At 37.6% G+C, this 144179-nt stretch overlaps 2 protein-coding genes across 4 annotated transcripts in view; one reads left to right on the top strand and one right to left on the bottom strand.

Annotated features, from left to right (window-relative positions):
- LOC111191461 (synuclein, beta) overlaps positions 1-8889 on the bottom strand; it is a 36640-nt gene extending 27751 nt beyond the window's left edge. Inside the window, exons 1-2 of the mRNA XM_049472944.1 lie at positions 8741-8889; positions 7662-7791 (exon numbers count right to left, since the gene is read on the bottom strand). Coding sequence (XP_049328901.1) covers positions 7662-7782 — 121 coding nt within the window. The 5' untranslated portion in view covers positions 7783-7791; positions 8741-8889. The remainder of the gene's footprint in view (positions 1-7661; positions 7792-8740) is intronic.
- A 25209-nt stretch (positions 8890-34098) lies between these two features.
- Positions 34099-137356, top strand: LOC111189535 (NACHT, LRR and PYD domains-containing protein 3-like). 3 transcript variants are annotated; one of them, XM_049472892.1, is made up of 7 exons: positions 34099-34257; positions 34409-36182; positions 42273-42446; positions 64523-64696; positions 76239-76412; positions 135958-136131; positions 137127-137356. In XM_049472892.1, exons 1-7 carry the CDS (start codon positions 34107-34109, stop codon positions 137131-137133), a joined length of 2628 nt encoding a protein of 875 aa, XP_049328849.1. In that variant the 5' UTR covers positions 34099-34106; the 3' UTR covers positions 137134-137356. The 3 variants fall into 3 exon arrangements, with proteins under 3 accessions (XP_049328849.1, XP_049328850.1, XP_049328851.1); XM_049472893.1 differs by lacking the exon at positions 76239-76412; XM_049472894.1 differs by lacking the exons at positions 64523-64696; positions 76239-76412.
- Positions 137357-144179: the final 6823 nt, after the last annotated feature.

The raw sequence follows: 144179 nt of genomic DNA, 5'->3' as shown, positions 1-144179 counted from the left end.
TGCAGATTCTTCTGTGAAACATCTGAAGAATTTGACCGTTTCTCAAGGCAACTAACTGCACTAGATAATTGAGTTTTAAGGCTTATACTCACACTTTGTGCCAACTAGAAATTTTGAGTTCAGATAATTAATTGTTTTATATGAGCAAAAAACATCAAATATTAAATATTACCAACTTAAAATTCATGCCCTATCCGGACAAGATTAGTGTCTCAGGGGGTTCTAGGGTAATTGCCTCTTTTAATATGGGGTCCTCTGTGATTTTATTCCCGTCCAGAACGACCAGACGTTTTTCTCTGAACTCCGTGGTCCTCGGGTAAATTTAGTTACGTCCGGATCCACATCTCTGAGTTTCGTCTCCTCGCGTTTAATAAAATACCTATTTGTCCACTGCTGCACCGTAATTACACTTTGAGCGCAGGTTTCCACGGAGATCCACGTTAAAAACACAACAGCGAGTGGAAATGGAGGAGCTACTGAACACGATGTCATGTGATCGAGAAAAAAAAAATTAGGCCAAATAAAGATATAAGCCCTATCTGGATAAGTTTCTAAGGGGGGCGTCCGTGAAAGAAATTTCACACTTCTACTCAGTGATAAAACTCCTAAATAATACGAGCCGACACTTTAATTAAGAGCCCCAACATCCTATCAAATTGAATCAGATGCTTAGCTATTCCGCTAATCGAAAGGGGAACATCATGAACGAAGCCCCAATGTTAATGTACCATGTCAGCTTGGCCTACAATGTGCACTGTGTTACACGGATCACCAGTCCAACCAGTATCATTCCACTGATCTGCAGCGTATCAGGTTCTCCTTATCTCACACTGTAGAGTTACACTGAGCTCCCGGGTGCACGGTGTGCCTATCCAGCCCAGCAAGTCACTAACGTTATAGAGTCTAACGTACTCTGGAGTCCTCATCTCACCGGCGAGCACACAGACAATGCAGTGTAACGCAGTTTTACCTATAAATTATACAAATATTTTATGTAAAAAGAATATATTTCTGTAAAAACAAAAAGGGTCATATATACCCATTCATTTTTAAGCAGTGTGGCAGCAGGTCTTACAGAAAATCACACTTTTTTTTTTTTTTACATATTCTTGCAGTTATACAATGTATTTGATGTATTTGTAATATATACAACAGTGATTTTTGGGTAGAACAACAGAAAATGTAGATTTTTTTTAACATAGAAAACCTTTTTATATTATGTTTTGTGTATGTTTGTTAAATTGCCAGCTAAAATCTGTTAAAAACAAATAATTAATGTATTATGAATTACTTATTCAGATTTTTGTTTGTAAACTCAAATGACACATTCTGATAAAGCCTAAAGTCTAAATAAAAATATTGTCATTTAGAGCATTTATTTACAGAAAATGAGAAATGTCTGAAATAACAAAATTAGATGCAGAGCTTTCAGACCTCAAATAATGCAAAGAAAACAAGTTCACATTCATAAAGTTTTAAGAGTTCAGAAATCAATATTTGGTCAAATAATCCTGGTTTTTAATCACAGTTTTCATGCATCTTGGCATCATATTCTCCTCCACCAGTCTTACACACTGCTTTTGGATAACTTTATGCTTATTTAGCTTGGTTTGATGGCTTGTGATCATTCATCTTCCTCTTGATTATATTCCAGAGGTTTTCAATTTGGTAAAATCAAAGAAACTCATCATTTTTAAGTGCTCTCTTATTTCTTCCATAAGCTGTATATTTTACTTACTGTATATGAAATAAGAAATAAGAATTGTATTCTTATAACAATAAAATCTAGAGTACAATTACAGTACAAAGCAATTGATGCCACAAAACATCAGGTAAATTATCTTCTACGTCTAATTAACTCAGGTTTAGGTTAACATTACTTAAAATATTTGAGACAACGAATCATCTTAAATTATGTGGCATAAAGTTATCCAAAAGCAGTGTGTAAGACTGGTGGAGGAGAACATGTGATGATGCATGAAAACTGTGATTAAAAACAGGCTCACAGTGTAATGAAAGCATAAAAACAGTGTATGTAACACTATCTGTATCCTATGCTGTATTTGGTGTTTTGTTGTGTTTTGCAATAATTATTATTATTATAATAATTATTATTAATTATGGATGAATGAATTTACTTGAATAATAATTTAAGGTGATTTGTTGTCTCAAATAGTTTAAGTAATGTTAACCTAAACTTGAGCTAATTAGATTTTTTTTTAAATGTTATGCTTAAATTTTAAGGTAATTTAACTGATGTTTTGTTGCATCAATTGCTTTGTTCTGTAATTGTAATTTTTATTGTTATGTGAATAAAATTATTATTTATTATAAGCAAATTATTCAAGCAAATACAACTTATCCACACACACACACATCTCACAGTGTGGGAAACGCATGTGAACAGTGTATAAAACACTATCCGTATCCTATGCTGTATTTGATGTTTTGTTAGCATGACTAACAGCAGGCGCTTCAACACGATTCACATCCCAACCTCCACGACTGATTCACAGCTCAGTGAATCAGTACAGAACACTGAAACACGCCAGCATAAAGAGATTTAACTCTGCCACCCACCAATAACGATGCCCAGCCGCTCGCTGAACTGTGATTGGTCTTTCAATGGACGACCACACAGAGCTGCTTCCTGTATTGTAGGTGATCCCTTAAGTCTTAATCCGCAGTCAGAGGGCCGACTGTGAGATCACTCCACAGACATCGTTACCTTCACTAATGGAAACTAACTTGGTCTGAATACGAGCAACAGTACAAACCATAAACAAGCCTGACCAAAACATTACAGCCAAATCACAGTCAAAAGGGAAAAACAACAAACGAGATATAAATTTCACGACAAAATCAGAGACAAAAGCCAAAAAATAGATAATATATGGAAATATATAAACAAAGAGATAGTGCTCTGTATGCAGCTGATAAACAGGGGCAACAAGATTAGCCAGTAGACTTTGTCTGAGGGAGGGATCTGTACCTACTGTCCGTGGCAAGCCAGCAAATAAAGAATATGTTAGAACTTTTTAGATAATTACTTTTGTGCTTCTATCACAGTGTAAACATAAGCAATGGCCAGCGACAGCTAATTTGCATATACGTGACAGAGCCCTTTAATGGCTCATTCTGAAAGGGACTGAAACAGCCAGTAGACTTTGTTTGAAGGAGGGATCTGTACCTACTGCCCATGGCAATTCAGCAAATAAAGAATATGTAAGTACTTTATATACAAATAATGAGTTTTGTGCTTCTCTCACAATGTAAACATGGGGCGTGGCCAGCGACAACTAATTTGCAAAAAAGTGACAGAGCCCTTAAACGGCTCATTCTGAAGGGGACTAAAACTTGTCGGAATAGAGCTGGTGAGATCTTTTATCTTTATTTGAGAGTGATTTGGTGCAAAGAACTTTTATATTCTAACTTGTGTAAAAAAGCTATATATATATATATATATATATTCCTAAATTTCCTTCGGGATAAACAAATATATATATATATACATATATATATACATATATATATATATATATATATATATATATATATATATATATTTTAAATAACAGACCACTTTAAAAATGATGTTTTTTTTTATTTTTCCAAATTGAAAACCTCGGGAATATAGTGAAGAGGAAGATGGATGATCACAAACCATCAAACCACCAAACTGAACTGCTTGAATTTTTGCACCAGGAGTGAAATAAAGTTATCCAAAAGCAGTGTGTAAGACTGGTGGAGGAGAACATGATGCCAAGATGCATGAAAACTGTGATTAAAAACCAGGGTTATTCCACCAAATATTTCTTTGCATTATATATATATATATATATATATATATATATATATATATATATATATATATATATCTTTTTTGTTATTTCAGACATTTCAGACTTATTTTCTGTAAATAAATGCTCTAGATGACAATATTTTATTCTGAATTTGGGAGAAATAATAGAATAAAACAACAATGTTCATTTTACTCAAACATAAACCTATAAATAGCAAAATCAGAGAAACTGATTCAGAAACTGAAGTGATCTCTTATTTTTATATAGCGTAGCTTTAACCTCATTTTCAGAGCTCCAAATGGGTCTCAGTGGTGACTGAACAGGAACCAAGCCAACTTACACTAATTCGCCCTGTGCTTTGCCTGCTGAGCAATGTGTCAGTGTACCATGCAAACACATGGTTTCATTCTGTCTCTCTCTCACACAGATACACAAACAAGGTATACAGGACAGGTCCCTGTCTACAGTTCAGAAACTGGACATCTGCACTCAATCAGAAGGGCATGAGAAGGTCCTACTCTGTGCTGGATGATACGTATGGCCTGCTGTTGGAGCTCAGTGAGCCGACATGTTGCCGTGTTCCGCTGGAAGTCGTGGGAGGAGCCTGAACCAAAAGCACAGGGTGATACTCCGTGAGCTCATGGAATAGTGTGACATGTGGCCGGCGAGGCTCCTGGCCAACCTGGGCAGGAGATCACAGAGAAGCTGGACCAGATCCAACTGACACTTCTCCCTCCTCTCACTCCATCACAACAACAGGCAGCACACGGCCAAACAGATACTCTACCACACAACGTTTATACCTGTTATGTGTATGTGTACCAAAAAAGGGCAAATATACTGTATTTCAACAGTGCAATGCTCGTCCACACACTGCTGTCATCACCTCAAGAGCTCAGAGCCTCGAAGACACATAAAGATATTATACTAAACCATGTCCAGCTGTATCTCCAGACCTATCTCTGATTATAGAAAATGTGTGGGATGTTTTTCTATTGGACGCTCTATCAACACTCCACTTTAATCCTTAGAACCCTTTGGAAGGTTTTCCGTCCAAAATCGCACCTTGTGTTCTCAGCTTAATTACTCAGGAATCCCTTCACACATAAATATAATCCATATATGATAAGAAAGGGCGGAGCTTACTCTTTCTAAAAATAGTGATCACATCCCAGTGCGGTAAAGCTAAATCTACAAGAAACCCATTGAGAAAAACACATAAAAAAGTGAAAAATCTCCTTCCCCAACCAATATTATTTACCTTTAGTGCTTCAAACATATTTATATGATCTTTCAAACCAAATAATATCAGTAAATAAAGACTCAAAAGTGTCCACAGAAAAAACAGTGTGACTAAACTACCTGCTTTACTCAAACTAAGGCTAGGTATGGTGTGCGCACTACTTTATATATAGGTTTTATTTTGCTTGCACATTTTTACTTTAATTAGTTATTTTTCACTAAACATTTTTATTTATTTTGACTAAAAAAGTTTACATTTTTGTATACTATACTGTTGTGTGTCTTGATTAAAATACTGAAAGGCATAGGCTGCTCTGAGTGTCAGGTTTTTAGTATCTACATGTATCCTAGAGGTGTGATTATTGATTATCAAGAGAAATAACTCCACCTGATGCTGTTTCTCCATGTATTTTATCAAAGTAATAATTAATAATCCATGTAATGAACTCAAATCATCCATATTCTTATGCTTTCAACTCATAAACACTCTAGTCTAAACATTTTTTAAAAGATATTTTAGGTGTGAATATATTTAAAGTCTATACATTCAAAAATAAGTAAAAAAAAATAAACAGGCGCTTTGTAAAACATTGACCAAAACATGATCAGTTCCAGGAAAATATAACAATTCTGCTTCCTTTTACATTTTAAATGATTATATTTTTGAGCAGCCGTATGTCTTCTGGAGTAAAAGAGATCAGGGCATGTGACTGTCTGATATAATTACTGTGTTATAAGACCTGAAAGAGGAACTGACAAAAACTGAAAAAAAAAAAAAACACCAAAACAGCCTAGGGTTCAAAGGGTTAACCTCATTAGCTTCTGTAGAGCATGGTCAAATTAATGGAACATAATAATAGTTCCCTGTCCTATTGCTATGTAAAATCAATGAAGGCAGTCTGAGACACATGGTCTGGGTGTTTTTGCTGTTTCAATAGTGCAATACTCATTCACATACTGCTGCCATCACCTTAAGAGCTTAAAGCCTTAAAGACACATAAAGATGTTATACTAAACCATGTCCAGCTGTATCTCCAGGTCTATCACTGATTATAGAAAATGTGTGGGATGTGTTTCTATTGGACGCTCTATCCCCACTCCTATACCCCTACCACACAATCTACTGCAGGAACTGTGTGAGAATACTGGAGTTTTTATGGGATGGATTATCACAGAAGGAACCTTAGGAACCTCTACAACATGTTGAGACCTTACACACTACGTCTGCATGTGCAGCTCAATAAATATTATCAATATCAGTCTAAATTCTACTAATACTCATTGATGATGATCTTCCTTCTGAATAATCACTGCTATTGGTAATATTTTTCAATAGGGAATAGACAAGGTGCAAGTGTGCACCTGCACATCTGTACATCACACCTGTAAAAATGATGCATGTCTGAGCAATAAGTGTTTATTTCACACAAAATAACACTAATATAGAAAATATATATTTTTTTCTATCTGCTTTAATGTTGCCATATTTGACAGGATTATATATATTGTCACTATTGTACAGGCCAGTCATGATAATTACGTAATCGACATATCGTTTAATAAATGACCGCAATTATTTCTGCGTATCTCAATATTCCCCATTATGTTTTAACCTGAATGAGCCAATATGCTAAATCTGTTAGGTGATGGTATTTCTGTGATTTTTATTATCATTATTTCAGTGGCATGACATTGTCATTAAACCCCAATAATATAAATTATTGTCATAATGTCTGGGACAACATATTGTCAAATAAGTAAAAAAGCAGCTATCATAACTGAACAGGAAAAAGAAAAAAATAATTTTGCTTTTTGACGTGATATGAACATTACTTCAGAATTTGATGAAGTATAGATCAATAGAAATGCTCCAAAATATAGAAAAAACATTTTTACACTGATTTCCATTAATCAATATGACCGCTATATTTTACTCTGACCTCAAAATTGCCCATTGTGTTTGCTTGCATGTAAGTTGCATGCTTACAGCTAGCACAACTATAAAGATAAAAATGTATCTGCCATTAAACATTTAAAACATTAAAAATATCCTGCAATGTTTGGACAGGCTGTGCAAATTACCAAAAGAAAATGACTAATGTTCTAAAACAAACTTGAACTGGTTTTCTTTGCCTTATTTGAGGTCTGAAAGCTCTGCGTCTTTTTATAAATATTGTAAATGACAATATTTTTATTTATAATTTGGAGAAATGTCTGTAGTTTATAGAATAGAAAAACAATGTTAATTTTACTCAAATATAAACCTATAAATAGCAGAGAAATTGATTCCAAAAATGAATTGGTCTCTCCATTTTTTCCTGTATATATATATATATATATATATATATATATATATATATATATATATATATATATACCATAATGACGTCGTGAGCGGTTGTAAAACGTGACAGGAGGAGAGAGGAGAGCCCCACCCATCCACCAGCCAATGGAGTAATTACACAATCCTCCACAATCGTGCCTTAACCCATATAGACAACCCCCTCATCCTCCTCCTCCACCTCCTCCTCATCCCCCCATCCCCCCATTCTCTTCTCACGCCTCACGCGCTCTATAGCTCCATCCATAAGCCCGTATCTCCGTGCGTCTCCTTACCCACGAACATCACGCCTTCCTTGGTCTTCTCGGCCGCAACCGCGACGCCCTCCTTGGTCTTTTCCGCGGCCACCGCCATCCCTTCTTTCGCCTTGGAAAGCCCCTTCATGAACACGTCCATCCTGACCCCCTGCGGGAGGAAGAAGAGGAGGAGGAGGACGGGGGACAGTGGAGGGAGGACAGAGATCAAAAGATCAATAGATCAATAGATCAGTAACGGGGAAGCATCCTTACGGCACGCGCTGCTGTGTGGCGGTGTGTGGATGCATTGTTGCACTGGGTTGCATTATTACATCAACCAACGGCGTGGCGTGTTGTGTTAATAGCAGGCTCCATTGCCACCAGACAGTGTGTGTGCGTGCGCGTGCGTGCGTGCGCGTGAGTGCGTGCGTGCATGCAAGTAGATGGGAAAAGCCAGAGCGCGCGCCCAAAACCGAGCTAAAACCATCCAATTCCTCCTCAGATCAAAGAACAGCCTTTCTTTTTTTTTTTACACCACCCTGTTGCTCCACCTGAAGCTAAGATGTAGCATCAAATAAAGAGCATCCTGAGGATCACAACGTCCACGAAATGGTTAATAATATGTGCACCTGCTCATTAATTATTAGCTACTGAGTGCAATCACTAAATCATTAATTCAGGGTAAAGGAGATGCATAAGAAAAAAAAAAACCTTTATTTTACTTCTTTGTTTAAAAAAATAACGTAAGCTAATATAAGCTAATTTAAACCAGATTAGATCGATGTAACAGGCGCGTTCACACTGTTGAATCGTGCGATGGAAACTGAGCCCTCAATTAAACAAAGCAAAGCTAATTTACTCTCAATAAGTAAGTGGAGAAAATAATCTATCCATCAACAATTATCATCAAATTCTCGTAACGTTATCTCCTCGCTACACTGATCCCCCAGCTCTCCTGTAACCCCACCTGAATGCACAAAAATATGCACAATAAATTCACACAATAAATCCACACAATAACACCCATATACGTCCTTCAGAGCGCGCGCCTCCACCTTCCCTCACGCACCGTCACGCGCTCGTTTTCCAGGTCCTCGCCGAAAAGCAGGTTGACTCACCTGTTTCAGTCGTCTCTCGCGCCCCGTATCTCCGAGCTGCTGTGGGTCTTCAGAGCTGGTTGATGGATCTCCGGCAGTACGAGCAGAAGCAGCGCTGGGCCTTTTCCTCTCAGGGCGCTCAGCCAATGGCGACGGACCGTTCCGCCGCGCGCCGTCACTTCATTCCCCACCCGTATTCCGCCAGACCCCTCCTCCTTTTCCCTACGACGTTCATTTAACGTTTTACAACCTACAGAAACTCCACTCTACTCCAATTACAGCGAACTATAACAGTCTGTTGTTGAAATTAATCGGATGAACCGCCACAACGTTCTTTGATTAATCGCGAATAATCACATTTTTTCTTTCCTTAAGGTGAAACTTTTAATAATGTTTATTTTGCCCCTTTCAGACCTGACTTATGTTCTCTGGAAAAAAATTAAGAGACCACTTCAGTTCTTGGATCAGTTTCTCTCATTTTGCTTTTATAGACAAATACAACAGACAAAATACAACTATTATGTTTGATTTTCTTTATGTATTTTTTATTTTATATATTTTTCAGGGACAGAAACATCATTAATATATACAGAAAAATAAGAGACCACTTAATGTTTTTTCTTTGTTTTTACCAAATTGAAAACCTCAGGAATATAAATATTTTTTTTCTAATAAAACAACAGGGTTACTCCAACAGATATTGATTTCTGAACTATTAAAACTTTGCATTATTTGAGGTCTGAAAGCTCTGCATCTTTTTTGTTATTTCAGCCATTTCTCATTTTCTGCAAATAAATGCTCTAAATTACAATATTTTTATTTGGAATTTGGGAGAAATGTTGTCTGTAGTTTATAGAATAAAACAGCAATGTTCATTTTGCTCAAACATAAACCTATGAATAGCAAAATCATAGACACTGATTTATACAAGTATTTCAATGTATTTATGTACTCTAAATTTTGTTCCACATTTAGAATATAGTAAGACAAAATTTTCCATCAAATAGATTTCACAGTAGTTAAATACATTCTTAGATTCTAAGGGTTCTTTTCATTAAAGTTTAAACTACAAATATAGAAAATAAAGTTGTTTGTTGTATGTAAACGTATGCCCACAATTGTACATTCACAGACTGAGCCCTCAATAAAACAAAGCAAAGCTAATTTACTCTCAATAAGTAAGTGGAGAAAATAATCTATCCATCAACAATTATCATCAAATTCTCGTAACGTTATTTCCTCGAGTTAAAGACTCGATCCTCAGCATTAGAGTGGCAGCAGACAAACACTGGCCCATCTAATTCATCACTCAATCATTGGTGTGGTCTGATGATGGAGGAGAGAAGTCATTCAGCATCATCACCCAGAAGCTGACACTATGTCAATACATATATACAGTGCCGGCAGAATGCTCTGATTGTAGTGTAAAATCAATGGAAAATGAAAAAACAACTGTACATCTACCCTGCACATCATTCCCGATGCACAGGCTTTAAAATAAACCCATACATCACTATTCTATTTGATTTAAAGTGGAGAAGATGTTGGAAAAAAACTTAAAAGTGAAAAAACACTGTGAATCTTTAATAAATATTACATTTTAAATACAAGATTTAAGTTTTATTTGTAATCAGATTTATTTGTAAACAGATGCATGGTAAGGGGGATTCAATGTCAAAAAAGCTGGAACAAATAGATTTGCTTGGATTAAACATATTAAACCATTATTAATAATATCTCACAGTTTAAAGACTGAGAAACCTCCATTCTAATTATTAATCGTCAATATAAAAATCTAAAGTACACATGTTCTTTAGTTATACTACTTATTATTGTAGCTGGTTAAGTCCTTAGGAGAATAATTCTTTCACCAAAGAAAATGTTCATAAAACAGCTATAGTTAATGTTTAAATTAGTAATAAAGTAATATTAGCACCACAAATATACAGAATGTATTAGCCTCAGAATTAGAGATTTTAGCCTGTACTACAGACTGTACAACACCACAAACAACATAATAAATGCTGAATTAGGTCAGGATGTCATTTTAACTGACTCAATACAGTGATTCCCAGTTCTGCTCCAGTTTTCTACAGTTTTTTACACTATAGTTTTTCTGTTCTAATACACATAGTAATTTAACCTGCCAATCTCTAAAGGATTCTGCAATCTATGGACACTTTCTGTGTGTGTGTGTGTGTAGTCTATACTATCATTGTATGCGGGTCACTTCCCTATCTCCTTATAAGGGCAGTATTTCCTGGCTGTGTCCCAATTCACTAGCCAGGGCAGCGGTAGTGTATTGGACCACATCCAATTTTATTTTTTCCTCTCTTCTTGGGTTTACCTGCTTTGAGATCAACTGTTCTGCTGGAATTGCGTTCAACAACCCTCTGGGCTGGAGAGCTGCTAGTCTGTAGCACTCCATCTCATTACACTTCATTTTGCAAAACACTCCAGAGCAGTAGAGATGTGTTCTCTTGAGTGAAGAATTACAGGTTTGGGTTTGGGGTTCAGTTTGGCGGTTGCCAGGAGAACAGTACATGTTTGACTGCATTGTGCTAAGTGTAAAGTTTGGAGGAGGAGGGATAATGATTATGGTGAGGGTTGTTTTTTTAGGAGTTGGGCTCGGTCCCTTAAAATAACTCTTAATGCAATTAATTTCAAGCTCCCAACTTTGCAGAAACATTTGGTGAACACTTCCTTCTTGTTTTAAAAGGATCCAAAAGGAAAGTAAGCTCCATAAAGACATGGAAGAGCGAGTCTGGCCTGCCTAAAATCCTGAACTCAACCTGACAGAACACCTCTGGGATGAATTAGAGTGGAGAATGTGAGCTAGACCTTCTCATCCAACATTAGTGTAGTGTTTGATCTTACAAATGTGCTTCTGGAAGAAGAATGGTCAAAAACCTCCCATAAACACACTACTAAACCTTGTGTAAAGCCTTTCCCAGGAGAGTTGAAGCTGTTGTAGCTACTTAAACACTATGGATTAAGCTGGATTAAGATTGGAATGTCACTCAAGTTTATAATATGTTTACGACTGCAGAGAAGCGCATGTTTTCGGAAATATAATGCATGCTCTAGGTAAACGTATTTGACCAGACTTCTCCTCAGTCAAACTGAGGAAGAGTCATCAGTGCAGGGCTTCTCGTGTGATCTCACAGTGATCCTGCAGTGAGAAAATAACCCCTGATCTGCTAAATCAACAGCCTATTAATGGTGAGTCACAAGCATTTGAACCTCTTGTCCATAATTACCCTCGATTCAGGACAATTTGTCCAAATTATCTTCGGCCCTGAAGGCAGAGGGTGAGGTGGGGGGTGGCTGGTCAACAGCTGTGTGGCATCAGTAGGCAAGTTCATATATACAGTATATCAGAACATCAGTGCTAAGATCCATGTTTTTTGTAATGTCCAAAGATCTAGTGTTGGGTACAATTTCGTACAATTCCAGATCACTATTGTTTCAAATAGATACACAAATACTATTGAACAAACTACAGGGTGAAATAAAGAAGCTAGTGTAAAAATAATACCACAGAAGGTAGAATTAGATGAAACAAGCATTCAAACTTAAACAAATTAGTGTTATTCTGCCTTAATCCTTCCTTGCTCTCTCTTTAATAATCTTGATTTATACGTTATAAACTGATTTGTGTGAGGAAGGTTTTTGTAAAGAGTTATTTCTATTTTTTTTCTCTCCAATTCAGCTACACCAGTTGTCTCACCCGTTCAGCTGCTCCTTAGCTGTATATCCCTATCACTAGTGATACCACAACACCAGCAGCCTGGTGGCCAATCTTCATTAATTGCACATTGCACCAGTAAGAGCAGAGTGTGAAGGTTCAATTAGCAGGGTAAGAGCACAGTTCTGCTCAAAATATTACAATGCACACAACATTATGGGGGACATACCAGAGTCCAAAAGAGGACAAATTGTTGGTGCACGTCTTGCTGGAGCATCTGTGACCAAGACAGCAAGTCTTTGTGATGTATGAAGAGCCACAGTATCCAGGGTAATGTCAGCATACCACCCAGAAGGACGAACCACATCCAACAGGATTAACTGTGGATGCTGTAAGAGGAAGCTGTCTGAAAGGGATGTTCGGGTGCTAACCCGGATTGTATCCAAAAAACATAAAACCACGGCTGATCAAATCACGGCAGAATTCAATGTTCACCTCAACTCTCCTGTTTCCACCAGAACTGTCCGTCACCACAATAAATTACTGTGCTCTAAAACCAGGTGTTTCAGTTTCATTCTACAATCCCTGTATATACATAGACTTCGCATAGCCTGCCTCCTGGTGCTGGCTGCTACGCCAGTAGGCAGGCTATGCAGAATATATGTACAGACATCCCAAGTTGCAAAAGTTGATTTCAGGGAGGTTAATTCCCCCCCACCCCCACCAAAAAAACAACAACAAAAAAAACTTGCACACACACCAAAGGATAACGAAACTTTACTTTTATATTAATTTATTTTACGTTTTTTTAATTAAATTTAGAGTAAAAAGCCTTTATTTGACAAAAATTGACAGTTAGAATATCACAAAAAATTGCACAACATCAAAAACATTTCATATCATATTACAATAATTATTAATATTGCCTCCGCCATGATCTGCTTTCTCTCACTCACTGAACAAATCCCGTCCGGGAGGGGGGAAAAACACTGCCCGCCCACACTAAAAACTGATTGGCTGTCTCACAGACTCTTTGCAGAGAACAGGCCAATCAGAACCCTCTCTGTTTTCTCTCTCTCCTTCCCACACGCGATTAGAGAAAAAAAGTCTGTGGCCTGTGTGCGCGTTTGGGGCGCTCGTTCTGAATTCCGGGAGATTATATGTGACTCGCGGGCATCAGGGAGCCGCTACCCAAATGCGGGAGACTCCCGCAGCTTCAGGGAGACTTGGTTTGTCTGTATGTATGTATATACAGTGAGTCCAAGAAGTATTTGATCCCTTGCTGATTTTCTTTGTTTGCCCACTAATAAAGACACTATCCTTCTGCACTTTTAATGGTAGATATATTCTAACATGGAGAGACAGAATATCAAGACAAAAATCCAGAATATAATTTTAAAGAATATATTTTAATTAATTTGTATTTCAATGAGGAAAATAAGTATTTGATCCCTCTTGCCAAACACACTCAATACTTAGTGGCAAAGCCTTTGTTTGCAAGCACAGCGGTGAGACGTTTGTTGTAGTTAACCACAAGTTTAGCACACACACCAGGGGGAATTTTGGCCCACTCTTCTTTGCAGATCCTCTCTAAATCATGAAGGTTGGTGGGCTGTCGCTTGGCAACTCTGACCTTCAGCTCCCTCCATAGATTTTCGATCGGATTGAGGTCTGGCGACTGGCTGGGCCACTCCATGACCTTGATTTTTCTTGAGCCAATCCTTTGTTGCCTTTGCTGTATGTTTAGGGTCGTTATCATGTTGGAAGACCCAACCACGGCCCATTTTCAGATCCCTGGCAGAGGGGAGGAGGTTGTCCCTCAGGATTGTGCGGTACATGGCTCCATCCATCTTCCCAGTGATGCGGTGAAGTAGCCCTGTACCCTTGGCAGAGAAACACCCCCAAAACATTATGCTTCCACCTCCATGCTTGACGGTGGGCACAGTGTTCTTGGGGTCATAGGCAGCATTTTTCTTCCTCCACACATGGCGGGTGGAGTTGAGGCCAAAAAGTTCAATTTTGGTCTCGTCTGACCACAAAACCTTCTCCCAATAACTTGGTTCATCTTTCAAATGATCATTGGCATACTTGAGGCGCGCCTCCACATGTGCTCTCTTCAGCAGGGGTAACTTTCGGGCACTGCAGGATGTGAATCCATTGTTGCGCAAAGTGTTGCCAATTGTTTCCTTGCAAACTGTGGTCCCAGCTGCCTTCAGGTCATTTGCTAACTCCTGCCGAGTGGTTGCAGGACGATTTCTGACCGTTCTCAGCATCATTGCCACCCCACAAGGCAAAATCTTCTTTGGAGCACCGGGCCGAGGTCTGTTGATTGTCATGTTATACTCTTTAAACTTTCTGATAATTGCACCAATAGTTGTTACTTTCACATCCAACACCTTACTAATCTTTTTGTAGCCCATTCCAGCTTTGTGAAGGTCAACAATTCTGACTCCGAGGTCCTGTGACAGCTCTTTGGTTTTACCCATGTTGGAGACTTGAAATCTGTGTGATTTGTCTGATTCTGTGGACAGGTGTTTTTCACACAAGTGATTAGTGAGAACAGGTGGCTTCAGGTCAGGTAACAAGTTGATTGGGAGTGTCTAACTGGTCTGTAAAAGCCAGAACTGCTAATGAATACTAAGGGATCAAATACTTATTTCACTCCATGAAATACAAATCAATGAATATATATTCCTTAGATTTATTTTCTGGATTTTCTTTTTAATATTCTGTCTCTCCATGTAAGAATACATCTACCATTAAAAGTATAGAATGATCATGTCTTTATTAGTGGGCCAACGAAGAAAATCAGCAAGGGATCAAATACTTCTTGGACTCACTGTATATGTCTATGACATTATCAGTACAGAGATGGGGGCGCCCAGAGATTTACCTGCACTATGGGATGTAAATAGTGTTTTTTAATAAGCTTCTTGTGCACTTTTTAAATTATTAATGCCTAATTTTAAATGTCAGGGCTCTCCGGACTTTAGCAATGAGGTGTGGAGCTTCTTTGAGCTGGATAACGCTGTAAAAAGCAATTTATTGCAGCACAATATTTGCCCCAATACAGCTGTTGCACAGAGCTGTGGGCAAAAAGCACAAAATTAATGTATCTCAGAAAGCTGTATGAGAGGGGAGGTGGGCTATTCATCAAAGGTAAGTACGTTTTTATCATCAAAAGTCTCATTTTACACCGGAGTTCTCCTTTAAGTAAGAAAACACTTACTCTGATGAACTGAAAGAAAGAGAAAACACTGCTCTCTGTCTCTATCTGGTGGTGAAAAACAGTAAAGCGGCAATTCTGACTTCAGGCCTTAAAGGAAGATCTCTGCCTCCCTCTGCTGGTGGATCAAAGACCAGCTGGCTGTGCGCTTACACATATACAGTTATTTTCTGTGTTACTAACAGTATAATTATTATAATTACTAATCTTAATACCTGTTATATTTTTATTATGTTTGATTATTGAAATTATTTATTTTAAGACATGAATATACCATGAATAGTAATTAATAGTAACTATGAAACAGTCTTGGTTTTTATATAGTTAATGTAAAGTTAACCTTAATCACTCTAAACTACTCGGATGCTTTTTTGGTAATTAAGTTGATGACTTATGGAACTGTGACCCTGCCCTGATTTTATTATGTATTCTTATAGCATGGTTGATTTCCTCTTAATAATATACGTAATAATTAAAATAATTTCTGCTGTGAGATGGCTATAATGGATGTTCTTCAGAAACGACTGATAATAATAATAATAATAATAATAATAATAATAATAATAATAATATTATTAAGCACTAATTCCCGCTCTCTCCGCAGTATTTTCTAACTGCGCACTCTCACTGCTTTTAGTCTCTTTGGTTTGTTTTCTGCGTTCTAACTGCACATTCTCGCTGCTTTTAGTCTCTTTGGTTTGTTTTCTGCCCTCTAACTGCACATTCTCGCTGCTTTTAGTCTCTTTGGTTTGTTTTCTGCGTTCTAACTGCACATTCTCGCTGCTTTTAGTCTCTTTGGTTTGTTTTCTGCCCTCTAACTGCACATTCTCGCTGCTTTTAGTCTCTTTGGTTTGTTTTCTGCGCTCTAACTGCGCATTCTCATCGCTTTTAGTCTCTTTGGATTGTTTTCTGCGCTCTAACTGCACATTCTCGCTGCTTTTAGTCTCTTTGGTTTGTTTTCTGCGCTCTAACTGCGCATTCTCGCTGATTTTAGACTCTTTGGTTTGTTTTCTGCGCTCTAACTGCGCATTCTCGCTGCTTTTAGTCTCTTTGGTTTGTTTTCTGCGCTCTAACTGCGCATTCTCGCTGCTTTTAGTCTCTTTGGTTTGTTTTCTGCGCTCTAACTGCGCATTCTCGCTGATTTTAGACTCTTTGGTTTGTTTTCTGCGCTCTAACTGCGCATTCTCGCTGCTTTTAGTCTCTTTGGTTTGTTGTCTGCGCTCTAATTGCGCATTCTCGTTGCTTTTAGTCTCTTTGGTTTGTTTTCTGCGCTCTAACTGCACATTCTCGCTGCTTTTAGTCTCTTTGGTTTGTTTTCTGCGCTCTAACTGCGCATTCTCGTTGCTTTTAGTCTCTTTGGTTTGTTTTCTGCGCTCTAACTGCGCATTCTCGCTGCTTTTAGTCTCTTTGGTTTGTTGTCTGCGCTCTAACTGCGCATTCTCATCGCTTTTAGACTCTTTGGCCTGTTTTTTTTTACACCTAGCGTTTAAACTATAAATTTCACATTATAAAAACCTGCTTAACAGCGGGCCAACTTTCATTTTATTTCAAAAAATACCTCAGGGGCCATTCCAAAAAAGGAAACGGGCCGCAAACGGGCCGCGGGCTGTAGTTTGGACACCCCTGGCCTGGAGGATTGTTTTGATTCATTTCAAGAGGAGTTTTCTGACAGTTTTTTTATTGCAGGGGTGAAATATAGATCTCATATCCGGAAGAAGGTAAGTCTTTTAACTATGTTGTGGGAACCACAATCCAAATTGGCCACATGGCTTACGAGGAGGAATAATGCTAGTGGTGCTGGTTGTGTGGATCCTGAGTTGATGCTAAAATGCTGATGGCAGGACGTATAAAAGTGGAATATGAGTATTAGAAGTTGGTAGACCATCTTGTGAACTGTAGCATTGATGTGGATTTATAGCTAATTCTAAAATTTTAAGTTTTGTTTAGTAATATTAATTATTGGAAAAATGTTTGCGTGTTAAAGAGAATACATTTCAGGAATATTAGGAAATTTCTCTGGGATATAATGTCTCTCTATGTGATCCTATTGGCTGTAGCTAGTTACCTCGGTAACGCTTTATAATACAGCCCGCGGTTTAGATGGTAAATTCTGTTTACTTATGGTGTAACTTTTCTGGCTGAACCAATACATTCAAAATACTTACCGGGTCCTACAGGTACTTTAACTGTACGTATATATAAAGAAGTTATGGCAGTTATGAAGCCTGCATTTTGGTCACACTCCAGGATATTGTTATTCTTATAACTTTATAGTTTGAAAAAGAAGATGAGAAAATTAAGATGATTTATGCTTTTAAAACTGTAAAGGGTGGAGCGGCTAAAAAAAGTCAGGTTGGAGCAGGAAGAAAATGTATAGTTTGTAATGTCAAGACAAAAATAAAAAAATATTTATATATCTTCAAGAACACAATCAGGAATGCTGAGATTTTAAAGAAAATGTATTCAATTATACACAGAAACCACAAGGTTTTATAATAATGGTTAATAAACCCACACCTTACCTGATTTTTTACTGTTCTTACTCTATAAGTATACAGTATTTACTCACTTAGTACCCATAAACAACAGGGAGCGGGCTGTATTATGTAGTGTACATTGTTTACGTGAGTGACCGGAGTCAAGCTATCCGCGCTACGGAAATTCCAAGTCAAGTCATCCGCGCTGTAAATTTAGATGCGCGTATACGCGCGATATTACGGTAAACAGAAGCGCAGGCGGAGAGCACGCTAAAAAACACAGAGAAGGGGAGACCGACACGTTTCAGTAGGTTATACAGGTCCTTCTAAAAAAATAGCATATTGTAATAAAGTTCATTCTTTTCCATAATGAAATTATAAAAATTAAACTTTCATATATTTTAGATTCATTGCAAACCAACTGAAATATTTCAGGTCTTTTTTAATGTTTTAATACTGATGATTTTGTCATACAGCTCATGAAAACCCAAAATTCCTATCTCACAAAATTAGTGGGAAGTCTGTGGGAAGGAAAAAGTGTGGCAGAAAACGCTGCACGACGTGAAGAGGTGAGCGGACCCTGAGGAAGATTGTGGAGAATGGCCGATTCCAGACCTTGGGGGACCTGCGGAAGCAGTGGACTGAGTCTGGAGTAGAAACATCCAGAGCCACCGTGCACAGGCGTGTGCAGGAAATGGGCTACAGGTGCCACATTCCGCAGGTCAAGACACTTTAGAACCAGAAACAGCGGCAGAAGTGCCTGACCTGGGCTACAGAGAAGCAGCACTGGACTGTTGCTCAGTGGTCATTCGGAAATCAAAGTGCCAGAGTCTGGAGGAAGACTGGGGAGAAGGAAATGCCAAAATGCCTGAAGTCCAGTGTCAAGTACCCACAGTCAGTGATGTGTGGGGTGCCATGTCAGCTGCTGGTGTTGGTCCACTGTGTTTTATCAAGGGCAGGGTCAATGCAGCTAGTTATCAGAAGATTTTGGAGCACTTCAGGCTTCCATCTGCTGAAAAGCTTTATGGAGATGAAGATTTCATTTTTCCAGTGCCAAAACCACTGGTAAATGGTTTACTGACCATGGTATTACTGTGCTCAATTGGCCTGCCAGCTCTCCTGAACCTGAACCCCATAGAGAATCTGTGGGATAATGTGAAGAGAAAGTTGAGAGATGCGAGACCCAACACTCTGGATGAGCTTAAGGCCGCTATGGAAGCATCCTGGCCTCCAGAACACCTCAGCAGTGCCACAGGCTGATCGCCTCCATGCCACGCCGCATTGAAGCAGTCATTACTGCAAAAGGATTCCCGACCAATATTGAGTGCATAACTGAACATAATTACTTTTTTTGTATTAAAAACACTTTTCTTTTATTGGTCGGATGAAATATGCTATTTTTTTTTACTTTTTTGCCAAAATCATCAATATTAAAACAATAAAAGGCTTGAACTACTTCAGTTGTGTGTAATGAATCTAAAATATATGAAAGTCTAATGTTTCATTAAAAAAATAATGAACTTTATCACAATATGCTATTTTTTTGAGAAGGACCTGTATTAATTCAGACATACATTAAGCCCAGAAACGAGAAGAAAACGGATTAAAATAACTCACCTCACTGTAGATTTTGTGCAGTACATTATCTATTTGATATAATATCCTAACAACCCCATCAATGTTTGAGAGAGAGAGAGAGAGGGAGAGAGATAGAGAGAGATAGAGAGAGAGTTTTATAGTAATATTATTTTTTTCAATCCATGCTTCAAATTAAATTTCTCATGAGTTTCCCAAAATGCCAAAACAGATCCACTACCATTTGAAAGAGTCTGTCCTAGTCTATGACTCCTGCAAGTTTGGGCAAATTTCACTGTATTGTTTATTTTATATTATTTTAATGTATATTATTCATGCTTAATTTTTTTTTTTTATTATTAATTCTTCAAATTAAATTTCTCATGATTTTCCCATAATGCCAAAACAGGTTCATGACCAATTGAAAGAGTCTGTCCTAGGTTATCACCTCTGCAAGTTTGGGCCAATTTCACTGTTTTGTTTATTTTATATTATTTTATTTTTTTATTATTCATACTTAAAATAAAATTTCTCATGATTTGGGTAGATTTTACTGCATTGTTTATTTTATATTAATTTATTTGAGTGAGTTTAAAACCACCACCTTAAATCCAATACCTCAAGTGCAAGGGGCTATCTATAGTGAAACCTGCAGAAATATGCAGTGCGAATAGCCTGAGGAACTGATAGGACTGCCTCTGAATTTACATCTGATACTAGCAAGTATTAAAAATAAACAAAACAGTGAAATTTGCCCAAACTTGCAGAGGTGATAGCCTAGGACTGACTCTTTCAAATGGCTGTAGACCTGTTTTGGCATTATGGGAAAATTATGGGAAATTTAGTTTTAAGCATTAATAAAAAATAAATAATTAATATAAAATAAACAATACAGTTAAATATTTCCAAACTTGCAGTGGTGGTAGGCTACAATAAACTCTTCTTAAAATGATAGTTGATCTGTTTTGGCATTATGGAAGAATAATGATAAATTTCATTTTAAACATGAATTAAAAAAAATTAATATAAAATAAACAATACAGTGCAATTTGCCTAAACTTGCAGAGGTGAAAGCCTAGGGCAGACTCTTTCAAATGGTTATAGACCTGTTTTGGCATTATGGGAAAATCATGAGAAATTTTAAGCATGAATTAAAAAATATAAAATTAATATAAAATAAACAATACAGTGAAATTTGCCAAAACTTGCATAGGTGATAGCCTATGTTGGATGCTTTCACATGGTCATGGACCTGTTTTGGCATTATGGGAAAATCATGAGAAATTTAATACTTTTAATACTAGCAAGTATTAAAAATAAACAATACAGTGAAATTTGCCCAAACTTGCAGGAGCCATAGCCTAGGACAGACTCTTTCAAATGGTATTGGACCTGTTTTGGCATATTGGGAAAATCTTGAGAAATGTAATGTATTTAATTAATAATTAATTAAAATAATATAAAATTTGAATATTGAATATGAATTAATATAACCGACTGAAACGTGTCGGTCTCCCCTTCTCTGTGTTTTTTAGCGTGCTCTCCGCCTGCGCTTCTGTTTACCGTAATATCGCGCGTATACGCGCATCAAAATTTAAAGCGCGGAAGACTTGACTGGAAATTTCCGAAGCGCGGATAGCTTGACTTTACTGTTCTTACTCTTTAAGTACACAGTACGTACCCTCTAAAACGCGGACTGTATTATAAAGCGTTACCGTTTTGTGTGTCCTTATTAAATTAAATGTATCTCCGGAGCGCTGTTGTTTCTTCTGCTTCATTTCAGCATTAAGGCTCAGTGAGGTGAGGTATTTAATGCGCTGTATTTCCCGCTAATAAGATGTGAAGCTTGGTTGATATTTATTGAGGTTGTTTATGTACTCTTACTTAATGCCAGGGGGTTATAATGTTTTGCAGGAAGTCGGGGTGGTTCACCTCTCCTTCTTGCCGGTGTTGTGCAGAATTTTGACTCCCCGGTAATTTTTGTGTGTAAATAACGTTTTATATTTATATTTTACTCACAACACGATATGATATGTATCCAAAGATATGATATGTACCCAAATAAAGACTCCTACAGTGCTAATTTAGTATATGAAAGAAAGATAGTTGTTGTAGTACTAAATAACTCGCAGGACTGAAAGCATTTCAGCTGTAACCATCTGAGTCCCTAATCCCTGATATTTGGCATTTTATTTATGTTTACACCTGCTGAAATTATAATCCCCCGCTATTCTCAGGACCCAAAGGTCTGAATGACTTCTGTGGAGTCAAAAAGGTAAAAAAAGTACAGCAAAAGTAACAAATGTACTGAAACTTGTAACTGCGTTTAAACAACTACATGCACGTAAATCCAAATCCACAAATTAACTGGAATGTGCAAACTTGAAACAGAAAGTAATGTTAATAATAATTCAAATGTACAAATGTGAAAATATATTTTAAATATATATATATGGTTTGTTTAACCAGAACACTTGGTGCGTCTCTGCAGCTCGGAGTACTGGGCGTGTCGAAAGGTGTGGGCGTGTCGAAAGGTTTGGGCGTGTCGAAAGGTGGTCGTCTATTGGTCTATTGGAGCTGACGTTTCAGCGTGGCCGCCATTTTGGAGTTGGCAACCATGCAGTGGATTTATTTACACTGAGAAAGGAGTTTAATAAACCGATAATATTCACAACTCTACCATTTAATACCCGATTTACACACGGTTTGATTTGTTACAAACAGCAGAGATGTAGTAATAATTCAGGACGCTGTGACACATTACAAATACGTGCTTTCATGCTTAAATACTTCATATTATGCTCTTTAACAAAGACAGACATATGGTATGGCATATTAATTGCATAAATTAAGTGTATAAATTAATTATTTTTATATTTATATGTATGTGTGTATGTATGTATGTATGTGTGTGTATGTATATATATATATATATATATATATATATATATATATATATATATATATATATATATATATATATTAAATTAATTAATTTATGCACTTATTAATATGCTGTACGGTAATTTACCACAGTATGACTTAGATAAAACTCGGATATGAGAAAAATACCAGAACATGAAATGATGACCAATGAGTCAGAGTTTAGAATTTAAAATATATTGAAGTCCGTCTGAGCAACAAGTTCTTATCATGATGTTGTTTAGCACTGTGTCCTTCATGAACACTGCAGACAGTCCTTAAGTGTCCTAAAGTCTGTGAGAAGATGAAACGGAGGAAAAGAGTGGATGGAAAGATCTTCTGGCCTGTATATGACTTTAAGGCATGTAGAACAGGCATGCGCTGGCTATCTGAGGAGAGGTTCCCAGCACTTCACTCAGAGAGCTTGTTGTCTCCTAGTTCATATGCACTGGTCCCAGAACAGCAGAACAGCGGTGAAGCTTCTCTGCCGCTTAGGGTCACGTTCTCCTCACAGCTCTCACTGTTGATGAAAACATTCTGACCTTCCTGATTCCTGAAAAAGTAAAAACAACCTTCAAAGCCTTGTGTCATAGTGACAGTTAAAAAGAGAGCAAAGATCGTAAAGTTAAGTGAATTATAAAGTGAACAGTAAAAATAATAACTGTATATATAAATGTATAAAACATTTAAGAATAAGTGTGTGAAGGTGGTTATCTCCAATCACACCCTTCAATGCCATACCATATGTCTGAGAACATAATATAAAGTATTTAAGCATGAAAGCATGTATTTGCATCCTGAATCATTACTACATCCCTGCTGTTTGTAACAAATCAAACCGTGTGTAAATCGGGTAAACATTGGTGAGAACAAGGTGCAGAGATGTGTAACATACTGTAACATATACAGCTCTGATAAAATAAAAGACCACTTCAGTTTCAGAATCAGTTTCTCTGATTTTGCTATTTATAGGTTTATATTTGAGTAAAATAAACATTGTTGTTTTATTCTATAAACTACGAACAACATTTCTCCAACATATTTCTCAACATATTGTCATTTAGAGCATTTATTTGCAGAAAATGAGAAATGCCTGAAATAACAAAAAAGACCTCAAATAATGCAAAGAAAACAAGTTCAATATTCATGTTCTAAGGTTTGATAGCTTGTGATCATCCATCTTCCTCTTGATTATATTCCAGAGGTTTTGAATTAGGAAAAAACATAGGAACTCATAATTTTAAAGTGATCTTTTATTCCTTTTCCAGAGATGTAGATCATACAAGATCACAGCAGTTACTGATGTAGAATATAGTGATGGGATTTTCTGCTCTATTTTGAGATGCGGCTCTTATGGCTCTTCTTACTATGGAGAGCCGGCTCTTTCAGCTCCCAAACGGCTCCCCATATATATTGTTTACATTAATTAATTAATAGCTTAAACCTAATTTTTTAACATTTTGTTTCATTATTGACATTTTTAAGCACTTGTGATGAGTAAAAACGCTGCATAACAAAGTGGACAAACATTTTTTCAGTGTTTCCCCGACACGTAATTGAAAGCTGCGTGTGATTGGTGAGATGTGTGGAGCACACGCTTGACATGCGGACAGTGGAGACATTAAGGCACCGACTGAGACGGGGTAGGAGGGTGGGCAAAAAACCGACGTTGGAAAAAAAAAACTGTCGGCTCTGTGGCACTTGCAGAGCACAAGCGCAACGACAGGGAGGCGGAGAGACACTGAAGGAAAAAAACGGCTCCCAAATAGGATCCTAAAACAGCTCCCATTGTGGAGCCGGTTCCAATCGTTTACTTCAAAGAGCCGGATCGTTCGCGAACGACACATCACTTGTAGAATATACAATACTTAATGGAATAATATAGAATGAGCAGCAATTATCGGTGGTGGGTAGATAAAACGTTCAGTTTATCTGTGTGCTTTGTATGAGTGTGTGTAGAGTGATCGGTTCTGATTGGTCAAGAAACACATCACTCCTCTCTCTTCAACCTGTAAAAAAAATCCCAGAACTCCCTCCTATAGTGAGGAACTGATCCAGTTTAAACCGGGTTAAAGTGAAAGTGAAATCTTCAGCAGCGCCGTTTTAGGGAGAAGAAGGTGAAGAGCGTTTGGATAAAAAGCAGAGAGGTAAAAACTGAAGCTTTAATACTAGAATTTACTGTCTGATCTGATATTAAAGATTTTTAGACACAAAGAGAACAGAAATACATAGAAATATTTCAGATAACAACTTTACGGTGAAGGCAACATGTCGTCACAATTATTTTCCGTGTGTGTGTGTGTTTACAGGATTTCATGTAAAACGGTCTAAAAAGAGCTCCAAAATGAGTGACTCAGATGAAGCTGGGAGGTGAGAGAATAATGTTATTTGGTGTAGAATAAGTTTGTTCTCGTGCTGTATTCGTGTGTTTGTCAAAAGTTTGTACTACGCAGTATCTTTTTCAGAATTTCCGGTGTTCCGTCGAGTTGAGCTACCCATCGATATGTGAGCGGAGTAAAGTTTGATATTCGATATTCAGCGGAGATTCGCCTTTCGGCCGTTCTCTTGCTCACAGGCAATGTCCTAAACTCTCCCAAATTACATTTTCCAAACCACAGAAGAACAGAGAACAAAATACAAACGTCAGATTTTCTGAAAACACCCAACCTTTCTGTTTCTCCGAGAATATTTACTGAAAATGGCAGGAATCGCTGCAGCGGGCGCTGAAGCTGTTAAGGGACCGTCTGCAAAGTACGGACCCTGATTAAAAACGTAAACATTCACAGCGCCGTTTAATGCATTTCTACTGTAACACGCCCATATGAAATATAGATAAAAAAAATCATACGTAGTCTTTAGAGACACACCTGAAAAATAACTACAACTTTTATTTTTGAAAAATATGATTTGGTTGATTTTATATTAATTTTTTAATAATAAAAATTGCTACTGTACTGCACTAATATGAAATATAGAAATAAAATCACTTGTAGTCTTTAGAGACACACCTGATAAACATACTACAACTTTTAGTTTTTAAAAATATGTCTCGGTTGATTTTATATTAATTTTTTAATTATAAAAATTGCTACTGTAATGCACTAATATAAAATATAAAAATAAAATCACTTGTAGTCTTTAGAGACACACCTGATAAACATACTACAACTTTTCGTTTTGAAAAATATGACTTGGTTGATTTTATATTAATTTTCTAATAATAAAAATTGCTACTGTACTGTACTAATATAAAATATAAAAGTAAAATCACTTGTAGTCCTCAAAGACACACCTGATAAACATACTACAACCTTTAGTTTTGAAAAATATGATTTGGTTGATTTTTTATAAATTTTTTAATAATAAAAATTGCTACTGTACTGTATTAATATGAAATATAGAAATAAAATCACTTGTAGTCTTTAGAGACACACCTGATAAACATACTACAACCTTTAGTTTTGAAAAATATGATTTGGTTGATTTTTAATAATTTTTTTAATAATAAAAATTGCTACTGTACTGTACTAATATGAAATATAGAAATAAAATCACTTGTAGTCTTTAGAGACGCACCTGATAAACAAACTTTTATTTTTGAAAAATATGACTCGGTTGATTTTATATTAATTTTTTTAATAATAAAAATTGCTACTGCACTGTACTAATATGAAATATAGAAATAAAATCACTTGTAGTCTTTAGAGACACACCTGATAAACATACTACAACTTTTATTTTTGAAAAATATGACTCGGTTGATTTTATATTAATTTTTTAATAATAAAAATTGCTACTGTACTGTACTAATATGAAATATAGATATAAAATCACTTGTAGTCTTTAGAGACACACCTGATAAACTACAACTTTTAGTTTTTAAAAATATGACTCGGTTGATTTTATATTATTTTTTTAATAATAAAAACGCGTGTCTCTAAAGACTACAAGTGATTTTATTTTTATATTTCATATTAGTACAGTACAGTAGCAATTTTTATTATTAAAAAATTTATAAAAAATCAACCAAATCATATTTTTCAAAACTAAAGGTTGTAGTATGTTTATCAGGTGTGTCTTTGAGGACTACAAGTGATTTTATTTCTATATTTCATATTAGTACAGTACAGTAGCAATTTTTATTATTAAAAAATTAATATAAAATCAATCGAATCATATTTTTTAAAATTAAAAGTTGTAGTATGTTTATCAGGTGTGTCTCTAAAGACAACAAGTGATTTTTTATCAATATTTCATATTAGTACAGTACAGTATGAATTTTTATTATTAAAAAATTTATAAAAAATCAACCAAATCATATTTTTCAAAACTAAAGGTTGTAGTATGTTTATCAGGTGTGTCTCTAAAGACTACAAGTGATTTTATTTCTATATTTCATATTAGTACAGTACAGTAGCAATTTTTAGTATAAAAAATTTAATATAAAATCAACCGAGTCATATTTTTCAAAACGAAAGGTTGTAGTATATTTATCGGGTGTGTCTCTAAAGACTACAAGTGATTTTATTTTTATATTTCATATTAGTACAGTACAGTAGCAATTTTTATTATTAAAAAATTAATATAAAATCAACCAAATCATATTTTTCAAAAATAAAAGTTGTAGTTATTTTTCAGGTGTGTCTCTAAAGACTACGTATGATTTTTTTTATCTATATTTCATATGGGCGTGTTACAGTAGAAATGCATTAAACGGCGCTGTGAATGTTTACGTTTTTAATCAGGGTCCGTACTTTGCAGACGGTCCCTTAACAGCTTCAGCGCCCGCTGCAGCGATTCCTGCCATTTTCAGTAAATATTCTCGGAGAAACAGAAAGGTTGGGTGTTTTCAGAAAATCTGACATTTGTATTTTGTTCTCTGTTCTTCTGTGGTTTGGAAAATGTAATTTGGGAGAGTTTAGGACATTGCCTGTGAGCAAGAGAACGGCCGAAAGGCGAATCTCCGCTGAATATCGAATATCAAACTAACTTTACTCCGCTCGATAAGTGCTACTTGACGGCTCTGCGCATGCGTTGATTTTCTTTTTTATTCCGTTTGTTACGTATTGCCATGTGAACTTGCCATTTTAAAAAAAGTTGAACAGAAAGATTAAGGAATTACAGTTTAAGATGGTGTTTATATAACATTGTGGCCTGGAACTCGAATTTCCCATGATTCCAACATCACACGAACACAGCATCACACCAACATGCTGGAAAGGTTGTAGATGGTGTCTGATACTGGTTGTGTTTTAGACTGGATCAGGATAAGAGATCAGACTCACCTGAACCCAGCTGTGTCTCCATGAAGAGTGACCATTCAATGGACTATCCACTACACTTCAGAAAGGACAACAGATCTGCTGTTCTCAGGTAAGGATGATGAGACACTTTCAAATTGTTCTCTGAACTCTAGGAAATTAAGGGGTTCAAGTTTATAGCAGTACAGGTGTTACTTTACTGTTTTTATATTTTTGATCTTCTGACACTAAATTTTCTTAAAAAAAAAGCATAAGTGTGTCATAAAATGGGAACTGATCTTCATCTGAGTAACAGCTGTTAACAAATATAATGCATCTAAAATAACAACACAAAAATGTATATTTTCAGCTTAATGTAAATCAACATTTTTGATTGTAGATTCTCTAAAAGCTATTTTTGATGAGGCATGCCTCACATACGCGTATCCTTCTTTTGTGGAGAAAACTCAAAGAGTTTGAGTGTTTATCAGTCAAATTAGCTCTAGTCCACACGTCTAAACTAGTAAGACTCCAGGTATGATAACACTTGACATTAATTAGCTTTTTTTTAGGTAATTAGCACAAAATTCCACATACTGTATTCACTAACACTGAGGTTTTTATGGTTGTTCTTGACAAAGACATAAAATTATAATTTGTTTTGTGTTATTATTTTAGCCACATATTTGTCAGTACACTTGAATTGGATGAGGATCAGATCACAGTTTATGACAGATGTCTGTAGAAAACCATGAAATTCCAAAAGGTTTACATACTTTTTCTTGCCACTGTATAAACTCCCAGAACTTAAGGACTTCTCCTCATTTCACATTATTATTTCCCATTCAGTACCTCACAGCTGTATTTTGGGGAGAAAGTTATTAAAAAGAAAAAAACTAAAATTTTACAGTCAGACTATTAACTCTGACACCTGAAATTTAGCTCTGGGGTCTCCCATTTTCCTTAAACATCTTTGAGATGTTTGTGAAGGACTTACAGAATGTCAGGAACTCGAATTTCCCATGATTCCAACATCACATGAACACAGCATCACACCAACATGCTGGAAAGGTTGTAGATGGTGTCTGATACTGGTTGTGTTTTAGACTGGATCAGGATAAGAGATCAGACTCACCTGAACCCAGCTGTGTCTCCATGAAGAGTGACCATTCAATGGACTATCCACTACACTTCAGAAAGGACAACAGATCTGCTGTTCTCAGGTAAGGATGATGAGACACTTTCAAATTGTTCTCTGAACTCTAGGAAATTAAGGGGTTCAAGTTTATAGCAGTACAGGTGTTACTTTACTGTTTTTATATTTTTGATCTTCTGACAATAATTTCCTTTAAAAAAGCATAAGTGTGTCATATAATGAGAACTGATCTTCATCTGAGTAACAGCTATTAACAAATATAATGCATCTAAAATAACAACATAACAATCTATATGAACTTGCACATTTATTCTTGGTTTTACCGTCTGTAGAAAAAAATGTGTATCGGTTGCTTGGTGTAAATACTTTAAACATTTTTGATTGTAGATCCTCTGAAAGCTCTTTTTGATGAGGCATGCCTCACATACGCGTATCCTACTGTTGTGGAGAAAACCTCAAAAGTTAGTGTTTTTTATCAGTCAAATTAGCTCTAGTCCACACCTCTAAACTAGTAAGACTCTAGGTATGCTAACACTTGACATTAATGAGCTTTTTTTAGGCCATTAGCACAAGATTTCACATGCTGTATCTAGGCCTGTCACAATAATTGCTATATCGGTTTATCGTACAGTAAATAAACATGACCATAATAATTTTTGATAATCGTGATATCATCGATTGTGTTTATTTGTATGTTTGTCCACATATATAACAGTGAACAGTATTTTAGCTGGTCATGTTTCAATAACTGTGACTCCATACACACAGTATGGACTAAAGTACGGTATGTAAAGAAATAAGTATATAATTACCAAACTAATTATAATAAATGATTATTTATTTTTTTATTGTCTTTAAAACATGTTTATTTACTTTTTTATGCTATTCTGTTATCATTATGTCAGTGGCATTTAATAGTCTTAAAATTACAAAAATATCATGTATCACAGTAATTTCTGGGACAGTAAAAATTCTTAACGTGACAGGCCTAACTGTATCCACTAGCACTGAGGTTTTTATGATTGTTCTCAACAAAGACATAAACGATCATCATTTGTTTTGTGTTAATATTTTAGCAACATTATATTTGTCAATACTTTTGACTTGGATGAAGATTGTATGAAAATATAGTAAAAAAAACTGTCAGTAGTACGAGTGACAAGAAACGATTATTTAATTATTAAATTATTCAGTTCTCTGAACTTGCCATTTTTGAAAACATTCAATATGAAATAACTGTATATTATGCATATTCTCAATAGGCCTAACTCTAGATTTTTAAACAGTCTTCTAAATGTGACACTGCCTTATGACAGTAGATTCAGCAGGCTGTCAAAAATCTGACCCTCTAAACTTGAAAATAACCTAAAATCAAGAAACATGATTAAGGAATTACAGTTTAAGATGGTGTTTATATAACATTGTGGCCTGGAACTCGAATTTCCCATGATTCCAACATCACACGAACACAGCATCACACCAACATGCTGGAAAGGTTGTAGATGGTGTCTGATACTGGTTGTGTTTTAGACTGGATCAGGATAAGAGATCAGACTCACCTGAACCCAGCTGTGTCTCCATGAAGAGTGACCATTCAATGGACTATCCACTACACTTCAGAAAGGACAACAGATCTGCTGTTCTCAGGTAAGGATGATGAGACACTTTCAAATTGTTCTCTGAACTCTAGGAAATTAAGGGGTTCAAGTTTATAGCAGTACAGGTGTTACTTTACTGTTTTTATATTTTTGATCTTCTGACACTAAATTTTCTTAAAAAAAAGCATAAGTGTGTCATAAAATGGGAACTGATCTTCATCTGAGTAACAGCTGTTAACAAATATAATGCATCTAAAATAACAACACAAAAATGTATATTTTCAGCTTAATGTAAATCAACATTTTTGATTGTAGATTCTCTAAAAGCTATTTTTGATGAGGCATGCCTCACATACGCGTATCCTTCTTTTGTGGAGAAAACTCAAAGAGTTTGAGTGTTTATCAGTCAAATTAGCTCTAGTCCACACGTCTAAACTAGTAAGACTCCAGGTATGATAACACTTGACATTAATTAGCTTTTTTTTAGGTAATTAGCACAAAATTCCACATACTGTATTCACTAACACTGAGGTTTTTATGGTTGTTCTTGACAAAGACATAAAATTATAATTTGTTTTGTGTTATTATTTTAGCCACATATTTGTCAGTACACTTGAATTGGATGAGGATCAGATCACAGTTTATGACAGATGTCTGTAGAAAACCATGAAATTCCAAAAGGTTTACATACTTTTTCTTGCCACTGTATAAACTCCCAGAACTTAAGGACTTCTCCTCATTTCACATTATTATTTCCCATTCAGTACCTCACAGCTGTATTTTGGGGAGAAAGTTATTAAAAAGAAAAAAACTAAAATTTTACAGTCAGACTATTAACTCTGACACCTGAAATTTAGCTCTGGGGTCTCCCATTTTCCTTAAACATCTTTGAGATGTTTGTGAAGGACTTACAGAATGTCAGGAACTCGAATTTCCCATGATTCCAACATCACATGAACACAGCATCACACCAACATGCTGGAAAGGTTGTAGATGGTGTCTGATACTGGTTGTGTTTTAGACTGGATCAGGATAAGAGATCAGACTCACCTGAACCCAGCTGTGTCTCCATGAAGAGCGACCATTCAATGGACTATCCACTACACTTCAGAAAGGACAACAGATCTGCTGTTCTCAGGTAAGGATGATGAGACGTGTTCAAATCGTTCTCTGAACTCTAGGAAATAGGTGTTACTTTACTGTTTTTTTATTGTTAATCTCTTGTCAATAATTTCCTTTGAAAAATCACACACATACGGTTGCAAGAACAAAGTATGTGAATCCTTTGGGATTGCTTGGATTTCTGCATAAATTGGTCATTAAATGTTTTCTGATCTTCATCTAAGTCACAACAATAGACAAACACAGTCTGCTTAAACTAATACCACACAAAAATATGTTTGCATGTTAACATTCACAGTAAGTGGGGAAAGTATGTGAACCTTTGGATTTAATAACTGGTTGATCCTCCTTTAACAGCAAAAACCTCAACCTATCGTTTCCTGTAGCTGCAGATCAGACCTGCAGAACAGTCAGGAGGAATTCTGGATCATTCCTCTTCACAAATCTGTTTCAGTTCAGCTATAATATTATGGGATATCTGGTGTGAATCTCTCTCTTGAGGTCATGATGCCTACAGCATCTCAATTGGGTTGAGGTCAGGACTCTCCAGAAGGTGTATTTTATTCTGTTGAAGACGTTAAGTTTTTGATTTACTTTTATGTTTTGGGTCGTTGTCATTCATCTTCTGTTGAGATTCAGTTGGTGAACAGACGGTCTTAAGTTTTCCTGTAAAATGTCTTGGTAAACTTGGGAATTCATTTTTCCGTTGATAATGGCAATCTGTTCAAGCCCTGTTTAGTTTAAGCAGACTGTGTTTGTCTATTGTTGTGATGTAGATGAAGATCAGAACACATTTAACTACCAATTTATGCAGAAATCCAAGTATAATAAATATAATAAAGGGTTCACATATTTTTTCATCCAACTGTATATCAACTATATACCCATAACTTCTATACTATAAAACAATGCAGCTCTCCAGCTATCTTATCTTTATGGAGGAAACAAAAACCTCACCTCTAAAAAAAAGATACATCTTGATTTTAATAAAAAACACCAGACTGTGAGAAACATGATTCTCTGATCTGATAAAATCTAGAATTAACTTTTTGGTGAGCGTGAAGGTTGGTGGAGTGTTGCAGTGGTGGTTGATCTTCTGGAACTTTCTTTCTGTAGATATATTCACAATCACCATTTAGTAACATATGTTAATGTTATGTTTTCTGACAGAGTCCAGAAGGAGACTCCAGAAATCAGCAGGAGAAATGTGGACTCCATATTAAAGGTGTGTAGGTGTGACTAATGCCAGAGCACATGTGAACACTGTAAAATGTGATTTGGTGTTTTAAACTTTAAATATGAAGTTATGTGCTATAAAATATAATGGTTAATTTCATAAATATCATTTCAGATTAGATCCAACATATTACTGTTCAGTTAACTAAATGTACTGTTTATTAAACTATCAATTAAGAAGAAAGATGCATTTTTAACTCTGCTTAATTATTATTTTTTTTTATTGATGACTTCAAGGAAAAAGCAGACCAGCATACAGTCAAAATATTTGTACAGAAGTCATCCATTTTCATACTTAACAAAGAATAAACATGTAACACACAACAAAATGGTAAAACTTTAAAAAATAACATAAATAAATAATAATAATAAAAAAAATAATACATGCATAATTTTGCATGACCAAAACATATGCAGTAAGTCAGCCGAATCAGAGCCACACCTTGGGCAAGTGGCATCAGTGTTCGAGAAGATTTAAGCTAGTCTGCCATTAGTATAATAGGCCCTGTGAACTAGCTTTAATTACATCAAGCCCAGTCTGGCACAGGACGAAGAAGACCACCATTCATCACCCAACTCCCTCCCAAGCTCTGTCTCCCATTTGTCCCTGATAGAATCTGTCTCCAGATGGAGAGACATAATGCAATTATATGTTTGTGAAATAAAACCTTTTGTGTCAGGTTTTAAACTAAATTTACATAATGATTAAGTCACACATCATTAATGTCACGCTTTAATTTATGATGAAAACCATTTATTAGTGATCAGTGCAGAAATCCAGATTATCCCAAAGATTTTACTTCAATATAAATACAGTCAAAGTTCTAGAGCCACATATATTACATTATGTTTTCATGTTCTACTGTTAAACAGTTTCACACTATAATAACATGTTCTGTTACATTCTGAGAAAGCTCTGACTGCTGAGGGCTAGAAATAATATTAAATAAATCTTGAATTTGCCCTTGATCTGAATCCAATACAACACACCCCATATCCAAAACATTATATTGACATAAACCACAAATTATTTTATAAAACTATTATCTGTTCATGTTTTACTACCATTTCTTACCATGTGTTTAATCAGGAACTGGAGCACAAAGTCATCTCTCTGGTAAAGAATCAGCTGAAGAGGTTTCTGAAGATGCTGAAGAATCTGGATTACCCATCATGCTCTGGGAGAGAGGAGGAGGATGAGGAGGATCAGAGTGGTGTCAGAGAGGGAGCGCTGAAGATCACACTGCACGTCCTGAGAAACATGAACCAGACAGACCTCGCTAACAAACTGCAGACCAGTGATTAGATCATTTACATAATACTTTATATGTGCATGAATTACACTAGTTTCTTTTTTTTTTTGTAAACAGCCTTTAGTGACAGCACATTTTTATTATATATTTAATACTTAATGATATTTAATGATATTGCTTTTTCTATTTCTATTAGAACTGGCTCCGTCCTGTCATCGAAAGCTGAAATCTACTCTAAAGGAGAAATTTCAGAAAATTAATGAAGGAATCTCAAATCCTGGAACCTCAACCTTTCTGAATGAGATCTACACAGATCTGTACATCACAGAGGGAGGGAGTGGAGAGGTCAATAATGAACATGAGGTCAGACAGATTGAAGCAGCATCCAGGAGACCAGCAACACAGGAGACACCCATCAAATGTAACGACCTCTTTAAAGACCAGTCCATCAGAACTGTGCTGACTAAAGGAGTTGCTGGAATTGGAAAAACAGTCTCTGTGCAGAAGTTCACTCTGGACTGGACTGAAGGAAAAGCCAATCAGGATGTTCTCTTCATATTTCCACTTCCTTTTAGAGAACTGAATCTGATGAAGACTGAAAAAATCAGTCTGGAGGATCTTCTTTATCAGTTTTTTAAAGACACAAAATACTTAAAACCAGGAGAATATCATCACTACAAACTCATGTTCATCTTTGATGGTCTGGATGAATGTCGACTTCCTCTAGATTTCCAGAACAATGAGAGAGTATCTGATGCAACACAGTCAGCCTCAGTGGATGTGCTGCTGACAAACCTCATCCAGGGGAACCTGCTTCCCTCTGCTCTCCTATGGATAACTACTCGACCAGCAGCAGCCAATCAGATCCCTCCTGACTGTATTGATCAGGTAACAGAGGTACGAGGGTTCAGTGACCCTCAGAAAGAGGAATACTTCAGGAAAAGGATCAGAGATCAGAGCCTTGCTGAAAGAATCATTACACACATGAAGTCCTCCAGAAGCCTCTACATCATGTGCCACATCCCAGTCTTCTGCTGGATCTCAGCCACTGTTCTAGAGAGGATGTTGGGTGAAGCAGAGGGAGGAGAGATCCCCAAGACTCTGACTCAAATGTTCACACACTTCCTTATCTTTCAGATCAAACACCGCAGCCAGAAGTACCAAAGAAAAAGTGATGTTGATCTTAAACAGACAAGAAAGATTATTCTGTCTCTGGGAAAACTGGCTTGCCAACAGCTGGAGAAAGGAAACCTGATCTTCTATGAGGAAGATCTGAGAAAGTGCAGCATTGATGTCAGAGAAGTGTCCGTGTACTCAGGAGTGTGCACCCAGATCTTCAGACAGGAGTCTGAACTTCACCTGGGGAAGGTTTTCAGCTTTGTGCATCTGAGTGTTCAGGAGTTTCTGGCTGCTTTATATGTGTTTCTGTCCTTCATCTCCAACAACAGAAATGTGCTGCAACAGAAACACAGTGGATTTGGTTTCTCCAAAAAAGGAACAATGTCTGATTTCCTGAAGAGAGCCGTGGACAAGGCCTTACAGAGTGAGAACGGACACCTGGATCTTTTCCTCCGATTCCTTCTGGGTCTCTCACTGGAGTCCAATCAGACTCTCTTACGAGGTCTTCTGATACAGACAGAGAACATCTCTCACAGTAAAGAGGAAGTAGTGAAGTACATCAAGCAGAAGATCAGGGAGAATCCCTCTCCAGAGAAAACTATCAGTCTGTTCCACTGTCTGAATGAACTGAATGATCATTCTCTAGTGCAGGAAGTCCAGAAATACCTGAACAGAGGAGTTTCCAGTGATCTCAGTGGAGTTACTCTCTCTCCTGATCAGTGGTCAGCTGTGGCGTTTGTGATGCTGAATTCAGAAGAGGAGCTGGATGAGTTTAACCTGAGGAAATTTCAGAAATCAGAAGAATGTTTTCTGAGGCTGCTTCCAGTGGTGAAAGTATCCAGGAAGGTTGAGTGAGTATTTTCATTATTCAGTGTTTAATCTGTGCTGTTTTATATTTTGTAATATTGATTAGTCTGTACTTTTATTGATTATTTGTTGAGAAACTAAACACATATCAATCAGGGGTGTGTTTCCTGAAAGTGATCACTATTAGTAAATAACAAATTAACTAGTGCAGAACCTGAGAGAAGAACAAGTCAGTTCTACAAGTATTTCCCAAAGAGCTTTACAAACCAAAACTTAACAAAAAAAGTTCAAAGAACATCTTTGTTGATTCCACCTCTGAAACACCTCAATCAAAACACAAACATTGTTTCAGTTCTGCCAAGTACATATATAAATAATTCACTATTATGCCTTAAAAAATCAGAAAAGTGTTGGAATCAATATCATTATACATATTCTGAAATTTAAATAATAAAATGACATATGTAGGCTTTATATAATATTTGTAAACACACACATGACTATATAGATAAACAAAAAATCCATATTAATAAAACCTATTATAAAAAAATACTTCTAAAACGTGCACACAAAAAATAATTTGGTCCATCATCCAAATCATTCACTCAATCACTCCAACCTCCAGCCTATAAATACATAGTTTGGGATAGAAATATCACTTCCTTGCTTAGATGAGGAAGAAGGGCCAAAACAGGAAGTAAGAGATAACAACACTTCACTAAAGATGAAATTAACATCTTGTTGGTGTGTTATGGTTGGGCTCATTATATTAAGTGATCTCAATCAATCAATCAATCAATCAATCAACCTTTATTTTCACTCGGGAAAAACATTGAGGGTGACCCTCATTTACAATGTTGCTGAGCCTTTATAACATCAAAGGGATTGAACACATTTAATAATAATTTAGAAATAATAAGAAATAAAATAGTAAAAAAAAATAATAAAAAATAAAATAAGTAGTAATTTTAAATCAACATTTAATTAAAATATATATGTAGAACAGAAAATTCTACATAGATTCTCTTGGTGCAGCTAGTGAGGACCAACCAGCTCTATCATATAGTGAGCAGTGGTGAGTAGTGTAAGCGTCACCATTAATAAATCTCAGAGCAGAATGGTAGAGTCTAATGGTTTGAGAGCACTGGCGGACGCTTTTTTATAAATTACATCACCATAGTCCAGCACTGCTAGTATGGTTGCCTCCACTATTGTTTTTCTAGCGTGCACGGGTAAACAGGATTTATTCAGATAGAGGAATCCAAGCTTTTGTCTGCACTTAATGGCGAGTTTGTTAATATGGGGTTTAAAAGAAAGTTTTTCATCAAGCCAGATGCAGAGATATTTATATTCGCTAACTTTTTCAATGGTGGATCCTGTCAGAGTAGTAATAGTTCTGGAATTTAAAACTCCATTAGAAAATCTGGAAAACAGCATGAATTTGGTTTTATTTGCATTTAAAACCAACTTGAGTTTATATAGAGCAGTCTGTAGGGTGTTAAAAGAATGTTGAAGTTTTTCTATTGCAGCATGTGCAGAATCTGCTGAGCAGTATAAGATTGAATCATCTGCATAAAGGTGTAATTTGCAGTCTAAGGTAGAGGCGGCAAGATCATTGATAAAAATATTAAATAAAACTGGACCCAGGATTAAGCCCTGTGGGACTCCTTTTGTTATGGGCTGTAGGTCTGATTTATGGTTACCAATAGACACACGTTGCTTCCTGCCAGAAAGGTAATCCTGGGCCCACAGGGTTGCATTATTGCTAAAACCATCTAATGTAAAGAACCTAATAGTAGATCATGATCAACAGTATCAAAAGCTGTTGTAAGATCAATAAAAATGGCAGCACAGTACTTCTTCTTGTCTGGGGCCATGTATAGATCATTTAAAATCAGTGTGGTTGCAGAGATGGTGCTATTTCTTTCTCTAAATCCAGATTGATAGTTATACAGGATGGAGTTTTCATAAAGAAAAGACTTGAGCTGGTTATTCACTAGGGATTCTAAAACTTTAGATAAACAAGACAGTTTTGAGATTGGTCTGTAATTATTTAGATCTGCTGCATCTCCTCCTTTATGCAGAGGAATAACATGAGCTGCTTTCCAGATACTGGGAATTCTGCAGGATAAAATAGAAAGATTAAAAATGTATGTAATATGTTCTAAAATAACTGGGGTTGTGAGACGCAGAAGGTAGGGGTCCAGACCGTCCTCACCTATTGTTTTCCGAGGATTATTAGAGGAAAGGGCGTTAGCCTCTATGTAAGGAGAGCAGGTCTGGAGGGTGAAAATATTGAATTTCTGGGAAGCAGTAGTAGTGATGATGGGCTGATCCACGGGCAGGTTTGAGTCAGTGTTTTTAAATATCTGACCAGCTGCAGCAAAGTGCACATTAAAAGCTTGGCACAGTTCTTGCTGGTCAAAGATTAAATTACTAATGACTAGAATTTTATTTGGGATTTGTTGGGAGTTGTTTTTGAGGAAGTTTACTGCTTTCCAGAAATCTTGTGGATTAGAGGAGCTAGTAATTTGGCTGAGGAAATAATCTGATTTGGCTTTTCTAATTGCAGAGGTGCATCTGTTTCTTAATTGTCTAAATTTAAGCCATTTTTCACATTCCCCTGTGCGTCTGGCTATTGACCAGGCTTTATTTCTTGACTGTAGCAGTGAGGAAATTTCTCCTGAAAACCAGGGGCTAGATCTGTCTCTTATTCACAGTTTTTGTATGGAGCATGTTTATTTGCCACTGAAAGGAATGATTTCGTGAAATGTTCTAGTGCAACATCCACATCAGTACTTTCAAAAGTTAAGTGAATTTTGCTCACTGCTAAGTCAGAAAGAAAAGCTTGTTCATTTTTTTTTTCATTTCTTCTAACCACCCTCCGAGAGCCCGTTTGTATCTTTGAACTGGTTCTAATGCACCCGATCGGACAATGATCACTAAAGCCACATTCAAAAACTCCAGCGGCAGTGACTATATCTGTTTTTACAATCAAAGTGACTTTAATATCAGACAAAGATAACGTGAGTAAATATAAAAAGTGCCTTTTAAATTATGATTTTATTTATTAAAGGAAAGAAAAATATCCAAACAAATCTAGCCCTGTGTGAAAAAAGTTTGTAATAAATTAACTTTGATTAATCACACTTCAATACCAATTTCACTAACCACAACCAGGCCTGATTACTGCCAGACCTGTAAAATCAAGAAATCACTAAAATAGAACCTGTCTGACAACATGAAGCAGATAAAAGATCTCAAAAACAACACATTATTATACCACAAATGTTAAGAAATTCAAAGACAGACCAAAAAACAAAGTCATTGATCATCTATCAGTCTGGAAAAGGTAACAAAGTCATTTCTAAAGCTTTGGGACTCCAGTGAACCACAGTAAGAGCTATTATTCACTAATGTAGAAAATATAGAACACTGGTGAACCTTCCCAGGAGTCCAGCTGACCAAAACTATACCAAAAGGGCATGGACAACTCATCCAGAAATGTCACCTTAGTTAAGGTCAGTGTTAATAATCCAATAATAAGAAAGAGACTGGGTGAAAATGATCTCCATGGGAGAGTTTCTAGGCAAAAACTGACCTAAAAACAACTTATTTTACATTTGCCAACAAATATCTTAACTATTCTTTGGACATGACAAAAGTGGAACTTTTTGAAAGGTGTCCCATAATTTCAGAAGAAGAACATCATACTGAACGTAAAACATGGTGGTGGTAGTATGATGGTGTGGAGCTATCGAATAACTTGCTGTAATTGATGGAACCAGGAATTCTGCTGTTTACCAGACAATCCTGAAGGAGAATATCTGGCCATCTGTTCGTGACCTCAAGCTCAGGTGTACTTGGGTTCTGCAGCAGGGCAATGATCCAAAGCACACAAACAAAAAGTTCACATCTAAGTTCACTAGTTAAAGTATGATTGAGATGCTGTGGATGATCTTAAACAGGACGTTTATGCTGGAAAATCCTCCAATGTGTCTGAATTAAAATAATTCTTTAAAGAATAGTGAAACAAAATTCCAGAAGACGCAAATCTCTCTCTCTCTCTCTCTCTCTGTCTCTCTCTCTTTCTCTCGCATGCAAACTCCTCCGCGTTTGACTTGCAGCACTGAGTAGCAGTTCTTAAAAATCATTTTGATTAAATAATAGTTCTATCCTTCTATGTTACAGTGTTAATTAACATAAATCTGATCATATTTCGCTCATTTCAACAGCCTGAAAACAGACAGTTCATGGGGCGGGTCAGGCTCGGGCAGAACATACACGGGCTCGGGCTGGGTCGGGTCAGATTTTTTGGGCCCGATCTAACCTGTACCATGAACCCCTGGATCTGCAGCCTTATCTAAAGTGAAAAACATTAATTACCAAAAGCTAAACTAAACAAGTAAGTTTTCAGTCTACACTTAAAGATTGAGACTGTGTCTGAGTCCCGAACATATTCGCGGAGATTATTCCAGAGTTGGGGAGCTTTATAAGAGAAAGCTCTTCCTCCTGCAGAGCTCCTCTGAATTTTAGGAACTACTAAGAAACCAGCACCCTGAGATCTAAGTAATCACGGTGGTTCATAATAGGAGATGAGATCTCGTAAATACTCAGGAGCGAGCCCGTGTAGGGCTTTATACGTTAACAGGAGAATTTTATTGTCTATGTGGAATTTGACTGGAAGCAGTGCAGTGCTGATAGGACTGGACTAATATGGTCAAATTTTCTAGTTTTATTAAGGACCCTGGCTGCAGCATTTTGAACTAGCTAAAGTTTATTTAATTACTGCAGTAACATACTGACAGTAGTGCATTACAATAATCTAGCCTTGATGTAATGAAGGCATTTACTCATTTTTCGGTGAAAAAAAAGCTGTTCTAGTAACATTAGATATGTGTTTATCGAATGCTAGATCTGAACCTATGATAACACCAAGGTTTTTAGCTACTGAACCAGGTGTGACGGAGAAGTCGGCCAGATTTAACATTAAGTCTGATCATTTATTTCTAGCAGCTTTGAATTTCTGTTTTATCATTATTTAATAGGAGAAAATTGTGAGACATCAATGTTTTCTCATCTTTTACACATTTCTCGATTTTCTTTATTCTCACTCACATTTCTTGATCAGAGGTTTAATTACCGCTGTTTTAATGACTTTGGGTACATGCCCCAGGGTAAACGATGAGTTTACTATCATTAACAGAAGTTTAATTATATATGGCTGTACCTGTTTAGTCATTTTGAGGGAACTGCATCAAGTGTGCTGGTTGTGCTGTTTGATGAGGAGATAATTTTCTCTAGTTCTAGCTGTTGAAGTGGGTTAAAAACTCATCATAACTTCAGTAACTGAGTTTTGTCCTATATCAGCCACACCAGATGACATATTTATCTGTTGAATTTTATCCTGAATGTTTTCAGTTTTCTATCAAAGAAGTCCATAAAAGCGTTGCAGGTGTGAATGGCTGGAATCTGAGATTCAGTACCTGCCTGGTTTTTAGTTAATTTGGAAATAACACTAAAGAGGCCAGATATGCTGAGTGGGCTTTATTAAGTTCTTTCTATATTTGACAAGACTGCCTTTCCATGCAGAATAGAACACTTTCAGTTTAGTTGATCGATATTATTATAAATTTTGTACTAACTGCTTTAAGGTACGACTTTGATCATTGTACCATGGTGCAAGCTTTTTTGTCTCTCTTTTTTGTGTTTAAGGGGAGCTACACCATCTAAAATAATCATTTTCTAAACAACTGATTAGTTTGTCTAGTTCCAATGAGTCTGCTGGACAGTGTACTAGAGTTGAAAATCAGAAAGGTTAACAGTAAGTGACTAAGAGAAATCAGAATTTGCAAATTTACTAAACAATAATGATAGAGGCAGCTGTGTGTGTGTGTGTGTGTGTGTGTGTGTGTGTGTGTGTGTGTGTGTGTTTGTTAGGGAGGACTTTATCTGTATTTGTTTTTTATACATAGGCAGATTTTTAATTTGTAATCAAGCAAGAAAAAAATGTTCACTGAGTAATGAGAATAAGAAGAATAATAATAATATGTAAAATATACTAATACACCTCCTTCCTAAGGGGTGTGTGTTTATATGTCAGTGTTTCTAATGGATTATCATTTCTCTCTCAGGCTGCAGGAGTGTAATCTATCAGATAAAAGCTGTGCAGATCTGGCCTCAGGTCTCAGCTCAAACTCCTCAACTCTGAGAGAAATGAACCTGAATTTTAATAAACTGCAGGATTCAGGAGTGAAGCTGCTCTCTGCTGGACTGAAGAATCCACACTGTAAACTGGAGACACTGTGGTAAGATAATCAAAATACAACAAACAGAATCTCACCTTCACACACACACACACACACACACATGATCTCTTATACAAATTAAATTAAGCAGGTGTGCTCGGTCCAGATTAGGCCGCAGATATTTGCAAAAAATGCGTATCGGTATCGGATTGGAAGGCACAAGAAAATGCCGATCCAGACTCCCGATCCAGTTTTTTTCACAGTCCGATCCGTGTTTTCCAGCGCACTCATTTAGATAATCCATTCCAGTTTTTTCTGTGTTTTCGCCAGTGAGAGTAAAATCCGGTCCGCATTTTTCAGCACACCTTCAGCAAACGAGCATAGCATCTCCCCGGGCCGGGAAAGATGAACTCCGGTCAGACCGGCTGGAGGCAGCGTTAGCTCCCTTTATGAAGAGTTTTTTTCTTTGAATTTAATAAAGTTTTCTCTCTTAACATTATGATGTTTGCTTGTTGTGTTTTTAGTGTCATTATGCTTATTGTAGTATCACATCTCAACTAGTGGGTATGGGTAAATTTCACAATTATTTGCAAATAAAGTTTATGAAACATGTTATGTTTCTTATTTATGCAACTAAAAGGTAAAACTGTGTGAAACGTAACTTATTTTGATAATTTAGCTTTAATTGCTTATAAAAAATATTTATTATATTATGGTTACATTACTAACACAGGAGCAGGCTGACACCTGAGCATACTGAAATGCTCGTCTTTGTAAAAAAAGAATCTCCCCATCATGCTCGGACTGCAGGCAGGGCAAACAGTTGGAATTGAAGGGAGTGTGTAGATGGGATGGAGGAGCAAAGTGTGGAGGAGATTGGGGAGTAGAAGGCATTTTGCTTTTAAATAGTTTTCATTATTTGCACTGATTTTTTTAACCTTTTTTTTACACTTGTTCAAGAGCACTGATGAGTACAGCAGTCAAGAGTACTGATGCTGTTAATAGACTATTTTCTACTCAGTTTGTGTGTTTTGCTTTTTTAATACAATTTACAATATTATTTGCACTTATGGCTTTTTAAGCCTTGGTTTACTGTCGCCATTTCTGTTTGTTATTTATTATTTTGTCTATTTTGAGTTTATTAATTGCTAAATAAACAGGTCAGTTTCTCTTTACCAACCATTGTGTATTATTCAAACACACCTAATTCAGCTGGCTACTTGTTATCAAGAGTAAAACGCTTTTCAACATGAGTTTGACAACAAAGTAAGTTGGCTAAATAACTTTAAACTTTAATACATGCTCGGATAGGCCGGTATCGGTATCGGCCGATATCGGTATCGGATCGGAAGTGCAAAAAAAAAATCGGTATCGGATCGGAAGTTCAAAAAGCTGGATCGGGACATCCCTAGTCCAGATACCAGGTGGAGAAGTGGAGACAAAGTGAAAAATATAGTTTGGGAGGGAAAGGGGAACTGCTGTGTTTTTGTTGGTGTGAATGACTGGAGTCTGAGGTTTATTACCTGCCTGGTCTTTTCTATATTTGACAAGACTGTCTTTCCACGCAAAATGAAACACTTCCAGTTTAGTTGATCGATATTATTATAAATTTTGTACTAACTGCTTTAAGGTACGAGTTTGATCATTGTACCACATTGCTAGCTTTTTCTGTCTCTCTTTTTTGTGTTTAAGGGGTGCTACACCATCTAAAATAATCATTTTCTAAACAACTGATTAGTTTGTCTAGTTCCAATGAGTCTGCTGGACAGTGTACTAGAGTTGAAAATCAGGAAGTATAACAGTAAGTGACTAAGAGACTATGTGCTATGCTGCATGAAAGTAAGACAGCACCTATCTATCTATCTATCTATCTATATAAAGAAATCAGTATTTGCAAATTTGTGTGTGTGTGTGCATGTGTGTTAGGGAGGATTTATCCGTATTTGTTTTTTTTATTATACATAGGCAAATTTTTTATTTGTAATCAAGCAAGAAAAGAGGTCACTTCAACACCTACAGTTGCACTTATTTTAATTCACTGATTAGTAATAATAAGAAAAAGAATAATAATAATACATAATAAAGAATATAATATTTATCTCAAAAATATACTAATACACCTCCTTCCTAAGGGGTGTGTTTGTGTTTATATGTCAGTGTTTCTAATGGATTATCATTTCTCTCTCAGGCTGGGTTCCTGTAATCTATCAGATAAAAGCTGTGCAGATCTGGCCTCAGCTCTCAGCTCAAATTCCTCAACTCTGAGAGAACTGTACCTGAGTAATAATAAACTGCAGGATTCAGGAGTGAAGCTGCTCTCTGCTGGACTGAAGAATCCACACTGTAAACTGGAGAAACTGGGGTAAGATCATCAAAATACAACAAACAGAGCATCTCACCTTCACACACACACACACACACACACATGATCTCTTGAAAAATATAAATTTGGAGGGAATGGGATACTGCTGTGTTTTTGTTGTGAAAACATTGTTTTACCATATACTTTCTAATTTTTTCAGCTTAGCAAATACAACATTCTTTTAGAAAAACAACAAAAAAATACTTTTTATTCTCACTTTTATGGGTGTTGACACTTAATTAGCGGGTGTTTAAATACTCCTAAAAAGGCGAGCTCTGACTATGAGTTCTTTTGCTTCCTGCTTCTGTGCCGTTCAGACGCTTCTCTGCTTAGCTCTGCTATCTCTGCTATCTTTCATACTTTTCTTTATTTTCAGACATTTTCGAGCTACAGTGTCTGAGCTCATTATTTAGATTAGCACTAGCACTACCATATTTTGTTTTTTATTTTATTTTTTTTTTAGCTTCTTTTGGACATTTAGTATAGTAGAGCCATAGGCACAGGAATCAGAAAAGTTTCTGTAGAGTGCTAAAGAAGAAATCTACAAGATGCCTCCTTGTGTGGGTTCAGAGCACCTGTGCTGCCAGAACTGCTACAATCTTCTACAAAGAATGACTGTTTTGGAAAAAAAATTTGGTCCTTGTTATCAGAGTTTAAGGACTGGCATTTCTGCGCTGTTCGAGGACCATCGGAGAGTGGGAGTGCTGCCAGCGGACAACAGGTTTTTAACAGAGCAGCGAGCAGTGGAGACGAACAGAACTGGACCAGCAGATCATGTGGACATCCGTAATGTGAGTACAACTGAAAGATATGGGAAAAAACAGCAATGGGTTAGCATTGGAGCTAAACCCAAACGGCATGCCACATACAGCTCTGTAGTACCCTCCACTCCTGCTAACAGAGCACATCTGGCTAATGCTAAAGCTTTTGCTCGGAGATCAGAGCACAGAGCCAGAGGAAATCAGTTCCAGTCACTTAGTTTGCAAAACAGATTTGAGCCACTGCAAGACCTTAATGACTTTTTAAATACCAGCCAGTATAATTCAGAAAGAACCAGAAGATTCAGCCATTCAAAACACCCCAGGAGAGCCACAGGGCTCAGCAGACACCCTTGTTTTGGGGGATGACTCTGTTCATGGCATGAAAAATAATCAGAAACTGATCATTCGATGTGAGCCAAACATCACAGTTTCTGAACTGAATGAGAAGCTTCCAGCACTACTGGCTGAATACAGAACAGTGAAACGAATCATTGTTCATGTTGGAAAGAACGATACAAAGAAAGAGGAGTCTGAGGTGTTAAAAGAGACTTTAATGATCTTTTTACCACACTGCGCAAGTTCAACATCCAGACATTCATCAGTGGTCCTCCACCTGCAACGGGCTGCAATATGTTCTCTAGGCTGTTGGCTTTAAAACATTTGGCTTCAGAAAACCTGCAGGTCAAACGGACTGAACTTCATTGACAATTTCAATCTGTTTTTTGGGAAGAGAGTTTTTCAGGCGAGATGGACTGCACACCAACAAGAGTCAAATTCCTGTCACAGAACATCATTTTTTCTCTGTGCAACTTCTCTGTTCCACCTGGTGAAGACACGTCAGCTTTAACACCCAGGGACACTGTCTGCACTACAGAGACACAACATCCTCCCCCCACAGAGACTGCGGAGTTATCGGATGGGAGACATGTTCTGCTGTATCAGCTGCCGGAAACACAGAAACTGCATGAACACTCCACACCATCCTCCATCTCCACCTCATCATTATCCTCCATCTCCACCCCATCATCACCCCACCTGAACTTCCCAGCAACCATGGAGAAGCTGGTATCTGCAGGGACAAGGCTGACACTTTCTCTGTCAGCGAGTCCTCAGGTACAGCGGAAAATCAGCACAACTTCTCCTCCACAGTCACCTACTGCCTCACGGACCCAGCAACCCCCATCCTCACCACCACTACACTCCCCAATCAAGGAGTTAGAAAAGGGGACCAAAATGAAGCCCAATGAACATGAACATGAAGTATTAAACAAACTCCCCCCACAACCCAAAAAGAAGAGACAAGCTCCTAAACCACCGGACAGTCAGCTCCGCTCTCGACTTCTTCACCAGCAGGAGCCCCTCCCACCTCCCTCCACCATAAGGGAAGAGGCCGCCACAAGTAATCCAGCAAACTGATATCTTTTGGGTCCGTGCTGCTACAATGGTGATGTCAGCAGTACATGTTTTCAAAACAAGTACGGACCCTGTGTGCCAGTTATCTCCCCCATTCCAGTTCTTATCAGAAGCAGAAAGAACAGGGAGTATAGGTCAGATAATGTGAATATATCCAACCTGCAGTATGTAAATTGTAACCCACAGTCTTTGGAACAAAACGCACAGGGTATTAAATTAGCTCTGCTAAATATCAGATCTCTTACTAAAAAGTCTTATCTAATTAATGATTTTATTACAAATTATGGGCTTGATTTTCTGTTTTTAACAGAGACATGGTTAAATTCTTTCTTGTATTAATTGAGTCGGCTCCACCAAACCTTAACTTTTTAAATGTCTCACGTACCGGCAAGAAAGGTGGGGGTGTAGCTATGCTGTTTAATGATACATTCCAATGCAAGCAGTTATCACTTGGAGATTCCACATCTTTTGAATATTTAGGTGCAGTTTTAAAAGGGGCACCAAGAATATTACTAGTAATTGTCTACAGGCCTCCAAGGTACAATGCTGATTTTATCGATGATTTTACAGATATGCTGTCTTTTATTTCTACTGAATTTGATCATTTTATTATTGCTGGTGATTTTAACATTCACATTAATATTCCCAAGGATAATTATGCCAGAGAACTCTATGGGCCCTATTTTAACGATCTATAGCACACTTGGTAATTGCGCTTTGCGCAGCTAGATTTAGGGGCGTGTCCTGTGTCTTTGGTATCGTTGCGCAGCTCCAACGGCGCAAAAGGGTGTGTTTTAATTCCCTCAATTATTCATGGGTGTGTTTTGGGCGTAAGATGAAACCAATCAGTGTGTCAGTATCCATCCCCTTTAAGACACAGCTGCACGCTGACTTCTGTTCGTTCCTATTTTAACAGCGCATAGGAAATTGCGCCGTCAAACTGTGAAGATAAACCTGCAGCTTAGGGAAGAGTAAAGTTATTTTATTCTTTATTCTGTTTATTGTTTATATAATAACTGGGTTTGCAACACTGAATATTAATCAAGCAATCAATTATTTACACCGGAGGGGGACCCTCATTTACAGTTTAAAAGGGATTAAAAATATTTAAAAAATAGAAATAAAAACTGACATTTACTATAGATGAATAAAATATATACAAGGAAAAATAGGACATTTTTAAAACATAAAAATTGACATAAAAAGTAAAGAATTTATATCTTATGAAGAAAATAATAATAGCAGTGAAAGTAAAGTAAAATGATAAGAATGATAAGAGATTATCAAATTTATTTCATTAAACTAAGAACATGGGAATCATGGGGAATATATATATTAATAAAATAATTAAAATAATTAAAATGAATAAAAAATAAATAATATAAAATATAAACTCATTAAACACAATCACAGGCTTTCTGTGCAGAATAATAAAAGTTTGTTAGTTTCAGTTTCAAATCATGAAAACAGCTCATCAAAACCTCAACCTCTCCTTTATATTTGACAATATTTGATGAACTTACAGGTCCTTACTTGTTTTTATTTAACTGAACTGAGTTTTATATTGTTTGTAGCCTCGCGCTGAATTCAGTGAAGCCAGAAAGATTAGGTAGAAGAAAAGGCAGATAAATGACATGACAGCTGAACTTTTTGTGAGCAGAGTGTGCTCTGCACCATGCAAACCATCAGACTCTGTAGATACTCTGCTGGATAGTTTTAACTCAAAAACTGCTAGTTTTAGATGAGATTGCACCAGTTAGAGTTAAAACCATGCCATGCAAGCAGAAAGCTCCATGGAGAAATGATGCTGCAGTTCAGCTCCAAAAGAGAGAATGCAGAAAGGCTGAGCGCAGATGGCGAAAAACCAAGCTTCACATCCACAAAGAAATTTTTAAAGATAGACTGCGTGATTACAATAAAATAATGTTCACATCTAGACAATCCTACTTCTCCAGCATTATCAACAATAATATTAACAATAGCAAAGTTATTTTCACTGTGGTTGACAGACTAACTAACTCACCTACATATATGACCTCTGAGCTAGTTTCAACTGAGAGATGTAATGAGTTTGCAAAAAAAAATTTAATACTAAAATACAAAATATCAGACAAGCCATCAGTACATCTATATCCACCGATGAGCCCATGTGCTCTCCAAAACCATGCAAAAGCATCATAGTCAAAATGTCCCAATTTAGCACTATTAATGAAGAAGTTTTAATTGATACAGTGAGTCACCTCAAATCATCCACTTGCAGTCTTGATACATTACCAACCAAGTTTTTTAAAGAATGTCTTTTACTCAATATCAGCAGACATTCTTCAAATAGTAAGTACCTCACTCATGTTGGGTGTTTTTACAAATGCATTAGAAACAGCCGTTGTGAAGCCTCTCTTAAAAAAGAAAAAATTAGATGCAAACTTATTAAACAATTACAGACCAATCTCTAAAAAAAAATGTATTCAAGCAAGTTATGCACTTTCTGTCCATAAATAACTGTCTAGACCAATTTCAGTCAGGTTTCCGGCCCAATCATAGTACTGAGACTGCGCTAATTAAGGTTATCAATGACCTTCGCTTAAATACAGACTCAGGAAAAATGTCTATTCTACTACTGCTTGATCTCAGTGCTGATTTTGACACCATTGACCACAACATTCTCATAGATAGACTAGAGAACTGGGTTGGACTTTCGGGAACTGTCCTAAAATGGTTTAGTTCATACCTTCATGGTAATACTTTGTGGAAATGGAAAATAATGTTTCTGTGAGACTGTGCAAGTGACCTGTGGTGTACTCCAGGGTTCAATTCTTGGGCCACTCTTATTTAATTTATATATGATTCCTCTGGGTGAAATCATGCGTGACTATGGGATATCTTACCACAGCTATGCAGATGACACTCAGATCTACATGGTCCTCTGCCCAAACAACTATGGACCCATTGACTGTGTAAATGCCTTGAGAAGATAAATAAATGGATGGGACAGAACTTTCTGCAGTTGAATAAGGATAAAACAGAGATTATTTTATTTGGGAATAGTAATGAGAGGCACAGACTAGCTGCCTATCTGGATTCAAAAAGCCTAAAATCTAAATAACTAGTGCGTAATCTTTGTGTACAAATGGACTCTGATCTCACTTTTAACAGGTTCGTTAAAGCCGTCACCAAATCAGCATTTTATCACCTCAAGAACATAAATAAGATCAGAGATTTTCTGTCTACAGCAGACCTGGAGAAACTCATCCACGCCTTTATTTCTAGTAGGATTGATTACTGTAAGGGACTCCTAACTGGACTCCCAAAAAAGACCATCAAACAGCTTCAGCTGATTCAGAATTCAGCAGCCAGAGTTCTGACTAGGAGTAAAAGAAGGGAGCACATCACCCCCATCCTTAAATCCCTACTCTGGATACTAGTATGTTACATAAATGACTTTAAGGTTCTGTTACTGGTCTATAAATGTCTTAATGGTGCAGGACCAGCATATTTATCTGATGTTCTCCAGCAGTATGAGCCGAGCAGAACTCTCAGATCATCAGGAACTGCTCAGTTAGAGCTGCCTAAAGTAAAAACTAAACACGGAGAGGCAGCGTTTAGTTACTACGCTACTCTTAAATGGAACCAGTTAACAGAGAGCATTAGAAGAGCACCAACTCTAAACACTTTTAAATCCAGACTGAAAACCTACATGTTTGATCAGGCCTTCAGCTTAGCTTAAAACAATGTAGCTCCGCCCACTTTTATTCTGTAACGGCACTTTTGTATCATGTTTTATTCATGCTTTATTCTTATTTTATTTTTTATTTCCAATTCCTTGTTGTTCTTTTACATGTTTTTAAATGTCACTTCTATTTGTTTTAATCATGTTTGAATCAATCATGCTTTATTCACCCAACAACACTCCAACCTGCAATGATTAAAATGTATTACATGGAACATACATGGAATCGGCTCCCAAGAGAAAAAAACTAAAATACTCCTCCATCTCAGCCGTTTAAAATCAGATATATACCTTCTACAAGAAACTCACCTAACAGAATCAGATCAACATAAACTGAAATCAGTAGAACACAATCATATATTTACAGCCAATTATAACTCTAGACAAAGAGGTGTAGCCATTTTAATACATAACAAAATCACATTCACACACAATACTACAATCACAGACCCAGATGAACGATTTATCATCATAAATATCACCATTAACAACCACACTTTTACCATTGCTAACATCTACAGACCAAATATTGACAATCCCTCATTTTTTCATGACTTTTTTACACAAATTTCCTCACTATCGAACTATTCAATCATGATTGGAAGCGATTTTAATGCAGTTATAGATTCATCTTTAGATCGATCAGCTCATACTCAGAACACACGCAACTGGAATTCCACTGAAATAATAAAACAGTACATGCAGGATTTTGGTCTTGGTGATGGGTGGCGACAAAATCATCCAACAACCAAAGAATTCATATTTTACTCAGCAGTACATAAATCATATTCACGCATTGATTATTTTATAATTATTAATTCAATTTTCTCAAACATTGTACATATATAAATTCACCCTATCACAATAAGTGACCATGCACCTGTCTCAATGATATGGAATTTAAACCAACAACATAAACAGACCTTTAGATGGCGCTTTAACACATCACTACTTAATGATCAAGAATTCAACAGCTATATAAAAAGAGAGTGGGCATCGTTCCTAGAAATAAATGATTCTCCAGACACATCACCAACACTTTTATGGGAGACTGGCAAAGCGGTTCTAAGAGGAAAAATAATATCATATGCCACATTTAAACAGAAGAAAGAAACAGAACATGAGGTAAAGTTAGAATAAAAAATTAAAGAATATAAGTAGAATAAGTATGTCTGAAGAAAAGCAAAAAGAACTTTGGCAACTAAGATATGATCTAAATTAATTAAAAAACAAGAAAACTAAATTCTTATTACAAAGATTGAGACGTGAAAACACTGAATACTCAAATAAATCTGGAAAATATTTAGCAAATCTCATTAAGCGTAATAAAAGATAAAACAATTATTCCAACCATAAAAAGTCAGCAGGGAAAATAGTACAGAGACCTGATGAAATTAACGACACCCTTTAAAGATTTTTTTTAAAGTATATTAAGCAGACAATGAAACCAACTTAGATGAAATCAGTAACTTCCTGGACCACATCAAACTGCCTAAATTAACCAAAAACCAAAAACATACACTTGAAATATCATTATCTCCAGAAGAATTCTACAAAGCTCTAAAACACATTCCTAACAATAAAGCACCAGGACCTGACGGATTCCCTGCTGAGTTTTATAAACACTTTTGGTCATCCCTATCTCAACTGTTTTACAGAATGATATCAGAAATTAAACAAAATGCAAAACTACCAACAAACATGAATACTGCAATCATCTCCCTTCACCTTAAACCAAACAAAGACCCTACCCTACCATCCAGCTACAGACCATTATCATTAATAAATACAGACACAAGAATAATCAGCAAGGCTCCAGCCAACAGAATAGAAACAATAATCCATAATTTAATACATCCTGATCAAACTGGATTCCTCAAGGGTCGACATTCATCCACCAATATGTGCAGATTAGTGAACATAATAGATTACACCTCTCACCAGAACATACCAACAGCAGTTGTTACCCTGGATGCAGAGAAAGCCTTTGATAGAGTGAACTGGAAACTCTTATTCACCACACTGCACAAACTCGGGTTTGGAGAATCATTTATTAATTGGATACAGATTTTATACACTGCACCTAAGACCACAGTCAACACCAATGGAGTAATATCTCAACCTTTCACACTACACCGGGGGACTAGACCTAGATCTAATCTCTATCTTCATAGAACCGCTAGCAGCAGCGATACATCAAAACACAAACATTAAAGGAATCCAAACACCCAACATGCAACATAAAATCAGTCTATATGCAGATGATATCTTACTATTTCTACAAAAAACAGTTATTTCAATAAAAGAAACAATCCAAACAATCGGAAATTATTCAAAAATATAAGAGTATTCAATCTATTGGTCAAAATCTGCAGTTCTCCCAATAAACATAAATAAACCTGATGTTAAACTGAAAACACTACCCACCCCCATGTGCACTAATTCACATATCTGGGTGTGAGGGTCTCCACCCTGCTGTCAGAGTTGTTCAAACTCAATTTAAACTCATTAAAATAAATCAATAAGTGATGATCTCCGCCGTTGGACAACACTTCCCCTTTTACTTGCAGGCAGAATTGCTACACTTAAAATGACAGTATTACCAAAAATCAATTATTTATTTTCAATGATTCCCATTCAGCCCCCACCCACCTGGTTTCAAACTCTAAATACCACAATAACTGAATATTACTGGAAAAATAAACCACCCAGAATCAAACTCACCACATTACAGAACTCAAAATCACATGGTGGCCTAGAGGCACCAAACTTCCACCATTATTTTCACAAGATAACAAACTCTGTACTCAAACCAACCAGTCATTCACCCATCTGGAACAACCCAGACTTTATCATTGATAAAAAAACACTAAACTACCCACCTTGAATCGAAAAAAGGGGATCACACACCTCAAATGTATCACAATACCACCTTAATGTCACTACCACAATTAACCCAGAAATACGGCATTGAGAGAACTCAATTTTTACAATACCACCGGTTAAGATCAATCTGTTCAAAAATCAACCCAATCACATTAGACCTGCACTCACCAATTTCAGAATTTCTTAGCATTACTACAACAAATAAAATATTATCCAAAATATATAAAATAATATCTCAATTGAATCTTACTATTAGCTTACCATGCAAACAAGATTTATCATTAACTCCTAATGCTGATTTCTGGGTCCAGGTGTGTAATAATAATCACAACATGATCAGAAACACTAATTTACAACTCATCCAGTATAAAGTTATTCACAGAGTTCACTACACCACACACAAAATGTATAAAATGGGATTCACTATCTCACCAATTTGTACACAGTGCAATCAAAACACGGTTGATAATTATATCCACGCTATGTGGCACTGCACACCTGTTAACCAGTTCTGGAAAGAAGTTATCACCCTCCTATCTCATGCCCTCACCACCCAAATCCACCCAACACCATCACTCTGCCTACTAGGAGACACACCAACCACTAACACAACACCACAAAACAATAGAATAATCTTAATGTCGCGAGTCATCGCCAAGAAAATCATCCTCATAAACTGGAAAACAAAAATAACATTAACATCAATCACTGGAAAAATCTACTAACAGACTATCTCTCTCCAGACACTCAGAACCCACCAAAAACACAGATTCAGACCCAATTTAGACACATCTAATTCAAACATTACATTAAATCACATAATAATCCAACACAAGATAAAACATAGCAAAACTAGAAGTTAAAATTGCACATAAGTTCATGATTCTGTTTTCTGTTTAGCTATATTTTGGTATATATGTATGTCTCTTTCTTTCTTAATTTTAATTTTTCTTTGTTTTTTTTTGTTTTTGTTTGTTTGTTTGTTTGTTTGTTTTTTTCTCCCCCTGTAACCCCTTCTGCATCTCACTTCCTCCAACCCTAAACCCCCAACTATATTAAATGTATATAGTTATATACAAATGAAACAAATGAAAACCAGACATTGCTTTTGAAGTGTGGTTCAACAGAATCATTTAAAACAATACTAAATAATCTTATTCTAATGTCACCCTCATATAGAGAAATACACTGAGCAGCATGTTCTCTGTGGAAAAGTGTTCTATTCTGAGCTCTTTATCAGAAGTACATGCATGTCTGTTTATCTGAATTTAAGTTCAGTGTTAGTTTAATCTGCAGTGTGTGAGATTCAGCTAAATGAATGATCATGTCTTGCTTTAATAATTGATGAAATAATCACTGAAAATAATCTGTAACCAATTTATTGATAAAGACATTAAAGTTAGTTTGTGTGTGTGGAGGATATGTACATGTATTCATGTGCATATTATTGTTTATAGTAAAGGAAGGGAAACATGTTAAACATTTCTTAAATATGTAAAACATATTTTACATAGTTCACACTGTAAACTGGAGAAACTGGAGTAAGATCATCAAAATACAACAAACAGAGCATCTCACCTTCACACTCACACACACACACACACACACACACACACACAATTAAATAATTAAAACCAGCATCACCTGAATACTTTTGATATTCCAGTATAAATGTGGTCATTTCACAGAGGACAGATACTCCATTAGTAAAGCTGCATCTAATTATTTGTACTTTTTGATCAAAAGATCCTGATCCAATAAAATATTAAGATTTTTTTGTCAGTGTTACACCACAAGGTACATTTTTGACTTAATGGGAACCATTGTTTCATTAGTTACAGTAAAAGAGATAAAAAAACTTTTTACATACATTTAATATAATTTTTTCTCAGGGCTTAGATAGAGAATGTATCCTAGTTCAGTAGAGGTGTAGTTGTGAAGTGTAATACAATGATTTAGTTTGTAAATATTCCTGCATTTTCTCTGCTGTTCTACACTGAACATGAACTGATCTCTACTAGAAAGGTGATGGAACCTATCCTTTATATTCCTATAGGCTATAAGAACCATGTCAGTAGAGCATGTTCTCTGTGGAAAAGTGTTCTCTTCTGAGCTCTTTATCAGAAGTACATGCATGTCTGTTTATCTGAATTATAAGTTCAGTGTTAGTTTATTCTGCAGTATGTGAGATTCAGCTAAATCATGTCGTGCTTTAATAATTGCTGAAATAATCTCTGAAAAATATGTTAACCAATTTATTGATAAAAAAAAATGGAGTTAGTTTGTGTGTGGAGGATATGTATATGTATGCATGTGAGAGGCATTTTAATTTAATCCTTTCTTAAATAAGTAAATAATCTTCAGCTTCACCTACTTTAATTTACTGAATAATCGTATAAATTTCTACATGAACTATTCTACATAATAGATATATTTAATAGATATATTAGATAGGTAATAGATAAATAATAGATATATTTACACCTCTTCCTAAGGGGTGTGTGTTTGTGTTTATATGTCAGTGTTTCTAATGGATTATCATTTTTCTCTCAGGCTGTGGAGGTGTAATCTATCAGAGAAAAGCTGTGCAGATCTGGCCTCAGTTCTCAGCTCAAATTCCTCAACTCTGAGAGAACTCAACCTGAATAATAATGAACTGCAGGATTCAGGAGTGAAGCTGCTCTCTGCTGGACTGAAGAGTTCACACTGTAAACTGGAGAAACTGAAGTAAGATCATCAAAATACAACAAACAGAGAATCTCACCTTCACACACACACACACACACACAAACATGATCTCTTATGCAAATTATATTAAGCAGGTGTGCTCTGACTATTAGTCTAGATGGAAACAGGGGTCCACGAGCACATAGTGGATTTTTTTTCACCACCTGTTTTTTCTTAATCTTTAAAGTGTCTATTTTAAGATTCTGACAGGTAACAGGATGAAATAATGTCCCATGACATTTATTTTTAACCCTTTAATGCATCTATGCTAATTCCAAACCAGAAAAAAATAATGAAGAAAATGGCATAGCTCCTTCAGTTAACAACCTATACAGACAAATGAGCACACTTTTCCATACAATTCTGGACCAAGGAATTTAACGGAGTGGTTATTTTTTACGTTTTTTACACATTTTGACTTAATTCTGGGAAAAAATAAAAAAAATGAGCAGAAAATGTTAATTTGCTTGTACGTTTTCATGTTATACTAAATTCCTGCACACTAAATAAAAACATCCTGAGATTTTTCTTAGTCCTTAAAGTGTCTACTGACAGGTAACAGGACAAAAAATGTCCTGTGGGGCTTATTTTTAACTTTTTTAAGTTTTCTTAGTTACAGTAAAGGTAAACTTAAATATGTGCACACTGGAACAAAATCGTTGGTACACTTCAGTTAAAATAAGATAAAAACACAGTAGTTGCAATTCATATAGCCATAATGTTGATACAGTTGCAACAAACAGTATATGAACCCTTTGGGATTACTTAGATTTCTGCATAAATTGGTCATTGAATGTGTTCTGATCTTCATCTAAGTCACAACAATAAACAAACACAGTCTGCTTAAACTAGTACCACACAAAAATGATATGTTTGCATGGTTTTATTGAGCACAACATGTTAACATTCACAGTGAGAGGGGAAAAGTATGTGAACCCCTAGGCTAATGACTTTTCTAAGAGCTAATTGGAGGCAGGATGTGATGAGATTGGATGTGTTGGTTAAAGCTGCCCTGCCCTATAAAAACACACACCAGTTTTGAGTTTGCTGTTGTTAAGAAGCATTACTTGATGTAAATCATGCCTCACACAAAAGAGCTCTCAGAAGACCTACGTTCAAGAATTCCTCAAGAATGAGGAAAACATTAAACAAGAATGGAGTTTATGGGAGGAAACCACGGAGGAAGCTACGAAAAAACATTGCTGCACATTTGAACTTTGCAAAAGAGCACCTGGATGCTCCACAGCAGTACTGGCTTAATATACTGTGGACAGATTAAACCAAATTTGAGTTGTTTGGAAGGAACACACAATGTTATGTATGGAGAAAAAAGGCACAGCATTTCCCCAGTTTACCAAGACATTTTGCAGGAAAACTTAAGACCATCTGTCCGCCAACTGAACCTCAACAGGATGGATGATGCAACAAGACAGCGACCCAAAACATAGAAACAAATCAACAATCGAACGGCTTCTACAGAAGAAAATACGCCTTCTGGAGAGTCCTGACCTCCTGAACCCAATTGAGATGCTGTGGCATCATGACCTCAAGAGGGCGATTCACACCAGATATCCTGATAATATTATAGCTGAACTGAAACAGTTTAGTGAAGAGGAATGATACAGAATTCCTCCTGACCGTTCTGCAGGTCTGATCTGCAGCTACAGGAAACTATTGGTTGAGGTTTTTGCTGCCAAAGGAGGATCAACCAGTTATTAAATCCAAAGGTTCACATAGTTTTTCTACCCTCACTGTGAATGTTAACATGTTGTGTTCAATAAAACCATGCAAACATATTTTTTGTGTGGTATTAGTTTAAGCATAGTGTGTTTGTCTATTGTTGTGACTTAGATGAAGATCAGAACACATTTAATGACCAATTTATGCAGAAATCCAAGTATAATCCCAAAAGGTTCACAAACTTTTTCTTACAACTGTATATCTTTAAACTGAAAAAAGTAATAAACGTAAAAATACTAAACCTAATGAAAATCAGACATTAGACTATTTAGAGACAGGCTGATGACGCTGTAACGCTACCCTCTCACAAGACAGAGCAAGACAAGACAGAGCAAGATGGCAGCCCACAGTGACTAACCAAAACAAACATTGGAAGCTTCAGAATACGTATACTTTTTCAGCCAGGAGCAGGTCACGTCTCTGGCAAAGGAGAAAAAAAACACTACAGGACAATATAAACACCATCACAAACCAACTCTCATCTGTTCTCAAGGAAAACAAGGAAATGAAACGGACAGTACTCGACTTACAAGCTCACAGTACCGCGTGCACCGCATGGGGGGAATAAACTCACAATACCAACGCCCCAGACCCATTGTAGCAAAAGTGGAACACTATAAACACAAACAATATTCAGCAAAGGAAAGAACTGAAAAAAAAAAAATGTACAACATTAACGACCAGTACCCCCGAGAAATACTCAAAAGACTTCTCACCGTAAGAAAACAGCTCATACAAAATGGAAAAAGGGCAGTTCTTCTTAGATAAACTCTATGTGGATGTTCAGCTGTACAGAGATAAGGAAATCACGCCCTGGCTGTACTGATGCCGGTTGGGTGCTCATTAATGGAGACGCACCACAGCTGTTTACCTGACTGCGCACCACAGATCTATCTATCTATCTATCTATCTATCTATCTATCTATCTATCTATCTATCTATCTATCTATCTATCTATCTATCTATCTAGACAATTACATATACTTTAATAAGAAATATACATGCAAATATATACACAAATAATGTACATAAGAATACTGTCTGAATATGTATTTATAACTATCCATCACTACATCGCACTCGTCTACACTGCACTTTTCTTTATGCATAAAACAGGAAAACAACACCACACTACCCTGTTCATGCCTACACTAATCTTTCTCTCTATCTCTTACCTGAGATAAAATTACATCTGCCTGAACAGAAACATGAACATCACCACACTATCATCTACAAACTATCTGACACCCACCAACACTCCAACATGCAACAATTAATTTTTTTTACATGGAACATACATGGAATCGGCTCCCAAGAGAAAAAAACTAAAATAATCCTCCATCTCAGCCGTTTAAAAGCAGATATATACCTTCTACAAGAAACTCACCTAACAGAATCAGATCAACATAAACTGAAATCAGTAGAACACAATCATATATTTACAGCCAATTATAACTCTAGACAAAGAGGTGTAGCCATTTTAATACATAACAAAATCACATTCACACACAATACTACAATCACAGACCCAGATGAACGATTTATCATCATAAATATCACCATTAACAACCACACTTTTACCATTGCTAACATCTACAGACCAAATATTGACAATCCCTCATTTTTTCATGACTTTTTTACACAAATTTCCTCACTATGTAACTCTTCAATCATCATCAGAGGCGATTTTAATACAGTTATAGACTCATCTTTAGACCGATCAGCTCATACTCAGAACACACGCAACTGGAATTCCACTGAAATAATAAAACAGTACATGCAGGATTTTGGTCTTGGTGATGGGTGGCGACAAAATCATCCAACAACCAAAGAATTCACATTTTACTCAGCAGTACATAAATCATATTCACACATTGATTATTTACTAATTAGTAATTAAATTTTGTCAAACATTGTACATATATAAATTCACCCTATCACAACAAGTGACCATGCACCTCTCTCAATGATATGGAATTCAAACACTGAATACATACTGAAAATATTTAGCAAATCTCATTAAGCTTAATAAAGAAAAAAATATTTTTCCAACCATAAAAAGATACCTGATACCTGATGAAATTAACGACACCTTTAAAGATTTTTAAAAATGTTTATTCATCAGGCAATGAAACCAACTTAGATGAAATCAGTAACTTCCTGGACCACATCAAACTGCCTAAATTAACCAAAAACCAAAAACATACACTTGAAATACCATTATCTCCAGAAGAATTCTACAAAGCCCTAAAACACACTCCTAACAATAAAGCACCAGGACCTGACAGATTCCCTGCTGAGTTTTATAAACACTTTTGGTCATCCCTATCTCAACTGTTTTACAGAATGATATCAGAAATTAAACAAAATGCAAAACTACCAACAAACATGAATACTGCAATCATCTCCCTTCACCTTAAACCAAACAAAGACCCTACCCTACCATCCAGCTACAGACCATTATCATTAATAAATACAGACACAAGAATAATCAGCAAGGCTCTAGATAACAGAATAGAAACAATAATCCATAATTTAATACATCCTGATCAAACTGGATTTCTCAAGGGTCGACATTCATCCACCAATATGTGCAGATTAGTGAACATAATAGATTACACCTCTCACCAGAACATACCAACAGCAGTTGTAGCCCTGGATGCAGAGAAAGCCTTTGATAGAGTGAACTGGAAACTCTTATTCACCACACTGCACAAACTCGGGTTTGGAGAATCATTTATTAATTGGATACAGATTTTATACACTGCACCTAAGACCACAGTCAACACCAATGGGGTAATATCTCAACCTTTCACACTACACCGGGGGACTAGACAAGGATGCTGTCAGCCCGCCGACTCCACCCTCTCCTGCCCAACAGCGCTTGGCTTCACCGTAGTTTTAATCACCGGCCCCACCCTGAGCACCTGAACTCTATTACCAGCTCTATAAAGGAGCTCCAGTTAAGAGACTCTCTGCGAAAAGTTAGCATTTCATTTGAACTCTAAGCTCTGAGCATTATATTCGTATTGTTTTTCTGGTAGTCTGACCTCTAGCCTTGTTTATTTACTTCGTCTCAGCCTTTTCCTCTGAATACCCTGTTTGCCTGTGATTCGACCCGTGCCTGTATTTTGGATTGTTTATTTGAATAAACCCAGTTTGCATCTGCATTCAGTCTCTTTACCTGTTTATGGTGACAGATGCTCACTCTCTCCTTATCTATTCTCTATCTTCATAGAACCGCTAGCAGCAGCGATACATCAAAATACAAACATTAAAGGAATCCAAACACCCAACATGCAACATAATATCAGTCTATATGCAGGTGATATCTTACTATTTCTACAAAAAACAGTTATTTCAATAAAAGAAACAATCCAAACAATCGAAAATTATTCCAAAATATAAGAGTATTCAATCAAATGGTCAATATCTGCAATTCTCCAATAAACATAAATAAACCTGATGTTAAACTGAAAACACTACCCATCCCCATGTGCACTAATTCACATATCTGGGTGTGAGGGTCTCCCCCAGCTGTCAGAGTTGTTTAAACTCAATTTAAACTCATTAAACTAAATCAATAAGTGATGATCTCCGCCGTTGGACAACACTTCCCCTTTTACTTGCTGGCAGAATTGCTACAATTAAAATGACAGTATTACCAAAAATCAATTATTTATTTTCAATGATTCCCATTCAGCCCCACCCACCTGGTTTCAAACTCTAAATACCACAATAACTGAATATTACTGGAAAAATAAACCACCCAGAATCAAACTCACAACATTACAGAACTCAAAATCACATGGCGGCCTAGAGGCACCAAACTTCCACCATTATTTTCACAAGATAACAAACTCTGTACTCACACCAACCAGACATTCACCCATCTGGAACAACCCGGACTTTATCATTGATAAAAAACACTAAACTACCCACCTTGAATCGAAAAGGGATCACACACCTCAAACACATGTATCACAATACCACCTTAATGTCACTACCACAATTAACCCAGAAATATGGCATTGGGAGAACTCAATTTTTACAATCCCACCAGTTAAGATCAATCATCTGTTCAAAAATCACCCCAATCACATTAGACCTGCCTTCACCAATTTCAGAATTTCTTAGCATTACTACAACAAATAAAATATTATCCAAAATATATAAAATAATATCTCAATTGAATCTTACTATTAGCTTACAGTGCAAACAATGGGAAGAAGATTTATCATTAACTCCTAATGCTGATTTCTGGGTCCAGGTGTGTAATAATAATCACAACATGATCAAAAACACTAATTTACAACTCATCCAGTATAAAGTTATTCACAGAGTTCACTACACCACACACAAAATGTATAAAATGGGATTCACAAACTCACCAACTTGTACACAGTGCAATCAAAACACAGTTGATAATTATATCCACGCTATGTGGCACTGCACACCCGTTAAACAGTTCTGGAAAGAAGTTATTACCCTCCTATCTCATGCCCTCACCACCCAAATCCACCCAACACCATCACTCTGCCTACTAGGAGACACAACAACCACTAACACAACACCATAAAACAATAGAATAATCTTAATGTCACAAGTCATCACCAAGAAAATCATCCTCATAAACTGGAAAACAAAAATAACATTAACATCAATCACTGGAAGAACCTACTAACAGACTATCTCTATCTAGACACTCAAAACCCACCAAAAACACAGATTCAGACCCAATTTAGACACATCTAATTCAAACTTTACATTAAATCACATAATAATCCAACACAAGATAAAACATAGCAAAACTAGAAGTTAAAATTGCACATAAGTTCATGATTCTGTTTTCTGTTTAGCTATATTTTGGTATATATATGTATGTATCTTTCTTTCTTAATTTTAATTTTTCTTTGTTTTTTTTGTTTTTGTTTTTTTGTTTGTTTGTTTGTTTTTTTCTCCCCCTGTAACCCCTTCTGCATCTCACTTCCTCCAACCCTAAACCCCCAACTATATTAAATGAATATAGTTATATACAAATGAAACAAATGAATACCAGACATTGCTTTTGAAGTGTGGTTCAACAGAATCATTTAAAACAATACTAAATAATCTTATTCTAATTTCACCCTCATATAGAGAAATACACTGAGCAGCATGTTCTCTGTGGAAAAGTGTTCTATTCTGAGCTCTGAGAAGTACATGCATGTCTGTTTATCTGAATTTAAGTTCAGTGTTAGTTTAATCTGCAGTGTGTGAGATTCAGCTAAATGAATGATCATGTCTTGCTTTAATAATTGATGAAATAGTTAGTTGATATAATTGATGAAATAGAGTTAGTTTGTGTGTGTGGAGGATATGTATATGTATTCATGTGCATATTATTGTTTATAGTAAAGGAAGGGAAACATGTTAAACATTTCTTAAATATGTAAAACATATTTTACATAGTTCACACTGTAAACTGGAGAAACTGGAGTAAGATCATCAAAATACAACAAACAGAGCATCTCACCTTCACACTCACACACACACACACACACACACACACACACACACACACACACACACACACACACACACACACACACACACAATTAAATAATTAAAACCAGCATCACCTGAATACTTTTGATATTCCAGTATAAATGTGGTCATTTCACAGAGGACAGATACTCCATTAGTAAAGCTGCATCTAATTATTTGTACTTTTTGATCAAAAGATCCTGATCCAATAAAATATTAAGATTTTTTTGTCAGTGTTACACCACAAGGTACATTTTTGACTTAATGGGAACCATTGTTTCATTAGTTACAGTAAAAGAGATAAAAAAACTTTTTACATACATTTAATATAATTTTTTCTCAGGGCTTAGATAGAGAATGTATCCTAGTTCAGTAGAGGTGTAGTTGTGAAGTGTAATACAATGATTTAGTTTGTAAATATTCCTGCATTTTCTCTGCTGTTCTACACTGAACATGAACTGATCTCTACTAGAAAGGTGATGGAACCTATCCTTTATATTCCTATAGGCTATAAGAACCATGTCAGTAGAGCATGTTCTCTGTGGAAAAGTGTTCTCTTCTGAGCTCTTTATCAGAAGTACATGCATATCTGTTTATCTGAATTTTAAGTTCAGTGTTAGTTTAATCTGCAGTGTGTGAGATTCAGCTAAATCATGTCGTGCTTTAATAATTGCTGAAATAATCTCTGAAAAATATGTTAACCAATTTATTGATAAAAAATTGGAGTTAGTTTGTGTGTGGAGGATATGTATATGTATGCATGTGAGAGGCATTTTAAACCTTTCTTAAATAAGTAAATAATATTCAGCTTTACTTACTTTAATTCACTCAATAATCGTATAAAATTTCTACATAAACTATTCTACATAATAGATATATTTAATAGATGTATTAGATAGGTAATAGATATATAATAGACATATTTACACCTCTTCCTAAGGGGTGTGTGTGTTTATATGTCAGTGTTTCTAATGGATTATCATTTCTCTCTCAGGCTGGATTGGTGTAATCTATCAGAGAAAAGCTGTGCAGATCTGGCCTCAGCTCTCAGCTCAAACTCCTCAACTCTGAGAGAACTGAACCTGAGTAATAATAAACTGCAGGATTCAGGAGTGAAGCTGCTCTCTGCTGGACTGAAGAATCCACACTGTAAACTGGAGAAACTGAAGTAAGATCATCAAAATACAACAAACAGAGCATCTCACCTTCACACACACACACACACACACTACACACACAAACATGATCTCTTATGCAAATTATATTAAGCAGGTGTGCTCTGACTATTAGTCTAGATGGAAACAAGGGTCCACGAGCACATAGTGGATTTTTTTTCGCCACCTGTTTTTTTCTTAATCTTTAAAGTGTCTATTTTAAGATTCTGACAGGTAACAGGATGAAATAATGTCCCATGACATTTATTTTTAACCCTTTAATGCATCTATGCTAATTCTGAACAAAAAAAAAAATAATGAAGAAAATGGCATAGCTCCTTGAGTTAACAACCTATACAGACAAATGAGCACACTTTTCCATACAATTCTGGACCAAGGAATTTAACGGAGTGGTTATTTTTTACGTTTTTTACACATTTTGACTTAATTCTGGGGAAAAAAAAAAAATTGAAGAAAATGTTAATTTGCCTGTACGTTTTCACGTTATACTAAATTCCTGCACACTAAATAAAAACATCCTGAGATTTTTCTTAGTCCTTAAAGTGTCTACTGACAGATAACAGGACAAAAAATGTCCTGTGGGGCTTATTTTGAACTTTTTACTACATCTATCCTAATGCCAAACCTGAAAAATAATTAATAAATTGGCATATCTCCTTAAGTTAGACAGACAAATGAGCACAATTTTCCATACAATTCTGGGCCAAGAAATTCAATAGAATGTTTATTTTTAAGTTTTTGACACATTTTGACTCAATTCTGGGACAAAGAGATTTAAAAAAATAACAGAAAATGTTAAGGTCGCATGTTTGTTTTCAAATTATACTAAAATCCTGTGCACTGGATAAAAACATCTTGATATTTTTCTTAATTTTTGAAGTGTCTATTTTAAGATAATGACAGGTAACAGGACAAAAAATGTCCTGTGCAGCTTATTTTTAACCCTTTACTACACCTATCCCAAATCCGAACCTAAAAAAATATAAAGAAATTGGCATAGCTCCTTCAGTAAAAACCTATACAGTCAAATGAGCACACTTTTCCATACAATTCTGGGCCAAGGATTTCAATACACATTGACACATTTTGACTCAATTCTGGGACAAAAAGATAAAGAATTAGCAGAAAATGTTATGGTTGCCTGTACACTTTTATTTATTTTTCTACACTTTTCTTCTCCCATTTCTGTTTTATTTATTTCTAATGAGAGAGGTTACTTTACGATCCTGCTTCTTTTCCTCCTAAGTTTTTTAGCTGTAATGTTTATAATATTTATTGATCATCCCCATCCAATAAAATATTGAGAAAAAATATTTTTAAAAGTTGCAAAACTAAAAGGTTTTGAAGATGTAGCCATGAGATAACCACTCTATTAACAGTGAAACTGTGAGACTTTTTATTCAAAGAGAAGTTTTCTTAGTTACAGTAAAGGTAAACTTAAATATGTGCACACTGGAACAAAATCGTTGGTACACTTCAGTTAAAATAAGATAAAAACACAGTAGTTGCAATTCATATAGCCACAATGTTGATACAGTTGCAACAAACAGTATATGAACCCTTTGGGATTACTTAGATTTCTGCATAAATTGGTCATTGAATGTGTTCTGATCTTCATCTAAGTCACAACAATAAACAAACACAGTCTGCTTAAACTAATACCACACAAAAATGATATGTTTGCATAGTTTTATTGAGCACAACATGTTAACATTCACAGTGAGAGGGGAAAAGTATGTGAACCCCTAGGCTAATGACTTTTCTAAGAGCTAATTGGAGGCAGGATGTGATGAGATTGGATGTGTTGGTTAAAGCTGCCCTGCCCTATAAAAACACACACCAGTTTTGAGTTTGCCGTTGTTAAGAAGCATTACTTGATGTAAATCATGCCTCACACAAAAGAGATCTCAGAAGACCTACGTTCAAGAATTCCTCAAGAATGAGGAAAACATTAAACAAGAATGGAGTTCATGGGAGGAAACCACGGAGGAAGCTACGAAAAAACATTGCTGCACATTTGAACTTTGCAAAAGAGCACCTGGATGCTCCACAGCAGTACTGGCTAAATATACTGTGGACAGATTAAACCAAATTTGAGTTGTTTGGAAGGAACACACAATGTTATGTACCCTACCATCCAGCTACAGACCATTGTCATTAATAAATACAGACACAAGAATAATCAGCAAGGCTCTTGCAAACAGAATAGAAACAATAATCCATAATTTAATACATCCTGATCAAACTGGATTCCTCAAGGGTCGACATTCATCCACCAATATGTGCAGATTAGTGAACATAATAGATTACACCTCTCACCAGAACATACCAACAGCAGTTGTTACCCTGGATGCAGAGAAAGCCTTTGATAGAGTGAACTGAAAACTCTTATTCACCACACTGCACAAACTCGGGTTTGGAGAATCATTTCTTAATTGGATACAGATTTTATACACTGCACCTAAGACCACAGTCAACACCAATGGGGTAATATCTCAACCTTTCACACTACACCGGGGGACTAGACAAGGATGCTGTCAGCCCGCCGACTCCACCCTCTCCTGCCCAACAGCGCTTGGCTTCACCGTAGTTTTAATCACCGGCCCCACCCTGAGCACCTGAACTCTATTACCAGCTCTATAAAGGAGCTCCAGTGAAGAGACTCTCTGCGAAGTCTTAGCATTTCATTTGAACTCTAAGCTCTGAGCATTATATTCGTATTGTTTTTCTGGTAGTCTGACCTCTAGCCTTGTTTATTTACTTCGTCTCAGCCTTTTCCTCTGAATACCCTGTTTGCCTGTGATTCGACCCGTGCCTGTCTTTTGGATTGTTTATTTGAATAAACCCAGTCTGCATCTGCATTCAGTCTTTTTACCTGTTTATGGTGACAGATGCTCACTCTCTCCTTATCTATTCTCTATCTTCATAGAACCGCTAGCAGCAGCGATACATCAAAACACAAACATTAAAGAAACCCAAACACCCAACATGCAACATAAAATCAGTCTATATGCAGATGATATCTTACTATTTCTACAAAAAACAGTTATTTCAATAAAAGAAACAATCCAATCAATCGGAAATTATTCAAAAATATAAGAGTATTCAATCTATTGGTCAAAATCTGCAGTTCTCCCAATAAACATAAATAAACCTGATGTTAAACTGAAAACACTACCCACCCCCATGTGCACTAATTCACATATCTGGGTGTGAGGGTCTCCCCCAGCTGTCAGAGTTGTTTAAACTCAATTTAAACTCATTAAACTAAATCAATAAGTGATGATCTCCGCCGTTGGACAACACTTCCCCTTTTACTTGCTGGCAGAGTTGCTACAATTAAAATGACAGTATTCCCAAAAATCAGTTATTTATTTTCAATGATTCCCATTCAGCCCCACCCTCCTGGTTTCAAACTCTAAATACCACAACAACTGAATATTACTGGAAAAATAAACCACCCAGAATCAAACTCACAACGTTACAGAACTCAAAATCACATGGCGGCCTAGAGGCACCAAACTTCCACCATTATTTTCACAAGATAACAAACTCTGTACTCACACCAACCAGTCATTCACCCATCTGGAACAACCCGGACTTTATCATTGATAAAAAACACTAAACTACCCACCTTGAATCGAAAAGGGGATCACACACCTCAAACACATGTATCAAAATACCACCTTAATGTCACTACCACAATTAACCCAGAAATACGGCATTGGGAGAACTCAATTTTTACAATACCACCAGTTAAGATCACTCATCTGTTCAAAATGGTTGGTTTCAGAATTTCTTAGCATTACTACAACAAATAAAATATTATCCAAAATATATAAAATAATATCTCAATTGAATCTTACTATTAGCTTACCGTGCAAACAATGGGAAGAAGATTTATCATTAACTCCTAATGCCGATTTCTGGGTCCAGGTGTGTAATAATATTCACAACATGATCAGAAACACTAATTTACAACTCATCCAGTATAAAGTTATCCACCGAGTTCATTACACCACACACAACATGTATAAAATGGGATTCACTATCTCACCAATTTGTACACACTGCAATCAAAACACAGTTGATAATTATATCCACGCTATGTGGCACTGCACACCCGTTAACCAGTTCTGGAAATAAGTTATTACCCTCCTATCTCATGCCCTCACCACCCAAATCCACCCAACACCATCACTCTGCCTACTAGGAGACACACCACCCACTAACACAACACCACAAAACAATAGAATAATCTTAATGTCGCGAGTCATCACCAAGAAAATCATCCTCATAAACTGGAAAACAAAAATAACATTAACATCAATCACTGGAAAAAATCTACTAACAGACTATCTCTCTCTAGACACTCAGAACCCACCAAAAACACAGATTCAGACCCAATTTGGACACATCTAATTCAAACATTACATTAAATCACATAATAATCCAACATAAGATAAAACATAGCAAAACTAGAAGTTAAAATTGCACATAAGTTCATGATTCTGTTTTCTGTTTAGCTATATTTTGGTATATATATGTCTATTTCTTTCTTAATTTTAATTTTTCTTTGTTTTTTTTTGTTTTTGTTTGTTTGTTTGTTTTTTTCTCCCCCTGTACTCCCTTCTGCATCTCATTTCCTCCAACCCTAAACCCCCAACTATATTAAATGTATATAGTTATATACAAATGAAACAAATGAATACCAGACATTGCTTTTGAAGTGTGGTTCAACAGAATCATTTAAAACAATACTAAATAATCTTATTCTAATTTCACCCTTATATAGAGAAATACACTGAGCAGCATGTTCTCTGTGGAAAAGTGTTCTATTCTGAGCTCTTTATCAGAAGTACATGCATGTCTGTTTATCTGAATTTAAGTTCAGTGTTAGTTTAATCTGCAGTGTGTGAGATTCAGCTAAATGAATGATCATGTCTTGCTTTAATAACTGATGAAATAATCACTGAAAATAATCTGTAACCAATTTATTGATAAAGAAATTAGAGTTAGTTTGTGTGTGTGGAGGATATGTATATGTATTCATGTGCATATTATTGTTTATAGTAAAGGAAGGGAAACATGTTAAACATTTCTTAAATATGTAAAACATCTTCAGCTTCACTCATTTTAATTCAGTAAATAATAGTATAATATTTTTACAGGAACTTTTCTACACAATATATATATTTACAGTTCACACTGTAAACTGGAGAAACTGGAGTAAGATCATCAAAATACAACAATCAGAGCATCTCACCTTCACACACACACACACACACACACACACACACACACACACACACACACACACACACACACTCACACACACACACACACACACACAATTAAATAATTAAAACCAGCATCACCTGAATAATTTTGATATTCCAGTACAAATGTGGTCATTTCACAGAGGACAGATACTCCATTAGTAAAGCTGCATCTAATTATTTGTACTTTTTGATCAAAAGATCCTGATCCAATAAAATATTAAGATTTTTTTGTCAGTGTTACACCACAAGGTACATTTTTGACTTAATGGGAACCATTGTTTCATTAGTTACAGTAAAAGAGATAAAAACTTTTTACATACATTTAATATAATTTTTTCTCAGGGCTTAGATAGAGAATGTATCCTAGTTCAGTAGAGGTGTAGTTGTGAAGTGTAATAAAATGATTTAGTTTGTAAATATTCCTGCATTACTGCATTTTCTCTGCTGTTCTACACTGAACATGAACTGATCTCTACTAGAAAGGTGATGGAACCTATCCTTTATATTCCTATAGGCTATAAGAACCATGTCAGTAGAGCATGTTCTCTGTGGGAAAGTGTTCTCTTCTGAGCTCTTTATCAGAAGTACATGCATGTCTGTTTATCTGAATTTTAAGTTCAGTGTTAGTTTAATCTGCAGTGTGTGAGATTCAGCTAAATCATGTCGTGCTTTAATAATTGCTGAAATAATCTCTGAAAAATATGTTAACCAATTTATTGATAAAAAATTGGAGTTAGTTTGTGTGTGGAGGATATGTATATGTATGCATGTGAGAGGCATTTTAAACCTTTCTTAAATAAGCAAATAATATTCAGCTTTACTTACTTTAATTCACTCAATAATCGTATAAAATTTCTACATAAACTATTCTACATAATAGATATATTTAATAGATATATTAGATATGTAATAGATAAATAATAGATATATTTACACCTCTTCCTAAGGGGTGTGTGTGTTTATATGTCAGTGTTTCTAATGGATTATCATTTCTCTCTCAGGCTGTGGGACTGTAATCTATCAGATAAAAGCTGTGCAGATCTGGCCTCAGTTCTCAGCTCAAACTCCTCAACTCTGAGAGAATTGTACCTGAGTGTTAATGAACTGCAGGATTCAGGAGTGAAGCTGCTCTCTGCTGGACTGAAGAATCCACACTGTAAACTGGAGAAACTGTGGTAAGATCATCAAAATACAACAAACAGAGCATCTCACCTTCACACACACACACACACACACACACACACACACACACACACACGCACACACACACACACACATACAAACACTACACACACAAACATGATCTCTTATGCCAATTATATTAAGCAGGTGTGCTCTGACTATTAGTCTAGATGGAAACAGGGGTCCACGAGCACATAGTGGATTTTTTTTCGCCACCTGTTTTTTTCTTAATCTTTAAAGTGTCTATTTTAAGATTCTGACAGGTAACAGGATGAAATAATGTCCCATGACATTTATTTTTAACCCTTTAATGCATCTATGCTAATTCCGAACCAGAAAAAAATAATGAAGAAAATGGCATAGCTCCTTGAGTTAACAACCTATACAGACAAATGAGCACACTTTTCCAAACAATTCTGGACCAAGGAATTTAACGGAGTGGTTATTTTTTACGTTTTTTACACATTTTGACTTAATTCTGGGAAAAAATTAAAAAAATTAGCAGAAAATGTTAATTTGCCTGTACGTTTTCACGTTATACTAAATTCCTGAACACTAAATAAAAACATCCTGAGATTTTTCTTAGTCCTTAAAGTGTCTACTGACAGGTAACAGGACAAAAAATGTCCTGTGGGGCTAATTTTTAACTTTTTACTACATCTATCCTAATGCCAAACCTGAAAAATAATTAATAAATTGGCATATCTCCTTAAGTTAGACAGACAAATGAGCACACTTTTCCATACAATTCTGGGCCAAGGAATTCAATAGAATGGTTATTTTTAAGTTTTCGACACATTTTGACTCAATTCTGGGACAAAGAGATTTAAAAAAATAACAGAAAATGTTAAGGTCGCATGTTTGTTTTCAAATTATACTAAAATCCTGTGCACTGGATAAAAACATCTTGATATTTTTCTTAATTTTTGAAGTGTCTATTTTAAGATAATGACAGGTAACAGGACAAAAAATGTCCTGTGCAGCTTATTTTTAACCCTTTACTACACCTATCCCAAATCCGAACCTAAAAAAATATAAAGAAATTAGCATAGCTGCTTCAGTTAAAAACCTATACAGTCAAATGAGCACACTTTTCCATACAATTCTGGGCCAAGGATTTCAATACACATTGACACATTTTGACTCAATTCTGGGACAAAAAGATAAAGAATTAGCAGAAAATGTTATGGTTGCCTTTACACTTTTATTTTTTTTTCTACACTTTTCTTCTCCCATTTCTGTTTTATTTATTTCTAATGAGAGAGGTTACTTTACGATCCTGCTTCTTTTCCTCCTAAGTTTTTTAGCTGTAATGTTTATAATATTTATTGATCATCCCCATCCAATAAAATATTGAGAAAAAATATTTTTAAAAGTTGCAAAACTAAAAGGTTTTGAAGATGTAGCCATGAGATAACCACTCTATTAACAGTGAAACTGTGAGAATTTTTATTCAAAGAGACGTTTTCTTAGTTACAGTAAAGGTAAACTTAAATATGTGCACACTGGAACAAAATCGTTGGTACACTTCAGTTAAAATAAGATAAAAACACAGTAGTTGCAATTCATATAGCCACAATGTTGATACAGTTGCAACAAACAGTATATGAACACTTTGGGATTACTTAGATTTCTGCATAAATTGGTCATTGAATGTGTTCTGATCTTCATCTACGTCACAACAATAGACAAACACAGTCTGCTTAAACTAATATCACACAAAAATGATATGTTTGCATGGTTTTATTGAGCACAACATGTTAAAATTCACAGTGAGAGGGGAAAGGTATGTGAACACCTAGGCTAATGACTTTTCTAAGAGCTAATTGGAGGCAGGATGTGATGAGATTGGATGTGTTGGTTAAAGCTGCCCTGCCCTATAAAAACACACCAGTTTTGAGTTTGCTGTTGTTAAGAAGCATTACTTGATGTAAATCATGCCTCACACAAAAGAGATCTCAGAAGACCTACGTTCAAGAATTCCTCAAGAATGAGGAAAACATTAAACAAGAATGGAGTTCATGGGAGGAAACCACGGAGGAAGCTACGAAAAAACATTGCTGCACATTTGAACTTTGCAAAAGAGCACCTGGATGCTCCACAGCAGTACTGGCTAAATATACTGTGGACAGATTAAACCAAATTTGAGTTGTTTGGAAGGAACACACAATGTTATGTACCCTACCATCCAGCTACAGACCATTATCATTAATAAATACAGACACAAGAATAATCAGCAAGGCTCTTGCAAACAGAATAGAAACAATAATCCATAATTTAATACATCCTGATCAAACTGGATTCCTCAAGGGTCGACATTCATCCACCAATATGTGCAGATTAGTGAACATAATAGATTACACCTCTCACCAGAACATACCAACAGCAGTTGTTACCCTGGATGCAGAGAAAGCCTTTGATAGAGTGAACTGAAAACTCTTATTCACCACACTGCACAAACTCGGGTTTGGAGAATCATTTCTTAATTGGATACAGATTTTATACACTGCACCTAAGACCACAGTCAACACCAATGGGGTAATATCTCAACCTTTCACACTACACCGGGGGACTAGACAAGGATGCTGTCAGCCCGCCGACTCCACCCTCTCCTGCCCAACAGCGCTTGGCTTCACCGTAGTTTTAATCACCGGCCCCACCCTGAGCACCTGAACTCTATTACCAGCTCTATAAAGGAGCTCCAGTGAAGAGACTCTCTGCGAAGTCTTAGCATTTCATTTGAACTCTAAGCTCTGAGCATTATATTCGTATTGTTTTTCTGGTAGTCTGACCTCTAGCCTTGTTTATTTACTTCGTCTCAGCCTTTTCCTCTGAATACCCTGTTTGCCTGTGATTCGACCCGTGCCTGTCTTTTGAATTGTTTATTTGAATAAACCCAGTCTGCATCTGCATTCAGTCTCTTTACCTGTTTATGGTGACAGATGCTCACTCTCTCCTTATCTATTCTCTATCTTCATAGAACCGCTAGCAGCAGCAATATGTCAAAACACAAACATTAAAGGAATCCAAACACCCAACATGCAACATAAAATCAGTCTATATGCAGGTGATATCTTACTATTTCTACAAAAAACAGTTATTTCAATAAAAGAAACAATCCAAACAATCGGAAATTATTCCAAAATATGTATTCAATCAATTGGTCAATATCTGCAATTCTCCAATAAACATAAATAAACCTGATGTTAAACTGAAAACACTACCCACCCCCATGTGCACTAATTCACATATCTGGGTGTGAGGGTCTCCCCCCAGCTGTCAGAGTTGTTCAAACTCAATTTAAACTCATTAACTAAAACAATAAGTGATGATCTCCGCCGTTGGACAACACTTCCCCTTTCACTTGCTGGCAGAATTGCTACAATTAAAATGACAGTATTACCAAAAATCAATTATTTATTTTCAATGATTCCCATTCAGCCCCACCCACCTGGTTTCAAACTCTAAATACCACAATAACTGAATATTACTGGAAAAATAAACCACCCAGAATCAAACTCACCACATTACAGAACTCAAAATCACATGGCGGCCTAGAGGCACCAAACTCCCACCATTATTTTCACAAGATAACAAACTCTGTGTCACCCATCTGGAACAACCCAGACTTTATCATCGATAAAAAACACTAAACTACCACCTTGAATCGAAAAGAGGATCACACACCTCAAACACATGTATCACAATACCACCTTAATGTCACTACCACAATTAACACAGAAATACGGCACTGGGAGAACTCAATACCACCAGTTAAGATCGATCACCTGTTCAAAAATCACCCAATCACATTAGACCTGCCTACAGCAATTTCAGAATTTCTTAGCATTACTACAACAAATAAAATATTATCCAAAATATATAAAATAATATCTCAATTGAATCTTACTATTAGCTTACAGTGCAAACAATGGGAAGAAGATTTATCATTAACTCCTAATGCCGATTTCTGGGTCCAGGTGTGTAATAATAATCACAACATGATCAAAAACACTAATTTACAACTCATCTAGTATAAAGTTATCCACCGAGTACACTACACCACACACAACATGTATAAAATGAGATTCACAAACTCACCAATTTGTACACAGTGCAATCAAAACACAGTCGATAATTATATCCACGCTATGTGGCACTGCACACCCGTTAACCAGTTCTGGAAAGAAGTTATTACCCTCCTATCTCATGCCCTCACCACCCAAATCCACCCAACACCATCACTCTGCCTACTAGGAGTTACACCAACCACTAACACAACACCACAAAACAATAGAATAATCTTAATGTCGCGAGTCATCGCCAAGAAAATCATCCTCATAAACTGGAAAACAAAAAATAACATTAACATCAATCACTGGAAAAAATCTACTAACAGACTATCTCTCTCTAGACACTCAGAACCCACCAAAAACACAGATTCAGACCCAATTTAGACACATCTATTTCAAACATTACAGTAATCCACCAAAAGATAAACCGTAGCAAAATCATCAGTTAAAATCGCACATAACTTCATGATTCTGGTTTCTGTTTAGCTATATTTGTGTATATATATGTATGTATCTTTCTTTCTTTTTTTTCTCTTTTTTTTTCTTTTCTTTTTTTGTTTTTGTTTGTTTGTTTTTTTCTCCCCCCTTCTGCATCTCACTCCCTCCAACCCCCCCCCCAAACTATATTAAATGTATATATGTATGTATAAATTAAACAAATAAAGGAATAAACAAAAAGTATTAATAGTCCTCCGAGGATATGTATATGTATTCAGGTGCATATTATTGTTTATAGTAAAGGAAGGGAAACATGTTAAACATTTCTTAAATATGTAAAACATCTTCAGCTTCACTCATTTTAATTCAGTAAATAATAGTATAATATTTTTACATGAACTGTTCTACACAATATATATATATATTTACTAGATGTATTTTAATTAAACAAGGATTGTATAACTATTATGGAATAAAGCATAATTATCTCAAATATATACTAATAGGGGTGTGTATATTTATATGTCCGTGTTTCTAATGGATTATCATTTCTCTCTCAGGCTGTGGAGGTGTAATCTATCAGATAAAAGCTGTGCAGATCTGGCCTCAGTTCTCAGCTCAAACTCCTCAACTCTGAGAGAACTGTACCTGAGTGTTAATAAACTGCAGGATTCAGGAGTGAAGCTGCTATCTGCTGGACTGAAGAATCCACACTGTAAACTGGAGAAACTGTGGTAAGATCATCAAAATACAACAAACAGAGCATCTCACCTTCACAAACACACACACACACACACACTACACACACACACACACACACACACACACACACACACACACACAAACACACACTAACACTCCCACTCACTCGAACACACACCACTACACACACACACACACATACACACACACACGCACACACACACACACACACACACACACAGACATACACACACACACACACTAACACTCCCAGGGAGGAAGCCTATATGTTTCCGTGCGTGCTGTGCTGAACTGCTGCTGCAGCACATCTAGTGTGCCTTGCTAGGACGTAGGAGCAGGTTTGATATTGGGGGGGGGCACATCTATAATGTAATATAATATAATATAATGTAATCTGCTTATTTGAATAAGCCCATTTTATAGTCTCTTAAAACAACATTTGTGGAATTACCTTTAATCACAAATAAACCATTCTTTTTGTACTTCTGTTTATTATTAGTTACATCCAAGTAAAGGTCACTTTACAACCTAAACATGTTACTCCACTTTACATTTACTGTTGATAAAAAAAATGCGTGCAATGTCTGAACTATATATAAATATATAAAAAAAACTGATGAGGTATCACCTAATGTTTAGAAGAATACAACAGATATTATTATTATTATTATTATTATTATTATTATTATTATTGTTATTATTATTATTATTATTATTATTATTATTATGTATTGGCATGTCAATTCTGTTGTATATTTGTATATTTACATTTACGCCACCTTTTTTCGACTAAAAGTACTTATGATGGTGGTCTTTTACGTAAAAGAATGTAACCTTATGTTTCATAGAGATTTTTGGCAGAGGTTAATATAAACTTTAGATGACCCAAACCCTCCTATTCTGTTAGTTAAATGAGCTTTTACTAAAGGACCAGATATATTCCATTAGTAAATCTAAAGGGGCTAAGGGATTTTAACAGGTAAATCTCCTCCGCGCTCCGCAAAACCAGCGAGCTGATTGGCTGTTTCTATTAAGAGGCGGGACTTTCTTCCTGAACCGGCTTCGTGATTGGCCTATGCTTGCGCGACCGCGCGGGGTCACGTGACAGAGGAAGAGAGAGGTGTCGTGTGTGAGCTGATTTCAGGGCATTCTGTTTTCACTCGTTTTTAATCGCTCAGGTTTTCAAAAGATCATTTCAACACGGCTTCAGTAAAATCTTAATAATAATAATAATAATAATAATAATAATAATAAATATAGCCGCAAGCGGCGATTTACGGGGTTCGAGCGTTACAGGCAAAGAGACCCCTGGAGGCCAGTTAGGCTTAAAACATGTTGTCGGTTGACCGGCATCGCCAAACTGGATGAGGATGACCAGCATGACCGTGAAGACCAAGCTAGATTACCAGCATGACTAATCTGGATGACAAACTTGTTGACCATATTGACCAAGCTGGAAGACCATAATGACCAAACTGGATGACCAGCATGGCAAAGGTGGTTGGCCAGTATGACCAAGCTGGAAGACCACCATTACTATGAGGACAAAGTTGAATGACCAGCAGGACCATAATGACCAATGTGAATGGCCAGCATGACCAAGCTGGATGGCCAGCATAACCAAGCAGGGTGACCAGCGTGACCATAAAGACCATAATGGCAATGCTAGATGAGTGGTGTGAGTAAACTAGTTGAAAAGCATTGATAAATTGAGCTGTAGTGTTCATCAGGTTTTATGTGGTGTCTTACTGCACTCTAGTGCGCATTTGGTGAAACAAATTCAGTTCTTAAATTGAAAAAACACAAGGCATAAAAAGGGCATATAAATAACCCGTATATAGTATATAAGTTTTGACCTGATTAACATTCCGCCTGTTAAAAGCTTGCTGGAATGTGATTGGCTAATAGTGACCACAAAAGTGTCCATATCAAATTTTCATTTGGTGTACCATTAGTGCATGGGCCATAGATGATAATTGGCTAGGATGACCTTGATAGCTTGTATGGTTCTAGAGAAACAGCTATCGAGCATTGGCCCCGCCCCATAGGGGTGTATGTCTACTTAAACTGACATGGTATCTGAGAATCATGTAATGATCAAAGGACTGAAGTGGTATTAATGTCAGGTTAAGCATTCAAAAGTTATGTGTTAAAGACATTTTACTGCACCATGGTAGAACTCATTTGCATATGGCGGCCATATTGTTTATAAATGTAAAGATTTTTTTAATAATTATTGAGGAGTAAGCTCTGCTGAACTGTTTGACACCAAACATGTCATGATTGGTCAAGGATCCAAGGACAAGATCTCAAAAGTAGGTTTTGCATATTATGCAAATTTTTAAAAAAATTAAGTGCGTGGAGCATAAACAAGAATGACCCAGGCGGCTGACCATCATGAACAAGAAGGATAAATATGTTCAATTAAGCAAGACAAGCAAGATTGAATAAGTTCAGCAGAGCTTTAATTTAGAATAATTCACCTGTAGCTGTTTCACCAAATGACCACCAGAGCGCAGCAAGAGACCACATATAACCTGCTGGAAATCTATCACTCTATCAGAAAGACAGAACATTCCCTATCAGTGTGTTTCTATTTATTACAAAGAGAGGAAAAGTCCGATTGGGCTCCAAATTGGTACTCATGATCAAGTGGTCTGTATATACATGTATGTAAATTTGTGTGTTGATAGGGTCAAAGGTTCCTGACTTCTGACCATTTAGGTTTGAAAAAAGTGATAATACAGGCTTATGGCCTACAAAATGGCTGTTGCTCTTTGGCCATATTAGAGGCAAAAAATATCTGATTTGGCTCAAATCACGTACATGTTTGATCAAGGTTTATGGGCCTCAAATAGTTAAAATGTCAAGATTTTTTTGATAATTATTTACCTACAGGGTCTCAAGATTGCATCAAGACCAAATTTGTTTTGATTGATTAAGGACTTAAAGACAAGTTCGAAAAGAGCAATTTTTACTCTTCTGGCCACTGATGAAAATCTTTGCATTTTTGGTAAACATATGTAATTACAAAGTTGTAAAGGCTACAGCAAAGTATACAACTAAAAAAGAATACCAAGCCTAGGCCACTTGTGCCTTTAGCTATAACTGATTTTCTGCTATAGCGCCCCCTTGAGGCCAATCAACGCCATATTTTAATTGATGATAGAAGGCCCTGAGATACATGTAGGGTATAAGTATCGTCCTGATTGGTCATTGTTTAGCCTGTCAAAAGCTTGCTGGAATCTGATTGGCTAATAACGATTGCAAAAATTTGCATATCAAATTTTCCTTCTGTAAAACATTAGGACATAGGCCATAGATGATACATGCCAAAGGAGAGCTTCATAGCTTGTACGGTTCCTGAGAAACAGATTTTTAGCTTTGGCTCCGCCCCCTGGGGGCGTATGTCTACACAGATTGACGGGCTACCTCAGATTCATGTTGGCATCAAAGTTTTAAAGTGGCATTAGTGTAGGTTTAAGCATTCAAAAGTTACAGCTGTTAGAGTAAATTTGGGTGTGCCACGGTAAGATTAATCTGCATATGGCGGCCATATTGTTTAAAAATTTCTCAATTTTTTCGATAATTATTGAGGTTGGGCCTCTGCTGAGTTGTTTGACACCAAACATGACAGGATTGGTCAATGACCCTAGGACAAGTTCTCAAAAGTAGGTTTTGCATATTATGCTAAATAGCAAAAAATCTAAGTGGGCGGAGCTTAGTGGTTCTATTGACCTTTTTGATTTGCCATTAACCAAGGAATCATATAATGCAAGAAGTTTTGCTTTAGCTATCAGGGTGTGGGAGTTACAAGGCCAAACGCGTTGACCTTTGCCATAGCGCCCCCTTGAGGCCGATCGGGCTCATCTTTTGAATCTGAGTAGCGGTGAGAAGTACTACCATATGACCAAGTCTCAGCCCTGTAGGCCTTACGGTTTCTTCTGCCCAATCACTTCTATGGCAGAAAAAGAATAAGAACTATAAATATAGCCGCAAGCGGCGATTTACGGGGTTCGAGCGTTACAGGCAAAGAGACCCCTGGAGGCCAGTTAGGCTTAAAACATGTTGCTGGTTGACTGGCATCACCAAACTGGATGACCAGCATGGCAAAGGTGTTTGGCCAGTATGACCAAGCTGGATGACCAGCATTGCTATGATGACAAAGCTGAATGACCAGTAGGACCATAATGACCAATGTGAATGACCAGAATGACCTAGCTGGATGGGCAGCATAACCAAGCTAGGTGACCAGCGTGACCATAAAGACCATAATGACAATGCTAGATGAGTGGTGTGAGTAAACTAGTTGAAAAGCATTGATAAATTGAGCTGTAGTGTTCAGCAGGTTTTATGTGGTCTCTTGCTGCACTCTAGTGGGCATTCGGAGAGCCTAGCAGTGAGGCATGACAAGGGCACATATCAATAACCAATAATATCAATAATAGTGTATAAGTTTTGACCTGATTAACAATTAGCCTGTCAAAAGCTTACTGGAATGCGATTGGCTTATAGTTACCACAAAAGTGTCCATATCAAATTTTCATTTGGTGTACCATTAGTGCATGGGCCATAGATGATAATTGGCAAGGATGACATTGATAGCTTGTATGGTTCTAGAGAAACAGCTATCGAGCATTGGCCCCGCCCCCTGGGGGTGTATGTCTACTTAAACTGACAGGATATCTGAGAATCATGTAATGATCAAAGGACTGAAGTGGTATTAGTGTCAGGTTAAGCATTCAAAAGTTATAAGTGTTAAAGACATTTTACTGCACCATGGTAGAACTCATTTGCATATGGCAGCCATATTGTTTATAAATGTAAAGATGTTTTCTAATAATTATTGAGGAGTAAGCTCTGCTGAACTGTTTGACACCAAACATGTCATGATTGGTCAAGGAGGCAAAGACAAGATCTCAAAAGCAGGTTTTGCATATTAAGCAAATTAAAAAAAAATTAAGTGGGTGGAGCATAAACAAGAATGACCCAGGCGGCTGACCAGCATGACCAAGAAGGATAAATATGTTCAATTAAGCAAGACAAGCAAGATTGAATAAGTTCAGCAGAGCTTTAATTTAGAATAATTCACCTGTAGCTGTTTCACCAAATGACCACCAGAGCGCAGCAAGAGACCACATATAACCTGCTGGAAATCTATCACTCTATCAGAAAGACAGAACATTCCCTATCAGTGTGTTTCTATTTCTTAAAAAGAGAAGAAAAGTCCGATTGGGCTCCAAATTGGTACTCATGATCAAGTGGTCTGTATATATATGTGTGTAAATTTGTGTGTTGATAGGCTCAAAGGTTCCTGACTTCTGACCATTTAGATTTGAAAAAAGTGATAATACAGGCTTGAGGCCTACAAAATCGCTGTAGTTTTCCAGCCGTTGTAGAGGCAAAACATGTCCGATTTGGCTGAAAATTTGCACTTGGCACATGTGCTTCAAATGTCATTGTTAATTAGTAGCTTCAACAGATTTGGCATGTTTTAAACTTTGACAGAGTTTTGGCCAAATAACTCTGAAAAGGCTTTCACGTACATGTTTCTTCAAGGTTAATGGGCCTCAAATAGTTAAAATGTCAAGATTTTTTTGATAATTATTTACCTACAGGGTCTCAAGATTGCATCAAGACCAAATTTGTTTTGATTGATTAAGGACTTAAAGACAAGTTCGAAAAGAACAATTTTTACTCTTTTGGCCACTGATGAAAATCTTTGCATTTTTGGTAAACACATGTAATTACAAAGTTGTAAAGGCTACAGCAAAGTATACAACTAAAAAAGAATAACAAGCCTAGGCCACTTGTACCTTTAGATATAACTGATTTTCTGCTATAGCGCCCCCTTGAGGCCAATCAACGCCATATTTTAATGGATGATAGAAGGCCCTGAGATACATGTAGGGTATAAGTATCGTCCTGATTGGTCATTGTTTAGCATGTCAAAAGCTTGCTGGAATCTGATTGGCTAATAACGATCGCAAAAATTTGCATATCAAATTTTCCTTTTGTAAAACATTAGGACATAGGCCATAGATGATACATGCCAAAGGAGAGCTTCATAGCTTGTACGGTTCCTAAGAAACAGATTTTTAGCTTTGGCTCCGCCCCCTGTGGGCGTATGTCTACACAGATTGACGGGCTACCTCAGAATCATGTTGGCATCAAAGTTGTAAAGTGGCATTAGTGTAGGTTTAAGCATTCAAAAGTTACAGCTGTTAGAGTAAATTTGGGTGTGCCACGGTAAGATTAATTTGCATATGGCGGCCATATTTTTTGCAAATTTCAAGATTTTTTTAATAATTATTGAGGTTGGGACTCTGCTGAGTTGTTTGACACCAAACATGTCAGGATTGGTCAATGAGTTTAGGACAAGTTCTCAAACGTAGGATTTGCATATTATGCTAAATAGCAAAAAATCTAAGTGGGCGGAGCTTAGTGGTTCTATTGACCTTTTTGATTTGCCATTAACCAAGGAATCATATAATGCAAGAATTTTTGCTCTAGCTATCAGGACGTAGGAGTTACGGGGCCAAACGCGTTGACCTTCGCCATAGCGCCCCCTTGAGGCCGATCGGGCTCATCTTTTGAATCTGAGTAGCGGTGAGAAGTACTACCATATGACCAAGTCTCAGCCCTGTAGGCCTTACGGTTTCTCCTGCCCAATCACTTCTATGGCAGAAAAAGAATAAGAATAATAATAATAATAATAATAAATATAGCCGCAAGCGGCGATTTACGGGGTTCGAGCGTTACAGGCAAAGAGACCCCTGGAGGCCAGTTAGGCTTAAAACATGTTGCCGGTTGACCGGCATCGCCAAACTGGATGAGGATGACCAGCATGACCGTGAAGACCAAGCTAGATTACCAGCATGACTAATCTGGATGACAAACTTGTTGACCATATTGACCAAGCTGGAAGACCATAATGACCAAACTGGATGACAAGCATGGCAAAGGTGGTTGGCCAGTATGACCAAGCTGGAAGACCACCATTACTATGAGGACAAAGCTGAATGACCAGCAGGACCATAATGACCAATGTGAATGGCCAGCATGACCAAGCTGGATGGCCAGCATAACCAAGCTGGGTGACCAGCGTGACCATAAAGACCATAATGGCAATGCTAGATGAGTGGTGTGAGTAAACTAGTAGAAAAGCATTGATAAATTGAGCTGTAGTGTTCATCAGGTTTTATGTGGTGTCTTACTGCACTCTAGTGGGCATTTGGTGAAACAAATTCAGTTCTTAAATTGAAAAAAACACAAGGCATAAAAAGGGCATATAAATAACCCGTATATAGTATATAAGTTTTGACCTGATTAACATTCCGCCTGTTAAAAGCTTGCTGGAATGTGATTGGCTAATAGTGACCACAAAAGTGTCCATATCAAATTTTCATTTGGTGTACCATTAGTGCATGGGCCATAGATGATAATTGGCTAGGATGACCTTGATAGCTTGTATGGTTCTAGAGAAACAGCTATCGAGCATTGGCTCCGCCCCCTGGGGGGTGTATGTCTACTTAAACTGACAGGCTATCTGAGAATCATGTAATGATCAAAGGACTGAAGTGGTATTAGTGTCAGGTTAAGCATTCAAAAGTTATAAGTGTTAAAGACATATTACTGCACCATGGTAGAACTCATTTGCATATGGCGGCCATATTGTTTATAAATGTAAAGATTTTTTTAATAATTATTGAGGAGTAAGCTCTGCTGAACTGTTTGACACCAAACATGTCATGATTGGTCAAGGATCCAAGGACAAGATCTCAAAAGTAGGTTTTGCATATTATGCAAATTAAAAAAAAAATTAAGTGGGTGGAGCATAAACAAGAATGACCCAGGCGGCTGACCAGCATGAACAAGAAGGATAAATATGTTCAATTAAGCAAGACAAGCAAGATTGAATAAGTTCAGCAGAGCTTTAATTTAGAATAATTCACCTGTAGCTGTTTCACCAAATGACCACCAGAGCGCAGCAAGAGACCACATATAACCTGCTGGAAATCTATCACTCTATCAGAAAGACAGAACATTCCCTATCAGTGTGTTTCTATTTATTAAAAAGAGAAGAAAAGTCCGATTGGGCTCCAAATTGGTACTCATGATCAAGTGGTCTGTATATACATGTATGTAAATTTGTGTGTTGATAGGGTCAAAGGTTCCTGACTTCTGACCATTTAGGTTTGAAAAAAGTGATAATACAGGCTTATGGCCTACAAAATGGCTGTTGCTCTTTGGCCATATTAGAGGCAAAAAAAATCTGATTTGGCTCAAAATTTGCAATCAGGATCACAATATCATTCTATATATGTATGTCAATTTCTGTGTCAATAGGGTCAAAGGTTCCTGACTTCTGTCCATTTAGATTGGAAAAAAGCGATAATACAGGCTTGAGGCCTACAAAATCGCTGTAGTTTTCCAGCCGTTGTAGAGGCAAAACATGTCCGATTTGGCTGAAAATTTGCAATCAAGATCAGATTATCAGTCTATATATGTGTATAAATTTGTGTGTCGATAGGGTGAAAGTTTCCTGTCTTCTGTCCATTTAGGTTGGAAAATAGCGATAAATAGAATAAATTGAAAATAGTTATTTTTTCACTGTAGAGCCTACTGAAGACTTATTTGGCTCATACTTGGCACATGTGCTTCAAATGTCATTGTTAATTAGTAGCTTCAACAGTTTTGGCATGTTTTAAACTTTGACAGAGTTTTGGCCAAATAACTCTGAAAAGGCTTTCACGTACATGTTTGATCAAGGTTTATGGGCCTCAAATAGTTAAAATGTCAAGATTTTTTTGATAATTATTTACCTACAGGGTCTCAAGATTGCATCAAGACCAAATTTGTTTTGATTGATTAAGGACTTAAAGACAAGTTCGAAAAGAGCAATTTTTACTCTTTTGGCCACTGATGAAAATCTTTGCATTTTTGGTAAACACATGTAATTACAAAGTTGTAAAGGCTACAGCAAAGTATACAACTAAAAAAGAATAACAAGCCTAGGCCACTTGTACCTTTAGATATAACTGATTTTCTGCTATAGCGCCCCCTTGAGGCCAATCAACGCCATATTTTAATGGATGATAGAAGGCCCTGAGATACATGTAGGGTATAAGTATCGTCCTGATTGGTCATTGTTTAGCATGTCAAAAGCTTGCTGGAATCTGATTGGCTAATAACGATCGCAAAAATTTGCATATCAAATTTTCCTTCTGTAAAACATTAGGACATAGGCCATAGATGATACATGTCAAAGGAGAGCTTCATAGCTTGTACGGTTCCTGAGAAACAGATTTTTAGCTTTGGCTCCGCCCCCTGGGGGCGTATGTCTACACAGATTGACGGGCTACCTCAGAATCATGTTGTCATCAAAGTTGTAAAATGGCATTAGTGTAGGTTTAAGCATTCAAAAGTTACAGCTGTTAGAGTAAATTTGGGTGTGCCACGGTAAGATTAATTTGCATATGGCGGCCATATTTTTTACAAATTTCACAATTTTTTCGATAATTATTGAGGTTGGGACTCTGCTGAGTTGTTTGACACCAAATATGACAGGATTGGTCAATGACCCTAGGACAAGTTCTCAAAAGTAGGTTTTGCATATTATGCTAAATAGCAAAAAATCTAAGTGGGCGGAGCTTAGTGGTTCTATTGACCTTTTTGATTTGCCATTAACCAGGGAATCATATAATGCAAGAATTTTTGCTCTAGCTATCAGGGCGTAGGAGTTACGGGTCCAAACGCGTTGACCTTCGCCATAGCGCCCCCTTGAGGCCGATTTGGCTCATCTTTTGAATCTGAGTAGCGGTGAGAAGTACTACCATATGACCAAGTCTCAGCCCTGTAGGCCTTACGGTTTCTTCTGCCCGATCACTTCTATGGCAGAAAAAGAATAATAATAATAAATATAGCCGCAAGCGGCGATTTATGGGGTTCGAGCGTTACAGACAAAGAGGCCCCTGGAGGCCAGTTAGGCTTAAAACATGTTGCTGGTTGACTGGCATCACCAAACTGGATGACCAGCATGGCAAAGGTGTTTGGCCAGTATGACCAAGCTGGATGACCAGCATTGCTATGATGACAAAGCTGAATGACCAGCAGGACCATAATGACCAATGTGAATGACCAGAATGACCTAGCTGGATGGGCAGCATAACCAAGCTAGGTGACCAGCGTGACCATAAAGACCATAATGACAATGCTAGCTGAGTGGTGTGAGAAAACTAGTTGAAATGCATTGATAAATTGAGCTGTAGTGTTCAGCAGGTTTTATGGGGTCTCTTGCTGCACTCTAGTGGGCATTCGGAGAGCCTAGCAGTGAGGCATGACAAGGGCACATATTAATAACCAATAATATCAATAATAGTACATAAGTTTTGACCTGATTAACATTCAGCCTGTTAAAAGCTTGCTGGAATGTGATTGGCTAATAGTGACTACAAAAGTGTCCATATCAAATTTTCATTTGATGTACCATTAGTGCATGGACCATAGATGATAATTGGCAAGGACGACCTTAATAGCTTGTATGGTTCTAGAGAAACAGCTATCGAGCATTGGCTCCGCCCCCTGGGGGGGTGTATGTCTACTTAAACTGACAGGGTATCTGAGAATCATGTAATGATCAAAGGACTGAAGTGGTATTAGTGTCAGGTTAAGCATTCAAAAGATATAAGTGTTAAAGACATTTTACTGCACTGTGGTAGAACTAATTTGCATATGGCGGCCATATTGTTTACAAATGTAAAGATTTATTAAATGATTATTGAGGAGCAAGCTCTGCTAAATTGTTTGACACCAAACATGTCATGATTGGTCAAGGAGGCAAGGGAAAGATGTCAAAAGTAGGTTTTGCATATTATGCTAATTTAAAAAAAAATTAAGTGGGTGGAGCATAAACAAGAATGACCCAGGCGGCTGACCAGCATGAACAAGAAGGATAAATATGTTCAATTAAGCAAGACAAGCAAGATTAAATAAGTTCAGCAGAGCTTTAATTTAGAATAATTCACCTGTAGCTGTTTCACCAAATGACCACCAGAGCGCAGCAAGAGACCACATATAACCTGCTGGAAATCTATCACTCTATCAGAAAGACAGAACATTCCCTATCAGTGTGTTTCTATTTATTAAAAAGAGAAGAAAAGTCCGATTGGGCTCCAAATTAGTACTCATGATCAAGTGGTCTGTATATACATGTATGTAAATTTGTGTGTTGATAGGGTCAAAGGTTCCTGACTTCTGACCATTTAGGTTTGAAAAAAGTGATAATACAGGCTTATGGCCTACAAAATGGCTGTTGCTCTTTGGCCATATTAGAGGCAAAAAATATCTGATTTGGCTCAAAATTTGCAATCAGGATCACAATATCAGTCTATATATGTATGTCAATTTCTGTGTCAATAGGGTCAAAGGTTCCTGACTTCTGTCCATTTAGATTTGAAAAAAGCGATAATAGAGGCTTGAGGCCTACAAAATCGCTGTAGTTTTCCAGCCGTTGTAGAGGCAAAACATGTCCGATTTGGCTGAAAATTTGCAATAAAGATCAGATTATCAGTCTATATATGTGTATAAATTTGTGTGTTGATAGGGTGAAAGGTTCCAGTCTTCTGTCCATTTAGGTTGGAAAATAGCGATAAATAGAATAAATTGAAAATAGTTATTTTTTCACTGTAGAGCCTACTGAAGACTTATTTGGCTCATACTTGGCACATGTACTTCAAATGTCATTGTTAATTAGTAGCTTCAACAGTTTTGGCATGTTTTAAACTTTGACAGAGTTTTGGCCAAATAACTCTGAAAAGGCTTTCACGTACATGTTTGATCAAGGTTTATGGGCCTCAAATAGTTAAAATGTCAAGATTTTTTTGATAATTATTTACCTACAGGGTCTCAAGATTGCATCAAGACCAAATTTGTACTCATGATCAAGTGGTCTGTATATACATGTATGTAAATTTGTGTGTTGATAGGGTCAAAGGTTCCTGACTTCTGACCATTTAGGTTTGAAAAAAGTGATAATACAGGCTTATGGCCTACAAAATGGCTGTTGCTCTTTGGCCATATTAGAGGCAAAAAATATCTGATTTGGCTCAACATTTGCAATCAGGATCACAATATCAGTCTATATATGTATGTCAATTTCTGTGTCAATAGGGTCAAAGGTTCCTGACTTCTGTCCATTTAGATTTGAAAAAAGCGATAATACAGGCTTGAGGCCTACAAAATCGCTGTAGTTTTCCAGCCGTTGTAGAGGCAAAACATGTCCGATTTGGCTGAAAATTTGCAATCAAGATCAGATTATCAGTCTATATATGTGTATAAATTTGTGTGTTGATAGGGTGAAAGGTTCCTGTCTTCTGTCCATTTAGGTTGGAAAATAGCGATAAATAGAATAAATTGAAAATAGTTATTTTTTCACTGTAGAGCCTACTGACGACTTATTTGGCTCATACTTGGCACATGTGCTTCAAATGTCATTGTTAATTAGTAGCTTCAACAGTTTTGGCATGTTTTAAACTTTGACAGAGTTTTGGCCAAATAACTCTGAAAAGGCTTTCACGTACATGTTTGATCAAGGTTTATGGGCCTCAAATAGTTAAAATGTCAAGATTTTTTTGATAATTATTTACCTACAGGGTCTCAAGATTGCATAACGACCAAATTTGTTTTGATTGATTAAGGACTTAAAGACAAGTTCGAAAAGAGCAATTTTTACTCTTTTGGCCACTGATGAAAATCTTTGCATTTTTGGTAAATACATGTAATTACAAAGTTGTAAAGGCTACAGCAAAGTATACAACTAAAAAAGAATAACAAGCCTAGGCCACTTGTACCTTTAGATATAACTGATTTTCTGCTATAGCGCCCCCTTGAGGCCAATCAACGCCATATTTTAATGGATGATAGAAGGCCCTGAGATACATGTAGGGTATAAGTATCGTCCTGATTGGTCATTGTTTAGCATGTGAAAAGCTTGCTGGAATCTGATTGGCTAATAACGATCGCAAAAATTTGTATATCAAATTTTCCTTCTGTAAAACATTAGGACATAGGCCATAGATGATACATGCCAAAGGAGAGCTTCATAGCTTGTACGGTTCCTGAGAAACAGATTTTTAGCTTTGGCTCCGCCCCCTGGAGGCGTATGTCTACACAGATTGACGGGCTACCTCAGAATCATGTTGGCATCAAAGTTGTAAAGTGGCATTAGTGTAGGTTTAAGCATTCAAAAGTTACAGCTGTTAGAGTAAATTTGGGTGTGCCACGGTAAGATTAATTTGCATATGGCGGCCATATTGTTTACAAATTTCACAATTTTTTTGATAATTATTGAGGTTGGGACTCTGCTGAGTTGTTTGACACCAAATATGACAGGATTGGTCAATGACCCTAGGACAAGTTCTCAAAAGTAGGTTTTGCATATTATGCTAAATAGCAAAAAATCTAAGTGGGCGGAGCTTAGTGGTTCTATTGACCTTTTTGATTTGCCATTAACCAAGGAATCATATAATGCAAGAATTTTTGCTCTAGCTATCAGGGCGTGGCAGTTACGAGGCCTAACGCGTTGACCTTCGCCATAGCGCCCCCTTGAGGCCGATTTGGCTCATCTTTTGAAACTGAGTAGCGGTGAGAAGTACTACCATATGACCAAGTCTCAGCCCTGTAGGCCTTACGGTTTCTTCTGCCCGATCACTTCTATGGCAGAAAAAGAATAAGAATAATAATAATAATAATAATAATAATAATAATAATAATAATCAGAACAATTACAATAGGGTTTCTAGCACTACGTGCTCGAACCCCTAAATATAGCCGCAAGCGGCGATTTACGGGGTTCGAGCGTTACAGGCAAAGAGACCCCTGGAGGCCAGTTAGGCTTAAAACATGTTGCCGGTTGACCGGCATCGCCAAACTGGATGAGGATGACCAGCATGACCGTGAAGACCAAGCTAGATTACCAGCATGACTAATCTGGATGACAAACTTGTTGACCATATTGACCAAGCTGGAAGACCATAATGAACAAACTGGATGACCAGCATGGCAAAGGTGGTTGGCCAGTATGACCAAGCTGGAAGACCACCATTACTATGAGGACAAAGCTGAATGACCAGCAGGACCATAATGACCAATGTGAATGGCCAGCATGACCAAGCTGGATGGCCAGCATAACCAAGCTGGGTGACCAGCGTGACCATAAAGACCATAATGGCAATGCTAGATGAGTGGTGTGAGTAAACTAGTTGAAAAGCATTGATAAATTGAGCTGTAGTGTTCATCAGGTTTTATGTGGTGTCTTACTGCACTCTAGTGCGCATTTGGTGAAACAAATTCAGTTCTTAAATTGAAAAAACACAAGGCATAAAAAGGGCATATAAATAACCCGTATATAGTATATAAGTTTTGACCTGATTAACATTCCGCCTGTTAAAAGCTTGCTGGAATGTGATTGGCTAATAGTGACCACAAAAGTGTCCATATCAAATTTTCATTTGGTGTACCATTAGTGCATGGGCCATAGATGATAATTGGCTAGGATGACCTTGATAGCTTGTATGGTTCTAGAGAAACAGCTATCGAGCATTGGCCCTGCCCCCTGGGGGGGTGTATGTCTACTTGAACTGACAGGGTATCTGAGAATCATGTAATGATCAAAGGACTGAAGTGGTATTAGTGTTAGGTTAAGCATTCAAAAGTTATAAGTGTTAAAGACATTTTACTGCACCATGGTAGAACTCATTTGCATATGGCGGCCATATTGTTTATAAATGTAAAGATTTTTTTAATAATTATTGAGGAGTAAGCTCTGCTGAACTGTTTGACACCAAACATGTCATGATTGGTCAAGGATCCAAGGACAAGATCTCAAAAGTAAGTTTTGCATATTATGCAAATAAAAAAAAAATTAAGTGGGTGGAACATAAACAAGAATGACCCAGGTGGCTGAGTAGCATGACCAAGAAGGATAAATATGTTCAATTAAGCAAGACAAGGAAGATTAAATAAGTTCAGCAGAAATTTATTTAGAATAATTCACCTGTAGTTGTTTCACCAAATGACCACCAGAGCGCAGCAAGAGACCACATATAACCTTCTGGAAAGCTATCACTTTATCAGAAAGACAGAACATTCCCTATCAGTGTGTTTCTATTTATTAAAAAGAGAAGAAAAGTCCGATTGGGCTCCAAATTGGTACTCATGATCAAGTGGTCTGTATATACATGTATGTAAATTTGTGTGTTGATAGGGTCAAAGGTTCCTGACTTCTGACCATTTAGGTTTGAAAAAAGTGATAATACAGGCTTATGGCCTACAAAATGGCTGTTGCTCTTTGGCCATATTAGAGGCAAAAAATATCTGATTTGGCTCAAAATTTGCAATCAGGATCACAATATCAGTCTATATATGTATGTCAATTTCTGTGTCAATAGGGTCAAAGGTTCCTGACTTCTGTCCATTTAGATTTGAAAAAAGCGATAATACAGGCTTGAGGCCTACAAAATCGCTGTAGTTTTCCAGCCGTTGTAGAGGCAAAACATGTCCGATTTGGCTGAAAATTTGCAATCAAGATCAGATTATCAGTCTATATATGTGTATAAATTTGTGTGTTGATAGGGTGAAAGGTTCCTGTCTTCTGTCCATTTAGGTTGGAAAATAGTGATAAATAGAATAAATTGAAAATAGTTATTTTATCACTGTAGAGCCTACTGAAGACTTATTTGGCTCATACTTGGCAAATGTGCTTCAAATGTCATTGTTAATTAGTAGCTTCAACAGTTTTGGCATGTTTTAAACTTTGACAGAGTTTTGGCCAAATAACTCTGAAAAGGCTTTCACGTACATGTTTGATGAAGGTGTATGGGCCTCAAATAGTTAAAATGTCAAGATTTTTTTGATAATTATTTACCTACAGGGTCTCAAGATTGCATCAAGACCAAATTTGTTTTGATTGATTAAGGACTTAAAGACAAGTTCGAAAAGAGTCATTTTTACCCTTTTGGCCACTGATGAAAATCTTTGCATTTTTGGTAAACACATGTAATTACAAAGTTGTAAAGGCTACAGCAAAGTATACAAATAAAAAGAATAACAAGCCTAGGCCACTTGTACCTTTAGATATAACTGATTTTCTGCTATAGCGCCCCCTTGAGGCCAATCAACGCCATATTTTAAAGGCTGATAGAAGGCCCTGAGATACATGTAGGGTATAAGTATCGTCCGGATTGGACATTGTTTAGCATGTCAAAAGCTTGCTGGAATCTGATTGGCTAATAACGATCGCAAAAATTTGCATATCAAATTTTCCTTTTGTGAAACATTAGGACATAGGCCATAGATGATACATGCCAAAGGAGAGCTTCATAGCTTGTACGGTTCCTGAGAAACAGATTTTTAGCTTTGGCTCCGCCCCCTGGGGGCGTATGTCTACACTGATTGACAGGCTACCTCAGAATCATGTTGGCATCAAAGTTGTAAAGTGGCATTAGTGTAGGTTTAAGCATTCAAAAGTTACAGCTGTTAGAGTAAATTTGGGTGTGCCACGGTAAGATTAATTTGCATATGGCGGCCATATTGTTTACAAATTTCACAATTTTTTCGATAATTATTGAGGTTGGGACTCTGCTGAGTTGTTTGACACCAAATATGACAGGATTGGTCAATGACCCTAGGACAAGTTCTCAAAAGTAGGTTTTGCATATTATGCTAAATAGCAAAAAATCTAAGTGGGCGGAGCTTAGTGGTTCTATTGACCTTTTTGATTTGCCATTAATCAAGGAATCATATAATGCAAGAATTTTTGCTCTAGCTATCAGGGCGTAGGAGTTACGGGGCCAAACGCGTTGACCTTCGCCATAGCGCCCCCTTGAGGCCGATCGGGCTCATCTTTTGAATCTGAGTAGCGGTGAGAAGTACTACCATATGACCAAGTCTCAGCCCTGTAGGCCTTACGGTTTCTTCTGCCCAATCACTTCTATGGCAGAAAAAAAATAAGAACTATAATAATAATAAATATAGCCGCAAGCGGCGATTTACGGGGTTCGAGCGTTACAGGCAAAGAGACCCCTGGAGGCCAGTTAGGCTTAAAACATGTTGCCGGTTGACCGGCATCGCCAAACTGGATGAGGATGACCAGCATGACCGTGAAGACCAAGCTAGATTACCAGCATGACTAATCTGGATGACAAACTTGTTGACCATATTGACCAAGCTGGAAGACCATAATGACCAAACTGGATGACCAGCATGGCAAAGGTGGTTGGCCAGTATGACCAAGCTGGAAGACCACATTACTATGAGGACAAAGCTGAATGACCAGCAGGACCATAATGACCAATGTGAATGGCCAGCATGACCAAGCTGGATGGCCAGCATAACCAAGCTGGGTGACCAGCGTGACCATAAAGACCATAATGGCAATGCTAGATGAGTGGTGTTAGTAAACTAGTTGAAAAGCATTGATAAATTGAGCTGTAGTGTTCATCAGGTTTTATGTGGTGTCTTACTGCACTCTAGTGCACATTTGGTGAAACAAATTCAGTTCTTAAATTGAAAAAACACAAGGCATAAAAAGGGCATATAAATAACCCGTATATAGTATATAAGTTTTGACCTGATTAACATTCCGCCTGTTAAAAGCTTGCTGGAATGTGATTGGCTAATAGTGACCACAAAAGTGTCCATATCAAATTTTCATTTGGTGTACCATTAGTGCATGGGCCATAGATGATAATTGGCTAGGATGACCTTGATAGCTTGTATGGTTCTAGAGAAACAGCTATCGAGCATTGGCCCCGCCCCCTGGGGGGGGTGTATGTCTACTTAAACTGACAGGGTATCTGAGAATCATGTAATGATCAAAGGACTGAAGTGGTATTAGTGTCAGGTTAAGCATTCAAAAGTTATGTGTTAAAGACATTTTACTGCACCATGGTAGAACTCATTTGCATATGGCGGCCATATTGTTTATAAATGTAAAGATTTTTTTAATAATTATTGAGGAGTAAGCTCTGCTGAACTGTTTGACACCAAACATGTCATGATTGGTCAAGGATCCAAGGACAAGATCTCAAAAGTATTTTTTGCATATTATGCAAATTTATAAAAAAAAAAATAAGTGGGTGGAGCATAAACAAGAATGACCCAGGCGGCTGACCAGCATGAACAAGAAGGATAAATATGTTCAATTAAGCAAGACAAGCAAGATTAAATAAGTTCAGCAGAGCTTTAATTTAGAATAATTCACCTGTAGCTGTTTCACCAAATGACCACCAGAGCGCAGCAAGAGACCACATATAACCTGCTGGAAATCTATCACTCTATAAGTAAGACAGAACATTCCCTATCAGTGTGTTTCTATTTATTAAAAAGAGAAGAAAAGTCCGATTGGGCTCCAAATTGGTACTCATGATCAAGTGGTCTGCATATATATGTGTGTAAATTTGTGTGTTGATAGGGTCAAAGGTTCCTGACTTCTGTCCATTTAGGTTTGAAAAAAGCGATAATACAGGCTTATGGCCTACAAAATGGCTGTTGCTCTTTGGCCATATTAGAGGCAAAAAATATCTGATTTGGCTCAAAATTTGCAATCAAGATCACAATATCAGTCTATATATGTATGTAAATTTCTGTGTCGATAGGGTCAAAGGTTCCTGACTTCTGTCCATTTAGGTTTGAAAAAAGCGATAATACAAGCTTGAGGCCTACAAAATCGCTGTAGTTTTCCAGCCGTTGTAGAGGCAAAACATGTCCGATTTGGCTGAAAATTTGCAATCAAGATCAGATTATCAGTCTATATATGTGTATAAATTTGTGTTTTGATAGGGTGAAAGGTTCCTGTCTTCTGTCCATTTAGGTTGGAAAATAGCGATAAATAGAATAAATTGAAAATAGCTATTTTTTCACTGTAGAGCCTACTGAAGACTTATTTGGCTCATACTTGGCACATGTGCTTCAAATGTAATTGTTAATTAGTAGCTTCAACAGTTTTGGCATGTTTTAAACTTTGACAGAGTTTTGGCCAAATAACTCTGAAAAGGCTTTCACGTACATGTTTGATCAAGGTTTATGGGCCTCAAATAGTTAAAATGTCAAGATTTTTTTGATAATTATTTACCTACAGGGTCTCAAGATTGCATCAAGACCAAATTTGTTTTGATTGATTAAGGACTTAAAGACAAGTTCGAAAAGAGCAATTTTTACTCTTTTGGCCACTGATGAAAATCTTTGCATTTTTGGTGAATACATGTAATTACAAAGTTGTAAAGGCTACAGCAAAGTATACAACTAAAAAAGAATAACAAGCCTAGGCCACTTGTACCTTTAGATATAACTGATTATCTGCTATAGCGCCCCCTTGAGGCCAATCAACGCCATATTTTAATGGATGATAGAAGGCCCTGAGATACATGTAGGGTATACGTATCGTCCTGATTGGTCATTGTTTAGCATGTCAAAAGCTTGCTGGAATCTGATTGGCTAATACCGATCGCAAAAATTTGCATATCAAATTTTCCTTCTGTAAAACATTAGGACATAGGCCATAGATGATACATGCCAAAGGAGAGCTTCATAGCTTGTACGGTTCCTGAGAAACAGATTTTTAGCTTTGGTTCCGCCCCCTGGGGGCGTATGTCTACACAGATTGACAGGCTACCTCAGAATCATGTTGGCATCATAGGTCTAAAGTGGCATTAGTGTAGGTTTAAGCTTTCAAAAGTTACAGCTGTTAGAGTAAATTTGGGTGTGCCACGGTAAGATTAATTTGCATATGGCGGCCATATTGTTTACAAATTTCACAATTTTTTTGATAATTATTGAGGTTGGGACTCTGCTGAGTTGTTTGACACCAAATATGACAGGATTGGTCAATGACCCTAGGACAAGTTCTCAAAAGTAGGTTTTGCATATTATGCTAAATAGCAAAAAATCTAAGTGGGCGGAGCTTAGTGGTTCTATTGACCTTTTTGATTTGCCATTAACCAAGGAATCATATAATGCAAGAATTTTTGCTCTAGCTATCAGGGCGTAGGAGTTACGAGGCCAAACGCGTTGACCTTCGCCAGAGCGCCCCCTTGAGGCCGATCGGGCTCATCTTTTGAATCTGAGTAGCGGTGAGAAGTACTACCATATGACCAAGTCTCAGCCCTGTAGGCCTTACGGTTTCTTCTGCCCAATCACTTCTATGGCAGAAAAAGAATAAGAACTATAATAATAATAATAATAAATATAGCCGCAAGCGGCGATTTACGGGGTTCGAGCGTTACAGGCAAAGAGACCCCTGAAGGCCAGTTAGGCTTAAAACATGTTGCCGGTTGACCGGCATCGCCAAACTGGATGAGTATGACCAGCATGACCGTGAAGACCAAGCTAGATTACCAGCATGACTAATCTGGATGACAAACTTGTTGACCATATTGACCAAGCTGGAAGACCATAATGACCAAACTGGATGACCAGTATGGCAAAGGTGGTTGGCCAGTATGACCAAGCTGGAAGACCACCATTACTATGAGGACAAAGCTGAATGACCGGGAGGACCATAATGACCAATGTGAATGGCCAGCATGACCAAGCTGGATGGCCAGCATAACCAAGCTGGGTGACCAGCGTGACCATAAAGACCATAATGGCAATGCTAGATGAGTGGTGTGAGTAAACTAGTTGAAAAGCATTGATAAATTGAGCTGTAGTGTTCATCAGGTTTTATGTGGTGTCTTGCTGCACTCTAGTGGGCATTTGGTGAAACAACTTCAGTTCTTAAATTCAAAAAACACAAGGCATAAAATGGGCATATAAATAACCCATATATAGTGTATAAGTTTTGACCTGATAAACATTCTGCCTGTCAAAAGCTTGCTGGAATGTGATTGGCTAATAGTGACCACAAAAGTGTCCATATCAAATTTTTATTTGGTGTACCATTAGTGCATGGGCCATAGATGATAATTGGCAAGGATGACCTTGATAGCTTGTATGGTTGTAGAGAAACAGCTATCGAGCATTGGCTCTGCCCCCTGGGGGTGTATGTCTACTTAAACTCACACGGTATCTGAGAATCATGTAATGATCAAAGGACTGAAGTGGTATTAATGTCAGGTTAAGCATTCAAAAGTTATAAGTGTTAGAAGACATTTTACTGCACCATGGTAAAACTAATTTGCATATGGCGGCAATATTGTTTATAAATGTAAAGATTTTTTTTAATAATTATTGAGGAGTAAGCTCTGCTGAACTGTTTGACACCAAACATGTCATGATTGGTCAAGGAGGCAAAGACAAGATCTCAAAAGTCGGTTTTGCATATTATGCAAATTAAAAAAAAAATAAGTGGGTGGAGCATAAATAAGAATGACCCAGGTGGCTGAGCAGCATGACCAAGAAGGATAAATATGTTCAATTAAGCAGACAAAAAAGATTAAATAAGTTCAGCAGAGCTTTAATTTAGAATAATTCAAATGTAGCTGTTTCACCAAATGACCACCAGAGCGCAGCAAGAGACCACATATAACCTGCTGGAAATCTATCACTCTATAAGTAAGACAGAACATTCCCTATCAGTGTGTTTCTATTTATTAAAAAGAGAAGAAAATTCCGATTGGGCTCCAAATTGGTACTCATGATCAAGTGGTCTGCATATATATATGTGTGTAAATTTGTGTGTTGATAGGGTCAAAGGTTCCTGACTTCTGTCCATTTAGGTTTGAAAAAAGCGATAATACAGGCTTATGGCCTACAAAATGGCTGTTGCTCTTTGGCCATATTAGAGGCAAAAAATATCTGATTTGGCTCAAAATTTGCAATCAAGATCACAATATCAGTCTATGTATGTATGTCAATTTCTGTGTCGATAGGGTCAAAGGTTCCTGACTTCTGTCCATTTAGGCTTGAAAAAAGCGATAATACAGGCTTGAGGCCTACAAAATCGCTGTAGTTTTCCAGCCGTTGTAGAGGGAAAACATGTCCGATTTGGCTGAAAATTTGCAATCAAGATCAGATTATCAGTCTATATATGTGTATAAATTTGTGTGTTGATAGGGTGAAAGGTTCCTGTCTTCTGTCCATTTAGGTTGGAAAATAGCGATAAATAGAATAAATTGAAAATAGTTATTTTTTCACTGTAGAGCCTACTGAAGACTTATTTGGCTCATACTTGGCACATGTGCTTCAAATGTCATTATTAATTAGTAGCTTCAACAGTTTTGGCATGTTTTAAACTTTGACAGAGTTTTGGCCAAATAACTCTGAAAAGGCTTTCACGTACATGTTTGATCAAGGTTTATGGGCCTCAAATAGTTAAAATGTCAAGATTGTTTTGATAATTATTTACCTACAGGGTCTCAAGATTGCATCAAGACCAAATTTGTTTTGATTGATTAAGGACTTAGAGACAAGTTCGAAAAGAGCAATTTTTACTCTTTTGGCCACTGATGAAAATCTTTGCATTTTTGGTAGACACATGTAATTACAAAGTTGTAAAGGCTACAGTATAGTATACAACTAAAAAAGAATAACAAGCCTAGGCCACTTGTACCTTTAGATATAACTGATTTTCTGCTATAGCGCCCCCTTGAGGCCAATCAACGCCATATTTTAATGGATGATAGAAGGCCCTGAGATACATGTAGGGTATAAGTATCGTCCTGATTGGTCATTGTTTAGCATGTCAAAAGCTTGCTGGAACCTGATTGGCTAATAACGATCGCTAAAAATTTGCATATCAAATTTTCCTTCTGTAAAACATTAGGACATAGGCCATAGATGATACATGCCAAAGGAGAGCTTCACAGCTTGTACGGTTCCTGAGAAACAGATTTTTAGCTTTGGCTCCGCCCTCTGGGGGCGTATGTCTACACAGATTGACGGGCTACCTCAGAATCATGTTGGCATCAATGGTCTAAAGTGGCATTAGTGTAGGTTTAAGCATTCAAAAGTTACAGCTGTTAGAGTAAATTTGGGTGTGCCATGGTAAGATTAATTTGCATATGGCGGCCATATTGTTTACAAATTTCACAATTTTTTCGATAATTATTGAGGTTGGGACTCTGCTGAGTTGTTTTACACCAAATATGACAGGATTGGTCAATGACCCTAGGACAAGTTCTCAAAAGTAGGTTTTGCATATTATGCTAAATAGCAAAAAATCTAAGTGGGCGGAGCTTAGTGGTTCTATTGACCTTTTTGATTTGCCATTAACCAAGGAATCATATAATGCAAGAATTTTTGCTCTAGCTATCAGGGCGTAGGAGTTACGAGGCCAAACGCGTTGACCTTCGCCATAGCGCCCCCTTGAGGCCGATCGGGCTCATCTTTTGAATCTGAGTAGCGGTGAGAAGTACTACCATATGACCAAGTCTCAGCCCTGTAGGCCTTACGGTTTCTTCTGCCCAATCACTTCTATGGCAGAAAAAGAATAAGAATAATAATAATAATAATAATAATAATAATAATCAGAACAATTACAATAGGGTTTCTAGCACTACGTGCTCGAACCCCTAATAATAATAATAATAATAATAATCAGAACAATTACAATAGGGTTTCTAGCACTACGTGCTCGAACCCCTAATAAATATAGCCGCAAGCGGCGATTTACGGGGTTCGAGCGTTACAGGCAAAGAGACCCCTGGAGGCCAGTTAGGCTTAAAACATGTTGCCGGTTGACCGGCATCGCCAAACTGGATGAGGATGACCTGCATGACCGTGAAGACCAAGCTAGATTACCAGCATGACTAATCTGGATGACAAACTTGTTGACCATATTGACCAAGCTGGAAGACCATAATGACCAAACTGGATGACCAGCATGGCAAAGGTGGTTGGCCAGTATGACCAAGCTGGAAGACCACCATTACTATGAGGACAAAGCTGAATGACCAGCAGGACCATAATGACCAATGTGAATGGCCAGCATGACCAAGCTGGATGGACAGCATAACCAAGCTGGGTGACCAGCGTGACCATAAAGACCATAATGGCAATGCTAGATGAGTGGTGTGAGTAAACTAGTTGAAAAGCATTGATAAATTGAGCTGTAGTGTTCATCAGGTTTTATGTGGTGTCTTACTGCACTCTAGTGGGCATTTGGTGAAACAAATTCAGTTCTTAAATTGAAAAAACACAAGGCATAAAAAGGGCATATAAATAACCCGTATATAGTATATAAGTTTTGACCTGATTAACATTCCGCCTGTTAAAAGCTTGCTGGAATGTGATTGGCTAATAGTGACCACAAAAGTGTCCATATCAAATTTTCATTTGGTGTACCATTAGTGCATGGGCCATAGATGATAATTGGCTAGGATGACCTTGATAGCTTGTATGGTTCTAGAGAAACAGCTATCGAGCATTGGCCCCACCCCCTGGGGGTGTATGTCTACTTAAACTGACAGGGTATCTGAGAAACATGTAATGATAAAAGGACTGAAGTGGTATTAGTGTCAGGTTAAGCATTCAAAAGTTACAAGTGTTAAAGACATTTTACTGCACCATGGTAGAACTCATTTGAATATGGCGGCCATATTGTTTATAAATGTAAAGATTTTTTAAATAATTATTGAGGAGTAAGCTCTGCTGAACTGTTTGACACCAAACATGTCATGATTGGTCAAGGATCCAAGGACAAGATCTCAAAAGTAGGTTTTGCATATTATGCAAATTTAAAAAAAAATTAAGTGGGTGGAGCATAAACAAGAATGACCCAGGCGGCTGACCAGCATGAACAAGAAGGATAAATATGTTCAATTAAGCAAGACAAGCAAGATTGAATAAGTTCAGCAGAGCTTTTATTTAGAATAATTCACCTGTAGCTGTTTCACCAAATGACCACCAGAGCGCAGCAAGAGACCACATATAACCTGCTGGAAATCTATCACTCTATCAGAAAGACAGAACATTCCCTATCAGTGTGTTTCTATTTATTAAAAAGAGAAGAAAAGTCCGATTGGGCTCCAAATTGGTACTCATGATCAAGTGGTCTGTATATACATGTATGTAAATTTGTGTGTTGATAGGGTCAAAGGTTCCTGACTTCTGACCATTTAGGTTTGAAAAAAGTGATAATACAGGCTTATGGCCTACAAAATGGCTGTTGCTCTTTGGCCATATTAGAGGCAAAAAATATCTGATTTGGCTCAAAATGTGCAATCATGATCAAGTGGTCTGTATATACATGTATGTAAATTTGTGTGTTGATAGGGTCAAAGGTTCCTGACTTCTGACCATTTAGGTTTGAAAAAAAGTGATAATACAGGCTTATGGCCTACAAAATGGCTGTTGCTCTTTGGCCATATTAGAGGCAAAAAATATTTGATTTGGCTCAAAATTTGCAATCAAGATCACAATTTCAGTCTATATATGTATGTCAATTTCTGTGTCAATAGGGTCAAAGGTTCCTGACTTCTGTCCATTTAGATTTGAAAAAAGCGATAATACAGGCTTGAGGCCTACAAAATCGCTGTAGTTTTCCAGCCGTTGTAGAGGCAAAACATGTCCGATTTGGCTGAAAATTTGCAATCAAGATCAGATTATCAGTCTATATATGTGTATAAATTTGTGTGTTGATAGGGTGAAAGGTTCCTGTCTTCTGTCCATTTAGGTTGGAAAATAGCGATAAATAGAATACATTGAAAATAGTTATTTTTTCACTGTAGAGCCTACTGAAGACTTATTTGGCTCATACTTGGCATATGTGCTTGAAATGTCATTGTTAATTAGTAGCTTCAACAGTTTTGGCATGTTTTAAACTTTGACAGAGTTTTGGCCAAATAACTCTGAAAAGGCTTTCACGTACATGTTTGATCAAGGTTTATGGGCCTCAAATAGTTAAAATGTCAAGATTTTTTTGATAATTATTTACCTACAGGGTCTCAAGATTGCATCAAGACCAAATTTGTTTTGATTGATTGAAGACTTAAAGACAAGTTCGAAAAGAGCCATTTTTACGCTTTTGGCCATTGATGAAAATCTTTGCATTTTTGGTATACACATGCAATTACAAAGTTGTAAAGGCTATAGCAAAGTATACAATTAAAAAAGAATAACAAGCCTAGGCCACTTGTACCTTTAGATATAACTGATTTTCTGCTATTGCGCCCCCTTGAGGCCAATCAATGCCATATTTTAATGGATGATAGAAGGCCCTAATATACATGTAGGTTATACGTATCGTCCTGATTGGTCATTGTTTAGCCTGTCAAAAGCTTGCTTGAAACTGATTGGCTAATAGCAATCGCAAAAATTTGCATATCAAATTTTCCTTCTGTGAAACATTAGAACATAGGCCATAGATGATACATGCCATAGGAGAGCTTCGTAGCTTGTACGGTTCCTGAGAAACAGATTTTTAGCTTTGGCTCCGCCCCCTGTGGGCGTATGTCTACACAGATTGACGGGCTACCTCAGAATCATGTTGGCATCAAAGTTGTAAAGTGGCATTAGTGTAGGTTTAAGCATTCAAAAGTTACAGCTGTTAGAGTAAATTTGGGTGTGCCACGGTAAGATTAATTTGCATATGGCGGCCATATTGTTTACAAATTTCACAATTTTTTTGATAATTATTGAGGTTGGGATTCTGCTGAGTTGTATGACACCAAATATGACAGGATTGGTCAATGACCCTAGGACAAGTTCTCAAAAGTAGGTTTTGCTTATTATGCTAAATAGCAAAAAATCTAAGTGGGCGGAGCTTAGTGGTTCTATTGACCTTTTTGATTTGCCATTAACCAAGGAATCATATAATGCAAGAATTTTTGCTCTAGCTATCAGGGCGTAGGAGTTACGAGGCCAAACGCGTTGACCTTCGCCATAGCGCCCCCTTGAGGCCGATCGGGCTCATCTTTTGAATCTGAGTAGCGGTGAGAAGTACTACTATATGACCAAGTCTCAGCCCTGTAGGCCTTACGGTTTCTTCTGCCCAATCACTTCTATGGCAGAAAAAGAATAAGAACTATAATAATAATAATAATAATAATAATAATAATAATAATCAGAACAATTACAATAGGGTTTCTAGCACTACGTGCTCGAACCCCTAATAAATATAGCCGCAAGCGGCGATTTACGGGGTTCGAGCGTCACAGGCAAAGAGGCCCCTGGAGGCCAGTTAGGCTTAAAACCTGTTGCTGGTTGACCGTCATCACCAAACTGGATAACCAAGCTGGGTAACCAGCGTGACCATAAAGACCATAATGGCAATGCTAGATGAGTGGTGTGAGTAAACTAGTTGAAAAGCATTGATAAATTGAGCTGTAGTGTTCATCAGGTTTTATGTGGTGTCTTACTGCACTCTAGTGGGCATTTGGTGAAACAAATTCAGTTCTTAAATTGAAAAAACACAAGGCATAAAAAGGGCATATAAATAACCCGTATATAGTATATAAGTTTTGACCTGATTAACATTCCGCCTGTTAAAAGCTTGCTGGAACGTGATTGGCTAATAGTGACCACAAAAGTGTCCATATCAAATTTTCATTTGGTGTACCATTAGTGCATGGGCCATAGATGATAATTGGCAAGGATGACCTTGATAGCTTGTATGGTTGTAGAGAAACAGCTATCGAGCATTGGCTCTGCCCCCTGTGGGTGTATGTCTACTTAAACTCACAGGGTATCTGAGAATCATGTAATGATCAAAGGACTGAAGTGGTATTAGTGTCAGGTTAAGCATTCAAAAGTTATAAGTGTTAGAAGACATTTTACTGCACCATGGTAAAACTAATTTGCATATGGCAGCCATATTGTTTATAAATGTAAAGATTTTTTTTTATAATTATTGAGGAGTAAGCTCTGCTGAACTGTTTGACACCAAACATGTCATGATTGGTCAAGGAGGCAAAGACAAGATCTCAAAAGTAGGTTTTGCATATTATGCAAATTAAAAAAAAATTAAGTGGGTGGAGCATAAATAAGAATGACCCAGGTGGCTGAGCAGCATGACCAAAAAGGATAAATATGTTCAATTAAGCAAGACAAAAAAGATTAAATAAGTTCAGCAGAGCTTTAACTTAGAATAATTCAAATGTAGCTGTTTCACCAAATGACCACCAGAGCGCAGCAAGAGACCACATATAACCTGCTGGAAATCTATCACTCTATAAGTAAGACAGAACATTCCCTATCAGTGTGTTTCTATTTATTAAAAAGAGAAGAAAAGTCTGATTGGGCTCCAAATTGGTACTCATGATCAAGTGGTCTGCATATATATGTGTGTAAATTTGTGTGTTGATAGGGTCAAAGGTTCCTGACTTCTGTCCATTTAGGTTTGAAAAAAGTGATAATACAGGCTTATGGCCTACAAAATGGCTGTTGCTCTTTGGCCATATTAGAGGCAAAAAATATCTGATTTGGCTCAAAATTTGCAATCAAGATCACAATATCAGTCTATATATGTATGTAAATTTGTGTGTTGATAGGGTGAAAGGTTCCTGTCTTCTGTCCATTTAGGTTGGAAAATAGCGATAAATAGAATAAATTGAAAATAGTTATTTTTTCACTGTAGAGCCTACTGAAGACTTATTTGGCTCATACTTGGCACATGTGCTTCAAATGTCATTGTTAATTAGTAGCTTCAACAGTTTTGGCATGTTTTAAACTTTGACAGAGTTTTGGCCAAATAACTCTGAAAAGGCTTTCACGTACATGTTTGATCAAGGTTTATGGGCCTCAAATAGTTAAAATGTCAAGATTTTTTTGATAATTATTTACCTACAGGGTCTCAAGATTGCATCAAGACCAAATTTGTTTTGATTGATTAAGGACTTAAAGACAAGTTCGAAAAGAGCAATTTTTACTCTTTTGGCCACTGATGAAAATCTTTGCATTTTTGGTAAATACATGTAATTACAAAGTTGTAAAGGCTACAGCAAAGTATACAATTAAAAAAGAATAACAAGCCTAGGCCACTTGTACCTTTAGATATAACTGATTATCTGCTATAGCGCCCCCTTGAGGCCAATCAACGCCATATTTTAATGGATGATAGAAGGCCCTGAGATACATGTAGGGTATACGTATCGTCCTGATTGGTCATTGTTTAGCATGTCAAAAGCTTGCTGGAATCTGATTGGCTAATACCGATCGCAAAAATTTGCATATCAAATTTTCCTTCTGTAAAACATTAGGACATAGGCCATAGATGATACATGCCAAAGGAGAGCTTCATAGCTTGTACGGTTCCTGAGAAACAGATTTTTAGCTTTGGCTCCGCCCCCTGGGGGCGTATGTCTACACAGATTGACAGGCTACCTCAGAATCATGTTGGCATCAAAGGTCTAAAGTGGCATTAGTGTAGGTTTAAGCATTCAAAAGTTACAGCTGTTAGAGTAAATTTGGGTGTGCCACGGTAAGATTAATTTGCATATGGCGGCCATATTGTTTACAAATTTCACAATTTTTTTGATAATTATTGAGTTTGGGACTCTGCTGAGTTGTTTGACACCAAATATGACAGGATCGGTCAATGACCCTAGGACAAGTTCTCAAAAGTAGGTTTTGCATATTATGCTAAATAGCAAAAAATCTAAGTGGGCGGAGCTTAGTGGTTCTATTGACCTTTTTGATTTGCCATTAACCAAGGAATCATATAATGCAAGAATTTTTGCTCTAGCTATCAGGGCGTAGGAGTTACGAGGCCAAACGCGTTGACCTTCGCCATAGCGCCCCCTTGAGGCCGATCGGGCTCATCTTTTGAATCTGAGTAGCGGTGAGAAGTACTACCATATGACCAAGTCTCAGCCCTGTAGGCCTTACGGTTTCTTCTGCCCAATCACTTCTATGGCAGAAAAAGAATAAGAACTATAATAATAATAATAAATATAGCCGCAAGCGGCAATCATCGGGTTCAAGCACCAACTGGCACAATGGTGCATACTAGAGAACTGAATGGTGATGTGTAAAAAGGGCTAATATGATTGGAGATGCCCTGTCACATTTAGAGATTATTAAAATTTTTTCACCTGTTATTAATGTTGAGCAGAAGCCTTTCAACGTGATCAGTGCTTAAATTGTAAATTGTAATTGTAATGTCAATCTAGTGAAGTTTGTAGGATATTCATCAAGTGAGTTAGATCTAGTCAAAATGTGTCTACATGTTATTGGTATTGATCAGGTGGTTTCAACCAGAATGTTTACAAAGTGGTGTTCAGATTGACCTTTTGACCTTTGCAAAACAAGCTGAAATGTTTTACCAAACAAGTTTACATTAACACAAATGAGTTCATTGTCTGACATGACATGTAATTACAAAGTTATTCTAAATCTAGTTCTGAATTAAATGGCGCTTCATCAAACAGCAACTGGCACAATGGTGCCTACTAGAGCATAGGATGGTGATGTGTAAGAAGGTGTAACACAATTGGAGACACTCTGTCACATTTAGAAATGATCAAAAGTCTTTCACCTGTTATTAATGTTGAGAAGAGGCACAAAGGAGTGCATGTTCTGATATGACATGTAATTACAAATATATTCTAAATCTAGTTCTGTATTAAATGGCGCTTCATCAGAGTGATATTGTACAGAGGTCTTTGACATTGTGAGATTACAGCAAATACTGCAGAGTTACAGCAATTTAGGTTGAAAATTTCAAGGACGCTCAGACTGCTTGATGCCTGGACACTATTGTATGTGAAATTTTCACAAATGTTTTTATTGAATCTTAACCTAGAGACTCTACAGTGTGCAACAAGTCTGAAATGGCGGTGATAGGCCAAATATCCAGAGACTAGTATCAATATTGCTATTTTCAAACAATTAGCAGTTCTGAATAAACAAAGCACTTTTTAAACATAGTTGTATTGACAAATTTGTCAGAGCCACTGTACTAAATATGGCACAAACATTTAGATGTCAAAATAGTATAGTATGATTGACATGTATTCGATTTGTTGGAACAGCGCCCCCCAGTGGTCGGATTGTTTCAGCAATTTGCAGGTCACTACAGCGTCTCCACCTGAACATAACTGCCAAGTGTCATCCAGATTGGGCAACATTCAGCCTGCCAAAATGTCTGCTGAATGCTGATTGGCTGATGGTGTTCAGCCATGTTGATTGATTAAGTTGCCCTTTGAACATCCTTTAGAGGCTGTATGACAGATTCTGCATGCAAAGTTTCAGCTTGCTAGGTTGCACGGTTGCTGAGAAACAGTGTTCCAAATTTAACAATTGAAGTGAATGGGGCATATATCCGGAAGGACTAATTTGCATATGGTGGCCATATTGTTTACAAATTTCAACTTTTTCTTAATGAATATTGAAGGCCATGCTCTCACGAGTGTTTTGATACCAAACATGCCAGGATTGATCAAAATTCCTAGGACTAGTTCGCAAAAGTATGTTTTGCATATTATGCAAATTAGCAAAAAATCTATATAGACGAAGGGCATGGTCCAAATTGGAACGTTGTAGGTATTGACCCAAGGAATCCATCAAACAAAGAATTTTGAATGTAGGTCTTATGGTTTTTGAGTTATTGAGAAAATTGTGAAAAATGAATTTCCTTGTTTATAGCGCCACCACTTGACCAATCGGTGCCATTTTTGTTGTCCACCGAGATGCACTGATCCTACATCTACCTACCAAGTTTCATTTCTCTATGACTTACGGTTTATGCTGCACAACTGTTTTTACAGGAGAAAAAGAATAATAATAATAATAAGAAAAATCTTAGCAAAAACAATAGGGTTCTACGCACCTTCGGTGCTTGAACCCTAATAATAATAATAATAATCAGAACAATTACAATAGGGTTTCTAGCACTACGTGCTCGAACCCCTAATAATAATAATAATAATAATAATAATAATAATAATCAGAACAATTACAATAGGGTTTCTAGCACTACGTGCTCGAACCCCTAATAATAATAATAATAATCAGAACAATTACAATAGGGTTTCTAGCACTACGTGCTCGAACCCCTAATAATAATCAGAACAATTACAATAGGGTTTCTAGCACTACGTGCTCGAACCCTTAATAATAATAATAATAATCAGAACAATTACAATAGGGTTTCTAGCACTACGTGCTCGAACCCCTAATAATCAGAACAATTACAATAGGGTTTCTAGCACTACGTGCTCGAACCCCTAAATATAGCCGCAAGCGGCGATTTACGGGGTTCGAGCGTTACAGGCAAAGAGACCCCTGGAGGCCAGTTAGGCTTAAAACATGTTGCCGGTTGACCGGCATCGCCAAACTGGATGAGGATGACCAGCATGACCGTGAAGATTACCAGCATGACTAATCTGGATGACAAACTTGTTGACCATATTGACTAAGCTGGAAGACCATAATGACCAAACTGGATGACCAGCATGGCAAAGGTGGTTGGCCAGTATGACCAAGCTGGAAGACCACCATTACTATGAGGACAAAGCTGAATGACCAGCAGGACCATAATGACCAATGTGAATGGTCAGCATGACCAAGCTGGATGGCCAGCATAACCAAGCTGGGTGACCAGCGTGACCATAAAGACCATAATGGCAATGCTAGATGAGTGGTGTGAGTAAACTAGTTGAAAAGCATTGATAAATTGAGCTGTAGTGTTCATCAGGTTTTATGTGGTGTCTTACTGCACTCTAGTGTGCATTTGGTGAAACAAATTCAGTTCTTAAATTGAAAAAACACAAGGCATAAAAAGGGCATATAAATAACCCGTATATAGTATATAAGTTTTGACCTGATTAACATTCCGCCTGTTAAAAGCTTGCTGGAATGTGATTGGCTAATAGTGACCACAAAAGTGTCCATATCAAATTTTCATTTGGTGTACCATTAGTGCATGGGCCATAGATGATAATTGGCTAGGATGACCTTGATAGCTTGTATGGTTCTAGAGAAACAGCTATCGAGCATTGGCCCCGCCCCCTGGGGGGGTGTATGTCCACTTAAACTGACACGGTATCTGAGAATCATGTAGTGATCAAAGGACTGAAGTGGTTTTAGTGTCAGGTTAAGCATTCAAAAGTTATAAGTGTTAAAGACATTTTACTGCACCATGGTAGAACTCATTTGCATATGGCGGCCATATTGTTTATAAATGTAAAGATTTTTTTAATAATTATTGAGGAGTAAGCTCTGCTGAACTGTTTGACACCAAACATGTCATGATTGGCCAAGGATCCAAGGACAAGATCTCAAAAGTAGGTTTTGCATATTATGCACATTTTAAAAAAAATTAAGTGGGTGGAGCATAAACAAGAATGACCCAGGCGGCTGACCAGCATGAACAAGAAGGATAAATATGTTCAATTAAGCAAGACAAGCAAGATTGAATAAGTTCAGCAGAGCTTTAATTTAGAATAATTCACCTGTAGCTGTTTCACCAAATGACCACCAGAGCGCAGCAAGAGACCACATATAACCTGCTGGAAATCTATCACTCTATCAGAAAGACAGAACATTCCCTATCAGTGTGTTTCTATTTATTAAAAAGAGAAGAAAAGTCCGATTGGGCTCCAAATTGGTACTCATGATTAAGTGGTCTGTATATACATGTATGTAAATTTCTGTGTTGATAGGGTCAAAGGTTCCTGACTTCTGACCATTTAGGTTTGAAAAAAGCGATAATACAGGCTTATGGCCTACAAAATGGCTGTTGCTCTTTGGCCATATTAGAGGCAAAAAATATCTGATTTGGCTCAAAATTTGCAATTAGGATCACAATATCAGTCTATATATGTATGTCAATTTCTGTGTCAATAGGGTCAAAGGTTCCTGACTTCTGTCCATTTAGATTTGAAAAAAGCGAAAATACAGGCTTGAGGCCTACAAAATCGCTGTAGTTTTCCAGCCGTTGTAGAGGCAAAACATGTCCGATTTGGCTGAAAATTTGCAATCAAGATCAGATTATCAGTCTATATATGTGTATAAATTTGTGTGTTGATAGGGTGAAAGGTTCCTGTCTTCTGTCCATTTAGGTTGGAAAATAGCGATAAATAGAATAAATTGAAAATAGTTATTTTTTCACTGTAGAGCCTACTGAAGACTTATTTGGCTCCTACTTGGCACATGTACTTCAAATGTCATTGTTAATTAGTAGCTTCAACAGTTTTGGCATGTTTTAAACTTTGACAGAGTTTTGGCCAAATAACTCTGAAAAGGCTTTCACGTACATGTTTGATCAAGGTTTATGGGCCTCAAATAGTTAAAATGTCAAGATTTTTTTGATAATTATTTACCTACAGGGTCTCAAGATTGCATCAAGACCAAATTTGTTTTGATTGATTAAGGATTTAAAGACAAGTTCAAAAAGAGACATTTTTACTCTTTTGGCCACTGATGAAAATCTTTGCATTTTTGGTAAACATATGTAATTACAAAGTTGTAAAGGCTACAGCAAAGTATACAACTAAAAAAGATTAACAAGCCTAGGCCACTTGTACCTTTAGATATAATTGATTTTCTGCTATAGCGCCCCCTTGAGGCCAATCAACGCCATATTTTAATGGATGATAGAAGGCCCTGAGATACATGTAGGGTATAAGTATCGTCCTGATTGGTCATTGTTTAGCCTGTCAAAAGCTTGCTGGAATCTGATTGGCTAATAACGATCGCAAAAATTTGCATATCAAATTTTCCTTCTGTAAAACATTAGGACATAGGCCATAGATGATACATGCCAAAGGAGAGCTTCATAGCTTGTACGCTTCCTGAGAAACAGATTTTTAGCTTTGGCTCCGCCCACTGGGGACGTATGTCTACACAGATTGACATGCTACCTCAGAATCATGTTGGCATCATAGGTCTAAAGTGGCATTAGTGTAGGTTTAAGCATTCAAAAGTTACAGCTGTTAAAGTAAATTTGGGTGTGCCACGGTAAGATTAATTTGCATATGGCGTCCATATATTTTGCTAATTTCAAGATTTTTTCGATAATTATTGAGGTTGGGCCTCTGCTGAGTTGTTTGACACCAAACTTGTCAGGATTGGTCAAAAATCCACAGACTAGTTCGCAAAAGTAGGTTTTGCATTTTATGCTAAATAGCAAAAAATCTAAGTGGGCGGAGCTTAGTGGTTCTATTGATATCATATAATGCAAGAATTTTTGATCTAGCTATCAGGGCGTGGGAGTTAGGTGGCCTAACGCGTTGACCTTCGCCATAGCGCCCCCTTGAGGCCGATCGGGCTCATCTTTTGAATCTGAGTAGCGGTGAGAAGTACTACCATATGACCAAGTCTCAGCCCTGTAGGCCTTACGGTTTCTTCTGCCCAATCACTTATATGGCAGAAAAAGAATAAGAATAATAATAAATATAGCCGCAAGCGGCAATCATCGGGTTCAAGCACCAACTTGCACAATGGTGCCTACTGGAGCATTGAATGGTGATGTGTAAGAAGGTCTAATATGATTGGAGATGCCCTGTCACATTTAGAAATTATCAAGTTTTTCACCTGTTATTAATGTTGAGCAGAGGCCTTTCAACCTGATCAGTGCTTAAATTCACATGTAAATCTAGTGAACTTTGTAGGATATTCATTAAGTGAGTTAGAACTAGTCAAAAGGTGTCTACATGTTATTGGTATTGATCAGGTGGCTTCAACCAGAATGTTCACAAAGTGGTATTCAGATTGACCTTTGAACCTTTGCAGAACAAGCTGAAATGTTTGACCAAACAAGTTTAAATTAACACAAAGGAGTGAATGTTCTGATATGACATGTAATGTCAAGTTATTCTTAATCTAGTTCTGTATTAAATGGCGCTTCATCAGAGTGATATTGTACAGAGGTTTTTAACATTGTGAGATTACAGCAAATACTGCAGAGTTACAGCAATTTAGGTTAGAAATTCCAAGGACGCACAGATTGCTTGATGCCTGGAGAGTATTGTATGTGAAATTTTCACAAATGTTTTTAATGAACATTTACCTAGAGACTCTACAGTGTGCAGCAAGACTGAAATGGAGGTGATAGGCCAAATATCCAGAGAGTAGTTTCAATATAGCTATTTTCAAACAATTAGCAATTATGAATGAACAAAGCACTTTTTAAACATAGTTGTATTGAGAAATTTGTCAGAGCCACTGTACTAAATATGGCAAAAACAATTAGATGTCAAAATAGTACAGCATGATTGACATATACTCGTTTTTTTGGAACAGCGCCCCCCAGTGGGCGGATTGTTTCAGCACTTTGCAGGTCACTACAGTGTCTCCACCTGAACATAACTGCCAAATATCATCCAGATTGGGCAACATTCAGCCTGCCAAAATGTCTGCTGAATGCTGATTGGCTGATGGTGTTCAGCCATGTTGATTGATTAAGTTGCCCTTTGAACATCCTTTAGAGGCTGTATGATAGATTCTGCATGCAAAGTTTCAACTTGCTAGGTTGCACGGTTGCTGAGAAACAGTGCTCCAAATTTACCTCTTGAAGTGAATGGGGCATATATCCGGAAGGACTAATTTGCATATGGCGGCCATATTGTTTACATATTTCAACTTTTTCTTAATGAATATTGAAGCGCATGCTCTCACGAGTGTTTTGATACCAAACATGCCAGGATTGGTCAAAATTCCTAGGACTAGTTTGCAAAAGTAGGTTTTGCATATTATGCAAATTAGCAAAAAATCTATATAGACGGAAGTGCATGGTCCAAATTGGAAAGTTGTTGGTATTGACCCAAGGAATCCATCAAAAAAGAATTTTGAATGTAGGTCTTATGGTTTTTGAGTTATTGAGAAAATTGTGAAAAATGAATTTCCTTGTTAATAGCGCCACCACTTGACCAATCGGTGCCATTTTTGTTGTCCACCGAGATGCACTGATCCTACATCTACCTACCAAGTTTCATTTCTCTATGACTTACGGTTTAGGCTGCACAACTGTTTTTTCAGGAGAAAAAGAATAATAATAATAATAATAATAAGAAGAAGAAAAATCTTAGCAAAAACAATAGGGTTCTACGCACCTTCGGTGCTTGAACCCTAATAATAATAAGAAGAAGAAGAAGAAAAATCTTAGCAAAAACAATAGGGTTCTACGCACCTTCGGTGCTTGAACCCTAATAATAATCAGAACAATTACAATAGGGTTTCTAGCACTACGTGCTCGAACCCCTAATAAATATAGCCGCAAGCGGCGATTTACGGGGTTCGAGCGTTACATGCAAAGAGACCCCTGGAGGCCAGTTAGGCTTAAAACATGTTGCTGGTTGACCGGCATCGCCAAACTGGATGAGGATGACCAGCATGACCGTGAAGACCAAGCTAGATTACCAGCATGACTAATCTGGATGACAAACTTGTTGACCATATTGACCAAGCTGGAAGACCATAAAGACCAAACTGGATGACCAGCATGGCAAAGGTGGTTGGCCAGTATGACCAAGCTTGAAGACCTCCATTACTATGAGGACAAAGCTGAATGACCAGCAGGACCATAATGACCAATGTGAATGGCCAGCATGACCAAGCTGGATGGCCAGCATAACCAAGCTGGGTGACCAGCGTGACCATAAAGACCATAATGGCAATGCTAGATGAGTGGTGTGAGTAAACTAGTTGAAAAGCATTGATAAATTGAGCTGTAGTGTTCATCAGGTTTTATGTGGTGTCTTACTGCACTCTAGTGGGCATTTGGTGACACAAATTCAGTTCTTAAATTGAAAAAACACAAGGCATAAAAAGGGCATATAAATAACCCATATATAGTATATAAGTTTTGACCTGATTAACATTCCGCCTGTTAAAAGCTTGCTGGAATGTGATTGGCTAATAGTGACCACAAAAGTGTCCATATCAAAGTTTCATTTGGTGTACCATTAGTGCATGGGCCATAGATGATAATTGGCTAGGATGACCTTGATAGCTTGTATGGTTCTAGAGAAACAGCTATCGAGCATTGGCCCCGCCCCCTGGGGGGTGTATGTCTACTTGAACTGACAGGGTATCTGAGAATCATGTAATGATCAAAGGAATGAAGTGGTATTAGTGTCAGGTTAAGCATTCAAAAGTTATAAGTGTTAAAGACATTTTACTGCACCATGGTAGAACTCATTTGCATATGGCGGCCATATTGTTTATAAATGTAAAGATTTTTTAATAATTATTGAGGAGTAAGCTCTGCTGAACTGTTTGACACCAAACATGTCATGATTGGTCAAGGATCCAAGGACAAGATCTCAAAAGTAGGTTTTGCATATTATGCAAATTTAAAAAAAATTAAGTGCGTGGAGCATAAACAAGAATGACCCAGGCGGCTGACCAGCATGAACAAGAAGGATAAATATGTTCAATTAAGCAAGACAAGCAAGATTGAATAAGTTCAGCAGAGCTTTAATTTAGAATAATTCACCTGTAGCTGTTTCACCAAATGACCACCAGAGCGCAGCAAGAGACCACATATAACCTGCTGGAAATCTATCACTCTATCAGAAAGACAGAACGTTCCCTATCAGTGTGTTTCTATTTATTAAAAAGAGAAGAAAAGTCCGATTGGGCTCCAAATTGGTACTCATGATCAAGTGGTCTGTATATACATGTATGTAAATTTGTGTGTTGATAGGGTCAAAGGTTCCTGACTTCTGACCATTTAGGTTTGAAAAAAGTGATAATACAGGCTTATGGCCTACAAAATGGCTGTTGCTCTTTGGCCATATTAGAGGCAAAAAATATCTGATTAGAACTCATTTGCATATGGCGGCCATATTGTTTATAAATGTAAAGATTTTTTAAATAATTATTGAGGAGTAAGCTCTGCTGAACTGTTTGACACCAAACATGTCATGATTGGTCAAGGAGCCAAGGACAAGATCTCAAAAGTAAGTTTTGCATATTATGCAAATAAAAAAAAATTAAGTGGGTGGAGCATAAACAAGAATGTCCCAGGTGGCTGACTAGCATGACCAAGAAGGATAAAGATCTTCAATTAAGCAAGACAAGCAAGATTAAATAAATTCTGCAGAGCTTTAATTTAGAACAAATCAAATGTAGCTGTTTCACCAAATGACCACCAGAGCGCAGCAAGAGACCACATATAACCTGCTGGAAATCTATCACTCTATCAGAAAGACAGAACATTCCCTATCAGTGTGTTTCTATTTATTAAAAAGAGAAGAAAAGTCCGATTGGGCTCCAAATTGGTATTCATGATCAAGTGGTCTGTATATACATGTATGTAAATTTGTGTGTTGATAGGGTCAAAGGTTCCTGACTTCTGACCATTTAGGTTTGAAAAAAGTGATAATACAGGCTTATGGCCTACAAAATGGCTGTTGCTCTTTGGCCATATTAGAGGCAAAAAATATCTGATTTGGCTCAAAATTTGCAATCAAGATCACAATATCAGTCTATATATGTATGTCAATTTCTGTGTCGATAGGGTCAAAGGTTCCTGACTTCTGTCCATTTATATTTGAAAAAAGCGATAATACAGGCTTGAGGCCTACAAAATCGCTGTAGTTTTCCAGCCGTTGTAGAGGCAAAACATGTCCGATTTGGCTGAAAATTTGCAATCAAGATCAGATTATCAGTCTATATACGTGTCTAAATTTGTGTGTTGATAGGGTGAAAGGTTCCTGTCTTCTGTCCATTTAGGTTGGAAAATAGCGATAAATAGAATAAATTGAAAATAGTTATTTTTTCACTGTAGAAACTACTGAAGACTTATTTGGCTCATACTTGGCACATGTGCTTCAAATGTCATTGTTAATTAGTAGCTTCAACAGTTTTGGCATGTTTTAAACTTTGACAGAGTTTTGACCAAATAACTCTGAAAAGGCTTTCACATGTTTGATCAAGGTTTATGGGCCTCAAGTAGTTAAAATGTCAAGATTTTTTTGATAATTATTTACCTAAAGGGTCTCAAGATTGCATCAAGACCAAATTTGTTTTGATTGATTAAGGACTTAAAGACAAGTTCGAAAAGAGCAATTTTTACTCTTTTGGCCACTGATGAAAATCTTTGCATTTTTGGTAAACACATGTAATTACAAAGTTGTAAAGGCTACAGCAAAGTATACAACTAAAAAAGAATAACAAGCCTAGGCCACTTGTACCTTTAGATATAACTGATTTTCTGCTATAGCGCCCCCTTGAGGCCAATCAACGCCATATTTTAATGGATGATAGAAGGCCCTGAGATACATGTAGGGTATAAGTATCGTCCTGATTGGTCATTGTTTAGCCTGTCAAAAGCTTGCTGGAATCTGATTGGCTAATAACGATCGCAAAAATTTGCATATCAAATTTTCCTTCTGTAAAACATTAGGACATAGGCCATAGATGATACATGCCAAAGGAGAGCTTCATAGCTTGTACGGTTCCTGAGAAACAGATTTTTAACTTTGGCTCCGCCCCCTGGGGGCGTATGTCTACACAGATTGACATGCTACCTCAGAATCATGTTGGCATCATAGGTCTAAAGTGGCATTAGTGTCGGTTTAAGCATTCAAAAGTTACAGCTGTTAAAGTAAATTTGGGTGTGCCACTGTAAGATTAATTTGCATATGGCGGCCATATTTTTTGCAAATTTCAAGATTTTTTTAATAATTATTGAGGTTGGGACTCTGCTGAGTTGTTTGACACCAAACATGTCAGGATTGGTCAATGAATTTAGGACAAGTTCTCAAAAGTAGGTTTTGCATATTATGCTAAATAGCAAAAAATCTAAGTGGGCGGAGCTTAGTGGTTCTATTGACCTTTTTGATTTGCCATTAACCAAGGAATCATATAATGCAAGAATTTTTGCTCTACCTATCAGGGCGTAGGAGTTACGAGGCCAAACGCGTTGACCTTCGCCATAGCGCCCCCTTGAGGCCGATCGGGCTCATCTTTTGAATCTGAGTAGCGGTGAGAAGTACTACCATATGACCAAGTCTCAGCCCTGTAGGCCTTACGGTTTCTTCTGCACAATCACTTCTATGGCAGAAAAAGAATAAGCACTATAAATATAGCCGCAAGCGGCGATTTACGGGGTTCGAGCGTTACAGGCAAAGAGACCCCTGGAGGCCAGTTAGGCTTAAAACATGTTGCCGGTTGACCGGCATCGCCAAACTGGATGAGGATGACCAGCATGACCGTGAAGACCAAGCTAGATTACCAGCATGACTAATCTGGATGACAAACTTGTTGACCATATTGACCAAGCTGAAAGACCATAATGACCAAACTGGATGACCAGCATGGCAAAGGTGGTTGGCCAGTATGAACAAGCTGGAAGACCACCATTACTATGAGGACAAAGCTGAATGACCAGCAGGACCATAATGACCAATGTGAATGGCCAGCATGACCAAGCTGGATGGCCAGCATAACCAAGCTGGGTGACCAGCGTGACCATAAAGACCATAATGGCAATGCTAGATGAGTGGTGTGAGTAAACTAGTTGAAAAGCATTGATAAATTGAGCTGTAGTGTTCATCAGGTTTTATGTGGTGTCTTACTGCACTCTAGTGGGCATTTGGTGAAACAAATTCAGTTCTTAAATTGAAAAAACACAAGGCATAAAAAGGGCATATAAATAACCCGTATATAGTATATAAGTTTTGACCTGATTAACATTCCGCCTGTTAAAAGCTTGCTGGAATGTGATTGGCTAATAGTGACCACAAAAGTGTCCATATCAAATTTTCATTTGGTGTACCATTAGTGTATGGGCCATAGATGATAATTGGCTAGGATGACCTTGATAGCTTGTATGGTTCTAGAGAAACAGCTATCGAGCATTGGCCCCGCCCCCTGGGGGGTGTATGTCTACTTAAACTGACAGGGTATCTGAGAATCATGTAATGATCAAAGGACTGAAGTGGTATTAGTGTCAGGTTAAGCATTCAAAAGTTATAAGTGTTAAAGACATTTTACTGCACCATGGTAGAACTCATTTGCATATGGCGGCCATATTGTTTATAAATGTAAAATTTTTTAAAATATTATTGAGGAGTAAGCTCTGCTGAACTGTTTGACACCAAACATGTCATGATTGGTCAAGGATCCAAGGACAAGATCTCAAAAGTAGGTTTTGCATATTATGCAAATTTAAAAAAAATTAAGTGCGTGGAGCATAAACAAGAATGACCCAGGCGGCTGACCAGCATGAACAAGAAGGATAAATATGTTCAATTAAGCAAGACAAGCAAGATTGAATAAGTTCAGCAGAGCTTTAATTTAGAATAATTCACCTGTAGCTGTTTCACCAAATGACCACCAGAGCGCAGCAAGAGACCACATATAACCTGCTGGAAATCTATCACTCTATCAGAAAGACAGAACATTCCCTATCAGTGTGTTTCTATTTATTAAAAAGAGAAGAAAAGTCCGATTGGGCTCCAAATTGGTACTCATGATCAAGTGGTCTGTATATACATGTATCTAAATTTGTGTGTTGATAGGGTCAAAGGTTCCTGACTTCTGACCATTTAGGTTTGAAAAAAGTGATAATACAGGCTTATGGCCTACAAAATGGCTGTTGCTCTTTGGCCATATTAGAGGCAAAAATATCTGATTTGGCTCAAAATTTGCAATCAGGATCACAATATCAGTCTATATATGTATGTCAATTTCTGTGTCAAGAGGGTCAAAGGTTCCTGACTTCTGTCCATTTAGATTTGAAAAAAGCGATAATACAGGCTTGAGTCCTACAAAATCGCTGTAGTTTTCCAGCCGTTGTAGAGGCAAAACATGTCTGATTTGGCTGAAAATTTGCAATCAAGATCAGATTATCAGTCTATATATGTGTATAAATTTGTGTGTTGATAGGATGAAAGGTTCCTGTCTTCTGTCCATTAAGGTTGGAAAATAGCGATAAATAGAATAAATTGAAAATAGTTATTTTTTCACTGTAGAGCCTACTGAAGACTTATTTGGCTCATACTTGGCTCATGTACTTCAAATGTCATTGTTAATTAGTAGCTTCAACAGTTTTGGCATGTTTTAAACTTTGACAGAGTTTTGGCCAAATAACTCTGAAAAGGCTTTCACGTACATGTTTGATCAAGGTTTATGGGCCTCAAATAGTTAAAATGTCAAGATTTTTTTGATAATTATTTACCTACAGGGTCTCAAGATTGCAACAAGACCAAATTTGTTTTGATTGATTAAGGACTTAAAGACAAGTTCGAAAAGAGCAATTTTTACTCTTTTGGCCACTGATGAAAATCTTTGCATTTTTGGTAAACATATGTAATTACAACGTTGTAAAGGCTACAGCAAAGTATACAACTAAAAAAGAATAACAAGCCTAGGCCACTTGTACCTTTAGATATAACTGATTTTCTGCTATAGCGCCCCCTTGAGGCCAATCAATGCCATATTTTAATGGATGATAGAAGGCCCTGAGATACATGTAGGGTATAAGTATCGTCCTGATTGGTCATTGTTTAGCCTGTCAAAAGCTTGCTGGAATCTGATTGGCTAATAACGATCGCAAAAATTTGCATATCAAATTTTCCTTCTGTAAAACATTAGGACATAGGCCATAGATGATACATGCCAAAGGAGAGCTTCATAGCTTGTACGCTTCCTGAGAAACAGATTTTTAGCTTTGGCTCCGCCCCCTGGGGGCGTATGTCTACACAGATTGACAAGCTACCTCAGAATCATGTTGGCATCATAGGTCTAAAGTGGCATTAGTGTCGGTTTAAGCATTCAAAAGTTACAGCTGTTAAAGTAAATTTGGGTGTGCCACGGTAAGATTAATTTGCATATGGCGGCCATATTTTTTGCAAATTTTAAGATTTTTTTAATAATTATTGAGGTTGGGACTCTGCTGAGTTGTTTGACACCAAAGATGTCAGGATTGGTCAATGAGTTTAGGACAAGTTCTCAAAAGTAGGTTTTGCATATTATGCTAAATAGCAAAAAATCTAAGTGGGCGGAGCTTAGTGGTTCTATTGACCTTTTTGATTTGCCATTAACCAAGGAATCATATAATGCAAGAATTTTTGCTCTAGCTATCAGACCTTCAAACGCGTTGACCTTCGCCATAGCGCCCCCTTGAGGCCGATCGGGCTCATCTTTTGATTCTGAGTAGCGGTGAGAAGTTCTACCATATGACCAAGTCTCAGCCCTGTAGGCCTTACGGTTTCTTCTGCCCAATCACTTCTATGGCAGAAAAAGAATAAGAACTATAATAATAATAATCAGAACAATTACAATAGGGTTTCTAGCACTACGTGCTCGAACCCCTAATAATAATAATAATCAGAACAATTACAATAGGGTTTCTATCACTACGTGCTCGAACCCCTAATAATAATAATAATCAGAACAATTACAATAGGGTTTCTAGCACTACGTGCTCGAACCCCTAATAATAATAATCAGAACAATTACAATAGGGTTTCTAGCACTATGTGCTCGAACCCCTAATAATAATAATAGAATAATAAGAATAATATTTAAAAAAAAAAAAAAAACAAAGTTTCAAAAGGGCACTTTGGTTAATAAAGGGCAGAGTTGGTGGTGCTTTATGTCTATGTGTGCACGCCTATGCTAACACACACACCACTACACACACACACACACACACACACACCACTACACACACACACACACACACACACACACACACACACACACACACACCACTACACACACACACACACACACACACCTCTACACACACACACACACACCACTACACACACACACACACACACACACACACCACTACACACACACACCACTACACACACACACACACACACACACACCACTACACACACACACACACACACACACATACCACTACACACACACACACACACACACCACTACACACACACACACACACACACACAAACCATTTCACACATACACCACTACACACACACACCAATTCACACACACACACCACTACACACACACATGACTGCACACACACACACACCACTGCACACACACCACTACACACACACACACACACCACTGCACTCACACAATACTACACACACACACACGCACACCTCTGCACACACACACCACTACACACACACACACACACACACACCACTACACACACACACACACACACACACCACTACACACACACACACCACTACACACACACACACACACCACTACACACACACACACACACACAAACCATTTCACACATACACCACTACACACACACACCAATTCACACACACACACCACTACACACACACACACACACACACACCACTACACACACACACACACACACACACAAACCATTTCACACATACACCACTACACACACACACCAATTCACACACACACACCACTACACACACACACATGACTGCACACACACACACACACACACACACACACCACTATACACACACACACACACACACCACTGCACTCACACAATACTACACACACACACACACGCACACCTCTGCACACACACAAACACTCCCACTCACTCTAACACACACCACTACACACACACACACACACACATACAAAAACCACTTCACACACACACACACACATACACCACTGCACTCACTCACTCACACACACACACACACACACACACATCACTACACACACACACACAAACACTCCCACTCACTCTAACACACACCACTACACACACACACACACACACACTAACACACACCCCTGCACACACACACACACAGTAACACACACACTAACACACACACCCCTGCACACACACTCCACTACACACACACACAGCACGAGTGTCCTCCATCATATCAGAATTATTTCACAGCAAAAACTATATATATTTATTTGTTTACAGTTATTCAAAATGTCCGCCAAGTTAAATTCCCCCGGTGGAATGGCCACTTGGGGGCGTGTGGAAAGGGGTTAATTCGTTGCTGCCAACTGGGGTGGCAGTAGGAGTGGCAAGGCTTTCTTTTAGGGTGGCAGCTGCCCTTTAGCACCCCAGTAGATCCACCCCTGCTTTTAACTATTACGCAGCAATCTGAGTAAAAATCATCCATTAAAAAGCAGCTCAATGTTTCTTATTTCCTTATAGTTACACACCTCTCAGTAAAATAAGCTGCGTATACTCACACCATTCTGGGTAGTGATCAGAACCACTACCCACAGTCTGTACCAGTGTGTGGAGGTGGTGTGTAGAATGATCATCAGTCCTCTGCACAGTGTTCCCCCGAGCCATCGCTGAACCATTGCTTCATCAACTCTCTATAGAATATGCTGAAAACCTCCACAATCACACTCACACACAGTATTAGAAATGCAGAAACTGCTCATAGAGAAAAGTCACTCTGAACTTTACATTTTCATCAGACTGACTGTGTGGTGATTTCTCTAAATTAACACACTCATACTGCCTGATAATGTTCAGAAAGAGTGAGTGAGTGTGTGTGTGCGTTAGTGAGTGTGTGTGTGGGGGGGGGTCATTATCACATCTCCTTTGATGTTTAGGATATTTCGACACCAAGTGATGAAGTGTTTCTATTATTTTGTCCTATTCTTCTTGTCTTAAGGTGTGTAACAGTACAGGCCGTCATTGTGAACATGCACCAGTACCGTCTTTGTGCTGTGGCTAGATAGAAACCTGTTTTATTGTTTTAGTACATTTTTAAATACTCGTTCACGCTGTGAAGGTGAGTTATCCACTAATTTACTGAAACAGAAATGCTATTTTATTTTGTATTGTGTTTTTAAATGATGTAAAGTAAGAGCATAGGAGCGGGTTTGATATTGGGGGGGACACATTTGCTAATATGAACCAAAGCCCAGCCTATAGTGTCCTAGAACAACATCTTTTAATCACAAATAATCCCTTTTGTCCCTTATTCTGTTTATTATTATTTACATCCAAGTAAAGGTGACTTTACAACCTAAACACATTACATTACTGTTGTTAGAAAAAATTATGTGTGAAAAATCAGGACATGTGGTCTTACTGTGGTGTTACTGTAAACTACAAATGAACACAAGTCAGGTTAGATCAATGTTTCTTAACCCTGTTCCTGCATATTCTACTGCATATTCCCACTGTTCTCCATATTCTAGAGCTTTCTCTGATTTAAAGGTACTTTAATAAAGTAAGTGGTGGTATGATGTGTTTAATACACTGCTGGATATACATAATGATTGATTTAGGCTCCATTAGGGGCTAAGGGATTTTAACAGGTAAACTCAATAAAGGATTGTTTATTAGCTAATCAGTTGGATCTGGTGGAAAACACACAATTTTAGGGCAGAGATCAGGGTTAAGAAACTGCTTTAAACTACCAACGTAAAGTACTGTACTAAATTCTGGCTATCCACTACATCCAGCTTCTAGATATCTAGTTATTTAAATGAATTGTCGTTCATTATAGCTCACAGTAAGTCCTGCAATCTTAAATTAATAAACACAGTTTGAAAATGAAATAGTGATTAGCTGATCAGGTACATCAGGGCAAGTTGAACATTACATATATAGTTTATTTTTTCTTAAACCTTAACTCCCTATCTATCTAATTCCAAAGTTAAAGTCAAAAGTCAAAGTGGTTTTTGTAGGGGAGTCAACAGGCCTATGCCTTGTCCTCCTAATGCGTATTCCGTCTAACCGGTACTTTTAGATGAGACTTAGGTGAGACACTAATTTAAACTAATCTGACTCCATTTATAATTATCAACTAGGTAAAGATTAACTGTTAACTATTAACAGTAGCACATCTACTAAGATTAGAGTCTATCTAATAAAACTAGGTCTTGTTAAATAGTTCAGTGATAGGAGATATGGGCATAAAAGCTAGACAACAATACTACATAACATGTGAGAACAGCCTGATACCAGGGTTGAGATGTTCAGCGGTCCAGAACTTAGTCTACACTAGCGGTTACAGAACATAACACTCAATCTTATCTATTTCCCTCAGAGGTTAGAGTGTGGCATAGCCAACAAAACTACATAACATGTGAAAACAGCCCGGCACCTAGGTTGAGATCGGTCCAGAACTTAATCTAAATTAATAGTTACAGGACATAACACTCAAACTTCATATTCCCCTCAGCGGTTAAGAGCTTAGTATAGCACCCAGTGAAACTCACTATATAACTATGAAAGTCTAGAAACTTAAAGAATCTCAGACTACAGACCTCTTTGGCTCCTAGGCTTACTAGGAAAAAGACTCAACAAAGTAATTGCTACAAATTAACAGTTAATGGTTTATTGTGACCTTAATTGACATATGTAACAATGTAACAATATTCCTAAAGTAATCTAAAGACAGATCTAAAGATAACAGTTAAGAATAGTGCACAGTACATTTGAAATACAATGTTGTATGGTATATTTGAAGTGATGGTTACATGCAGAGCATGGGAGGTCTCATACTACCAGACAAACTCAGAAAGTAGGTCTTTGTGCTTTCCTTAAATATCCAACCAGAACATTACACCTCAAATTTACATTGAGATTGGAATTTGGCACTATTTACCGACTATCACAACCATTTGTTCATCATGGCCTTTGATCATCACGGGGCAATCCTAAACCCATCAGGAGCAGGAAGGGGAGTGTCTCTCCAGAATGGAGACATTTCTCCCAAAGTTCAGAGATGTTTTATTAAGGTTATCTTTAACATTTCTTCATTGAGACCATTGTACTTCTCACACTGAGACCATTAAAATGATACCAAACACAAAGACATTCACACTTCATATTAACAAGATACATTTCAGATCCAGCATTTAAAAAGATTCTTCAGCTCAGTAGACATCCTCAAGCAAGATGGTCAGTTGCCCTTTGGCCCCATCTTCAAGCAAGAGGTGTCAACTGCCCCTTTGGCCAGGCTTCATGATTTCATTTGATTAACAACACAATGCCCGAGGTGAGGAGCGGAGGTGTGCAAAGACAATTAGGGTACCCCATGGAATAGCCTTACAGATTCCCCCCTTTTGGCCCCTGAGAGCCAATCAAAGATCACGGGGGTCAATTCCAATTCAGTCCATACCCTATCCCAGGTCTACTCCTGCAGTCTTTGTGAAGTTGACAGCTGCAGGGGCTGGGCACGAAGTGTGTGGCTTTGCAGAGTGAACGAAGAGCACATCGGACATAGCAACACTGGATCAGGGTGACAGTGAATGTGACCATACTTGCAAATACACATCCTCTGAACACCCAATCCCACCCAGTGTAAGTGTACTGAGCCGAGTGTGTAGATGAACTGGGCAGGATCTCAGCAGTCTTCTTGGCCAGGTTCGTCTGTACCTATGCTTGGGTGATGTGATAATCCACATTTAGAATGGTCTGTTCAACTAAGTCCATTGTTTCTGTCAGGGCACAAGTGTTTTCCTCATAAAAGGTGTCGTTCCACCAGGGAGAAACATCCAAGTGATCTCTAGGCAGAAGCTGTGATTTGCCTGACAGGTCAGACCACTGTAGGTGAAAAAGTTCATTTCCATGCAGAGATTGGATGCTGATCAGCCTTGAGTTGTTCTGTGAAAAAGTTTTAAGAATGTTACAAGTACAAATAATGTAACTAGTAGTCTCATGACAGCAAATGCAAGAAGTGAGCAAGGTCTCAGTGTTTTCTAAAGTCATATACCCCACAATGTGGTCCCATTTTATTACTTGATTCTTCACCACAACCTCTATGGAGTTAATTGTAGTGGAATTTCAAAAAATAATCTGTTCTGGGTGGATAAATGAGAAAGTTATAAAGAATCCAATACAAACAGTGCACTTAGTGCTAATATACATTGTAAAAGAGGATAACAATTCAGCATAATTCATATCCTTTATATATATAAACCGCCTGTGTAGGTCCAAAGTTTCAATCTAATTATTTAGGGCATGCTTAGGGTTCTTTTGCAGACGAAGGTTCCGGATTTCTTGGCTGGGTTGGTCTTCTGTGAAAGAAGTAAGGGTTAAAGAGCATGTCTGTGTACACTATATGTGTGAGATTGTATGTGTGCATCTATATGTGGCTATTTCTAGATCCTGTGTAGTAAGACTTTTTAGGATCCAGTCCATTATGCAAACTGATACACCAAATTCAAAATGCCAATTTTGGAATGTGGTGTGTTTTTTGGACATGTTGTAAGATTTTGGAAATTTGGTGGTTATATTCTGAGTGGGGAGATGGGTGGATCCCTCTCTATAACAATTTCTGTTGTTACAAATTGGTTCCGGAGCTACTCCGGGGAGCCATATCACTGACTGCATTATTGGAAGTGTGATGTGAGGTGTGGATGGCTCCTTGTAATATTTCCATACCCATCTCCCACACTTGACATTACAAGTGAGAAAGGCTCGCCGGCCCAGGTAACTGTTTTCTGGTCCGGACACTCTCCTGGCATCTGGATCCATGGAATGGCAGTGTGAAAACCTGGGTACATACAACAAAGACAACAGAGAGATTTGAGATCAATGTACAGTCTGGTTTGGCCTGGCACATTGCCAAGCACAGAACTTTCAGTCTCTGACTTTGGTTCACAAAAATGGGGCTGGCCGTGTACTTCTTTTGGCTGGTGTGGTAAGATTCTGTGATTAACTGTTGTAATGTCACAAATGTTAATGTCAGTAAGCCACTGCACAAGCTTCTGTGCTGAAACCCCTTTGATTTTTCTTTGTAGCAACATTTGAACTGGCATATGCACCCTGTGCACTGCAACAGACTGGAAACCAACAACAGGCTCCGTTGTGGTCAACATCCAATGAACTGCCAGGACTTGCTGTGTGCATAGATCAAATTCAGTTTCTATCACAGACTTTCTTTGACTGTAGTACACTACTGGTCTAAGCTTTCCCCCATGTTCTTGAGCTAATACACTGCCATGGGTATTCTTGTGTGTGTCAATTTGAATGTGGAATGTTTTGGATGGACTGGGCAGGCCTAAAGCTGGCACAACACATAAAGGCTCTTGTAGTTCAGTGAAGGCATTTTCATGTTCAACAGTCCAGTCTTGGACTTCAGAGGGTTTCAATTTGCCTTTTGACAATGCATATAAAGGTGTTACGACACCTGAAAAATTTGGGATGAACTCGCGAAGAAAATTAGCAGTTCCTAACACCTTTTGGAGCGAGTTAAGTGTGTCTGGTCTTGGCAGTTTAGCAATGCATTTGTGTCTATCCTCTGTCAGTGCACAGTGGTTTTGGGGTAACGTGTCTCCTAAGTATTGAGCCTCATTTTGTCCAATCTGTGCTTTCTCCTCATTTAGTTGAAAACTCACAGCTCCCCAAGTCTGAATGACATTGTCCACAAGGTTTAAATGGTCATACAACGGACCTTTTGTCTCAGGTAGGATTTCACCTACATAGCTAGTTACCTCTTCTGTGCTATCACACGGACTGAGAATTTCTGAAGCATCCTTGTGGAATGCTTCTGGACTAATGTGTTGTTCTTGACACTTTCTTTGCCATGTAAATTGAGTTTGGTTTATGGGAAACGCAAGTTTCCCTTGGTCTTTTGAGTAAAGGGACAAGAAACCATTTTTGATATCCAAACCTGAAGACAAGGCATCAGGTAATTGAATTAAAATTGTGGCTGGGTTGGCTACATTTGGCGTTGCTTGAGATAGCCCTTTTGGCACTGGTAAACGTGGTGAATTTGTGACTGGGCCTCATTTTCTGACTATACTCCTAGTTTCTAGCTCTTTGACAGTGCTGTGTTCAGAAGCTTCTGCTTCTGGTTTGATTTTGTACTGTTTCTGTGGGGGAGGTGAATTTCCTTCAATGCTGACCTCAAAGTCAGTTAGGTCACAATCATGCTCATGATTGGCCCTTGTGTCACTTTGTTTTTGGATCAGCTGTTGCACTGGGTCAGTTGTGGAAATGGACATCATGCTAGCACAGGACTTGTTCTTTGAAGTCTTATCTGTGCAAATCTCAATCTCTTTTTCCAAGCAATGAATAATAAAGCCATGCTTTTGCATTATGTCCATGCCCAACACTGTGCCCTCCCTGTTTTCTGGTAAATACCAAAATTGTTCAGTCAACACTATTGAGCCTAAGTCGAGTCGAGTTGGTTTTGTACGGGTGGCTGTCATTAGCTCCTTGCCTATCCCTTTGATTTGGATGGTTTCATTAGTTAATGGAAGTGGTATGTTTGTGCAGGAGCAAACTGCACCGGTATCAATCAAAATGTTCACTAATCGGCCTCCAAGATTAGATTTTATCTTAACGCGATTGTCACTAGGACGGACACTCCCAGCTTCAATGGAGGCCACGCACCCCTATGGTTTACCCATCCGATCTATAGCAGTTAGCACATCTTTGTAAGGACTGTCCCTCCTTGTGTTTTTTGCCTTGCTTGACTTTGGACAGTATTTGGAGTTTGGGCGAAATGCTCCCCTAAACTTAGATATTCCCGATTGACTGATTGAGTTTCATCGCGCAGTTTAAAACAGTGTTTTCTGTCATGCCCATGTCTCTTACAGTAGCTACACACGATAGCATCACTATTCCATTCAGCTTTCCAATGGGCTGCAGCTATGGGTTGTGTTTTGTAAACTTTTGATCTTTGTTCTATTTTTGTGGCCCATTCAATCAGTGCATTGTATGTGTTGTGTGGTGGGTCTCCACCTAGAGCTAATGCATTCTGAATTTGTGGCCCAGCATTGCTTCGCAGCATCTGCAGTAAAATTTCATGGTCACGGTCACACTCAGGGACTCCACTATATTCTCTAAATGTTACCCACATGCGCTCTGCAAACGCCTCAAATGTTTCCATGTTGGTCTGTTTGTTGTCAATAATTCTGTGCCATTCGGCTTTTGTTGGCCCTCGCAATTCAAGCAGGTTTTCTTTTATTCTGTTATAGATGTCACTGGAAGTTTCTCCTGGGAGACGAATTAGAATGTTTCCTGTTCTAAGATCATGTGACATTTTTGGTTGTAGCTCTTGGGGAATGGTAAGCAAGATTATTTGCCATACGTCGCGGGGTTCTAGGTTGTAAACGGACGCCTGTAGCATTATCCTGTCCCAGTAACTCTGAAATGGGCCTCGACGAGGCATCATGCCAACTACTTCTTTGTGTTTGGAACATTCATCACACGAAAGGGCTCGAGTGATGGTGGTAACGTCATTATTTGCATCCCTCACAGTTTTGACAACGGACACTTTAACGGTAGAATTTCTAGATGTGCCTGTTTTTGAACGGGTGATAATTGGGCTTTGGTACACGTGAGTTTTATTACGCTTTCTCAATTGAGAATTGCATTGGGGTCTATCTTCATCGTCCTCTTCATCTAATGGATATCGCAGACTTGCTTCACACATTTTGTTGTTAGAGATCTGACAGGTTTTAGAGAGCTTTGTAACAACTGCAATATCCTCATCCTCACTATCATCTGTGGTCCTACTCATGCCAGTTGAGCTAACTGCAGCTTCTCTAATGGCTGCTACGGGGAAGCCTGCATTGTTGCAGTAATCTTCCAGTGTGGAAGTGTAGCGCTTGTCTAAGTTCAGTTTTTGTCTGAGTTGTTTGATTTCAGATTCCATTACCTCACTTTGTCTTGCCCAGCTATGTTTTTCATAATCGAATGCGTCAATTTGTGCCCTCAGCTTTTCGATTTCTGTTGAGCGCATTGTCTCTAAGCTTTGGATGTTGTTTAAAACACGCTCACCTTCGGCTATTGTTTTTAAATCATTGCGTCTAAGCAACCATACAATTGCGGCAGGGAGATCACGAAATTTACTTTTATGTTTTAGTTTGACGCCTTCTGTGCAATACCAGTCAAAGATTTCGCTGTTATCCAACCTTAAATTTACACCATGGTCGCGCAAACGAACTAGGGTCTGGTGTAGTTGATCGCCACATGTTTCCATTAGTTCCTCATCTACACTCTCATATCCCTGTCTTAAGTGTTTCTTGACTGAAAATTTTCCCCCCATCGGATTTCTACGGTCTCTGATCTACCAATGGATATACCGATCCGTTCTACTGTGTGTGTCTATATGGGGTGCAGTTAAACTCTCCCTGAATCTGAGAAAAGAAAAAGGTTGTACTCACCAGACCAGCTTGAAGAAAAGAACCAGTTCATACCTCATCACGTGTATGTGCCGGAATAACGTTGATCACTTGCAGTCCTTGCAATTCTTGTGATATCACGTCGGGGTCACCACTTTGTAGGGGAGTCAACAGGCCTATGCCTTGTCCTCCTAATGCGTATTCCGTCTAACCGGTACTTTTAGATGAGACTTAGGTGAGACACTAATTTAAACTAATCTGACTCCATTTATAATTATCAACTAGGTAAAGATTAACTGTTAACTATTAACAGTAGCACATCTACTAAGATTAGAGTCTATCTAATAAAACTAGGTCTTGTTAAATAGTTCAGTGATAGGAGATATGGGCATAAAAGCTAGACAACAATACTACATAACATGTGAGAACAGCCTGATACCTGGGTTGAGATGTTCAGCGGTCCAGAACTTAGTCTACACTAGCGGTTACAGAACATAACACTCAATCTTATCTATTTCCCTCAGAGGTTAGAGTGTGGCATAGCCAACAAAACTACATAACATGTGAAAACAGCCCGGCACCTAGGTTGAGATGTTCAGCGGTCCAGAACTTAATCTAAATTAATAGTTACAGGACATAACACTCAAACTTCATATTCCCCTCAGCGGTTAAGAGCTTAGTATAGCACCCAGTGAAACTCACTATATAACTATGAAAGTCTAGAAACTTAAAGAATCTCAGACTACAGACCTCTTTGGCTCCTAGGCTTACTAGGAAAAAGACTCAACAAAGTAATTGCTACAGATTAACAGTTAATGGTTTATTGTGACCTTAATTGACATATGTAACAATGTAACAATATTCCTAAAGTAATCTAAAGACAGATCTAAAGATAACAGTTAAGAATAGTGCACAGTACATTTGAAATACAATGTTGTATGGTATATTTGAAGTGATGGTTACATGCAGAGCATGGGAGGTCTCATACTACCAGACAAACTCAGAGAGTAGGTCTTTGTGCTTTCCTTAAATATCCAACCAGAACATTACACCTCAAATTTACATTGAGATTGGAATTTGGCACTATTTACCGACTATCACAACCATTTGTTCATCATGGCCTTTGATCATCACGGGGCAATCCTAAACCCATCAGGAGCAGGAAGGGGAGTGTCTCTCCAGAATGGAGACATTTCTCCCAAAGTTCAGAGATGTTTTATTAAGGTTATCTTTAACATTTCTTCATTGAGACCATTGTACTTCTCACACTGAGACCATTAAAATGATACCAAACACAAAGACATTCACACTTCATATTAACAAGATACATTTCAGATCCAGCATTTAAAAAGATTCTTCAGCTCAGTAGACATCCTCAAGCAAGATGGTCAGTTGCCCTTTGGCCCCATCTTCAAGCAAGAGGTGTCAACTGCCCTTTTGGCCAGGCTTCATGATTTCATTTGATTAACAACACAATGCCCGAGGTGAGGAGCGGAGGTGTGCAAAGACAATTAGGGTACCCCATGGAATAGCCTTACATTTTTATTGTCATTTCAGCTATATACAGAGTACACAGTGAAACGAAACAACGTTCCTCCAAGGACCATGGTGCACATAAACACAGTGTAGACAGAACAATAGTGCAACAGTACAAAAAGTGCAGACAGACAATACAACACAATACAGACAAAGAATAATAAATAACAAGACAGTGTGCAAATTTTGCAGTGTGCAAAAAAGACCAGGTGAGGTAGTAATTACTCTATTACACAGTGTGCAATAGAGTCCAGTGAGGTAGTAGGGTTTTTAGTGCTTTCCATTTTCTGGGGTAAGTGGGGTAAGAGTGTGTGTGCATGTACAGAAAAACCATCAGTTCAGTCTCTGCAGTTAAGGAGTCTGATGGCTTGGGGGTAGAAGCTGTTGCAGAATCTGGTCGTGCTGGACCGGATGCTGCGGTACCTTCTTCCCGTGTGAGGGATGAGTGGGGTCATTCACAATGCTGGTTGCTTTGCGGATGCTGCGGGTGGTGTAAATGTCCGTGATGGAGGGGAGAGAGACGCCGATGATCCTCTCAGCTGTCCTCACAATACGCTGGAGGGTCTTGCGGTCAGAGACGGTGCAGATCCCAAACCAGGCAGTGATGCAGCTGCTTAGGATACTCTCAATGATCCCTCTATAGAAGAGTGTGAGGATGGGTGGAGGGAGACAGGCCTTTCTAAGCTTCCGGAGAAAGTAGAGACGCTGCTGGGCTTTCTTGGCTGTAGAGCTGGTGTTCAGGGTCCAGGTGAGGTTATCTGCTAAGTGGACACCAAGGAACTTGGTGCTCTTAACAATCTCCACAGAGGAGAGTGGGTGTGTTGTGCTCTCCTGAAGTCAACAACCATTTCCTTTGTCTTGTCCACATTCAGGTGAAGGTTGTTGACTGTACACCAGTCTGTCAGCCGCTGCACCTCCTCTCTGTATGCTGACTCGTCGCCTTTGGTGATGAGACCCAGCATGGCTGTATCATCGGCGAACTTGATAAAGCTGTTAGAACTGTGTTTTGCAGCACAGTCATGAGTCAGCAGGGTGAACAGCAGAGGACTCAGGACACTGCCCTGGGGGGCCCCCGTGTTCAGTGTGATGGTGCTGGAGGTGCTGCCCCCGAACCGGACTGACTGGGGTTTCCCCGTCAGAAAGTCCAGGATCCAGTTGCAGAGGGTGGTGTTGAGGCCGAGCGAGCTTAGCTTCCTGATGAGGTTCTGTGGGATGATGGTGTTGAATGCTGAACTGAAGTCTATAAACAGCATTCTGACGTAAGTGTCCTTCTCCAGGTGGGTGAGGGAGAGGTGAAGGGTGGTGGTGATGGCATCGTCCGTGGAGCGATTGGGACGATACGCAAACTGCAGGGGGTCCAGTGAAGAGGGCAGTTGTGTCTTGATGTTCCTCATGACTAGCCTCTCGAAGCACTTCATGATGATGGGTGTAAGTGCAACGGGACGGTAGTCATTGAGGCAGGACACTGTGGACTTCTTCGGCACGGGGACGATGGTGGTGGACTTGAGGCACGTTGGGACAGTGGCGCTGCACAGGGAGATGTTGAAGATGTCCGTGAGAACATTTGTCAGCTGGTCTGCGCACTCCCTGAGCACTCTGCCGGGGATGTTGTCTGGTCCTGCAGCTTTTCGTGGGTTGACTCTGCGCACAGTGTTCCTCACATCCACTGCAGTCAGGCACAACACCTGCTCGTCCAGCTTGGGCATGGTCTTTCTCGCCATCGTGTTGTTTTGTGCCTCAAACCGTGCATAAAAGTTGTTTAGGGCATCAGGGAGGGAGGCATCACGTTCACAGCACGGTGGCATTGTCCTGTAGTTGGTGATTGCCTGGATGCCCTGCCACATGCGCCGCGCGTCACCCGTGTCCTTGAAGTGGCTGTGGATTCTCTGGGCGTGTGCGCGCTTTGCCACTCTGATAGCTCTTGACAGGTCGGCTCTCGCTTTCCTCAGGGCCACCTTGTCACCCACTCTGAAGGCGGAGTCGCGGGTCCTCAGCAGCGCACGTACCTCAGCAGTCATCCAAGGCTTCTGGTTTGGGCGTGTGGTGATGGTCTTGGAGACAGTCACATCATCAATACACTTGCTGATGTAGCCAGTGACTGATGCTGCATACTCCTCCAAATCAACAGAATCGCCTTCAGTAGCAGCCTCCCTAAACATGTCGCATGCAGTGCACTCAAAACAGTCCTGGAGGGCAGAGATGGAGCCTGCCGGCCAGGTTTTCACCTGCTTCTGAACTGGTCTGGAGCGTCTGATGAGTGGTGTGTATGTTGGTGTCAGCCAAACACACATGTGATCCGAGAAAGCGAGGTGGGGGCGGGGCTCCGCCCGGTACGCACTGGGGATGTTTGTGTAAACAAGATCCAACGTGCTCGCTCCTCTCATTGCAAAGTTCACATGTTGATGGAATTTAGGGAGCACTGACTTGAGATTTGCGTGGTTGAAATCTCCGGCGATAATAAACAGTCCGTCTGGGTGTTTGTTTTGCAGATCGCTGATAGTCCGATAGAGTTCACACAGAGCCTCTTTAGCATTAGCACCAATGCTAGCGCTGGGTGGAATGTAGACAGCAGCTATTAGCACGGCGGAGAACTCCCGTACTAAAAAAAAGGTCTGCACTTGACTATCAGGAACTCCACCAGCAGGGAGCAGTGTTTGGCGACAGTCACAGCGTTGTTACACCATTCCGTGTTGATGTAAACACACACGCCTCCACCGCGGGTCTTCCCGGATAGAGCCGCGGTTTAACGGACCCGGAGCGGCCGCTGCGTGTTAACGCGCCGCCATCTTGGGTTCACCCATCTTGGGTTCACCCAAGCTAACTGACTAACACAGCTGCAGTTTATTAAGCACACAGTGGGTTTGCTCTGTGTGTTTTGATTCAGAGACGTGTCTTTTTAACCAGCTATCAGAAACAGTGTCACCACAGTTTATATGGTTAGCTCCTTTTCCTTTCTTTTAGAAAAATCTCTGTATATCCAGATCTGTTTTAACATCAGCTGATTCTGTACCCCGCTTCTAAATCTCACAGCGAGGGGGAGGGGCTTCCCTCCCACCAGCACACTGACTCTCCTCCGCGAGGAGAGCAGCAAGCTGATTGGCTGTTTCTACTGAGGGGCAGAAGTTAATTCCTTAACAGGCTCCGTGATTGGCGTTAAGAGATTTTCCATTCACACAGCGGTCACTGACTCCTCATTAATAGCACAGCTGAGCTGAGTGAAACTATATCATTTTTTGGGGGCACAAATCCACCTGTTTCTAATATTGGGTGGGACATGTCAATGATGTAAAGGGTGGGTTTGTGCTGCTGTGTGTTCACGTGTGTGGAGTAAACAGGAACAGATATTATTTATATTCTGGAGGTTACAGCACTGTGTATTCCTCACACTATGGTATAATAATCCCACCTGGAACAAAAAAAAATCTCAGATATATATTTGCCCTAGTGCTGGACGATATGGCCAAAAATGTATATCCCGATAATATTCCTTAATTTTGGTGGATACGATATCATTTTGATATCGATATAAATACTTTGAAGGCCTCAGAAAAACTGCTAGGAATAAATGGAATGCAATGGAAATCTGTACCTGCTACTGTCTGAAAATTTAATTTAAGTTTTTGAAGCCTCCTCTCACAAAAACTATAGAATAGTATATAACACTTAATATAATAAAACATTTCTAAATAAATCAATGCTCACTTTTATTTGCATATAGCAAAATAAAAACATGACATCCCTGTCAAACATAAACCTATAATGTATATACATATTACCAATATAAATAACTTTAAATTATAACAGAGGCTTCTTATTCTTTTGTAAACAAACTTAACAGATCAAAATAAAAATGCTTCTACCAGGATAAAGAATGCAAAAAGCCTTCATATACATAAAAGGAACATGATTGCAGGGTATATAAAATCCAATACTAATGCCTGTCTTACCCTGTGTTTGTCTATATGATGTTAATGACTGCAACACATGTTAATATACGTTTATAGGTCTGATTCTTTCACAGGTATAGTTAAGCTTATTTATACTTGCTCCTACAACATTGTTAGGAGCTAGTGGGGGTTGGGTGTATGGGGGGGGGTCTTTACACTCCTAGTGTGTGAATATAACTGTACACTCATCTGCTGTACTTTTCTCTCCTTCTCTCTGCAGGTTGTGGAGCTGCAGTATTACAGAAGAAGGCTGTGCTGCTTTAGCTTCAGCTCTGAAATCAAACCCCTCACACCTGAGAGAGCTGGATCTGAGAGACAATAATCCAGGAGATTCAGGAAAGAAGCTGCTCTCTGATCTACAGAAGGATCCTCACTTTAAACTGGAGACACTATAGTGAGTTACTGAATTACTGTCTCTGAAACACACACACACACAAACACACAATTGTTGTTCACCTACAGTGTTTTAGAGTTGGGTTTAAGTTAACTTGTTAAGGTAATATTGTATACAGTGGACTGGTAGAATGCTACCCAAAATGCACCAATTCATTCTGATTTGATTTGATGAAATAAAAACAGTATGTTTGGGTTATAACTGAGTTCATGGTTGGGCAGTGTTGCTAAGCTACCATTGTTTGTAGCTGAGAGTCAGGTGGGTTACATCATATCATGATCAATAACTTCCTGTTTTTAAAGGGAGGAGGTGTTTGATTGACCTGCAGAACAAACCAGATCAGACCGTTATTTTAGTGACGTTTAGGGTGAAAACAGACCTGTGTGAAACAGAGTGTGTTACTGTGGTTCACAGTCACTGGAAATATTGTATCAACTTCAATCAAACCTGTTTAACTTTTAAACACAGGATGAACTTCACAGCCTTTTCTCAGTGCAGTGAGAATATATTACTCTCTAAGACTTATTGTGACTCTGTGTAGAGAAGCAGCACAGTATTAAGCATATAACTAAATTAACAAACCATATAATTTTAATATAGTTTTATCAGATATGTATTTTACCATATAGGAAAGAGGGTTATTGTCTTCAGTATATAATTTATAATTAAACATATAATACATTGTTAATTTAGTAGTTTTACTAGAAATAACGCAAAGTCTCCATCTCTACAGTGTAGAGTGTGAAGTGTTTGGTATGTGAGTGTGTGGTTTTATAGGATTAAGCTGTAGTTTGTTTGATGAAGCTGTTCTGAATCACCTTGTGTGTGGAACTGTGCTCAGTGAGTTTCAGTCAGACAGAGAATGAGAGTTTTAGATTAAGAGGATTTTATACAATTTCTGTTGCTTGTGGATGTTTTCACAATCTAATAAGGTGAGTGCTGACTGTAAGTGTGTGTTCATGTCTGATCATTCTGTTCTGTTTTCTGCTTTCCAGCTTCTGAAAACCTGACCTGCTCTTATTGGACAATCTGGGCTCTTCATCAGCTCTTCATTCAGCACTTCTGTGGAGTTTAGAAGCTTCCAAAATGTTCATATGAGCTGAAGTGAGATCCGGCTGTTCAGCAGCTGGAATAGCTGAACTAAACAGTAACAGATCATTATCAGAACAGCTCTAATCTTCTTATCAGAGTGGAAATAGAACCTTGTTGATTTCTATATTGTGGAGTTTTGTGGAGTAGGAAAGTGGGAGCCTTGTCTGTCAAAAACTGAAATTTACACAGATGATATTTTGGTTCCAGAAGATTCTTAATTCTTACTGAAAGTCAGTGAGAGGTAGAGCAGCATTTTCAGACTCTTGGGTAAATACCCCGAGCTCTAAATCATTGGCTGTGCTAAAATGTGGTGTGGAATCTGGTTTAGAGAGATCTGAATCTACACATACAGTATAGTACACTTTTATATTCTGTATAGCAGACAGAGCAGTGAGGGTTAACCAGTCAACAGTGATCAGTTCAGCACTGTCTTATACTTTTATCATGTTGTTTAAATCAATTAGAAATGTGTGGAAACCACCAGAAGCTGTATAAACTCTATCCAAACTCATTCTTTTAACTTTTACAGAGCCTTAAAATGTGTTTTATTTCCTTTTAAACTCTTCAAATCAGAGACAGGAGCTGAAAATTAGCTTCAGCTAAAATTCCTATATACGTTACATAACTTTGTGTGTATTTTGTGTAACAGTGTTTATTTGCATTTTCCCTGTAAAATATGTAAATAAATATATAGAGGATAATCAAACCCAACAATGTCTGTCTTCATTTTCTGAGTCAGAGTTTATTCTGTTGTGTTTAATTATGAAACTTATGAAAGGTTTTGTTTAGGTGTGAAGACTGGTATCTGTTTTCCCTCCACAGTATGAACTGTCTGTATCTCACTATAGAAAACACTTTCAGCTTCTATGGATTTTAAATTTATTATATTATAGTGTGGAGAAAATTAGATTTTTATACAGTTTATATAAAGAAACAAACACTGAACCCAAAAGCCTTTTATTTCTATTAGACAGGAGATCAGTGTTTCAGCAGTGAAGCTCAAATCTGTGTTTTAAATCCTGAATGAAGCAGAAGAAAGTGAGCTGAGTAAAGCAGAGGCTGGTGGTCCTCACTGCTCAGTGTCCTGCTCTCTCCTCAGTGTCCTGCTGACAGTAGGCTGGAGGTGCTTGGTGGTCTCACAGGTCACTGTGTTCTTCAGCCACTGCTCCTCCTGGAGGGTCAGGGTGCTGCTCCAGCTGTGGAGGCCGTGGTCCTTCTGCAGAAGCCCGGGACTCTGTTGACCCCCGAGCTCCAGCTGCTCCCACCCACCTTCCAGCTCCGCCTCCAGTCTGAGGGAAGCTCTTGTTGGAGAAACACAGGAGTGTGGCCTTCACCTGCTGCAGCTCCACACTGGAGGGGGGCGGGACCATGAGAGTGGCAGAGTCACACCTAGGAGACACACCCACCTACCACACACACACACACACACACACACACACACACACACACACACACACACACACACACACACACAGAGGCAGGAACAGGTGTGTGTTCAGAGATTCACTTCTCTTATTCTGTACAGAGCTGATCTGAGTTCAGTGCTGCATTAAACCGTTTGATCCTCTAATTATAAACTACTGTACAATTTAAACTCTCCCTCAGATTCATCTGTAGTTACTGATCTCAAAATACATCTGATTTTAAGAAGAGCTTTAATGTTTCAATTACCAGCAAATAAATCTTCAGAGACACTTAATAAACTAACTTTATAATATTAACATCAACATGAATTCAGATCATACACAGAAACTAATGATAATAAATAATAACAATAATACATATAAACACAGTCTAAATCTAATCAATGTAAATTAAAGTATGTGTCAGTGTTTATTATAAGCAGATCTGTGATTGTTCATCATAAGAATGAGAACCACAGTGAAAGTGCTGCACTGAGAGACTCCAGTCAAGAACAGATCTTTTACTGCTGAAATAAAGTCAGTAATTAGAGGCAGATTAAGAAAATTTACTGAATCATTTCTACTTTAACTAACAACACTTGGTGCAGGTCTGGATTCAGGCTGAGTGGTGGCTCTCTGCCTCCCTCCTGTGGGGGGATGCCAGCTCTCCCTCACAGCTACTGTCTGTAATGATCATGTTTGCACTGTAAAGAGAGACTTTTAGCATTAATGCTGCCTGTTTATTTCATATATTAATAAAGTGCAGTGTTTAAATTATTTTACTGTTGTTTCTATTTAGTTTTAATGGTCAGCTTCTGGGATTTATTAAATTAATCTAGCCCTTGGTTACGCTTACAAAAGAAGGACTATGATTATATGGCTATTTTACTATAATTTTATATGGTTACTATAGTTATTCCATAGATATCCACAATCCTACCCTGAACTACTAGGGTTCCCTTTATCCACTATGTTTAATCAGTGATACTGCTATAGGTATGCTGTTGTAGTTTATAGTTATTATGTGGTAAACTGTGATTCTACCATGAAATACTGTGGGACCCAACTGTGGCTGTTCATAATCACATATATAATGAACTACTCTTAGATAAAGCTGCTTCCTCTTGAGCTCCTCTAGCTCTGGAGCTTCAGGGTGCTGAGGTAGTATCTTGTTAGGCTTGTGGTTGAGGAGCTTTAGCTGAGCTCCAGCCGTTGGAAGCGCCGCTCGAGCACTGCTTCATTCTGCTGGCTGAGCTCAGTAGCATTGGGGGCTGATGCGAGTTTGATGCAGCGTTTGGGGAGATAGTTCAACATGTTGGAAGAAGGGAGAACAGAACTGCAGTTAGATTAAATGTAGGATAAAGATAAACCCATAGTACAGTTTAATGCAGGTCGTATCATAAGGCAGAACTTACACACCAAATCTAAAATCTTATATTTAACACTTTCTGAAATTTACAGCTCCACTCATTAAACTGATACAGTATCGAGTAAAATAGCGTATATTAGAAAAACACTGTGTTGTATTACATCTATGTACATTAGTTTATCTTGTGTCTCTTTTGTTTCATAGAGAGATTCCTCTTAGCTGAAATCTTCAGCAGAGTTACTGGTGAGACTTTTAAACTGGAAGACTCATTGTGTTTCTGCTGTAACACAAACTATTCCACTTATCAGCTCAGCATCAAAGCCTTCACTCCAGTGAAGAACACACACTTTACATCCTACAGTGGGAGATGTGGAGGCTCTTTATCAGGGGTTCCCAAACTTTTGCAACTTGCAATTTAAAACCAAATACAGCACAACCATCAACTTTGTAATTTCCTTTTTCTGTGCATGTGAATAGAGTTTAGATCGGCCCAAAAAAATCCAACCCTACTGGAACCTGTTCTGCATTCATTATCCAGATGTTATTTGAATTTGCAAAAGCTTCATTACTTTATTCATTATCTAACTGTATAAATTGTGCATTATAGCCATATTACTGCATTCGATATCCAGATGTTATAAGTATTTTTGTTGTTGTGCACCATCTGTGTGACCCTAAACAATAAGGTTCACCTTATAAGTTGCAATATTTATTTTTCTAAACTGTAATTAAAACATATCATACTAACAGTATAGTAATGCTTGTTGGGCAATACAGTTTGAGATAAAATTAATAATTTATGCAGATTCTTAAAAAATGTTAAATAAATACCATATAATAGATAGATCATAGATATAATGGGAACTGGGCTCAGGCTCTGTATAAACCGGTCTTTGGCGGCACCGTGTGGCCGCTGTGTGTAACTGCAGGTTCTGTAGCGGTGTGCAGTCTGGTATTATCTGATATAGCAGGGGGTATAATAGGAACTGGGCTCAGGAGTAGGGTAAAGCTGCAGACCCGGAGACTGCAGTTTTAGGACCGCTGCAGATTCAGGACCGCTGCAGTTCTAGGACCCTACTCTGCCGCCTAGCGACATGAGTGATTATTACACAGTAGGCGGGACCAGCGAGAGAGGGAGTGAGTGGGGTGCAGGTGTATGCTAAAGGCTTTTCTCCTCATAGCTGTTGTCGTCGTCGAATTGTGTGGCACAGTTTGGTGCACGATGGAGTACAGTCGGAATGTGAGTTCGGAATTTGAATCAAGTTTTATAGCCTAAATGTATTAAAATATTCCGATGTTTTGAATTAGATATCAATGTAATCTACACAGGATGTGAGTGTATATGTAGCCTAAATCAATTACAAGCACCTAACACTACTAACACCTTTTGTATCTCTTTCTCTATCTCTTCTTTCTTTCTCTCTCTTACAGAAGTCGTTGCGATCCAAGTCCCTGGATAAAAAAAACAACGTTAATGTGTGAATTTTAATATTTGAATTTTGTTATTATTTCAAATACATTTTATAACCCCAAGTCTTCCTTGTGTCTCTGATATGTGGTTGGGAGTTCTAGGACACATTCTAAGACAAAGTAATATTTAGGTGATGATATTTGGGTGAAATACACATTAAAAGGTGTAATTAGTTAGTTAAATTGGTGATATTTGGGTGAAATAAACATTAAAAATTGCAAGTAGTTAGCTGAATTGGTGATATTTGGGTGAAATAAACATTGTAAAGTGTAAATAGCTGAATTGGTGATATTTGGGTGAAATAAACATTATAAAGTGTAAATAGCTGAATTGGTGATATTTGGGTGAAATAAACATTATAAAGTGTAATTAGCTGAATTGGTGATATTTGGGTGAAATAAACATTGAAATAAGCCTTTAAGTCATTCATTTCGCTTATGTCGCTAGGCGGCAGAGTAGGGTCCTAGAACTGCAGCGGTCCTGAATCTGCAGCGGTCCTAAAACTGCAGTCTCCGGGTCTGCAGCTTTATACTATTGGGGGCTCAGGCTCTGTATAAACCGGTCTTTGGCGTGTGGCCGCTGTGTGTAACTGCAGGTGCTGCTGTAACCGGAAGCGGCAGAATATAAATATGAGTATGGCTGGGCTGGGCGCGCGGCCCGCGCTGCTGTGCGCTGCGGCTTTAATGAACTTTATATTGGTGTTCGGTACCGGAGCGGACCTCGTTAGATTCCTCTCTTTCCGCGCCGTTTATCACAATATCACGGGCGGAGCGCCGCTGTGCGGAGGTGAGTTCAGCCTTTACCCACCTAAATAACTACCTAACTACCCAACCTCACCTCCTACTGACCTGTTTATACAGTAAACCCCCACAAATATCCGTTTACAGCGCGTTAAAACACTCTTACACACTGTTTACACCGCGGAGCAGCGCTAATCCGCTTTATTCTCATTAATAATATCTATATTAACCGGAGAAATAAAGAGAATAGATCAGAGTGTAATAAATTAATCATCCCATCAATCATTCAATCAATTAAAGGTTATAATCAGGTTAAACTAAAATGAGAAACTAGTATTTATATATAAAAAATGCATGTAAAAGCACTAAAAACAAAACAAAAAAAAGATCAGGGCTGCGCAATATTGGAGAAAAAAAATCACATTATGATATTTAATTGTTCTGCGGTATATATTAGGATATTAAAAACACTTTTCTCCAGATTTCCTCAGATGTCAATGATTTAACATATACCTCACAGTAATGTGTTCCACCAAAAAACAAATAAAAAAACAAAACCATTCATTACTCTGTAGGTAGAAGTATAAATACTAGAATATAAAATACTTCTGTAGAAGTTGAAGTATCAACTCAAGCTTTTTACTCTTTATTTAAAAGTGTTAAAGTACTAGTTTTGAAACTACTTAAAATATAAAAGTAAAAGTAATATAGGGGAAAAAATACCATTAAGGACAAAAGCTTAGGCTGTGGGGCGAGTTCAGCTTTTCAATTTTTCCAAAATCAATCAACCTTTATTTTCACTCCAGAAAACAGAGATGATCCTAAAATACAGTAAAATCAACAAATAAGACCAAAAACAATAATTAAGATTTTATAAAGATAAAAAGAAAACTAGTAAAATCTAATAAAACTTAAAGCAGTTGCAATAATTTAAGCGTGAAGATGTAAAGTGGACAAGCTTAAATCTGTTAAAACAGTCAAATGAAAAGATTATAAATACAGATAAGTAATATAGGTAATTAAAATAGTAGATGAATAAATTATAATGACCCAATAATTTACCCATATAGCATAATTAACCCAACACCCATTCTTAATATGCAGAGCTATACGTTACAAATATATATGTAAGAAATATTTTATATATTTTTAACAGTATATTAATCTTATAAATATAAATAATATTTACTGTTCACTGATAAAGATTAGTTACCAAATAAAGTCTTTCTTAATGTTCTGAGTCACAGTTAAGACTTTCCAACAAATAATCATATATCAACCATTTCTCCCATTTCTTTAGAAATCTGATATTTTCTTTATTATTGTAAGTTATTTAATTTAAAGTAAAGAAATATTAAGTGTAAATAACAAAGTTTTAATAATAATGAAAAACTAAAAGCAGTAGATAATAAGGTTGCACCGATACCGTATCAGTTTGCACAATACAGATATAAATACACAAGCCAGCTACCTAAATAACAATCTGATTAATTAATACTTGCCCAAGTAACAGTCTTAAACCTCTTAACGTGCCCTGGCCCACCGGCGGGACAGAAAAATATCATAATTAATATCTGGCGGGGGGTGGTGGGGACTCTTAAAGAAACAGTGCACAAATATTTCTTTTTTTCCCGTAGGAGTACAGAATGCAGAAACACATTCTTTACTGCAAAATAAGTTTTAAAATTAGTAGTTTTTATTCTTATAAATGTTCCAGTCCTTTGGAGAAATAAAGGACTATCCCAGGAGCAGATAATTCATCAAATTTTATTGGATTTTATTTTAACTTTTATACTTTTTACTTTTGAAACCAGAACTTTTACACTTTTACTTGAGTAAAAGTTGATACTTGAGTTGATGCTTCAACTTCTACAGAAGTATTTATATTTTAAACTCTAGTATCTATACTTCTACCTACAGAGTAATGAATGTAAATACTTTTGGCACCTCTGTTCCTCTTCCTTATCCTGACC

The sequence above is a fragment of the Astyanax mexicanus genome, unplaced genomic scaffold, assembly GCF_023375975.1.
Source record: "Astyanax mexicanus isolate ESR-SI-001 unplaced genomic scaffold, AstMex3_surface scaffold_31, whole genome shotgun sequence".
In the NCBI taxonomy this organism is placed as follows: Eukaryota; Metazoa; Chordata; class Actinopteri; order Characiformes; family Acestrorhamphidae; genus Astyanax; species Astyanax mexicanus.
The sequence above is the reverse complement of the archived record's forward strand: the minus strand, read 5'-3'. Positions and strand labels throughout refer to the sequence as shown.

What these genes read in the sequence shown, in the direction of transcription:
- LOC111189535 (XM_049472892.1), top strand. Translation starts at nt 34,107, where the DNA reads ATGCTGAAGAATCTGGATTACCCATCATGCTCTGGGAGAGAGGAGGAG. An exon ending in TGTAAACTGGAGAAACTGAA is followed by an intron (nt 64,697 to 76,238) that starts GTAAGATCATCA and finishes TTTCTCTCTCAG; the next exon opens with GCTGTGGAGGTGTAATCTAT. An exon ending in TGTAAACTGGAGAAACTGTG is followed by an intron (nt 76,413 to 135,957) that starts GTAAGATCATCA and finishes TTCTCTCTGCAG; the next exon opens with GTTGTGGAGCTGCAGTATTA.